The 144,179-nt window shown below is 33.8% G+C and overlaps 9 protein-coding genes and 2 pseudogenes across 12 annotated transcripts; 5 read left to right on the forward strand and 6 right to left on the reverse strand.

Annotated features, from left to right (window-relative positions):
- Positions 1-223: 223 nt before the first annotated feature.
- Positions 224-15,090, reverse strand: LOC128188607 (ran-binding protein 9-like). The gene is made up of 12 exons (XM_052859772.1): positions 14,863-15,090; positions 10,693-10,804; positions 7,751-7,803; positions 6,969-7,136; positions 6,822-6,844; positions 5,951-6,052; positions 5,485-5,567; positions 5,123-5,235; positions 4,166-4,750; positions 2,694-2,845; positions 2,351-2,462; positions 224-1,478 (listed from the first exon to the last, which is right to left on the reverse strand). The coding sequence occupies exons 1-12, from the start codon at positions 15,050-15,052 to the stop codon at positions 1,348-1,350; spliced, it is 1,824 nt and encodes a 607-aa protein (XP_052715732.1). The 5' UTR covers positions 15,053-15,090; the 3' UTR covers positions 224-1,347.
- Positions 15,091-16,778: 1,688 nt separating this feature from the next.
- LOC128189666 (translin-associated factor X-interacting protein 1-like) lies at positions 16,779-30,550 on the forward strand. The gene is made up of 15 exons (XM_052861364.1): positions 16,779-16,936; positions 17,308-17,416; positions 19,798-20,043; positions 20,314-20,448; positions 25,792-25,861; positions 26,283-26,553; positions 27,249-27,360; positions 27,551-27,612; positions 27,723-27,812; positions 28,064-28,226; positions 28,441-28,569; positions 28,765-28,938; positions 29,270-29,512; positions 29,775-29,881; positions 30,072-30,550. The coding sequence occupies exons 1-15, from the start codon at positions 16,893-16,895 to the stop codon at positions 30,256-30,258; spliced, it is 2,142 nt and encodes a 713-aa protein (XP_052717324.1). The 5' UTR covers positions 16,779-16,892; the 3' UTR covers positions 30,259-30,550.
- An 882-nt stretch (positions 30,551-31,432) lies between these two features.
- On the forward strand, positions 31,433-34,051 carry LOC128188840 (putative tyrosinase-like protein tyr-3). Its single transcript, XM_052860124.1, has 4 exons — positions 31,433-31,644; positions 31,808-32,134; positions 32,593-32,708; positions 32,987-34,051. Exons 1-4 carry the CDS (start codon positions 31,642-31,644, stop codon positions 33,918-33,920), a joined length of 1,380 nt encoding a protein of 459 aa, XP_052716084.1. The 5' UTR covers positions 31,433-31,641; the 3' UTR covers positions 33,921-34,051.
- Positions 34,048-41,413, reverse strand: LOC128188839 (uncharacterized). Its single transcript, XM_052860123.1, has 9 exons — positions 41,312-41,413; positions 38,823-41,055; positions 38,552-38,666; positions 38,029-38,181; positions 37,578-37,689; positions 36,693-36,824; positions 36,495-36,599; positions 35,883-36,062; positions 34,048-35,662 (listed from the first exon to the last, which is right to left on the reverse strand). The coding sequence occupies exons 2-9, from the start codon at positions 41,000-41,002 to the stop codon at positions 35,472-35,474; spliced, it is 3,168 nt and encodes a 1,055-aa protein (XP_052716083.1). The 5' UTR covers positions 41,003-41,055; positions 41,312-41,413; the 3' UTR covers positions 34,048-35,471.
- Positions 41,414-41,476: 63 nt separating this feature from the next.
- Positions 41,477-55,579, forward strand: LOC128189449 (membrane-bound transcription factor site-1 protease-like). Of its 2 annotated transcripts, none has more exons than XM_052861060.1 (29): positions 41,477-41,565; positions 42,339-42,644; positions 43,018-43,169; positions 43,638-43,743; positions 44,054-44,163; positions 44,443-44,511; positions 44,624-44,672; positions 44,788-44,904; positions 45,098-45,207; positions 45,352-45,468; positions 45,650-45,717; positions 45,893-45,995; positions 46,201-46,277; positions 46,409-46,483; positions 46,886-47,050; positions 47,304-47,400; positions 47,495-47,542; positions 47,704-47,886; positions 48,018-48,094; positions 48,205-48,300; positions 48,404-48,483; positions 48,578-48,770; positions 49,350-49,430; positions 49,595-49,638; positions 49,960-50,037; positions 50,308-50,451; positions 50,917-51,036; positions 51,291-51,417; positions 53,010-55,579. In XM_052861060.1, the coding sequence occupies exons 2-29, from the start codon at positions 42,461-42,463 to the stop codon at positions 53,338-53,340; spliced, it is 3,201 nt and encodes a 1,066-aa protein (XP_052717020.1). In that variant the 5' UTR covers positions 41,477-41,565; positions 42,339-42,460; the 3' UTR covers positions 53,341-55,579. The 2 variants fall into 2 exon arrangements, with proteins under 2 accessions (XP_052717020.1, XP_052717021.1); XM_052861061.1 differs by lacking the exon at positions 41,477-41,565 and adding an exon at positions 41,607-41,628.
- A 414-nt stretch (positions 55,580-55,993) lies between these two features.
- On the forward strand, positions 55,994-70,302 carry LOC128188750 (trafficking protein particle complex subunit 8-like). Of its 2 annotated transcripts, XM_052859995.1 has the most exons (29): positions 55,994-56,248; positions 57,369-57,569; positions 57,920-58,009; positions 58,232-58,406; positions 58,834-58,996; positions 59,685-59,720; positions 60,621-60,777; positions 61,225-61,508; positions 61,845-61,954; positions 62,084-62,234; positions 62,372-62,475; positions 62,779-62,884; positions 63,069-63,272; positions 63,442-63,594; positions 63,705-63,834; positions 64,140-64,319; positions 64,610-64,758; positions 64,973-65,047; positions 65,201-65,455; positions 66,050-66,444; positions 66,732-66,879; positions 67,377-67,479; positions 67,793-67,861; positions 67,945-68,003; positions 68,207-68,371; positions 68,966-69,070; positions 69,185-69,330; positions 69,418-69,507; positions 69,653-70,302. In XM_052859995.1, exons 1-29 carry the CDS (start codon positions 56,092-56,094, stop codon positions 69,921-69,923), a joined length of 4,431 nt encoding a protein of 1,476 aa, XP_052715955.1. In that variant the 5' UTR covers positions 55,994-56,091; the 3' UTR covers positions 69,924-70,302. The 2 variants fall into 2 exon arrangements, with proteins under 2 accessions (XP_052715955.1, XP_052715956.1); XM_052859996.1 differs by lacking the exon at positions 59,685-59,720.
- Positions 70,303-72,256: 1,954 nt separating this feature from the next.
- On the forward strand, positions 72,257-75,195 carry LOC128189305 (lens fiber major intrinsic protein-like). Its single transcript, XM_052860860.1, has 3 exons — positions 72,257-73,334; positions 74,204-74,284; positions 74,679-75,195. The coding sequence occupies exons 1-3, from the start codon at positions 72,774-72,776 to the stop codon at positions 74,886-74,888; spliced, it is 852 nt and encodes a 283-aa protein (XP_052716820.1). The 5' UTR covers positions 72,257-72,773; the 3' UTR covers positions 74,889-75,195.
- A 5,499-nt stretch (positions 75,196-80,694) lies between these two features.
- On the reverse strand, positions 80,695-91,626 carry LOC128186464 (uncharacterized). Of its 2 annotated transcripts, none has more exons than XM_052856233.1 (7): positions 90,999-91,392; positions 90,720-90,905; positions 90,140-90,268; positions 89,923-90,036; positions 89,665-89,752; positions 89,333-89,452; positions 80,695-81,992 (listed from the first exon to the last, which is right to left on the reverse strand). In XM_052856233.1, the coding sequence occupies exons 1-7, from the start codon at positions 91,390-91,392 to the stop codon at positions 80,906-80,908; spliced, it is 2,118 nt and encodes a 705-aa protein (XP_052712193.1). In that variant the 3' UTR covers positions 80,695-80,905. The 2 variants fall into 2 exon arrangements, with proteins under 2 accessions (XP_052712193.1, XP_052712192.1); XM_052856232.1 differs by lacking the exon at positions 80,695-81,992 and adding an exon at positions 91,468-91,626 and having other exon boundaries at positions 88,382-89,452; positions 90,999-91,382.
- Positions 91,627-103,273: 11,647 nt separating this feature from the next.
- On the reverse strand, positions 103,274-105,261 carry LOC128187596 (uncharacterized; annotated as a pseudogene).
- Positions 105,262-112,281: 7,020 nt separating this feature from the next.
- Positions 112,282-114,116, reverse strand: LOC128187597 (uncharacterized; annotated as a pseudogene).
- Positions 114,117-123,358: 9,242 nt separating this feature from the next.
- Positions 123,359-136,171, reverse strand: LOC128187598 (uncharacterized). Its single transcript, XM_052858012.1, has 8 exons — positions 136,165-136,171; positions 135,759-136,058; positions 135,268-135,483; positions 124,817-124,946; positions 124,572-124,657; positions 124,309-124,437; positions 123,538-123,559; positions 123,359-123,449 (listed from the first exon to the last, which is right to left on the reverse strand). The coding sequence occupies exons 1-8, from the start codon at positions 136,169-136,171 to the stop codon at positions 123,359-123,361; spliced, it is 981 nt and encodes a 326-aa protein (XP_052713972.1).
- Positions 136,172-144,179: the final 8,008 nt, after the last annotated feature.

Below are 144,179 nucleotides of genomic sequence, written 5' to 3' on the forward strand. Positions count from 1 at the left end.
AAATCTGAATCTACAAATAAACTGAAGCTTTCTCAGGTACATCTTCACAATGTCGATGTTTCTGATCTCCAGACAACCTTGACATTTAATATGTATAATTTGACCAAAAACCCCTCAAAGCTGACCGACTCACAGCTGGTATGATTCTGTACAGTTAATACACTCTGAATATGGCTATACTCTTGTTCTTAGGATTGCATGTGAACCAAGAATAAACAAAGAGTTTAAATGTACAATCTTTAATGTCTTTGAAATATCACACACATTAGATATAGTTTCACTGCTGTTTGGTATAATAAAAAACATTTGCTCTTAGTATTGAACTTGCATATGAAGTATCCTCTCATCTTAATAAATAAATGTATCTTTAAATAGACTGAATAGCAATACTCCTTCAAAATGTCATACCTCGGATGTCTTGATAACAATAAATATCCATATCTATCAATAATTTTAAGTTTCCATTATCGATCGATCTATCCATCAATCAATCAATCACCTCCTTGGATCACAACAGTAAATTATGCAATACATTATAAAACCATTCACCATTTAATGAAAGCCAATCTATGAGGTCTCCATGTACACTTTGTGCACATTTACATGTGGATAAACATACTATGTACATATCAGAATGACATCCTGTCATTATGTAATTAACTCTCCATATCATATCCCAGTCTCAAAAGTGGCAACCAACACTTATTGTTTTGATGCTAATATCAATTCAAAGATCCATTCCGCAGAACGCATGTGGATGAGATCAAATCACCTGACTAAAATCAAAGAGACGTAGCATTGCAACACAGGAGGACAATCTTATCATATTACAGCTTGACTGATAATTCATTTCTTATAGCAGAAAACACAACAAAAGTTGTGCTTTCAACTTAATATACACCCAAAGGAGTTATCTTGGTCTTTTGTTCTAGAGACAGAACACACAATACAAGTCAAATAGGGTTGTGAAAATGTCAATTCTAGCTGTTTTAATTTCTAAGTGGCTATGCAATTCAAGAGCTACTACATGTTCTGAGCAAAGATGAAAACAATCTTGTAACACACACAACACTATGACTCATAAAAACCTGTTCATTACAAGATCATGTACACGATAAAATCTGAATGAAAATCCACTGGATCGGTTCATGAAAACATCTTCACTTTGTAACAAATATGATGTTGTCTTCATTACATCTATACAAATGCATAAAATGAACCGGCTATGATGAACTTGAGAAGAATTGCATATCGTGTACGTTTTCATCTGACACACAGGATGTTTTTTGTGTACACAACTTCTGGGTTCTCTAGGACTTGTCAGGCACCGATACTTTCTCTCCGTTGTCAATGGAGGTAGTCATTGAGGTTGGCAAATGCACAGGAGCCGATCTTGGCCTTGGACATTAGCTTCATACACTCGGTAGACTGAGCTATCACCAGTTCTAGTGGAGGCTGCTTAGGGAGACCCTGGGATTCTGAAACACAACATGGATGTTAAAGTTATCTTTAGTAAAGTATGCTTAAATATTGGCTTTCATACAGTATGTTTTAGAATTATGACTCATATGAGGGATTTATCCAATACTCATATCAAATGCATTTGTTTCTGTTAAGTACATGTAAATGGGAAATTATGTTTGGATGAAAAGCAATAAATGTGTGACTTTTGACCAGCAGATAAAATAGGGATCATCTACTTGTCTTGACAATTCAGTATATGGTATTAAGTGATTTAGTAATAATATTTTAGTAATTTATAATATTTCATTATTGTAAAAACAAAACATATTGTTCACCAATAAAGATTGCATAAAGAGCACAAAACTACACATTGAACTACTCATCTAAAAATTATTAGCAGATATATTTTCCAAATCTCTTAACTTGCAAATTTATCCACAGAGTATTTTACACTAAATATGTGATCAGAAATATAAACATAAATACATTGTATTAACCAGCAAAATTGCAGAAATGAGGAAAATATTAACAAATTTTCATATCCTATCCTGACAAATTCTATGACAATGCTTTATAGTATGCATAACTAAAAGGGGCATAACTCCTTGGAAATATTTTGAGCAAAATTGTAATACTAACTATGAATTCAGTAATTTTTTTCTACCACATGTAATATTAGTTATTACCAATAAAGAATCTTAGAGTAAAACTTGACAATGTGTGTCCATATAATTATGTTACACATACTACATTTTTCCACTGATGTTTTTTAAACCTTAAAATAATAACTTAGAGAGCCTGCATTGAATTATTAAGTTTCAAAGACATGAATCTACAAAAGGTAGCAACAAATAATAAATGAAGAGAAAGATCACAAGATGTATACCTAATATAGCACTGTTTAAGGCAGCACAGACTGGTTCTCGTTGCACCGGGTCTAACTGGTACCCTACTGGGCTGTTCCAGGGATCAGAGTATGCCAACAAACTGAAGGCATTCTACAGAGAGAAAGTATGTTATTCAGTTCTATTAAACATGCAATAATTTCAGAAAATGAAAACAGCATAGTATAGTTTCTCTAAAAACATATGTTTTAATATCTTGTACATTTCATAGCGTTCCTTAACTCCTAGTACATTATTATTATCTGTAAAGAAAAATACTCTGTACAATGCGTATTTTAATATGTCATGAAAAATGAGTCACATGCTGTTACAGAAGATACCTACTTGTAAAGATTTATTGTTGCTCTCGCTTTTGCCGTACTCCCGTTTTAGCCTCTGGCTCATTGACTGAAGGTCTCTCCCAAACAGCAACATTTTCTCTATGGCTGCCTGAGATCCTCCACATAGCTGCCGTTTACCTGAGGGGGTGTCCACATCTGTGTCAAGAGCACAACTTTCACATTTTAGTACCGTAAACAAAATCTTTTTTCAAATCTATCACTTTTAATGATATTAACCAGTAAAAATTATTTGACTTTCATGGAAAGGAGAAGTAAAGATGCATAGTATGTGGAAAATTCTCTAAGAGAACACTTATTTAAAATTTGGACATTTTTCTTTTGAAAAGGTTAAAACTTGATTGATTTATTTTAGATAGTTGCTTCATTGAAATAAAAGTATTGTTAAATTGTTTGTACAAAACAAAATGTATCAATCGATTTGATTATGTATCAACATAGCATAGGTTCAAGTATTGGGCTTGTGAACCGCAGATCGTGAGCTCAAACTGCCTGGGCCTTTTGTTCATATTAACGAGGCCGGGTCTAATTTTTTCTGCCCTAGATTTTTGAAATGAATTTTTTTGCATGAATTTCTACTGATATAATTATTATTATAAGATAAAAAAAATAAGACATTTACCACACCGTTTGTTTAAGGGGTCATCTCAAAGTTTCTTAATTTTAATTTAACATAGGACCCTATGGGATTTTGTTTGAAATTTATCAATTTTGCACATTATTTACAACTTCTGCCCTAGAGGTTTCTTTTTCTGTTCTACATATTAAAGTTATTGCTAAAAGGCATCAAATGATCGAATAAAAAAACCCTTTTACCTCCTGGTGTGTTCCAGGGGTCTTATCAAAGTTGTTTTTTGTATGCCCAATTTCCCAGATTTGTCAGATGATGGCTATTTTTTATTTGACAAAGGCGAAAATGGTGATCTTTATAGTATTTTAAAAACATTCAGACATATTTAAGTAATAATTAATATATAACATCACATATTAAGGGTCATAAATATAAAATACGTGGTTACTGTCTTGAAATATATGAATTAAGCTATATTTAGGCGGGTTAAGAAAATGTGACAGAGGGCTAGGCATGCGGAACCCTTTTCACGTTTTCGACCCGAGCCCAAATATAGCTTATACTTCAAGACATTTATGTTTATTCCACTATATAATATCATGCGTGCGTACTTGTTCTGTCCTCGGCCTCGTTAAATGAATTACCGTTAAAATCAAATTTATTTTATCCTAAACTGCATATTTTTCAAACATTTGACTTATATACTGCCTATCATCAGGCCTTCTAACATAATTTTCTGCTGATCTGAGAAACTATTTCAAGGTGTTGTGAGCAACTTTAATACAAATTAAATGCATGTAAAATAAAAAAATGTTATTCCTTTGCACTTCACAACATACATGTACATGCATGTTTCAAAGTAAGTACTTTAAGTGTGAAACACCTACCCATCTCTTCTGATTTACATGTGTGATTATTCCCGTTCATGTACGTCCCTTCTGAGTTTCCATTTGTGAATGTTTTAGTCTCTGTAACAAGTCCGTCCATCATTTCTACATCATCGTCCTGAATCATGTGACACCCGGAACCGTTCATTGCTATGTTCGCGTGATTCATATGCTCCTCTGATATAGTCTTTAAATCACCGACACTCTGGTTGTTTGTTTGTGACACCTGTAAGTTTTGACTTGTTTGTGAAGATGAACCTGAACTATGACCTTTAACACCTATAGGTCGGTTAGGACTATTGCCACGAGATCCTATTGGAGTGTTTTTCTGTGAATTTGAATTTGTGTGGTGGACAGGGCTCATGTTGGGACTGGAACGGTTAGATCCGCTCCCGTGCCGTGACTTTGGGCTGCGAATAGCTGGACCTCGGACCTCTGTGTCAGTCCCATTCACCATCTCTATGAACTGTCTACATTTGAGCATAAACAACAGATTAAGGTTTCTCTCTAGTAATCCTGGATAAAGCTGTTGTGTGGTCTCTATTGCTTCACCCATGCGTCCTGCTAATACTAGCTTCTGTATTCCTAAAATAAAATCCGTTCATGAAGTTTATTGTCTTAAAAACATTTCATGAATTTTTCTCTCCAATACTGAATACAGAACTTTTCTTTATTTGCTTGCAAAAGAAGTTTTCATGAGGTTTGCAAGAGCTTCATTGTCATGAATATTTCTCACTGCAAATAAATATTTTTTATTTACCGGTAGTTGTAATTAAAAAAGAAGTGTGGATAAGGCTTGGTCCGATAATTAGTCACCGTGAACCAGTTCATCTCAGGTAAATTGCGAAATAAAGTCGGCAAATTTTTTAGTTAGTTTACAGTTTATAAAACTCTTTTATAAACAGCCCACACACTCAATACATACACGTACAACAAACTGTTAGCTGTGTTGCTTACTTTGTCTGTGTTTGATGGAGGACATATCCTCCTCTATAGACTGTCCTGTAGACCGGGAGAATGCCTCTGCTGTGCCACAATAACCGTGGTGCACCAGATACGTAGATACAATCCTACAAACAGAAGCAACTCAGTACAATCTAAACATAGCACCTATACAACAAGATATAGGCAAACAACTAAATTTGATGTCATAACTTCATTTTTTGTTGTTGAAAATTCAATGATGTAGACACATTACAATTACCGGTAATCATAATTTACTGAAAGTGTTAAGAGATTATGAATAAGCTCATCAATTGAAATAAAACTTTTATGAAGACAGAGAAATACAGATAAATGGTGGGTAATTTGAATCCTACTGTTGTAGTGCAGTCTGCCACTCCCCCTTCTTGTCACTGACAGGGAACCTCTCTATCGTCAGTTTGGTCTTCATGTGCCACTCCTGTAAACATGAATGATATATATGCATACTGGTATCTGGTGTGAAACAAAATTTCAACATTCAAAAATGACTGTTTTAAAACATTGTGATAACAACAGGGATATTCCTTTCTTTTGAACAAGTAGTTGGTTTCTTAACTAAGTTATTGTTGTTGACTTGCCCTTGCAACTAGCAATCATTACCAGCTTTTACACCCGTTTACATTAAAATTAGCTGAAAATTCTTTATTATAAAAAATGACATTTTAAACAGTTGACAGAGCAAAACTTGTTCATCATACTGAACCTTTGAACTCTGAAATGATGAAATTTACAACAAATGACTCATTTACTTAAAATAATTCAACAAGTTTACTCTAGCACTCATTATCTTATAACAAATACCTTCATGTAATCCTCTATGTCAAAGACAAACGGAGTCTGACCAAAGTTGGCCTCCACCACTTCCCCTGGGGTCTGAAGTCCTACTGTGGGGTACAAATTTGACTGCAATGACAATGACACACATGTATATTACACAGATGTTGGCACTCTGCAATCATACAAGTCAAGTTTTTTTTATATCTAGTCAACTCAGTCTGCATTTGCTGATGCTGTAATTCAAATCTAAACCAAATATGAACTTGTTTGCTCAAGTTTTCAAACCCTGTGCAACCCAAAGGGCTTCTTAGAAAATCGAGCATGTACCAACCAAGCTCAAATCTTGGTGCTTGGTGAACTTTGTAATTTTGCTGCTTACTACTTATATTTATGATTGAGATAGTCAAATCATACAGAATCATAAATATAACACTTTTTTCATGTTTATAATAATGCAACCATCAAAAACATAATGTCTTAAAAATATTACCCCTTGACCCATTTACATAGAAATGAAAATTTTTAATTTTCTAAAAGTTCATGTAAGGAAACTTCAATATTTCATGGTTTCTATTAAACAATTGATTGAAGTGATGTCGATGTGCCTTTTAAATTTAAGCTATAAACAATTTAAAACTAATGATGTCATGCATTGACAATTTACCTTATTCTTAGTACTTGGCCTAATGATTTCCTTTCCTGTGATTTTTTGCTGATCAACAATAAATATTTCAGACTAAATGAGAGATGATGTTTCACTATTATTTAACTTGTAAACATTATCTTCTTTTTCAAACAGAGAGTTTAGATATGAAATTAATAATGCATGAATTACTTAAACAACTTCAAAAGCATCAGTACTAATAACATTTATTGATTGAGTAATATACATTACCGGCAGGTCTGTAAATGCGAGGCCTGAAAAAGAAAAAACAGATAAAGTCAATAATAATAAATAACCACCTAGTCAACCTCAGAGAGGAGTTTTATTAATGAATGTTCCTTCATAAAAACAAAATATCCTTATCTCAAGTCAACCTACCTAAATTAATTCCATTTTTTGTGTAAAAACAGGAGTTGTCTATGAGGTTCACACAGCAGCCAATCACATCACCAGTTGTAAATGTTGGTCCGTATGGCTGACCAGTTCCCGAGGAACAGAAAGAATGGCCATCATCACCATGGTAACCATACGATTGTTTGTCCCAACCTACAATATCGACAACTTTATGTACCTTTCAAACACTTAGTTTCACTGTAATGAGCAACATAGGAAAATATATTGGCTCAAAACCTTATCAGCAAATGTATGGTATATAATACAAGAGTACGTTTCAATACCTTCATTAATTAATGATTAAGGAATCATCTTTTAAGTATTATGAGGTGATCAAATACAATCAGAGTGATCAAATCCAATAAAGCCTGAAGGGCTTCATGATAGATTTGATCACGCCTGACAGTATTTGATCACCTCATAATATTCAAATAATGATTCCTTATTACTTATATTTATATAATTTTCAGCAATTGTACGATTAAATATTAAAATAGATTGATGAAGTGTATTGGACTATACATTACAATATTGATTCGTAATGTTATCAAAGACAAAGGCATTAGAAAATGTAAATATTGTGTTATTATAACACTGCTACAGACATTTGATGTAAAAAAGCTACATTAAACTGAAACCTGTTAAACTTCATATCAATGTAACTGACCACATGGGTTCTTTATTTACCACTTTATACTGCAGTGTGTACAGACTGAAGGTTAAGTGTTATCTTTACGTGGAGCTAGGATTTGTTGTTTTTCCCTTACCTGGTAATCGATTCATGTTAACTCCCTGTGCTGACAGACCAATGCCCATATAGCTGAAGGAAAGAGCAAAACTAATCATTAACATTACCACAACAAGGTTATTCATACAGACACTGAAAAGTACAGGCTGTTAAATTGTATTGTTGAAAAAGAACATGTTATTGCTGGAAACAGTAAATACATGTACATTGTATTAATAATAGCTAGGTCAAACTTTCAAGCCCTGGGTTTCAAATTAAAGGTAAAAAAAAAGACAAAACATACAAAAGTTGGCATTTTAGTATGGAAAATTTCTGTATGTACCATGTGTAAATCCTATACATGTAATTCCAGTACAATTTGATTTTAATGAGTATACTTAATGAAATATAAACTAATGGAGGTGAACCACTCAGTTCAACAAATTATCCAGTAAGTATTTTAAATTTCAAAAAATATGAAATGAATTGTAAAAATTTTCATACGGAAAACCTCATACTTGAACTTAATATCATGAAATTCATGATAATATAGAATAACAAGGAGAAATTGTTGGGCTTTCACTCTTACAAAATGTTTAAAATGGGTGGTAAAAGGATTCAGTAAAGTATGAATCACAATTTCTCATGATTTTCAGTGCACATCAGGTGTTTATTGGAAGTCAAGAAATTGTACTTATAAAATAGAATGGCACATGAACAAAAAGGAGAGAGAGAGAGAGAGAGAGAGAGAGAGAGAGAGAGAGAGAGAGAGAGAGAGAGAGAGAGAATATACAATGAATCATAATTATTCACAAAATTTTCATATTATTTGCTCCTTTGCCATTTTTAATTTATTTTCATCAATGATCTTTTATTGTAGCTTTAATCTAAGAAACAGCCTTACTCTGCATTTAATGTACTTGTTCAAATGTATGTGACCTGCTTTATCATTGAATTCCCTCCACCTCACTGAACATAGCGTTGATTATCTGTCCCTTCAGCATTGATTTTTCACAATTTGTAATGCTCTTTGCCACATTTTCCAGACTGATTAGTAACAAATACATTTCTATTCATCATAATTGATTGTGACAAGATACAATCTTGCTGTTACATGTCTGACAGTGTGTAAAGAAAGTCCATCCCTCTGTGCCCTTACAGAGGGGATATCCCATACGAGTGACCTGTGGTGTGGGGCCACTGACACCTGATCACATGACCAGGCAGTGGTTACACCATGGTTCAATGCCTGGTCCTATTGACCTACATCCACAGTGAACATCGCCTGTTTACTTACTGCCCTATCTGCCTAATTACACAGCATTGTCAATAAACACTCAACAGGCATATAACAATATCCTGCTCAGAACTCTCTTTTCCTCTTTATTCTTTTTTTGAGTTTGCCAGATAGTGTGAATGAAACAGATGAACATTCCCGAGTATTCCAGTCTCTCAAGGAGAGGTAAATATAGCAACACTTGTGTAAAAGTATGCTGGCAACCTTGTGATACATTTTTAAAATGATGACCTTGAACCAACCGAAAACAAAAAACCAAATGTCTAAAACCATATACCTGGCGATGGAGTCCTGTTCATGATAGCTAGACTCTCTTACAACAAAACACCAATGGGTCAGGTTGGATCTAGCTTTCCTTTGGGGCAGTAAGCATCAGTATCACAACTTTGTAGTCTGACATCACAGATGCACACATCCCATTGAGATGTGCAATCAGAGTAACTGTACATCAGACATCAGAGAGCAGGAATCCTATACAGTGCCAGCTAAGACATGATTGGAACTGTCAAACCCCACACTGAGCATTGGAAGGAATGAAAACACCAACACAATAAAACAGCACACAACATTCTGGAAATCATTATGTTGTACATGTACTACCAACACTCACTACTGAAATATATATGTACAAGTTCATGTACATATGTTTTCCTGGTGAACAATGTTATAATAACAAGCTTTGGCAGACCTGCATATTTATCCTCTGATGTTTTTTTTTCTTCAGTATTTATAATTTAATAAGCTACCATGAAATTTGATCAATACATGTTATATTCTGTAAAATTTCCCCTTTCAAAACCCCATAAAAAATAAGAACATTTCCTTATCAGCAACATTTCGATCCTTCTTTAAATGTTAAAAAAATCTAATTAAATATACTTAAAAATGTACGTAAAAGCAACTCAATGCTCTGATTGCTAACCAATCATTCAATTGTAAAAATTAAAGGTAATACTTGGAAGGATGGTTTTTATATATTTCTTAATAGCTAGTGTAAACACAAAAAATAGAGCACACACAGCTCTGGCTATCCTTATATGACATTATATAAATTATATGCCAGTTATACAGACTATACCAGTACACAGGATAAACATTGTATAATGTAATAGGTTGGTCAGATAGCAATGGTCTCACACATCTGCCACCTTTGTACAACAGCTAGAGTACAATGGGTATGTACTGAGTGTGTACACAGTATGTGTGTACTTGATGGGTTGTTTTTCTTATCACTCCTAGACGGTGATATCTGTCTGTTACACACAAATAGATGAATAAACCATGACTCCCAGACACTTCTCTACAGGCTGGCCCTGATCAGTTATTCAGCTCTCCTTTTGACCAGATACTTCTCTAAGTAGACTGTGTGAAAACATCTATATAAATCATGTGTACATTGTGGATAGCTCTTGCTGCACACTGTTTACATAAACCTAAGTACAACTGTAGGATTTGTAGATCCCCTTTTAAGGAGGCTGGTTGGTCATATTAACCATCAGATCTACCTCAAATTTTAGGATATGATTTGTATAACTATTGTTTGGTAGAGAAAAAATCCATATATCTTATCATTCAAATTTGGGTATTTTCCTATATTTTTATATAGACCTCTTCTTTCTAAAGGAGATCAATTCAGTCTAAAAATAGCGATGACCATCAAGCCCTCTTTTCTGCCCTCCACTTACCCATCTCTTCCCTTGCTGATGATTCTGACTTCAAAATAGTAGATGCCACAGGACGGGGGGATAGGGTGGGAGGCCCGGACACTGGCTGCATCCTTGTGGTTCTTCCCCACTCCTAAAATAAATGTTAACTTTGAGTCAAATGTGGTACTTGTAACAATTAAAATTCTTCAAATTTCTGAAATAATTGTTAACTTTGTGAAAAATACTTGTACACATTGTAGCACAATATATGCACACTTAGAATTCATCATACTTCTGAAATATATATGTGAACTGTGTGTCAAATAGTTGAACAAACTGTAACCCGTTCAGTATACACACATTCAATTCATCATACGTCTGAAATAAACATAAACTATGTGTAAAATTCTAGTACCTATTATCCTAATTTAGGTTTGATATACAAGTTTAAAACTACTCCGCCTAAATCTTTTCAATAATAATAAAAAAAAATAAAAATTCAGTGGAATCTAATAATTGATTTAAGATAAAAGCTTTATATGCTTATTCATAGGAAACCTATAAATGGGTAATAAAAAAAATGAGTTAATATTTTTTTATGCTCTATCAATTGTAAAGTTTGCTTTTGATCTAAAGATGTTTGAGGTAGTTAAAAATTAGTTTGTGTATGACTCAAGGAGGAAAACTGAACCTCCCCTTCACCAGGAAGTACCTAGCGAACTCATTTCTTCAATTACACTGCATTGCAGCCTTACACAGTGTTACATCAACCCAATTACATATACAGTGAGAGGTGGATGCTGCACCATTCATTCATTTATTCTTTCCTAACTAAAGATGCATGAATGTTATCATAATCTGACTACCAACATGACAACCATATACTTAATATTTAGCAAAGATTTACAAAAAGAATAGTCTTCTATTCAGTTTCATCAGAATTAAAGATTTTTTAAATGTTATATAAATAAACACTGTATGACATTTCTGCCCCACCCTGGAATCAGAACCTTTACCTCACGGGTCATGAAATTTAAAATTTTGGTACATCTGAGCATGTGATGTACGTTGTAATCTGTATCTCTACGTAGGTGTTAATTATCATAAATCTTCTTCAATTCCGTGTAACTATTACATGACCTTAATATGTGTCACTGAAATATAAACATCCTGTGATCAAATCATCAATGAACAAATTCATAGTGCGACTCATTCAGTATAAACTCCTTGTATTTACGTGTAACAAGAAATTTCGAGGCAGGGCATTAGTGCTTGCCTGTATTTTCCCCCTAATTTTTTTTTAAATTATGATTTAATCTTATTACAGCAGAGCTTTAGCTATCCAAATGCTGATAATCTAATGCCTGCCTTCAAGACATTAGTTTTAATGGATTCTGATTTTCAGATAGCAATTATTTAAGATATTTTAAGATTGGAGACTTATTTTTCCTAATTCTTTCTTATATTTGGACAATTCAGTTTTAAATTGTCCAGATTGATGAGGCCCAACTGTAGTATGATGTTTGGAGTAAAAATTGTAAATTCTTCAAAAACGAAAATAAGCAAAATTTGTATGAGACTACAGTTGTCTCCTTTTAAGTCTTTTGTTTAGAATACAAGCATATTTATAAGCTAGCTGTTTTAATGAGTATACTTGTACTACCAGATAAAACTGCAGTAAAATGTAAAATTTTTGATGGGAAATGACATCTTAAGGAATTTGTTGTATTGACATGATATCACAACCAATGCCATAGCATACCATAATTTACCGGTACTGTATAATGTAATGTTTTAACACAGATCATTAGCTTTATGAAACTTAAGTTTGAACGAAAGCCCTACATCTATACTCTGTGCCTCTTTCAGGTGCATGTGTGCTCACTAATTATGCATCTCCTAATGAATTTCTGACTAGTTATGGCGATCCTGTCAAAGGCACTTGCGAGTGATAGAGAAGGGGCCTCATACTGACAAGTGTGACATAAGCAGCCAGGGATGTTTATTTTGGAAGAAGGCCCCACTTTATACCTGTACAGCTTTCACCTTGATTTTTATTTAAATCCTGAACTTTTACTATACACACAATGACTTAAACCTTTGGATAGTTGTAAACACCAGTGACCCCCAGGGAAATTGAACTTTAACAATGGTGTCCTAAACTTAAACCAATACATATATCTAGTTCATACAGATGAATCAGCAAAAAAAAAATGAAATAGGACATTACCTTAAGATTGTTGTAGAGTTCTTTGAATCTTTTTATTCTTCACTCTAATGATAAATTCCATTTTTGGGATTCAATTCCCTACTTGGTAACAAAATAAACTGGTACGTGTATAAACATGGCCAGTTCATAGTTTTGCAAAGAAGGGAAATTTATACGAGACTAGGAGTGATATAAAGGCAAATACTTTTCAGGGACGTCAAAATTAGAATTGTATAATAAATAGAACTACCGACTTCCTTGTACAGCTTTATCCTTAGTTTGCTCCTTATCTCAAAAACTACTTTGGATTTTCATTATGCAATTTCCATTGCATTAACATAGCTTTGTTGTAATGAATCAAAGTTTACATTTTCATAAAAAGCACCTGCTTCAATTTCATTAACACAAAATCATACTTTTTTCAAATCATTAATTCTATACAAATTCACAGTAGGGAAAATTTCAAGGATTTTGAACACACCTACAAATAAAATTGTTCAAGACCAACCCATTTTAAGCTCCAGTTAACATATCTATCAATATATATATATATATACATGTATTTATATGCTATTTAGGTCAAGATTTTGTTGGGTGTGGTCTCAAAGTTAAACCAGAACACACTCACAATAATGTTGTGACTTCTGATGAGATTTCTTTAAATAATAGAAACACAGGATGAAGTAAATCATTTACATATATTTATAGTAAACACCAAACAATACTGTTTATAAGGCTGACAAAAGATAGCTGTACTGATGTTGCCATCTCTCATTCTTTTTCTGTCCAGAAAATGTCAGATGAAAAAAAATATATAAGAGAAGGCTACATTGTTGCAGGTAGACAAATAGTTTATTGTTCATTGTCATTTAAAAGTGAGAGTAATTGGTTTGAGTGAAGAATCCAAAGAAAAATATTACGAGTGATTCCAAAGAAAAATATATATGATTGAGTGTGGATTTTGTTTATTATAAATTTTCATATAATAACTTTTTTAATATTATATTTTTGTCCAGCTATTCAAAAGATTCTCTACTACAAATGATTTTTAAAAATATTAATAAAGTACATGTAATGTGAAATGTTTAATAGTTATAATATACTGATGGTACATTGAGGACTGCTCATGAATAAATTCACAAGCCATTACATCTACCAACTTAAAAAAAATCCACGACTAATGTGAGTTTTGTTCAAATTTAACTTGAAAACCCACATTCTTTATCAACAACAAGTATAGACCTTTGTTAAGACTTAAAATTTCATTAATATGGACCATCAATTTATTACTGGCTGAAGTTAAAATTTAACTTCAAAACAATTAATATATGTTTTACGAAAATTTGGCATGTGTTTGGATTGGCAACCAGCATTCTAAAAAATTGAAAGCTATATAGAAACCTTCTATTTAGTCTGTACACATTAAAGCAATCATCCACTTCTTTTGATTTATTGCAGAGTTTCCCACGGACAAGTGTTTACATTGAAGTGCACGTGCAGCTGGTACGAAACAACAAGTCCTCACTTCATTCATACTATACATGGTTGTTACTGAATAGCATAAAAAAATTGAACCACTTTAAAACTGCAATTCTATTTTTCTTGGCATCTTTTTATATATATCTTGTTTACATATGTTAACAGTGAAAAATTCATAATAATTATTCCTTCCATGACACAGATTTTTCACTCATAGCAAAATTATGATAGGTGACCACAAGTTGCATATCATTTCAAGTGTTAACAGATTCAGGTTTGTTTGCTTCTATCAGATCAGCTGTTTAATGGGTCAGCGATTCTACGATTACTGCTGTTCTAAAAATAAACCAAAACAAAGAAGCTCGCCTGACAACTAGATATTTATAAGACAAAAATAGACACCAGTTTGTTCACTTTGTGGAACTAACCTTTGGCTTTGTTAAACTTTAATCCTAGAATCTAGTTATTTGGTGAAACAGAATAAATTAGGATTGTTTACGTATGTCGAAATAAAAAAATACCTTTGTAATGCACACGCAGATTATTTTGAGTTAATCCAATGAAGTTGTATTTATCTTTGGAACTCCATGCTCTCGGAAGAGGGGTTTCTTCTTCGTTCACAGCTGGATAAAGTTGTTTTAGGGGGTCGGGAATTTCTTGAATACTTGAATTTAGCGATTCAGTGGAGCTAAATCCACTTGTCGCTGCCATTTTCTATTACTTCCACCAATGCCCGTATGCAGATATTGAGCAGTCAACATTACCTTGATACGTACATTTCTATTCGATGAAGCAAAAAATATTGTCCAATGGCAATGAACTTCACATAAATTTACGATATGTTTATGGGGATCTAGGTTAATTCGCAACCCTTTTAATTCGACCTCATCTTATCTATCGTGCATTTTCTCATTTATTTTGTAAGCATTTATTTTATTTTGCTTTTTTAAAAACAAACTATAATTTATGCAAAATTGGAATCAACAACACATATACAATATAGCAGTTTATATCGTTTATATCATTGGTCATATGAGAGAAAGATTGATTTTTCGTTGTTGTTTCGAGTCCCATCAAGATGTTATCACCGTCTGTCTATCGTGGAATTAAAGGTCCTAAACATGCCAACATCTCGAGTGACATAGCCCTCTTGAGTCTAATTATGCATGACTACTTAAAATTTTGATTATCAAGATTCGAAATTTTTAATCAGTGCACTATATCCAGTAATTTTAATAAAATCCTAATTCATAAAGTCATTATTTTGGTATGAAAGCAACGATCGAGAAAAAATATATACAGGAGATATACTTAGTGTACAGGTGTATAGGTATAAATAAAAATTTCAAACTTTCTGTTAGGCCCTATTTTAATATATATACGTCTTGTTTTGAGAAATAATTATATAACCAGTTAACGATGTCTCCTATTTTTTTTTAATTTCTTCTGTCGTCTCCATTCTTGTTGATATGAAATGAATTGTTGCAATGGGTAGATATGTTATGCTCTGTCCCGAGTTTTTGCTTCCACCACTTTTTGCTTGATATTTCGATTTTATACCTTTGTACTCAAACTACGTTCATCCACTAATATGAAAAGTGTCCAGATTATCTGTTGTGAAACGCCCCTCTACCGCTTCAGGTTTCAATACACATCAAAAAATAGAAAGTCTAAGGGGATTTTGCATTGCATCAGCCATTAATAAGCCCGGATGATAACGTTGAAAAATTGCGCGAGGTATCCCGAGTTCTTCCGAATGGAGAAATCTCCGTAAGAAATTTGGTTTTGTTCCTGTGAACTTTTATGAGTGAAAAATGATAATTGTTCAATGAAAATATCTTGGATATATTCCCTTTTGATCGTTTTCAACTGTATTTCTTTCACAGGTATGTGTATTTTTTTTTAATTAAAAATCATCAAAAAGCGATGGAAGCAATAACTTTGGACAGAGTTTAGAAAATAGTTGCTAAAGCAAACAAATACCAGCTCGTTCCCCTATAAAAGATGCTTTAATGTTTGCTGTTAAAACGTTAAATATTTCGAGAAAATGCGGTCGAAGAGACTGCTGACTGTCTTGGAGATAATTTCAAGCATTATAAAACAACATCAATTATTGGATAATTAATATTGTATCATAATTTATCACCATTATCTATTATATAAACTTTATAAAATAGGCTAGTCAAATTCTATGAATTTGAATAAATTATATATACTTAACTAATAGCTATAAAGCGGACCGAATCACATGAAGCTAAATTTGTAACGGCTGCTAACGTAAACCGTTTACGACATATGATTAATGAAATTAAACAAAATTTATCAATGAATTTGTTAAATATTCTTACTAACGGTACGATTTTAAACTATCATATTATTAGAAACTGTGCCTTTTACCGAAGTAAATATTATAGCAGTATCGAAAATGGGAGCATAGCATAATGTTGCCTTGACTACGTCGCCATCTTTTATTGTACAATGGCTGAACTTGGCTAGATGCAAAAAGATTTTAATAAGTTTACGACTTGATTGAGCATTCCCAGTTCCTAAAATGGAAGGACGGATGATGGTAGCAAGACTTCCCCCCATTGAAGGGTAATAACAAGAATAATTCAAAATAGAAGAGCCCTTCATAAGTGTTAAAACAAAAAATGTGTAGGAAATATGCTATGTTTTTATTTATTTTTTTTCAAATAAACTTTTCTAAAACTCATAGGCTTACTTCAATTTGCGGTAAGACATGTAAGATCGTTGCAAAATCGATGACAGTTGTTACTTATACATGTAGGTGTATACCTGCATATAATACATGTTTGCATGGCCACAGGTTCGAGTCCTTATTTCATGATAATATTTTTCTTTCTTGTTGTGAATGTGTAGATTCAGCACTATTTTAAACTATTGTCAACACCAAATTGATTTTATGCATAGGATTTATACAAGCATATATCAATCATTTTTTACAGAGGAAGAACTATATCACCAAGAGCTGGCCAGCAATTTGAAGGATTAACAGGGCCATCATATAAGCTTGATGACAAAACACACCCCTTACCCAATCCAAAATCTCTGAGGGTAAGTCTTGATTATTCCTAATATGTAAACAGTGTGACCGTTGGACCGAGCGCAGATTTAACACAATGTAGTTTGATTTTTGTAGAACAAAATTTATTTGAAACTCACACAGTAGGATCCGCCTGGTTGCCTACTCAAATCATTAGCCAAAGTTTAACTAAACATCGCGTGTTCAGTCTACATTATGACGTCATGTTACGTTATTCCGAACTTTTTTTATTTGTTCTTTCATTGTTTATCAATTTAATTCATATAAATGCCACGGTAATAAAATTGAATACTTTATTCAGTATCTAAAAGATCAGTTCCTTGATGTAAATGTTTTTATTTTCCATCTGATAATTTGATAAGACATACATAGATCTAGTCGTATTTCTTGATTGAAGCACTATTGAAACTTATCTGGTGTCCTCTTTTATTTTTTTTAATTCAAATTTCCTTTTATTGAAACACAGGAAAATTTTAATCGAGTTTAGGGACAATAAACATCGATAAGTACCAGTCAATCAATGATCGAACTAACTTTTTAAAAACAAAATGGCTGCCAATGTGGCGGCGCCCAGGGCTGGAAGAAATTTTTTTTGGCCTTAGTACCCCTATTCAACTTCCATTTTTCACTCAGTCTGATTTTCTTATATATACGTGTTACCATTAATCCTCGCTTTGCGAGGCGGGCTTTGCCCGCCTCTCGCTGCGCTCGGTATAACCTGGTGTACAATATTATTTATATCTATGATATCTTTGATTCCTATGCCATAGCGTACAGAAGTATGGTTTTTTTTAGGAGAAAAATAAAATGATTTATTATATTCATAATATCAAATTTTGAACCGAGCCATCATTGGACATTTGAAACAGTGCTGAGACTTGCCTTTCAATTTGAAAAAAAACATCATCATTTACTGGAAACACATTATATGTAGCATGTATGATATTTGGTGTATATAAAATTGATTTAATGAGGATTTATGATGTATCTACTTATATAATATATGCATGGCATTTAGGGATGTACTTGTCATGATTTAGCCTATTGATGTAGCCATGCACTCTTCACTAAAAGTGCTAAAGATATATGTATAAAACATGAAATGTTACTGTACAATTATAGGTCAGACCTGTATATTATGGAAGTACGAGGGCTGTTAGAAAAGTTCATGGACAAAGTGATTTACGGCAAAATTACTGTGTACTTTGTAGGATGACATATGTTTCATTAAATGACTACCAATTGAAAATAAGTATGCAAAAAATTACATGAATTTGAAGTTGTTTTCAAAAGATACAGCAATTTTCAGTTTGCATGAATTGGATTTACGGAGCACAATTTCATATTTCCATGACGTCAGGTGACGTCAAACTACCGAAAGGCAATTTAAACCTGTCACTCTTTTTCAAAGTAAACACCTTTGAGTTCACATACTTTTCATGCCATTAACCCATTTATAAAACGCATGTTCACACTATTATTTGTCAAATTTTTGTATAATGTCTTGTGTCGTATCGTAGATCATTTAGGTCCGAAAATCTCTGTTCAAGCAGTTTCGACTTCAGATAAGGAAATAAAGTGAAATCCATACGTGCAAGATCCAGGCTGTATGGGGGATCGGGGTGCTGCAAGAGCTCAATATATCGGTTAATTTTCAATTTCAATTCTTCGATTCCAGTTGTGGTTCCAATTGTAAACCTTTGCCCTATAAAAAAATTAAAGCAGCATCTAAGAACCTTTTTGTCTCCATTGGAGATTTTTCCTTGTGCACACAAAATTTAATGATGACCCAGTGCTCCAAGGCATCCATTTACGTTAACGTTTTTGATTCATTTTTTAGCGTTGGTCGTCCATATTTGGCAATAAAACAGTAAAAAATTCTTCAATTTAATTGAAACTTTCACCAAGTGACCTTCAGAACTAATTGTGATCTCATATGAAATATTGTTTTTTTTTTATGCGCTTAAAGTGTACCGGTACATTTTCTTAATAAGGAAAAATGCGTACAAAATATAAGACAATTAAAAACTGACATGCTCCGTGAAGCATATCATATCAAAATAATTAATCTGTCTATTTTTTAAGGTGCATTTAAAATAAACAAATCTTTACATATTTCTTAGGAAAAAAGTCAAAATTTAATATGAATAATTTCGCTGGTATCATGCGAATATAGTCTGCTCATAATCGAACTTGTCTGCGAACTTTTCTAACAACCCTCGTATTCCTGGTAAATTTTACATTTGCATAATTTAAAACTCAGGGTAAACATTCACATTTACAGTAGATGATTATGAACCTTTAAATAGTTTGTAAATTAGTAAGTTATTATTGCTCCAAGTTAAGAAGTCACAATTCACTGTTGATGATCACTTTGTTGATCCTGTTTCAGCCTTATGTGGACACAAGGTCAGGGGATGTGGACACATGGCCTGCTCATGCCAGTGGCCAAGCAGGGGCATCTACAACGTTGATGCTGTCCAAAAACAAAAGTCTGATTCTGTATGATGAAGAAGCCATGGGCAAGCCCAAGATGATTCCCAAACCTAGGTTTCTGGAACAGCTGGAGAGTTACCTGAAGAAAGAGTTACGGGCCCTTGGTGTTACAGATGTTAATGCCAATGAACTCAGATTACAGGTAAATAAATCACTTCAATGATTCACATGCATGATTGTGTATATACCTAGAAATTATTTATTATGCACCATTTATAGTAAACAAAACTGATAGATAAATTTAGTTAGTTCTTTAGAAGACACCTTCAAATTTTAGCTATAATGGATAGACCGGAGATACAACTGCTTTGAAAAATGCTTTCCAGTTTTTTTCTATGAACAGTAAATCAAAACTCAATTTGATATCAACTCAGAAGTAAGTCATAAAGATTGTTTTCATGTTCTTTTCCAGGCACACAGAGAGGTGTTTGAATATTTAATAGAGGACTTTAAGACTTACAAGCCTCTCCTATCCGGCATTAAGAATGAGTACGAGATGATGCTGGCCTACCAGAGACAAGTCATAAGAGAACTCGAGCCACTAAAGGTACACAATCTGTTCTGTTTTTTTTTTAAATAAATCAAACAGATTCTTGTTTTATATTGAAATTTAAAATCTGGAGCTTATAAATCCATTATTTGACAAATACAGGTAGCAACTTACTACATAACATTTTTAGCTCACCGAGACGAAGTCAGGGGGAGCTTATGCTATACCCTCGGTGTCGGCGTCGGCGTCCGGACCTGGTTAAAGTTTTTGTTGCAGGTCCTGTATCTAAGCTATAACTTGTCCTATCTTCACCAAACTTGCATGGATGATGCATCTGGACCTACTTATGGACTTGAAAGACTTAGATGCTGAATCTGAGTCCTAAATTTCAGATGCTGGAGGAGGTTAAAGTTGTTGGACCAGGTTAAAGTTTTTGTTGCAGGTGCCCTTTGATAGCAATATCTAAGTTACTGCAGGTCCGTACTTCACCAAACTTGCATGGATGGTGTGTCTTATGATACTGATGCACCAGACATGCTTGAGTGCTGAATCTGAGCTATAGGTTTCGGATGCTGGAGGAGGTTAAGGTTTTTGGGGCAGGTTAAAGTTTTTGTTGCAGGTGCCCTTTGATAGCAATATCTAAGTTACTGCTGGTCCATACTTCACCAAACTTGCATTGATGGTGTTTCTTACGATACTGATGCACCAGGCAGGCTTGGGTGCTGAATCTGAGCTATAGGCTACAGATGCTGAAAGAGGTTTAGGTTTTTAGAGCTGGTTAAAGTTTTTGTTGCAGGTGCCCTCTGATGATTATATCTTAGTTACTACTTGTTCTAACTTCACCAGATTTCCATGGATGGTGCGTCTTATGATACTGATGCACCAGACAGGCTTGAATGCTGAATCTGAGCCATAGGTTTCGGATGCTGGAGGAGGTTAAGGTTTTTAGAGCTGGTTAAAGTTTTTGAAACAGGTGCCCTCTGATGATGATATCTTAGTTATTACTTGTTCTAACATCACCAGACTTCCATGGATGGTGCGTCTTATGATACTGATGCACCAGACAGGCTTGAATGCTGAATCTGAGCCATAGGTTTTGGATGCTGGAGGAGGTTAAGGTTTTTAGAGCTGGTTAAAGTTTTTGAAACAGGTGCCCTCTGATGATGATCTCTAAGTTATTATTTGTCCTAACTTCACCAAACTTGTATGGATGGTGCGTCTTATGATACTGATGCACCAGGCAGGCTTGGGTGCTGAATCTGAGCTATAGGCTACAGATGCTGAAGGAGGTTAAGGTTTTTAGAGCTGGTTAAAGTTTTTGTTGCAGGTGCCCTCTGATGATTATATCTTAGTTACTACTTGTTCTAACTTCACCAGATTTCCATGGATGGTGCGTCTTATGATACTGATGCACCAGACAGGCTTGAATGCTGAATCTGAGCCATAGGTTTCGGATGCTGGAGGAGGTTAAGGTTTTTAGAGCTGGTTAAAGTTTTTGAAACAGGTGCCCTCTGATGATGATATCTTAGTTATTACTTGTTCTAACATCACCAGACTTCCATGGATGGTGCGTCTTATGATACTGATGCACCAGACAGGCTTGAATGCTGAATCTGAGCCATAGGTTTTGGATGCTGGAGGAGGTTAAGGTTTTTAGAGCTGGTTAAAGTTTTTGAAACAGGTGCCCTCTGATGATGATCTCTTAGTTATTATTTGTCCTAACTTCACCAAACTTGTATGGATGGTGCGTCTTATGATACTGATGCACCTGACAGGCTTGAATGCTGAGTCTGAGCCATAGGTTTCAGATGCTGGATATGGTTAAGTTTTTTGGTACAGGTCACATGTTTAATAGATAATAGTTCTATTTCAAACTTGCATAGTTGATTAAACTGTAATTTGAATGAATCACAGAGGAAGCTTCAGATGCAGAGCTTGATCTCAATTATCAAGGATGCTAAAAAATTTATCTTAGTTATAACAGGTCCTAACTTCACCAAACTTGAATGGATGGTGTGTCTTATGATACAGATGCACCTGACAGGCATGGATGTTGAATCTGAGCCAAAGGTTGCGGATGCTGGAGCAGGTTAAGGTTTTGATTGTTAGTGCCCTCTGATGATGAAATCTTAGTTATTACTGGTCTGAACTTCACCAAACTTGCATGGAGATGCGTCTTATGTACCGTATATACTCGCCTATAAGTCTGATTTTTGGGAGTAGAAATTAGCTGCAGATATGTAGCTCTCTGGTTGAAAAAATTCGGATAGACAAACCAGAGAGCTACAGTTCCAAGCGTTGTAAAAACCTCCGATTTACGCCGCCGTTTTTGTGTCGCTCGCTTTGGGAATTATATCCGACTTTAAAAGCATTCAACCGCCTAAAAAATTGGATTTATTAATTAAACATATAGTTTACCCTAACTCTGCTAACTTTGTTTTCCTTTCAATGGTTCACAACGGCCATCCTTCGCCTTGGAATGTCATCGTTTTAAAAAACTCGCCTTATGACAACCATGTTTACCTAGTAGCGAGATATCGGGTGCGTCGATTTACCCAAATGGACCCAAATGACCCCAAATGGACCCAAATTCAAGCGGAAAACAATTATAATAAAATCCTCATAATTTAGGGAAATTTGGAAAAATAAAAGCCGAAGGTCCATAACAATAATTAAAATTATTTTAAAAAGTTGTTTTATTTTTATATAATATATATATTTATATTATTTGAATATACATGTAATTACATACATTATATACTTTAACAAATCGAGATAAAATGCTCATCTTTATTTTTCAAAAACAATTTTTAAAGATATACTGAAATAATTTTAATTATTGTTTTGGACCTTCGGCTTTTATTTTTCCAAATTTCCCTAAATTATGAGGATTTTATTATAATTGTTTTCTGCTTGAATCGCTATTTGGGTCGCCATTTGGGTCTTTATTTTTCTTAATAACGGCTAACAACCCCATGAAATGACTTAAACAAGTGATAATATTAGTAATAAGGATTTTATTATAATTGTTTTCCACTTTAATCGCCATTTGGGTCCATTTGGGTAAATCGACGCACCCGAGATCTCGCTACTAGGTAAACATGGTTGTCATAAGGCGAATTTTTTAAAACGATGACATTCCAAGGCGAAGGATGGCCGTTGTGAACCATTGAAAGGAAAACAAAGTTAGCAGAGTTAGGGTAAACTATATGTTTAATTAATAAATCCAATTTTTTAGTCGGTTGAATGCTTTTAAAGTCGGATATAATTCCCGAAGCGAGCGACACAAAAACGGCGGCGTAAATCGGAGGTTTTTACAACGCTTGGAACTGTAGCTTTCTGGTTTGTCTATCCGATTTTTTCAACCAGAGAGCTACATATCTGCAGCTAAGTAGAAATTTGAGTGAAAAGTGGGGGTCCGACTTATAGGTGAGACATAGTAAAAAAATTTCACAAGAGAGAAGTAAGTTATATTTCTTTTTAAATAATAAACAGATAAATGCATTGAACCTGTGATCATAAAAAGAAAAGTCAAGCAGTCAGTTTTTCACACCTAAGGTGATAATAGATATAGGGGTCATGTCACCTAAAACAACACAAGCCAACACCACAGTTTAAGGGGGTAATTACCAACCTAATCAGTCAGTAAGGAAATAAATCACTATCATCAAATTTTCAAAAGGACTCTATTTAAATACTTGGTAGTTTTGAAGCTATTACCAACTTGTAATTAGTGTTATAAAAAATAATAACATTTAAAATCAAAAGTTATTAACATCATAGACCCATGATAGAAATAGTCTATAAGCAATTATGGGGTGAAATAAGGACAAATTTTTTTAGAACTCAAACCATGTATGAAAAAATGTGGTATTCTACTGAGAGTATCTGTACATCAATTGTCCTGAAAAAGTGACCCGACTTATAAGGGAGTCAACAGCAAAATCTTCAAATTAATGCTGGAAAAAAGGCAACCGACTTATAGGCGAACCGTACTTATAGGCGAGTATATACGGTATACTGATGCACCTGACAGGCTTGAATGCTGAATCTGAGCCATAGGTTTTGGATGCTGGATGAGGTTTAGTTTTTTTGGAACAGGTCACATGTTTTATAGATGATAGCTTGCATAGTTGATTTAACTATATTATAAATGAAATGCAGAGGTTGCTTCAGATGCAGAGCCTGATCTCAATTATCAAGGATGCTAAAGAAATCTCCTACCTCACTCAAACTTGATAGATAGATAGATGTGTTTTTTGATAAATGATATAACATGATTCCTATGATATAGTATTGTATGGGATGAAGCAATATTTTTTAATATGATACAATATAATATCATATGTAATATTATAAAAAGTTATATGATACGATATGATATTGTATCAATTTTTTTGATATTTTATGTTATGATATTGTATCATGATATTGTTATGTATAGTATTGTATATTATGATATAATATTGTATAATATTATATTGTATTATTAATTTATTTTATCACATGATACTATTACATAAGATATTGCAAAAATATGATATTGTATCCTATGATACAATATTATATATTCTATAACATTGTATCATACGATATTGTATAATATGATATTAGTTTCTGTAATATAGAATTATATCACATGAAATTGTATAATATGATACTGTAATATTATATAATATTGTATCATACAATATTGTATAATATGATATATGATATCATGTATGATCATATGATACAATATCATATTATGTATAAAAAATGATACAGTATCATACAATTTCATACTATATTAAACAATATGATATCATATGTTTCAATGTTATGATGTATTATGTAATATGATATTGTTATATAATACTATATTGTTTTATATATTATGATATTGTATTATGTGATCAAATACAATAATGTATAACACAATACAATGTCATATCATACGTTACAATATCATATCTCATCATTGTTTATTATGGTATGTTATTGAATTATATGATATATGTTGTAAATATGATAGGATGCAATATTTAATTTTATATTATTGTATTGATTAACATATGAACATATGATTATTATCCAAATTTTTAACAGATGATATATGATATTGTGTCAAAACAGAATCTATGAATATCCAAGATCATAAAGTATGATTTTCATTTAATATGATAAAGGTGGTCTCATAAAGGTGAAGTCTCATAAGGGTGATGTCTCGTCTCGGTGAGCTTTGTAATCTGTGATTACCTATGTTTGAAACATATGAAAATAATGTTTATTTTTATTTAATGAGAACAGATGTACATTAAAAAACATGCTTTTTCATAGTTAATTTTTACTAATTGCAAATCTCACTGAATTTTAAAAATGTTCACATAATGGGTGACACAAAATGTTGATTTATTTCAGCAAATGCTGGTGACAGTATCAGAACAGTGTGACCAGAAAATAATGTCAATCAGAGAGGAAGAGAAGCAAGGTACACCATAGGGTTTCACTCATTAACTTACAATTGGCACTAGAACTGAATTAAAAATTACATTGTGCCAGTCTTTAAAGATATTTATCATTTACCATTTATGAATATTTGTGAATATTAAATAAAAAGAAATATGCTAGTTTTATAATGGTGCTATTAATGATGGTACTTTTATTAGTGCACTCAGTATTCAGCAAAATATATTGCTCACTCTGATTAGCAGAATCATCAAATAGCACATTTTGACTCATTGTAGCATATGTGTATCGATCTATATCTTTAATATAAGTTCGTACTTAAATTCCTAGACAGAAGGCAAGGAGAAAGGGCTTTGAATATTATTACATTTACAAATATACTTTTAATCAAAAGATTTATTAAAGAACTCGTAAATTAATTGCTAAACACTTGGTTGTAACAGAAATAAAGGATTTAAAAGCGGAAAACAAGAGACTTCTGGAGAAAATTCAGAACATGCAGAATGAGCGATTGGATCTGGTCGCAGAAGTGAAAAAGTTGGAGGATGATCTGGCAGAAACATACAAAAATTACCGTGATGAATTAGACTCCAAGAAAATGTTGCTACAAGAAATGAATGATATGAGAGATCAGAAAGATGACTTAATGGCATCCAAGGAGTCAGCAGAAATGGAGGCTCAAGACGATCCTGTTACACTCAAAATAGCTCTCAGGTGAGTGGCCAGAAAGTGTTTACCTCTTAAAAAATGTATAGAGGAGAGGGAAGATTTATCAACAGGTTGAAAAAGTCAGTTTTTTTAAAACTTTTGTTATGAATAAAGATTAATATACCGGTATAAAAAAATATCTAGAGCACCTCTTTATCATTAGTAACACATTGTATATATTCAATTCAATTCAATGGTTTATTAATTGACATCACCATGTTGGCATACAGTCAAAATGAAATCAAATGACAGACAAAAGAAAATTGTAACATAAAGGCTACAGCATGCAAGACAGTTTTATACAATACTTCATAGTCCCTGGAACTGTTTTCTCTGCATAAAACATTTATCCAAGTAGATACATAGACATTTTGTAGTATTATAATCACATGGTTTAACAATTTCTTTTATGGGATCAATACCACAGTACAATTTATCATTGAAAATATCACAATAATGAAATCGAAGATTGTCATACACAGGACAGTAAAGTACAAAATGTTTTTCATTTTCAACTAATAATTTACAAGCATAAACGTTTTTCCTTTGGGATAATCGGTTTACAATATATAGTCGTTGCATTCATGTACATGTTTTATTGCTACAGTTACTCCATAGTATCATTGGATGTTGAATTTTGTCAATCAATAAATATTTTCTTGTGTTTTGGAAAGAGTATTTTCTTCTTCTGGTTCTTACAGGCAAGCCAGAGAAGATGAGAAGAATGCCACAAAACGTTTGAATGACATGATTACAAATTATTATGATGTCATCCCAAGACGAGACTTTGAGACTCTAGAAGCCAAACACAATGTGAGTTTAACATGAGTCTAATCCTATATTTTCAGAACGATTCAGCTATCTTAAAAAAATTATACTATTACCAGTATGTGTTCTAGGAAGTACATAATATATCTTCAAAGTAGATATTTTAATAGAAAAAAGGTAGTTAGAAATAATATGATATGATAATTCTTCTTCAATATTACTGACTTTGTTTCAGGCACTGGTAGAGTCAACTGAAACCTTGAAAGATGACTTTGATAAACTGAAATTGGAACATGAGTAAGTGCATGTACATGTGTAGTAGTAAAAACTATTTATTAAATTATGTGTCTTAATATTCCAAGCATTATATACTAAAACTTCACACAATCTGTATTTTCACTTTGCAGTACATTACTGGATATTCAGAAGCAGGTTACCAAACAGAGAGATGAATTCTATGTAGAGCTAGAGCAGATGAAGAGAGCATCCACTCCCAGGTAATGTGGCTCCTAGACTAAATCTTTAGTATATATTGTCAAACCAAGGTACACTGTATCATTTTATATCAATGGAATTTACAATTATGAAATTGTTGCATAAAAAGAAAGCTTACCGTGGTATGTTCCAATATTCATTCATTGTTGTGGGGAATAACTAATTGTATATCAGTATGCCACATACAAAAAGAAAGAAAGTTATATTACTATGTACAGGGTATCAAAATCAAATTGTCTTCTTATTTTGTCAGGCCTGATTGGGAGAAATGTGCAGACGTTGTATCAGGTGGTGTGGTCCGCTGGAAGGAGCTCTCAGATGGCAAGACGTCCAATGACCTGGTGGATGCTCTGCTCTCAGAAATCCAGGCAGGCGGACCAGTGGATTCGGGTGGAGCAGAGTATTTTGATGGACAGGTATTATACATATCATATTATACATGTATATACAATATTTGGATCCCATTATTTAGGACTGTGCATTTCACATGAAAGGTTGAATTGAAAATGGACAAAAGAACTAATTATAAAAGCATTTAGAGAGAGAGAGAGAGAGAGAGAGAGAGAGAGAGAGAGAGAGAGAGAGGGGAGAGAGAGAGAACTGTTTAAAAACTTCCTTTTTTTACTTCAGGGAACTGGACCTTCTGTTCCAAAATACTTGCGATTTGATGGACCTGTTCGTAACCGTCGTCTTGGCAAAAGAGATTGTCTGTTACTTATCCGTGATATTTGGAGGGAAAAAGCTGCCCATGATGCATCTGTAAGTCTATTGACCTCAGAGTCTGTTAGAACTTATTGGTTTTAATCTTTAAACTCTCAAACCACCATAATGTTACATAGAGAATATATAATGGTTCCAAAAGCTTGCTGTATGGTAAGAGTGTGTGGGAGTATGGTCTTTTAATTTAAAAAAAAAATTGATATTATATAATTATAACTCTCTGTTTCTCAACAGAAAGCAGAAGGAGAAAAGCGTGACAGCATGGCCGACTTCTTGGATACCTACCTCAGTCGCCGATTTGCCATGGAGCAGATGAAGGTAGAATGGGCATACAATCTTCATGATGCCTGCCAGAAATACTCGAGTGATGAGCTTGTGGGATTGTTCTGGGGAGTGCTGGAAAACAATGTAAGTCACTCTCTTTTTCTCCTTGTCTTTACAATCTGATTTATAAATTTTAGAATTTACAAGATCCTGTTTCAATGCCTGCCTGGATTTGTGTCTTAGGCCTAGAAAATTTGACACCTTCTTGAAGCATTCTCTCTGCTGAACAGGCCTTAATTACCAAATTCATAAATATGTGAGGTCACTGAACTCTTTAGTTGTTGCTATTAAATGAGACTTTTTTTGAGCAGCAACCTTGATGTGTATATCCTCAATGGCTCATACTTTAGATAATATCAAAATACATGTAACAAGAGTAAAAATTTTAAAAATCTCCAATGTGTTTGCATTTTAGGTTGATGAAGAAATCTACCATGACCAGATGACAAAAATAGAGCAGCTGTTAAATCAGCTGACATCTATTGATGTGGAAAAAGGAAATCCAGGAAAACTCACCAAGAATGAGCTTATATCTGGAATCCAGACAGTGCTGCCCAATGTGGATGAGGAATCCATGGCAGCTCTGGTCAAGGGGGCAGAACTGGAGCTGGATGCTCAGAATGCAGAGGAGATTGACTACAAGGAAATGTTCAAAGAGGTAAATGCATGAACTGCTTGTCAGTCTGGATATAGAAATATGGCTTCAATATCAGAAAAATATTTTAAGATTTTAAATGTATGTTCACCCCGAATAAATAATTTGTGAATGATTTTGACACTTTTTATATTTTATCTTTTGGTATACCGGTACATCTCCAAAGTATGTTTAAAGGATTTCCACCATTGAAATATACCGGTAAATGTATTTATTTCAAATAATGTGAATTGAGCTGATTTGATAATCAACTTGTATGCTTCAGGATGATGAAGGAAGATTTGGTCCCTTCCTTGATGAAGTTCTTAAATGGATGAAACAGGATCGGTTAAACTTTGGAGAGGAAGTCAAACAAAAGCTTGAGGGGTCAAGGTAAACATTTAGATTACATCTATTTTCATAATTATTAAAAAATTAAGTTTGCTTTTAGAATAAGGCTAATAGAAAAGGTGCAAGGAGTTACCCAGTCAGATCCTCTTAGTTCATACCCAGTGCATGTACTCCTCTGTACAAATTGATTTTTCTGCCACAATCAATAATCATGCATTCATTGACTTTACAGCAAAGTTGAGGTGGATGAAATGAAACAGCTGGTAATGGGAGCTGCACCAAACCTGGACACACCCCAGCTCCTGAAGATTTTGGCCTGGGTGTATGAGACAACCCCTGAAAATGTTCCTAGTGCTGAAGCCGCTGAACTTTCTAGAGCCATAGAGAGGCTACAAAACTGCCATGTTCCCCGATCATAGTATCATTCTTGAGTGGTCCATTGAATGATGTGTATCTGTGTGATTGAATGATAGGACATAAGTATGAATGGATTGATTGTATGTATAATTTCTGGGATCATTAAATAAAGTCTGTGATATCAGTGAATGTACTGTCAATTACTCTAACACACATGTGGTACATGTGTGTACAATGTTGGTGTACTTTTTACTGTGTGCATTTTAAATTTATATTTGTTATGAAATAGAATTACATGATCATGTTTAGTACATGTATAAATGTATGTTGAAAAATAAATTACTATACAAATTCTACCTTTCTTTTGTATGAAATTTACATGAATGGAAATTAGATTGCTAGTCTTGACACAAGTTTGAATATTTAGATTCAACTCTGTTCAGTTTACATCTGATTTTTTTCACAACAAATCTGAATTAATTATAGTACATGTACCTGTATAGATTTAAATACTCACAAGATAAGCATACTTTGCGGGGCAAACTGAATAATATTATTTTATTCATACTAGAGTTATTTCTCTTGGCAGAGGATATATGTACCTTAAGAAGGCAAAAAGTTGAATGCATTATAAACTTCGTCTGTTCACCTGTCAATCCTGCTGTCTCCCTGAAAATCAGATACTTTAAGAAATTTAATGCCAATGCTGTTGACTTAATCTTAAACGAATATATTTTTCAGTAGACAGGTTGTAAAAATTTCTCTTTCCAAGTCATCCTCACTCTAACTAAAGTGAAGGTGGTATGGGACTACTCCATGTTGTGACATAGTATTTATTGAAATAAGTAATTCAATCAAAGGAAAATTTTATAAATAGTTTCTAGCTCAAAACTGTTACCTGACTGCTGAGGATTTTAAGATTTTTACCTTTTCCAAAAATTTTAAAACATATTTTTTGGCTAATATTGTGTATTTTGAAAATTCTTAATCGGTGAAAGTGTTTTATTATAATGTACTTTAATCCACATTGATATCGACATATGTACCATACCACCTTAAATCACTTACATTTCCAAATTATCAGCAGAAAAAAATCAAAGACATGAATGTGAACTATTTCTACCTGGGCTACATTTTTCTCGGTCTTTGCAAGAACACTTAGATCAGCTCATATATAGAGTTTGTACTTGTTGCTACAAATTTTTTTCCCAACCCTGAGTAAACAGCTTGCATAAGACACGGTTAGATTACGTTACAGGACTTAATCATCAGTAAAACGCACACATAGTATGACCTCAGGCCATGGAACAAAAGCGTGTACCTGAACATCTAGAAGTTCCTATATAATAGACGGTATTTAGGAGAAACCAATGCTCTTGTGTTTAGGATGATTAAGGGCTTTGGATCAAAAAAGTGGAAGAGACTAAATGTAGTGACATAGAAATATGGTATGTATTTGAATTTAATTGAACTAAATGTGCATACAAATTACATGTTCTTGCATTTACTTTAATGTGACAGAACTTGCTATTGTACAAATATCCCAAGCTATGACATTTCCTATCAAAAGAAAAAAGGAAATTCATTAAATTCTTTTCCTAATGTTCATAGATATTGTGTTTTCTGCTATTACAATGGGGAACTCAAACTGTTGGCCAAGGTGTCTTCATCAACCCTGTCAACACCAATGGAACAGTGAGAGTAGAGTTTGTAGAATTTGAACAGCCATTGGACTTTGACATCCATGATGAGTCAATGTTTGCAACATCAGATCCAAGGTTTGAGTTCCCACTGACAGAAGCAGACGTCACATGGCTGAACTCTCTGTTCTCTCTGCCAGAGGAAGGGGAGACAAGAGAAAGAAAAGAGTACCGTCTGCTGACTGAGGAAGAGAGGGAGTACTTTCACAGGGCAGTCAACATGCTAAAAAATGATACGGTAGCTATACACATCCTTAAAAACTTCACTATTGATTACCAGAATTTAATTTTGATTATGTTCCCTAAGATTGAAGATCATTAGACGTAGTACCGGGTACATGTATAGTGTTTGTTGGAAACAATTACCAGTAACTGTTAATGTAATTAAATTAAACCATATCTTTAAACCAATGAAATAGAGATTTTATATAAATTTTGGTCAAGTAATTAATGACAAAAAAGGTCAGTTATTTTGTCCATGTCAGAAAAAAATCAAGGTCATTGATAGAGGTCAAAGGTCAAATTGTGTGACTTTGTCTCACCTGGGACCTACATGCAACAATTAGGTACCGTGTTTCTCAAGTAATTCTTGTTTTTTTTTCTTTATTGAAACCAAATTTTCTTTTAAAAAAGGTTGATTATTGTAAGCATGTTCAGATTAACTGTTTACATATTTATCTATTTCATATCATGCAGACAGTGAGTTTGAATAAGTATGACCTTCTGGCCAACATCCACTCTCGATCCTCCAGTAACACAGCCGCTCACGGGGGGCCGGGGTTCCTGGGCTGGCACAGGGTCTTCTTGTTACTGTAAGTAAAATACTTCTAGGAAAATAAATATATTGTGTGGTCATATGCTAATTGCACTTGTATAGATCTACCAGTAGTAGTTACAGATAATAGTGTAAATATTGTTTTGATGTAAATTCATGTATCACATTTGAGTATTGACAGATAATGATGTACATGGTAATTGTAATAATTACATGTACAGGTAAATGAACTCAACTGCTAGTTTTGATTAACATTTTTTTTTATATCATGTCCGTTTGGCAACGCATTATCTTCTGGTTTTTTGTTGCTGACAGATTTGAAAATGCCTTGAGGCAGATGATACCAACCGCAACGTTACCATATTGGGACTGCACTCTAGATCAGCCTCTCTCCCACCCCTCCGAGTCTGTGATATGGTCCGATTTATTTCTAGGGAATGGAGACGGGGAAGTGAACACAGGACCTTTTAGGGGCTGGAACACTCAGTTTGGCTTTGGGCTGCTCCATCGACAAGTGTCCTCCCTGAGGCATCTCATGAGTGTTCATGATCTGAGAAACATCCTAGAGGAGGACTTTCTTGGCAACATCAGTTACCCTGATACCAAGTCAAGTAAAAATCTTGAACAACTTCACAATAATGTACATGTTTGGGTTGGTGGGTTGATGAGAAAGATAGAAATAGGGGCTTTTGACCCTGTTTTTTATGTTCTCCACACTTTTATTGATAAAGTGTGGGAAGATTTTAGAGTCCATCAACGCTCAAAAGAGATAGACCCTACTAAAGATTACCCAGAATTCTATGGCAGGAGGAACCATGCTTCATTTGCTCCAATGGGACTTGGAAATCTGGTGGTGATTGATGGAATTAGTGATGTATGGAACAAGAATGTTGTGTATCGACAGCCTTCCTGTGGGAACAGTGGTCAAAATGAGTGTGGATCTAAGTTTTTGAGATGTGATCATTCAACCTGGACATGCGTGTCCAAAACAAAGGATGAAGTGACGAAATCCATCAATAAAGACAAACAAAAAGACACTACCCTGTCAAGAACACTTAACTCAGGTTTGAAGGAACTGGACAATCTTTACATACCATCACTTTTAAACAGTGGCATTTCTCACAGTGTTTACAGCGATTTTTTATACCCCTTAAAAGACAGACAAAGCACAGCTATGTACAGTGAAAATGTCAGTCAGAGCAGTGCATTGCAAAAAGCCAAAGAGATTTACATGTCTCATTTAAATTAACAAAATGACGTGTATATCATCCTGAGCATGGGTTTATCCCAAGAAAAGTTATCGAAAGTTTTCACAAACTACTGTAATGTCTGTCACACTTCACAGGAATATACTAAAATAGTAAACAAATCTAATATTGAGAGTCTAGCATGATTTATTTTTTGCATTGCATGTACACAAGTACATCATTGATCATACATACATACATAAATGTATAAAGAATACAAACACATAATCTTATTATGCATCCATCTTAACTACTTGCAAAATCCTTTCTAAATAGCAATGGTAAAGGGAAGAAAAAATACATTGATTTAATACCACAAACAACCCAATATTGAGAACACCACAGTACTATTTTGTAGCGATTCTGTAACATGATTATGTAGCATAAGAAAGTAATGGACTCTCTCCTCAGTAAAACAAAGAATTCCCTCCTCACTAGTCGTCAAGTCATTCTCACAGTAAACCGGTTTATATCATTCTTGTAAACATCCATGCCACACTTTAAACGAAGATTTAGATACATGTAAAAATAAAGTTAATCTTTGGTCAAAATCATTACAATCAGACCTGCAGTTCTTGTTCAAAAAAATAAAGAGTTGGATAAAATCTCATAAAATCTTGAAAGATGAAGTCAGTGTACAAATACTTTGAAAAATAACAAGCTTTCAAGGCAAAGGCAATGAATCCATTGGAAGAATTACCTTACAGTGTATACTAAACGTGTGCCGAGTCTCATAAGCACTAGTGAAAGTGTAGGAATCCACAAAATACACATTATGTTCGACTTTCAATACTACAAGTATGTACAATTATCATATCATACATTAAATTCTATTTGTTATGCCTGTCTTGTTCTCATGAAAAATAATGATTTAGAATCCATAAATCTAATTCAAATATCATCAGTTATGAGGGCTTCGTTTTTTTTTTGCAAAATATTCACACAATCATTAGCAAGTTCTAATAAAATGAAATCAAAAGGATGTTTATTACATGTAATGATAAATGGAATTCATCTTGCATCACACTGAAACACTGTTAAAACAGGCATCGACCAATACAATGCATTATTGAAATACATGACAACAAAATATGGTCAAATGAATCACCAAATATATATTTTAATATTTCTGTTAAGAGAATTTCCAAACCTGTAAATGTACAGTACATATGTTTACAATGTTATAACGGTAATTATTGATTACACTGCCTCAGTGGAATTTTTCAACAGGTACATACATTTATTAATATACACGATGAATAGCCATGTCTTAGCAGAGGGCATTACCTACAGTAAAGAACATATCTAACATATGTTAATATTGACTCAAAATTATAGAGAACTTCAGATTAAAGTTTCACTGGTAAGAGTAATAAAACAAAAGTCCATGCACACAACCACTAACAGTTAAAAGTAACAAACAGCACTTTTAGGCATTGGTTTGAAAAGAAAATATGCGGAAAGACTCAAGTTGAAGCCACCTGAAATAATGCTGAAAAGCACCAAGTTACCAAGGTGATGATACAGGAGAGGTCAAAGTTGACGGAGCATTCCTAGTCCTTAAACTCTAGCTCAGGTGCATTAAAAAGCTCTTGTGCCACTTCAGTGTTTTGACGAACATACAGAGTTATACCAGCTTTGTAGGCCGCAGGGATCGAGATATGGGTGGTTAGCTGGGCGCGATAATTGGGTGGTTGCTGATACATAGCGGTGCAGGCATCACGAAGCACGTTGACCACCTGACCTGAAATCAAAGATCAAACAGAGGCTTACTCCTAGTCTGTACAAATAGCATTGTTTGAGGCTCTTATATGATAACATTCTCATAAGTGTGATAACAAGGAAATGTAAGAAAAGGACCACTTACAGTGTACTTAGATTTTCTTACACATACATAATAGTGCATGTATTTAATGACAATACAAATGATTATTATTTAGTTTTCATGACTTGATGATGCGTACCTAAAACATTCATATCGTTCCATCTCTTGTCGTTCTTGGTGATTAGATCATTGAGGGGAGACCAGTCGCGGAACCGATTGACCACGTCCTGACGCCGGACCAAGAGGATAGAATCACTGGTCAGCTGTTCCATGATCGTCTCCTCAGGAACTATTTCTAGTGGATTTGTCAAATATACACCTGAAAAAATAACCCCCAAAAAATGTTTAGACTAAATTAACCTCAAAATAAATAAAGGTACTTCAAAAAAGTCATCCCCTCTCTAATTTTAATTCTTGTATTTCCATTTAGAAGCCTGCAGAGTTTGGATTAAGTTTATTTGGTCTGATTTTTTATACTGGTAAAAATGTTTCGATGATATTTTTTTATGGTGCATACATTGTCAGGCAAAACACAGATAATTAAAATTAAAAAAAAAATTGGATAAACAGAAAGATTAACTTAATATGATCAAAAAAGCTCATTTAAATCTTTAGTTCAGGTGAGCTATAACAAGAATTAAAGTCATTGATTTTCATACAAAGTGGCATGAAAAAAGGAAAACTTTTTAGGCTACCAATATATAAAATTGAAAGTCTCTATTTATATAAAATTGGAAGTCTCTATTTATACCTTTGGAACTGACTCCGTATATCATCTGATGATGCCAAGCATCAGGAATGGTCCATCCAGGTTTTACCCCCTTCTGTAAATTCAATGTTGCTATGGGCACAGCACCTAATATTACAAAATGGCTTTTTAAGTACATGTATTATATACGAAAAACACAAATTTGCAATAACTATTATTTTACTATTAATCCAAATTTACCTTTCTTGATCCAACCACCTAACCACTTGAGTAGCTCTACTTTTCTGGCTGGATAAAAGTGGAAAAATCTACCCTGTATGGTGCCTCTGGTCAGACTGTGGATACCTTCAATCAACTGCTGAGCTGTCGTACCTAAAAAAAACATCATAAAAATCCTAAATAATCAACAATTCGTATACCTAGCGTAGAATCTCATAAAAGTTGTGTCAATTTTAAAATGGTCCCATGTTATCATATACAGTAAAACACGCTTACAACGAACTGCCAGGGATGGGCGATTTTACTTCGTTATAAACGTAGTTTGTTATATCTGCTAGCTTCACAATATTTTGAAACACAGGGGGAATGAATATCACTTCACTATAAATGTCAATTCATTTTAAGCATGTTCGCTATAAGCGTGTTTTACTGTAAAGTAAGTGATGGACCAAGAACTCTTAGTGTCATCCTATTTAAAGGCTCTAAATCTCTAATATAGAAATTAATGCATGTCCTTCCTATATTTCAATTTTACATGCGATTATAAACCACGATTGTAGCTCAACAATTATTTTGCTATTTGACAATTTTATACACTCAATATTCAGGTTTTTTTTTTCATTTATCTTTTTCTAGCTTTGACAACACAACAGATTGAAAAAGCAGGCCTAGGTTGCCAAACACTTTAGTGTTTGATATCTTGATAGTGTAATTGTGAAAACCGATACTCACATTCTTTTTCATTTAATAAAACAACACAAGATATGTATTTATAAGATTAATATTTCAATACATGTACTATTGAGCTGTTCAGCCTGTATTAAATTTCAAGATACAAGTAAAAAACAAAGATTCTGTTTGGTGACTTTGCTTGAATTGAGTGATTTATGTACCCTACAAGTTTACCTGCTACTGATCTGGAGAACAGATAGTAACTGATCGGAGCTGTTTCCATTCTGATGTTGGTTACAATTTTCTTGCATACTTCTTCCTTATCAACTTGATAATCAAAAGCTTTCTGTAAATGAAATAGAACTTCCTGTCACAATTAATTACTTCATTAAAACGTATGACTGTGTACTCATATATCTAGCACTTATTTCAAGTTGTCAATAATTACATAAGCTATATGTATCTATCAAATCAATATCAATTTAAATGTAAGCTTAATGCAAGCAGAAATAAAAATGATTCTGGCATATTTAAACCCTATATGACTGAGACTTCCTCATCCAAACTCTAATGAAAAATCGTGATATGCAAAAATTAAGACTTTCCTTTTTAGTGTTCAATACATTTTTACAATATATTGTATACACATTTTCTGCTGATGCACCAAACAATACTATATACCCACCAGAACTGTTAGCACCGCTGTGGGGCCACAGGCAGATGTTCCGATCTGTTTCACCTGTAACAGGTAAGCCTCGTATTCATGCCAGATCATCACCTTCTCTACGTCCACTGGTCGCCTCCCCCGACGCCTACGCCGATCAAACTTACACATTCCCTACAATGTCAAAGGTGTATAAATAATGACTCAACAAAGCACATCTTAATGAATAGTAAAGACGCATAACTACTATTATTTATATAAGCTTATCAGTGAAATCACTATATGCAAAGTGTTAAACATGTTTTACTACATTTATTCTACATGATAATTAATATAGAAATCAAAATGAATAAAAATCAAATTTTCAAATTATGATGACAAAAAAAACCCTCACTAGTCCAGAATACATGTAATATATTTCAAAAAATTATTCTCCAAAATTTAATCGGATTTTTCATAAATTATTGATTTGTATCAATTGAGGAAAAAAACACAACATGCATATTGAATAATAAAATTGTGATTGCACACACTACATGTGTACCTTCGAATAAGTATCACAAGTGTTTTCCTCTTGCACTGCATGTAAATTATCTATGGAGGACAGAGAGGCCTCTAAACTATCAATATCTTCATAGATTGGATCTTCGGAGCTTTCCCTAGAAGTGAAACAAATCATGCCAAATATAAATAAAAAATTGCTTATGTTTACTTTGTTACAATCTCTAGTACTTCAAAAATGATTGCTGAAAGTGTAACTGCACTAGTTAGTAGTTATGGGATAATCTACATAAATGAACTTGAACAAACATTACCCTGAAGATTCATCCAGTTTATTTGGCAGGGGCATAATGACTGCATTTCTCACAGCATGTGTTGGATTTTCCAGATCTTCAAGTACCATACAAGGTCCATTTTCTTGAGGAAAATGTCCCAGTTGAACGTTACCCTGATGTTCCCTTTGTAGACGGAAACTCAAATTCTCTTCTTCATCGGAAGAATCACAATGGGGTGTTGACCTGTTCTCTTTTTCCAGTTCTTTAAAAAACACCTTCTCTTGTCTGTTGCTTTCTGAATTTTGAAAATTGGCTTGTGGCACTTTTCCATGTTTGTAGGTATCCAGATAATTAAAATGTTCATTGTCATCTACACAGAGATGAGGGTCATAAGATTCCATATTGCACTCAACATCATCAAACTCAAATGAATGTCTTCTCATGCTCAAGTCATTTGTAACCCCTCCTTCAGCACCTTGTAGATCATTGGATGCGTAACCAAATGGATCAAACATGTAGAACTCGGACAAATTTCTCTCACCATTTCTATGGCCTATCACACTAGGATTGTCCAAGTCTTGACTGAACAAGAACATCTGCTGCAAGCTTGAAGCAGACGTGGGCACGTCAGAGTCAACAGAATCCAAGAAATCTGTTTCTGGCGAGTACATGTGGGAGGAATCTGACCCTGGCTTTTCACTGCTTTCCTCACTGTTCTTTGTTACATACTTTGGCCTACAGGTGTATGCAATACTTGACGACTGACCTTCCATGCTATAACATAAATTTGCTGTTACATCAGCAAATGAGTCTGTATGAAAAGCTTCCAATTCATCCATTTGTGAATAATCTTTTTTATCATCATGGGAGTCATGGCAAGACTGTGGACTTTGAGGCTCATTACTTTGTTTCTCTCCATTTTCACTGATTTGCAGACCTTGGCTTGAAGATAACTTCTTTTCTTTATTGTGTAAATCTCTTTCCTGATTAACTCCATATCCTTCATCTTCATCACTAGATGTTGAAGAATGATCTGAGCTAGATGCAAACATGTGACGACTGGCTCGAGAAGGAAAATCTGTTTCTATATAGTCTCCAATTTCATCCAGACTTTCTGAACTAGAAGGTACAGTCACTTCCTCTACAACCAAACCACCTCTATTCAAAGGAATCTCGCTCGAGTTCTCTTCATCTGCAATCTCCTCCAAACTTTCTGAACTGGATACATGAGTGAAAACATTTTCAACCTCTTTTTCAATTTCAAGCATACCTATTCCTATTATACTTTGTTCAACATCACTGGTTTTGTTTCCATGGTTGGTGTCAGACAACTGATTTTGATCACTTCCAACATCTGTCTCTTTTTCTTTAAAATCACAACCAGAATTTTGAGAAGACCCATCGCTATCCTCCGGGACTGCTAAGGGGGCAGTTATTGGCATATCTTCAAACCTAGGTGGTAAATTTACAGTATGAACTTGTTCATGATGACCATTGGTGTATTTTACTTGTTCACTTGTCCTGGAGTGGTGATTTGGTTTGGATTTAGAATTACCATCTTTTCTTGAATATTCCTTGTCATCTCCTTCAGATTCTGTAGATGATCTATCATAACTGTGTACCTCCCCATTCTCTGGAGAACTGAAACAGTAACATGAGTCATCTGAACTAGAGTCAAGTTCTGGGTACATGTATTTTTCTTTTTTAGACTTTGAACCAGTTTTCTTCTCGTGTTCTCTTTGATCTCTTCTGTGTTTGACAACACGACTCCATGACATAGACTTAGGTCTACTTGCTTTTGGTGACTTTTGTCTCTTCTGTGACCCATTGACTTGAGGGGGTCTCTTGTATTTACTACAGCGGCTACAGTTCACAACAAAATTTGAAGAATGACCCGACGCAGTAACTTCTTCCTGCGAGCTAACAGATGCTGTAGTTGCCCTATGAGTATCTGTGTCATCATGTAAGAATCCATTAACAGGCCCGTTGACAGATGGGTTGCTGCCATTTACCAATCTATTATGACCCTCATTCGAAAAATCTGGATTGAATGTTTTCTCTTTACGTTTCTCGGATGATTCTGGAGATGACTTCTCATTCTCACTGGAAAACTGACTCATGGGACTTTCTGCCCCATTCTGACAAGGGAACTCAGTTGACTTTTGATTAGTCGTCGGCATGTTGTTTCCTCTCTGAGCCTCATGTCTACCTTTATTCATACTTGGTTAAACATCCCACCATTCCTTCTTCCGTTACCATCAGGGTTATCATTCTAAAATATAACAATATTTTATTTAGCGTGAACAAGACTAGTAACAATTGTAATTAATTAAAAGATAAACGACTATGTGCTTGGTTTGTTAAAAAATTGCGAACAACTTAAATGTCAAACATGACGTTTCCAGAAAATGGGGGTGGGTAATATTGTCCAAAAATTAACACAAACAAAATCTGTATGACAAGAAAAAGCCCGATACAGGTTCTATATTGAAAGCTTTTGCTACACAAAATCGAACTGTATAGCATACCTGTTACTTAGATGCTGAATATATAACTCCTTTTCTATTTGTTTCGTCTGGGACAATTTTCTTCCGCCATATTGAATCAAAATACTTCAGATACTCCTCTAGATTTGTTATGTGATGAGTTGGTATAAGCTGAAGGTATTCCGAATAAGTTATTTAATGGAATCCAAAACAATGAGCCAATCACCGAAACTGTTACAACTGAGTATGACAGAAATTGAAGTACTCAGACATGTGAGATGACAGAATGTTGAAAGGTCTGTGATATTAATAGGATGGACATTGAAGTGGTTTTCATTGAATGTTTTATCCTTTACTATGTATTATTAACTTGTTTAAACAGTTATAGGTTTTCTACATGCGTGTTTAAATTCAAGATATGCCATGTTTACACCATTACTGTCTTGTTTGTAAAAGTTTTAAATTCCTATTGTTTTCGAATGCACAAATGACTTAGTGTGTATAACGAATGCACAAATGACTTTAGTGTGTATAACGAATGCACAAATGACTTTAGTGTGTATAACGTTAGTCCAACAGATATATCGACAATTTAGGCTACAGTTATGGAAATGTGAATCGCTAGGTTTTTTATTTTGATGAATTTATGGGACTTCACAACTGACATTATAATTGTCAAAATTTCAGGGGACATAATAAGCTTTACTATAGATACCCATTTGCCAGTAGATGCATACTTGTAAGATAGAATAATCTAACAGTGCCTTGGGACAAGCGCACATCAGAAGTGGGGTTTGTAGGACATCCATTTTAGCGATAAAACATTCTATTGGACTGGTCCATCATTATTTCTCCCATCCCTTTACTGAAGCATTAGCTTTATTACTAATATAACTTTCTTGAAGGCTTATATGAAAGAATTTAAGATATGATGTCATATCCACATCAATTAAATATTGGAACTGCAAAAAACATATATTGGACATATAGTACCGGTATCATTAATTATACTATAAATCATTTAACAATCTGTCTATAAATTACTGATATCTGGTTTTAATTCATATAGGTCTGGAAAGGTGGATAAATTCCTTATTTTGAACTCAAGAAAACCATTCAGCAATGGAAGACTTTGAAGAAGTTGTATAGAACATATAGTCAGATGTTGATTCGATCTTCAGTTCATTCCCCATGTTTTCATGGTTACGTGGATGTTTCTACAGACACTCTGTGATGCTTCTGACGCTGCTTATTTTATTTTTATGTGGAATGTGCCATGCCACTCACAGTAACACAGTTTATTTAGAAACGGGTTGTAATAGTTCAAAAGTGCAAAAAGTTCAGATTGACTACTCAAGTACAGTCATTGATCATGGTAAGAATTATAACTATTGATCCTACAAAATTTCTTGAATCTTCTTGAATAACCATTTATACCTGTACTTTCACTTAACATACATGTCCAAATACTGTTCATCCATACTTATTATCATAACTTCATTATAGAAGAAACCATAAGTTGTAAAAATGTGTTTCTAATCCTGTTTTTTTTTTTATTAAATAAGATATATTTATATGTTTAAATCAAATCTTCAAATGAAGTACATACTAGTACATGCTCACTATTGTAACTATAGGAGAAAAACTCACATGAAATTAGAAATTGCTTTTTGATTTTATGTATATTATTTAAACATATGTATATAGATAAAGATTTATGTATGTTAAATATAAGGGGATGTTTACAGAGTACATAGTTTCCTTCAATGGATACTACAAGCCCCAGGCCAGGAAGAGGTTCCTGACCGCTGCCCTTCATGACTCGGGGGTCCTGTCCTGGAAGATTATACCCAGGGATAATCTGGCTTACGATTACCCAAGTGACTTTGATGTTGTAAAGGTATGAAATTAACTCCCACTTACTTGTTCATCAAAACGTTGATAAAACGAAGCTTGTACCAATAGATATCACACAATTTTTATATTGAATAAAGGGCTTTTTCTCTTCAGTCAGTTTTTGACCTATCACTAAATAAGTGACTTCTTCAATTTGTCTACTGACAGAGAGGGTAAATGGGTTGAAATGAAATTTTTTTATCTGTTAGCAATACTATGAGTGATAATGGTTGAATTTTCTATTTATATGAAACCGATACCATACTTCAGTCTACAGGTTGATTTTAGACTGATTATTACAGCACATTGTAAATCTCTAAAAAGTATAATGGTAATAAATGCATGTTCTTTGATTCGAAACCTGAGGAAGGTTGCAATGTATTTAAATACATCAAGTACTGGTACATGAATTATATGTCTGTGTTTATTTCATTTATTAACATGTCCTTTGTTTGCATTTTATCAAATTCAGTTGAATGATGGCAGTCATGCTGGTATTGAGGCTTTGGAGAGTCACCCAATCATCAAACGAATCACTCCCCACAAAAAGTTGTCCAGGTCTCTCAAGTTTGTGAAAGGTACCAGAACTTCAATGCTTTTCTAAAAAATATAACATTTTAAAAAACATCAGTTATAATAATGTATTGAATAATTGTTTATTAAATAACTTATATATAAAAGTAAAAGATTGTTCCCTATATAATAAGATGAAGGGAAATTTTAATTCAAAATATCAGTACTTATTAGAATATTGATTGTGAGTAATTTTATTTAAAATACTGGTACTGTTACAATATGACAAAAAATTAAATGTTAGAACGTGATATGTAAATTAGTTTAGTGTGTTGTTGTGCAGTGGTGTATTGTAGTGGTTTCTTTGTTTGGTAGATGTGGAGCAGAGTGAGGTAGAGGACAGGGAATGCAATGAGACGTCCTCCAACATGTGTCCCCAGACCTTCCACTCCTCGCGCTCGCACAACCGCAAAAGTCTCTCATTGGTCAGTAAATCTCTCCTCTCCCTAGACAGTGGTCAGTAAAAGTCTTTTATCCCTGGTCAGTAAAACTTTCGCCCTGGTCGAAAAGACTATCAAGAGTTACAGTCTTCCTCCATATTTCTAATGACAAACAATCTCCAGCTAAAGATGGTTAAAACAAACTTGGTCGGGAAGAACTTCTACTATACAGTATAGAATTTGTTCTACTTGTTCAAGATAATATGTAATTTAAGGCATGTTTAAATGAATGTAAAGTTTGAATTGTGATCTAAATTTCTGTAGGGTGCAACCTACTGGCATTCCCCAGCTCGATTTAAAGGGAGGCGACTTCTGAGGGCTGTTCCTAAACAGGTATAGTCTATACTCTTCAATTATCAGTTGTATTCTTTATGTATTTTATGTACTTCAGGTAATTAGCAGTTCTGTTATTTAATAATTAATTTCGCATTTCATTTTCCATTAGATTGTAAGTGCTCTACAAGCTGAGATTCTGTGGAATATGGGATTCACAGGTATATTTTTGGAAAAGAAGTTTCATAAATATATGATACATTTTTCTCAATCAGTAGGTGCAGAAACATTAATATATTGATAGGAAGTAAAATTGTCTGGTCTCATTTTTTACAGGGGCGGGTGTCAAGGTAGCTATATTTGACACTGGGCTCTCAGAGAATCACCCACACTTCAAGAAAGGCAGAATCAAGGACCGGACCAACTGGACTAACGAAAAAACCCTTGATGATGGTAAGCACTGTAAATAAGCAATCAATCATTTCACCGCTGTTGACTCTTTACAAGTTGCATCTTCAGTATATTGACAAACTATTTTTGGACAAATAGCGCAAATTAACCTCTCATCAAATAAAATCTTTAAAGGTAAGCAAGGTTTAAACCTATAGTAATGCAGTATTTATCGTTAATTTATTTGTGGCTGCAGGTCTGGGCCATGGTACATTTGTGGCAGGGGTGATTGCCAGCTACAAGGATTGTCTAGGATTTGCACCTGATGCTGACATCCATGTGTACAGAGTGTTCACAAACAATCAGGTATGCAGTGTTTTACACTACTGAATTAATCATGGTCAAAATATTAAAGGTTGACTTTATAAATTGTGCCAACAATTAGTGATGAATTGTACAAGTATTTTGAATTAATGTCAATGAACTTCATCCAACACCATTGATTTACAGGTGTCCTACACATCTTGGTTCCTGGATGCCTTTAATTATGCCATCCTGAAGAAAATCAATGTGCTGAATCTTAGCATTGGGGGACCAGATTTCATGGACCATCCTTTTGTTGACAAGGTGTGTGCATGTCAATCAGTATTTCAATATCCAGACTATTTTTGAAAATAAAACTCTATTCTATTCTGAAAATAGATTATATTTGAACAATATTTTATCTTTACAAAAATGTAAACTAGAAATTTTCTATCTTATTGGTACATGTATTTATCATCTTCTACAATGTTGATTCTATATTCAGGTATGGGAACTTACAGCCAACAAAGTCATCATGATCTCTGCTATTGGAAACGATGGTCCACTGTATGGGTAAGTTATGTTTGTATAGGTATGATCATATACCCTTGTAAACACATCTAGGGCTCATGTTTCCTTGTTCTATTTGAAGAAATTATAATGCTGAAATTTTGTTACTGTAAGAAAAAATGTGTTTAAATGCATGATGATTACAGACCCAAAATATTGTACATGTATTACTTTACAGCACACTGAACAACCCAGCTGACCAGATGGATGTTATAGGAGTAGGGGGAATTAACTTTGACAACCAGATAGCAAGGTTTTCTTCCAGAGGAATGACCACATGGGTAAACATCTATGGTTATCATTATCTCTTTTAAAAAATAATTCAAACTGATGAACGGTCAATCACTATAAAATATTTTTTCACCATGTTCTGTAACATAACTTACCATGATACATGCACATATATAGGAGTTCGCAATAATGATAAAATGTTACAAGATATATATAGGGAGATTACAATGTTAAGTAACAAGGTTGTATTTACAGGAACTTCCTCATGGCTATGGGAGACTGAAACCAGACATTGTTACCTACGGATCAGCTGTTCGTGGATCAGCTCTGAAGTAAGACAATGTCATAGTACAAACAGTATATATATATATTTTTTGTCAATTCCAAGTAGATATATTTCCAGTTGAAACATTCGACATTTGCATTATATTGCGATATGTATAGTATGTTAATGTTTCTTTAGGGGTGGATGCAGGTCCCTGTCGGGCACCAGCGTAGCCTCGCCGGTAGTGGCTGGAGCCGTCACTCTCCTGTATAGGTAAAGATCAGGCAGTCTGACATTATAAAATTGTCAGATTTTTCATTCATATTGTACAGCAAACATTTACTTACTCCTGATTTATGAGGAAATCAAATAAAAAATTTGTCACATTTGTTTCTACAACCTGATTGAAGGTATCACAATTTCTCATTTACACATTTTCAACGCATCAGAATGAGGTTTAGAAAAATGATTTTTCTTGTATATTCTCTTGTATATTTACATGTATATAACTTTTTTGAAAAATATGTGGAATATTGATTAATTTTAAAGAACATTACCATATCATAACCAAATTTTTGTAAATTAACTCTGTAACTCATGTATCGGTACACTGTACATGTATTTTGTTCTTAATTCATTTTATTATGTTCTTGATTCATGCTTCCATTGTTACAGTGCTGTGCTGGATAGAGCGAATATCATTAACCCGGCCAGTATGAAGCAGGCTTTAATGGCCTCCGCCAGGAGACTACCAGAGGTCAACATGTTTGAGCAAGGTCATGGCAAGCTGGACTTGATTCGTGCTTATCAAACCCTGAGGACCTACAAGCCACAAGCAAGGTACAAAAAACATCAGCATTTTCAAATGTTTTACAGATTTTCTAAAAAGCAAGCCTTTGTGTGAAGAAATTGATCAGAATAAAGCATGGAAAATGATCTGAAAGTGGTTTAACATTGCAGCTCAGTTAAATTACATAGTCAAGTACATAATTTATTTATACTACACTGTTCAATGTAATTTAATATATACCAATAATGTGCATATGGGAAATGAAGATATCATGTTGAATCTGAAGTGTATTGTTTATTACAGTTTGAGTCCTGGATACATTGACCTGACAGAATGCCCCTACATGTGGCCTTACTGTTCTCAGCCCATCTACTATGGAGCCATGCCTGTTGTAGTCAATGTGAGACTGATTTATATCCTTGTATCCAATCAAATCAAGCTTATTCCATGTAAATGAACATAATATTTATTAAGCTGCTTTCTTGTATTTTTAGGTAACGGTTTTAAATGGCATGGGAGTATCTGGGGTGATAGTTAACAAGGTGAGACGTAAGATGTTTAATGGATGTCATTGAATCTTTTATGCTCTGTTTACCAAAGCCTAATAAGATGCAAATCATTGAATTTAAAATTATTTTGCATCTCATCATTGATATTTCATTGAAAATATGCTGACGATTTTCATTCATGAATTTGATGTTAGCCACGCTGGGAGCCATACATTCCACATCATGGGAACTACATTGATGTAACATTTTCCTACTCCAAAACTCTGTGGCCCTGGTCAGGGTATTTAGCCATCTCAATCTCTGTGGCCAAATCTGGGGCATCCTATGAAGGCATTGCTCAGGGGCAGGTAACTCTGACAGTGGAATCACCCCCAGAGGTAAGTCAAATCAGATTAGATACATGTATGAGCTTACTTCTACCTTTATTGGGTTTTTATGTTTGAAATTAAAAAAAAAATGTAAAAATTAGAATTTTTGGACTCTTTGTTACTCTGATTTGGTGTTCCAGGGCGAAGAGACTGCGCCAAGACAGACCATTTTAAATCTTCCTGTGAAAGTTCTGATTATTTCAACACCGCCAAGAAGGTAATTCATATAGATATAAGTTACACAAAAAAGCATTTTAAAAAGATAAATGATAAATGAAAAGAAAATTGTTTAGCATCATGCTGATGTCTATGGCGTGTCCGTTTTAGTAAGAGGGTGCTGTGGGACCAGTACCACAATCTGAGGTATCCCCCAGGCTACTTCCCCAGAGACAACCTGAGGATGAAAAATGATCCGTTAGACTGGTCAGTCTAAAACTCTTCCTCTCCCTCTTCTCTCTTTGAGTACTCGTTGCATGTATTTTCCTCTTAACTGTATTGTAAGTAATGAAAATTTCTATTTATATAGGAATGGAGACCACATTCATACAAATTTCAAAGATATGTACCATCATCTGAGAACAGCTGGGTATTTTGTCGAAGTCTTAGGTAAGCAATTCGTCACTGTCACTAAGTGCATACACTATAGACCCTGACTAACAATTCATGAACAGGTACTAACACCTGTGTTTTCTGACCATAGGTTCGCCCCTGACCTGCTTTGATGCAAGTCAGTACGGGACCCTGTTGATCGTAGATGCCGAGGAAGAATATTTCCCGGAGGAAGTAACCAAGCTAAAGAGGGACATCGATAACGGGCTCTCAGTGGTCATATTTGCTGACTGGTACAATGTCACTGTCATGAAAAAAGTCAAGTTTTATGATGAAAATACCAGGTAAGGATGCAGCAAAATAATCCCATGTGCTATTTTCTATTCATTAAATGCTACTTGCATTTATTTGAGTCATTCAAAACAAAGTCATATCATTATAACACAAGGACATATGCATGAAAAAACTGAGTAACCTTTAAGGTGCCTCACTACACCTTGAAATAGTTTCTCAAATCAGCAGACAATTACTTGATTATGATAGAAAGCATGATGGATAAGAAGTATATATATCAAATAGGCGAAAAAATGTGCAACTTTAGATAAAAAATAGTATTTTTAAAAATTTCATACAGTAAACATAAACAAAAGCCCCAGGCGGATTCGAACTCATGACCTGCGGTTCACAAGCCTGATACTTTAACCACTGAGCTATGATGATATACATCTGAATCGATTGATACAAACAGTGTAACAAAACATTTAAATCACCATCTTGTGACGTAGTTTCTTAAAAAGTATAAGTCTCGGTGTAGTGAAGTACCTTAAGGAATGAAAATGTCTAATTTATAAACTGTTTTTACACTTTGAGTTGATTTAGTGGTGATAAGACAATTCTTGCAATCTTTTTCTCATGTTTATCAGACAATGGTGGATGCCAGATACAGGAGGTGTCAATATACCAGCCCTGAATGACCTGTTAGCCCCTCTGGGAATGGCATTCAGGTGAGCATTGAATGATGAAAAACTCATTCTGTATGTACATGTACATATTTGTGGTGGAAACTTTTAGCCAATTTAAAATGATGACTTTAGATTTTGATGGTCGATTCACTGATATTTTTCAATACAATCATTGTTATTAAAAATGATGTGTTTATTTCTTTCAGTGATAAGGTTTACGAGGGAGATTTTACCCTGGGTGATCATGATAGTGAGTTGATTATCATATGATATTTGTATATACATGTATGTAATAACTTTAACTTTGAAAAAGAACAAGCATGTGCTGTTGCAAGTTTGATACTTGCAACAGCACATGCTTGTTCTTTTTCAAAGTTAAAGCTTAAAAGGAAATGCTACAACAAAGATACATGCAATGCAAGGAATTTACAGAGTAAATATTGAAAACAAATCTAAATGAAGTGATGGATCTATAGTTACATGTACATGTTTTTGAATGGTACAACAGCGATAGAACTTTCATGCATCCATATATCTTTAGCATCTTGACATTTGTTTGTTCCTTCCTCAGTGTACTATGCATCTGGAACCAGTTTGGCCAAATTTCCGGATGATGGTATAATTGTCACTCAGACACTCAAAGATCAAGGTAAGACTACCGCATTTTTGCCTCGTATTTGATTTACTTTTGTATTTCTCCTATACATGTACTTTGTACCATATTCTTGGATACATAGTTACCGTTTGAAAACTTTACATATACTGATATTTAGTATTTCACATTCTAAGCAGTCAAATATACACTTACTTATTTTTCCTGAGCTACTTGTACAATGTATGACACCATGCGTAACTTACCACAAATAATGTTTTTCGTTGTTCTGTTGAATTGGTTATGAAATCAATTTTTTTTCTGCAGGACATGAAGTGTTGAAGGGATCGTCCGTGTTGAATGAGAATGTTCCTATCTTGGGTGTCTATCAAACCGTGGTCCAGCCCAGCGGTGGGCGAGTGGTTCTGTATGGAGACTCCAACTGTCTGGACAACAGCCACATGCAGAAAGGTAAAAAGAAGGATACTCTCTGTTAAATTTACATGGAGTGTTAAGAACTGTCAATCCCATAGCTCATGTAAAATATGCTAATAGTTTTATATGGGGTGTTTGTCTTGGGAGTAAAATTTTAAAAACGCTTTCTTTGACATAATGTTATGCTGAAGCGATTTACAACAAATAAGTGACCAGAGTTTTTTTTTTTTGTATGTCTTTGAGTGATTGTAATTTGGCAGGAAGTTCAATTGTGAAATCAGAATGCTTTTGCAATTGTATTTATACGAATTGTTTTAGGTGAAATTCCTTCATTGTACACATACATGTACATGTACCTGTACATGGATTAAAAATAATGAATGTTTATTAAAATTAGGAAAAGTACACCTGGGGCTTGGTGAGTAAGCTAACAAGGTTTGTCAACAATACTGGTGATCTGGCTACATGTATATATTCATGTGTGTTATGTCTTATTTGTAGATTGTTTCTGGATGCTGAGTGCTATACTGGAGTACACAGCATACAACAACCTTGTACAGCTGTTCTCCAATCAGGACAAAGCTGTCATATCACCCATGGAGTTACCCAACAGGATGGAAGGTAGTACATAGGGACACAGGCACTACTTCATGTGCCTGTAGCATTGTTTTGTGAGGAAGCATATCTAAATATTGTGCAAAATTGAAATTTTGGAAAATAATTGTTAATTTTCTGGGTATGATTAAGAGATTAAATGAAACGTAAAAATGTTGTGTAAGTCTTTAAAACAGCTTCAGTGTATGCATTACTTAAACTTATGTTTACTTGTACATGAGTTACTGACCACTTTTAACCATTCATTTATGTTACTTTAGGAAATCATCTACACAGATACTCAAAAGTACTTGAAGGTCATCTTGGGACTGCTCGTTCGAGAATTCTTCCAACATGTCCGAGAGTGATCTATGCTCCGAGTCACCCCATCAACAAATCAGCACCAACGTAAGTGTCATACACATGGAAATTTTTGTCTTAAAGAGTCTTAAACATTTACACTGGACACCTGTAGAATAGCTTCATATAGTCTCCCACACATATTTATGGAACGTTTGATTTCATCCTTGTCTGTTGTATCTAATTTGTTGTCCCTTTCATCAATACAATTTTTCAGACATGCAGATAGTAAGTATGGCAAATGAGATGCAAATCTGAATACATGTATTGCTATTATTTCATAAAACAACCAATTCCAATCCTTTCAAAAAATGCTTGCAGTTACATGTATATACACTCTACTTAAAGCCAGAAGTCATAATTTTGTTAAATATTACTTTGGATTTAGGATTAGAACACATGTACAAATACATGTAAAAGTACATGTACTTATATATATATTGAATTCTGAATTTCCAAGGGGGAAGGGGATCACAATTTTTTTTGTGTTGCATGTTTGTGTTTTTAAATGTTCAATTTTAAGCTTTTGTTAATTTATATTTTAAATCATTTTGTTAAATGAAATTTTATGGCTTATTTATTTTATAGATATTTTAAAGATAACTTTAATTTGTGTGTGAATTTAATGTTTATTTATACCAGTACACAATACTCTGTCTCCCAATTGTATGCTACATCACTTTAATATTTTGCTATGGTATGAAAATTATTTGGTGGTTTTGTCACGTGAATTTAAACGCGGTGTCCAATCTCTGTTCCATTTGGCATGAATCATAAGTTGAAGTGTGAAGTTATCTGAATTATATACTGTACCAACTCTTGCATACATTTTACACCTAGTAAAGGTATACTGACCATTTGGTGGATATAAAAATGATGAAATTGTAAACTGCATTTAAAAACTTGTATCAAAATTTAATTTGTAAAAAGTCCCAGCCAGTTTTGCACGGATGACTTCCAGATCACAAGCTGACACTAAGCTAGCTTAATAGCAACAGGATGTATAACACAACTGTACATGTAAATGATATAAAAGTTAGCCTTCATTTTTCTTGGTTATTTGAAATGATTGTAGAGAACCTCTTAAAGTAAGCATTTCCTGCACCAACACTCATTGTTAAGTGCCATTAATAGAGTTCAATTTAGAATATACTAAATCAAGTGTGTTTTAGGCACATCTTTGTTTTTATACCTATGAAATAGCACAAAAAAGAAAGGCTTGCTCAAAAAAAAAATTAAGTACGGTTTCAAAGTACCTGGTACCAAAACTGGATTCAGAACTTTACGTAAAGAAATTGTACTGTGTACATGATGCTTATGTATGGTACTTCTTTTGAGAGCCAAATGATTGGGTCCACTCAGCTTCCTGTTTTGGACAGTGGACTGGTCCAGAGTCCCTTGGCTTGCAAAGCTAGGAATGTTAAATGATTATATTTTCATGCATTTAATTGTAAATGGTAAAGGTAAAGTACAGACTGGTTTCACGGGTCACTGGCTGCGTGCCAAGTGCTTGTTATTAATGCATGATGATCATGGTAAGAGATGGGTCACAAAGCATGATGGGACGGGAAGTTGTATGTCACATTAGCTGTGCATGTACTGATGTGTATGTTAAATGTCAGTTTCATCTGTATTTTCAGGAATCTTTTCCAGCAGCAGAAGTTGCTTTCCGTTCGATTAGAGGAATCCTTACCCCTGGGGAGACAATCCGTGGAGGATTTAATTGAATCTCTGGAAACCAAGGAGAAACTGGGCTATGGAGGGGCGGAGCCTCACGTACAGGGGGCGGGGCCCATTCAGGATATAGACTCCAACAGTGTGTTCCCTGTACTGGCTTTTATAGCCACAGGACTGGTACTATTGTTCCTACTCAATCAGTACTACAGAGGGCGCTCAAAGCCCCGACGGAAGAGGCCACGCTTAAAAAAGTTTCACACAATATTATACGGAACCAAGGGACCGAGTGTTTAACAGAAGATACTCCTAGATGCCAAATGTATTAATATAAAGAAAATCCCAATACATGTAGTAGATTTATTTCTGAAGTTTCTTTACATGCAACTGTTTGTTTAAGAATATAGTTTATATGTAATTCAGTTCATTCATTGAAAAAGTCTGATTATCTTTTTAAAGGAGCATGGTCACGAATTGATATCATAATTAGAATGGTTAACAACAGGGGAGGAGGGAAGGGCATTTCAAAAGATTGACCAAAATTTGGTATCTTTTTTGTAGCTTGTGGCATTCAAATTTTGGCCAAGCATAAGAAAACCCTAGTCAACCATTCTTGACTTTAAAAATGGAAAAATTAAATGTTGAGCTCAATTGTGATCATACCCCTTTAATCTTACTGTAGAATTTCTATTTCAAATGGATACATTTTAAAAAATATTTTTTTTTATTAATATGTGTGTGTTTATATGTGTGTGACATGTGGGAGTGAGAAATCCATTCAAAACTCAAATATTCTTTAACTTATTAATCTTTCATTGTAGATACCACAAGTAAATTATTAGCTAGTCGGACATTGAATCATTAACATGTGTAAAATAAACCAGTGTGACTGCTTTAGTACATCATCATTTTCTCCATATTTTAAATGCAATGCCCTCATCCTTTCACATATTGTAGTACGGAAAAACTGTTGAAAAAATTGGAATGGTTATCTGTATAATTTAATGCTAATGATACTACCAGTATTTATTAACAGTACTGGTTCATATCACTAATAATTTTGAAAGGAAATGAATATCTGATGTCTTTCATAGCTCTAGTTGCTAGATTTTTACTGTGTATAGTAATACAAAATGTACTGTTATTGCTGCCTAGAACTACTGTACTGTATTAATTTTTAACTCTTAAAGATGCATGTATATGAAAGATTTTTTTTTGTGATACACTTATTGTCATCAGATATGGTCTCAGATTTCTTTTACTAGAATGGTACATTGTACATGAATGTTTATCAGTATATCATGTTTCTATGGAAAGGAGGAAATATTTAGCTGGTGGTTTTTTTCTCAACTATTGTTTCCATTTTTACTAACTACATGTAGCCATTTAATTTTTACTTGATTTTTGTTTTTTGTTTTAATGTTTTCATATTTTTCATAATGTTTGCACTATTCATCATTTCCCTTCTTTCTTTCTTTTTTTTTTCTTTTTTTTTATACATATGTGGTACCATGAAGTGCTTATTATCCAATATCTGGAATGAGAATTTTACTGCAATTTTATATATATATTGTGGTCTAGATAAATGAATAGTGTTTTATTTTCCAGCCTGAAAAATGTGTGCTAGGTGTATGTAGGGGAAATTTCAAAACAATTAATATTAACTTGTTGTTGTTAAAACTCTGGTGCCTGTAAGAATGCCCCTCTCAAAACATCTCAATGACACTGATCATAGATTTGATATTTTTCTAATGAATGACATAATATTGTTTTCTAAAATATGAGGGGAGACAGAAATGAGATTTTCATTTGTGAATTCCAGAATTATACCTTTCATAAAAGTTTGCATTTTTTTTTTAGGGTTGATTCTAATTTGAGGTAGGTCAGGGAACCAGAAATGCTTTATTTATTTATTTATACTGGACTTACATTTTAACCTTTACTGGATTTATATGGTGAAAAAAACCCAATTACATAATTCATGTAGTATTTTTGCAAAAGTCTTTGTTCAGCATTGTGATTATCATAACATGTATAATTGGATTTGGGCATGTCTTAGTTTTCATTCATGATGAGTTTTTTTTTTTTTACAGAAGGTCATGATTAAGTGGTGAAAAATTAAAATTTTGAAACCATTTCTTTTCTTTGTTGTGCAATTTCTCACAGGGGTCTACAGTTGTATACTGTATAATTTACACGTTCAATAATATTGTCTTGAGAAATCTATGCCTGACATTCAATTTAGTATACTAAATCTATTACGGTATACTTCAAAGGAAAGAGAACCCATGGCTATGAATATGAGGTTATATAATCAAAGTTCCAGGTCAAATATCTGGACAATGCAGATATATCATACTGCTCAATATTTTGAGAACCTTTTGTTTGTCCACTCAGTACTTTATTTAAATGTTAACCATGTGAAATATATCTTTTTATTTACAATTAAGATTATAGCCAAATTATTGTACACGTATCATGCTTCTGATATATTAAAATTTACTGAGAATATGCAAAAAATATAAAAACTTCTGTACATCATCTTTTTCAACTAACGGCTGCAACAAAAGTAACATCAAATACTATTATTTCTTTTTTACGCTAGGTCAAATCAATTTATTAATATTTCCTTTTTTAATTGAACATCTGAGGAAAAAAAGTATGAGTGGATGAGTGATTAAATAAATGAAATGTTAATTTTTAAGGCAAAGTTTTGGGCAATATTATTTCTAAGTTTCCTTTTCTGATGTATAAATTAAAATGATTGAAAACAAAACACTCAGCAGAAATAAAATAAGATTTCCTGTAAGTGGGAAAATTAAGTTTAAATACGAGAACGCGGAGCGCAATAAATTTATTTGATGTGGCCTTAGAAACATGATCCACCCCCCTGAGTTGAATGAGTTGTATTCGAGTTATCTTTCTTCCCGGAAATGCTATGAGGCGCATGTTCAAGAGCAAGATGGCAGCTGAGGAGAAACCTTGGTTCATAAATTACGAAATTGATTGATAAATTATCTGTCGAGCTGTACTTTAATTAAAATAGTCATGGCGCTGTGCAAGCAAACAGCCCACGAGTTTATCCAGAACACGTTCAGCCCAGCAGTGGCTGTGCTGTGTAGCCCGGATGCCGAGGTGTTGTGTCAAAAGAACAACTTGACTTTCGTTGAGTTGGTGCAACCGTTTTGTCGCCTCACAACAGAGGGTACTGTATATATGTTTTCATGCATCATGAAAGAGTTCATATAAGCGTTAATATACTGTATATTTGAATAGGTAGAGTTTGTGGGATTGGAGGGGTCTCGTTACACTGAAAAGTGGGCGGTCCCTTTTTTTGTAGGAAAAATCCCTTCACTTGTTTTGTGTCGCAGTCTGTTGCCTCACAGTTTTTCCCACAACCTCTTTGCAAATCAGACACAAAATGCCAGTGAAATACAAGTGGGGGCCTTTTTCTTGTCCTGCATATGCAGTAGTTACACTACATATTAAACAAATTTACCATATCAGGTATCTCGCCAATCTCATTGAGACTGAGGACCTTAAGGGATTGTAAACTCTTGATGAGCCTACATAGCTTATCTACTGTTCTTGTATGAAATAGCAGTATGAGAGATTTTACTTGAATGTGGCTCACTACACCTTAAATTAATGTTTCAAATCAGCAGAAAATCACTTGATTATGATAAAAAGCATGATGGTTAAGATGAGACGAAAAAATTGCAATTTTGGATAAAAAAATTTAATTTTTCAAAAATTTAGTTCAGTCAATATGAACAAAAGCTCCAGGTGGATTCAAACTCATGATCTGCGGTTCACAAGTTCAATACTTTAACCACTGAGCTATGGTGATATTCAACCAAATTGATCAATATAAAAAAATAAACAAAACATTTAAATCACCATCTTGTGACATAGTGTCTGAAAAAGTATGTCTTACTCTAGGTGTTGTGAGGTTCCTTAAAAGTTAGTGTTTACCTTTTCGTACCAAAAATATAGGTCTCTTTCTAATTAAATATGTGTTATTGAACAGCTTTTTAATTAGGAAATGTTTTGCCCAAATATGTACATGGTACATGTTTTTCTATATTTTCATGCAGTGTTCAAACAGGGGTTATGTATACGAATAAGGAAATAATGATTCCTTTACCAAGCCAACAGTCTTCCAAGTAAAATGAAATATCATTACTATATATTTCAGCTAGCTTAGTACATGTACTATTTAACTGCACCCACAATTTGGCAATGTTAACAGATTAAATTTCAGTAGGAAAAATAAGTCCCTTATATTTCATGGAAACTCAAGACCTTTTGTTTGGTTTCTTTAGTTCACATCAGAGATCCAAATAACATTCCTCACACTATCAAGAACCTGAAGATTACAATGCGGGACATGAACATGCAACTTCCCCAGGCAGTGACAGCCAGGAAGATGATGAATGATGTGGTGGCCAGTACTCAACCCCAGTTGGCTGAAGGGGGCAGGGGAAATGTGGTCACTTTTGGGAGTTACGACTTACAGTTATCAGGTATGGATGGGAAGATAACAAATGAAATGTGGTTAACACTATTACCAGTATTTCTGTCCTCTGTACTGGTTACAATTGTTATGTGTAAGTTTACTGGTAAGATTAATAGTATGTATATTTGCATTATAAATATTTTCATGATTTGGAGGAGAATAAGGTCAATCCTTTCGTTGAATTAAAACAAATGTCTACTGATATACTGGTATTAAAGCTTGCTGCTCTGTAGAGCACGATTTGCCATAGATTTTAATAGTTATTTAATATCTACATGTTGTTATATTATCCTCATTGTTTACCTATCATTTCAGTTCTTATTTTCAAGAATTAAAACGTGAATTTTCATACTTCAGCATCAACACCATGGTATGAAGCCTACAGAGACACTTTCCTGAAAGTTCTACCACCAAGTGACCATGAATTTCTGAGCCATTGTTTAAGTTGTATCCTATCAAATCGGCTTTTAATTCAATAGTGATATGATCTATGATTAAGATATTAACCAGGTTTCAATATCACAAGATTTTATTCAGATTGTATTTTAAAATTTTGAAATCATGCAAACATTTTTAGCAGTTTGAAATTATTTAAAAATAAAATTTTGGAGACAAGAATGCTGTGTTACGTAGGCATAATGAGTGTTACAATCCTTGACTGGTGTCCAGGTATATTTGTGGTGTCCTCTGGCCACTCGGACCCAATCACTGCCTTCAACTCCCTCTCCTCCAATCAGCATCAGCAGCAGACTCAGTTCCCGACCAAGATGCCCCGCTGGTTCTGTCCCGGGATCCTCAAGTATTACGTGCTGCTCCATGACGTAGTAGAGGGGGAAGATGCTAAGTACGATATTGCACAGTATCACAACCTTACCCTCAGGTCTGCTTATAGATGGGTGTCCCTGACCCCCCACTCTGTGTTGTGTCCTCTGGTCAACATGTGGCACCTGTGTAACCTGTTCAACAGTCTCTAATACTATGCACTTTATCACTTATTTTTATGTTGTTATGAATTTAATCAAATGTGTTGTAGTTAAACATGAACTGCAAAATTTAAATTCATGTTAAGGAAACTTTATGTTGCATATGTAAAGATGTATTTTACTTGGATAAAACTGATTCCATTTAATACAGTCTTTATGGCATTTGAATTGAAGCTTCATAATCATTGATCTTTTGAATTGGTGTACTTTCAACTTTGATCCACATTGGATCAATGTTGAGATGTTTCAGCTTGGGGAAGACATGATCAGTTTTTGCTGTGACTTCAGGGCAGAAGCTGTGTATCAGAGTATGAAGTCAACTTTCGGTGGCCAGAACTGCCATCTCCTGCACATAAACTCGCGGAGTCTACACACGGCAGAAAGCATGCATACAGACCTCCCTGATCCATGGAGCCAGTTCCTCAACAAGAATAATTCAGAATCAAACAGCGTAAGTACAGGGCAGTTCAAAAATGGGCAGTCAGTTGTGAGTGTTTATGACTTTATTTGTTTGATTGAGTGCAATAAAAAATCAGTGAAAGCAATATTGGGTACAATTTTGATATCAGAATTTTTAATGTGAAATTGTAATATATGTCCTAGATGACCAGAAAAAAAAAATTATTTTTATAAAATTCTACAATATGTTTCAGTCTTATATAAAAAAAAAAAAGGTCAAGGTTACATGAAGAATGATTATATTAGCACATTTTTTGCAGCAAATTAAGATTCCTTAAAAATACAGCCCAATTTGCTTTAAGGAATACATGTAGTTGTTATAGATCAATAAATCTGTGTTTTATGAAATGTGAACAGTTTATGTACAGATAGGTTGTCATGATGTTTGAATGAATTATGGTTATGATTATGAGTAGTATTGTCTTGAAAAATCTTGATAACTTTTTTGAATTGTCGAATGTGATTTGTCTACTCAAAGCATGATGTAAAATTTTTTAACATGTAAAAATGCAACAAATATGAGAAAAACGGTGTTGATTCAAGATAGAAATAAGTGATAGGGCACGGATTGTTCAGTAGTTGCATGATCAAAATTAATGATCTAGATTCTGTGTAGTAATCTGTACATCTTGTGTGGCATTCTGAAATAGTCCATAGTCATAGACTTGAATAATTTTCAGAGAAAGCGAAACAAAGCTAGGTATTACATAGCCTGGGTAAGTGTAGGCCTTATTTATTCTCTCCTTAGTGCTTTGTTTCAGTTGCCACTTTCTGGGGAGATATTTTGTTTTTTTGTAAAATTGAAGATGTGCATGAGCTGCAGTTGTAGAATCATTTGCTTTGTAGTATTATTTTTTCATTTCATGATTGTATGTGTATAATTTAGTGTTCAGGGGTAGATACTGAGTGTTATTTATTCCCATTTTATTTAAATGTTTGTCCAAGATTCATCAAAACATTGAAAAGAATCAGATACATTGTCTTAAAAAACTACTGGGAAACTAAATCATCATTTAAAATGTCATGTAAGTTCTATGGTTTTGTACATTCACTGTTATTGATGTAGCTGACTTGAAATGGATTCCCAGGAACAATTCAGGGTGCTCATTAATAGATTTTATGAATAATGATGTACAAAACTTAAATATGAATTGATTGTACATGTAAGTGAGGTAATTTTGCAGATTAAAGATTTTTTTATTGCTCTTTACTTCCATCATTCAATTTATGTTTTATTTCTAACTTTACACACTGTCAATTATTTTCAAACTGAATTTGTTTATTTCCTGAAGCATGGAATTCTAGAACTGATATATGTTGTAATAAGAGGCATGATGTGTTGTGAGCTCATTTTCATAGTAGATCAATCTTTTAATATTGTTCCAGTAGGTTTAACTCATCGCAAACCCATGCAAACATTAGGGAAAAAATAAATAAAAGCATGGTGCTTTGCCGTAGACACACTGAATTCATCAATGTAAATTTTAGATTAACACATTTTTCCCTAAAAACAATATGTGAACATGCCTGCTAGAATTTTAAACTTGCCCTGATAGTAAATTTATATACACTACAGTTAGGGTTGGTTAATTATAAGCTTGTTCTGTATATTGTAGGAGGGAGCAGAATATGACACGGGGAGCAGCAGTGTAGTTGATGATGCCTTTCCCTCCAAGGTGTCTGAGGGGGCAATAGAGAACTCCACCCTGACAGGACCCATCCTGTCCAACAGTAGCCTGGTTGACATGTCCCCAGACTCGGGGGAGGGCACAGGTAATGTCCAGTTAATACTTACATTCTTAATTAAAAGCAAGGAATTTATATTCACGTAAAATTGCAAAAAGCACCTCTTGCAGATTTTTAAGATATCACTAATATTTTCGGTGAGTTGGTAATTCTAAGAAATATGGATAAGTGTTTCACATTTGCAATTTTACATTCTAGCTATTTGATACAAAACAGCGGGATTGCGGAATTAAGTACTGGCTTGATATAAGGAATTTACAGTAGATAGAAAGAACAGTTCTATCAAGTAGAAATTAAAAAGTTCATATCAATCATTTTTACATTTTTCATAAATTATGATATGTAGTCTAAATAAATGTATTGCTGTAAATTCTTATATTTTTAAATATATATATTCTTAAATTTTTATAGGCAATTACATTTTTTTAACGTAACAGAATTGTAATGGTGTTAAAGTTATGGACGTCTATTTAGCATCCTCAGGGTCTCTGGCCAGTGAGACGTTTGACCACCCCCTGTCTGAACCTTCCCTGGACAGCATGAACCACATAGAGAGCCCCCTCTCCCAGGACAGGAGCTACGACCCAGAATTGAACCACTCATCTTCCAAGGCTAAACTGACTGACCGGAGACAAGGGGGCCACGGGATATGTCTGACCACCAGTGACCAAGACAGAATCAAGATCTTCATGCATGAGCTGTGTGTGCGGGCTCTCATTCCGTGGACCGAGAGACAAATGAAGATACTTAATGAACAGGTACAAAGCAAGGAAACCGAGCAGTCCTCAGATTAGGCTACAGTCTTAAAATAGGCAAAATGTAACTTTTCTCACTTCAAGTCTTAGTTTTACATTACCGGTATTCAATGCACACCAATCTTCTTTAATTTTGTAGTTGATTTGATCCTTAAAATGAAACATTCATCCAAGTATACATGTCTGTGAATTTAATTATCCTGAAACCGTATACATTTGAAATCCAGGAAAATCGAACCTCACTAATAGAAATGAAGCTATGGGTATTATGCACTTTAAGGTAGCTGCTCTTATTACAGTGTGACTGGCTTCTCTTAAACCTTTCTTTGCTTTTTTCAGCATGCTTCAAGGAAAGGTATTAGCAAATCTTTATTCAGTGCCACTAAACGATGGTTTGGTGGAAATAAACCTACAGGGCAGGTTGCAGCAAATCAGAATACTACTGTTGTGTGAGTATAATTGCATGTAGATGTACTGGTTAAGAAAGCTTTAAAAAATACAGGTACTTGTAGTTTGTATGTTTGACCTGTCTAAACTTTTGCAGCGACATTTTGCAATGATTTTTTTCACATTTAAAGGTACACCAGTGATGCTCCAGAGTTACAGATGAGGAGACTAGGGGATCTTGCTTTCCTGTTCCAGATGTATGATTTTGCTTACAACACTTATCATGCAGCCAAGCGTGACTTCAATAATGACCATGCATGGTTGCATTATGCAGGGGCATTGGTGAGTGTGCATTCGAATCTTTAAAGCCAAAACTATGAATTATTAAACTTATATACTCAGCTGCAATTTTATTGGTGTTTTAGTTGTAAAGATTGGAATATAAGCTTAATGGTAAGACATGGTATTTGTTGCTTCAGGAAATGGCCTGTATATCAATGTTTATGAGTGGAAATCCTAGAGAACAGAAATACCCTTTCCATTATATGGAGTCTGCCATAACAACGTATCTCCAGTCTTGCAAGTATGTTTTATTTTATTTTGAAATGGTTATAGCAAAGAAAATACATTTTCGAAACTTCTTCAATATAAAGAATATAAATTTAATAAAGTTATACTTTTTCCCTCTTTGTATCTAATCATTCTTTTTTATGAACATAAAGTATATCAGTTATAAGGAATGAGAAAGTCTTTTTTTAACAGCTTCATCACAAGCAATATTTATTGTATTTTAAGAATGGATCAATAAAATCAGATGTACTTGATATGTGGAATTCTGAAATGTATTTAATTTTCTAATTATCATGTTATTTTTGTTTACACTTAGAAATCCATTATATGCAACAAGGGCAACACTTGTGAGTACTGAAGCTCTCAAAGGTAGAAAAATGTACAATGAAGCAGCTCTGCAGTTCATCAAGCTGACTAGTGAGGTAGAGTGTCAAATGATTAAGACTCCTCTCTTAGACACAAGATTATTAAAATTTGCTGCCTCAGAATGTTTCATTTCAAGAAGAGGATGAAGTATAAAATTCAGAACTTATTCCCGATTCCAGTTGTACATGTATGTTAGTACAATAGAAATCAAATCATTGTTTATATATTCTGTCTCTTCAGGATTCAGATTTACGGAGTGCTCTTCTCTTGGAACAAGCTGCTCATTGCTACATTAATATGGAGGTTCCAAAGGTCAGAAAGTACGCCTTCCACATGATATTGGCGGGCCATCGGTACAGCAAGTCTGGACAGAGGAAGCACGCCCTCAGGTCGTACTCCCAGGCCCTGCAGGTGTATAAAGGCAAAAACTGGGCGCTGGCGGAGGTAACAGTTTTATATCTGTGTACATGAAGGAAAGTGTAGATATTGCAAATAATGAATACAAAAAGAAACAATCCTCTGATCTGTACATTATTACACATGTTTATAAATTGCATGAAGAGATGTGTTGTACAAATTGTATGTATACGAGATGAAATTGTGTCTGTTTCAGGATCATATAAACTTCACTCTGGGAAGACAGTCCCTTAATTTGAAACAGTTAGATAATGCTACTGCAGCTTTCAAGCACCTACTAACAGAGAATAGTAAACAGATTCCTAGTCAACAAAATGCTTTTTTAAGAGAATACCTTTTTGTGTACAAGGTAAACCATTTCTGACAGCTTCTTAACAAGTTTATTATACATTACAAGCTTAATTTATGTTAAAATCATTGTCAAAAACAATGCGTAATTCACTTATTCATGATTTTCAGCAACTTTTGAGTCAAGAAGTGTCCAATTATGGCAGTGTTCATTCCAGTTCTTTACCTGAGCTGCCAATCCCCGTGCTTGACAACAATGCAACAAAAGTCCTTGTAGGCCACAAACCCCAGCACAACCAAGGTAACCAGGTCATCAGCTAGATTCCTTGTAATAAAATCATTGAATAACTTAAGAAATATTAAAGTCAGCATATGAAAGGTTATGTAAAAAGGATTGGTTATGGTAATAAAGAGAAAGCCTGTTGCCCAATCCTATTCAGATTTAAGAAATTAAGAAATTGTTCAGATATGCATTTAATTATGTATTGCTCTTGTTATATGGTCAGGTAATAATGATGATTTTAAAGTTTCCTCATGCATGAAGATGCTACACCTACAGCTAATCATTATTAGAGGTAAGTTTTAAGCTGGAACTTTTTTCTACAGATAAATCTGGACACATAGGCTATGACTACAGTGAAAGTAACCACCCACGGTGGGCGGCGCTGGAGGAGGCTCTGGTCTCGTCCGCTAACAACGGCATCATTCCCGTCACCCACAGACCAACAATCCAGTGCTTTACAAACAAAACAGACAACAGGTTTAACCCTGTGGCATACGTGGGAGGTAGGAGAGAAAAATGGAGATTATGTCCTGTTTGTTTTAAAAATAGTTTAAAAGAATAATGCCTATCATAGGTTTAAAATTTCGACTTATATAATTAACAAAATATCTAGAGTAGCAGCTCTATATACATGTATTATTAATGGATATAAACAAGAAATTTTTGTGTCACACTGTTCGCCTCCTGCAATTCTGCACTGATTCGTACACAAAACAACAAAACAGTACTGAGACATTGTACACTATACAAGTGAGCTGTTGATTGACCTGAGATTTACGCTTGTTTTGTTTAGAACCGGTCACGGTTGAGCTGTTTCTGGTAAACCCCCTTAAGGTGGTTCTGGTGCTGAATGAGGTCACACTTCTGTGGAGTTTCCTCCCCTCCATCCCTGGGCAGGAAAAGCCCCAACTCATCACCAATGAAGTCTTTTCTTCTGTGAAGGTAAGACCACAGTGCAGTTAGAATTGTCAATAAAAAATAAATCTTCAACAAAATTCAGTGGACAAAATAATTGCGAGTCCTTTGTGTGACTTGCTTTGATGAGTGGATATGCTTTAACTAACCATTCCAACACAATATATCAATAACTTTGATTTTGTAATTCTGTTAAAAAAAAATTGCAACATGTATAGTTTAAATATGTTCTTTTTCTTAGAATACTCTTGCCAATGAAATAATCCACACACAAGTGATTGATGAAATAGTGCTACCAGGAAGTGAACGATCTCCAGTAAGGGAAACTATTTTTTCTATTTTATAATTATGAAATCAATAACTAACAATTTGTATTATAATAATGATATATACATTATGTATGTAACCAAATAAAATTATGTTTCTTTAACTGTCAGTGAAACATTGTCATGTGTAACTCTCTCCCCAGATACAATTCACCTTGACCCCACACCAGACTGGGGAGCTGAGGATTGTCGGTATTTGTTACAATCTCTCCAGTTCCCTGACTGATGACCGGAACATTAAACCGTCCCCAGCTAACACGGTGTTTGTCCGGGGGAAGCAGAGACTGGACGTACAGGGACCCAGGCTTAACAACACCAAGGAGGAGAAATCCAGCAAAGCGTACGGGCCGGACCGCAGGCTGGACCTGGTGGTACAGCCAGAGATGCCTCAGCTACAGGTAGGGAGGTTTTGGTATAGGTGAAAGATAAAGATCATGTCAGGAAGGGATGCATAAGTTACTGTTATGGAGATTTTATAGATAAAGCTCATATTTTCTACCAGACAATCTTCATTAACTAGAATGTAGATTTTGTAGGGGTGTTGGATAAAGTTTATTTCTGCTTATATACAGTAAAACACGTAATTAAAGGAAGTGCCAGGGACAGGTGATTTTACTTCGTTATAAACGTAATTCGTTATATCCGTCAAGATTACAACATGTAATTAAGTCAACCACTTTGCCGTAAGCGTCAATTCATTATAAGCATGTTCTCTGTTTCACTGTGTCAGTTAAAGGTACCTCAGGTACAGGTATGGAGATTTGGTATGGGCATTAGATAATGCTTATCAATTGTTGTATGTCCTTTGCTTATAAGGCTGATTTACTTTTTCCAAAGAGCAGAATTGCTTGTATTTATCGGTTTTAATGTACATTGTTCATTTATTAGATGTTGAATAATTGATTTGAAAATCTTTAGATTTAAAGGATTTCACATTTAGACTGAAAATTTCTATAACCTTAGTGGTCTTCAAATATGATTTTATTTTCCAGGTTTCATTTTGCAATTTTCCTAAAAGTTTGCTGTGTGGTGAAGTACATGCAGTGATGTTACAGTTTACAAACATTGGGACTAGTCCTCTACATAAACTGAAACTAGCCACTTCTACCCCGGAGTTTATAACCCTAGGGGGTCATGGAGAACTTCCCAAGTTTCCCTGTGTGTATCAGAGTGTTAGTGAGGTATCGGGTGAAGAGACAAAGTGTTGTTGCAATACAAAGGACAAGGTTTCTAGTGTGATGGACATTCCGTTACCTAACCGGACACTCCAGCCAAAGAATACGGTGTCGGTGCCTGCTTGGGTCAGAGGGAATGACATAGGGGGCGTACATGACGTACATTTTATGTTTTATTATGAACCTGTGACGACCAACACCCCGAAAGTCAGGTCAGTCAATAACTCAGTGAGATTTTTTTTGTTCTTAAGATTTGATAGATAAAGTTTAAAGTCACATGTAAATAGGTACTTATGTTTATTGTCCTGATAAATTCTTTCAAATTGTAAAACCCTGCAGCAACACTATAATTTGCACTTCCAATTTTAACATTGTGATAACATGATAAACTTGACAAAATATTAATTAGAATATAGAAAATGAAAGATGAACACATACATGTTTCATATTGATTTGACCCTGTTAGATTTGTTAATGTTCTGCATTCTTTAAATAACAGACATAGACTACAGAGACACACAGCAGTCATCAACACGCTAGAGTCCCTCAGTGTGAGGTCAGTGGCCCGGCGAGCAAACAGTGCTCACCAGAACTCAGCCGCCCAGGGAAGCTGTGTCATCTCTTGTGAAATGGAAAACATTAGTCAGGTTAGAAAATATTAGTCAGGTCAGAATACATTAGTCAGGTCAAAATACATTAAACATTAGTCAGGTTAAAATACATGAAACATTAGTTAGGTCAGAAAACATTAGTCAGGTCAGAAAACATTAGTCAGGTCTAAAACCACTGAGTAGGTCAGAAAACATCAGTCAGAAAACATTAATTAGGTCAATAAATAGTCAGTAAAGTACGGTTAGTTAGTCAGCAGCAAGTTTTAAGTAAATTTAAAAAACATAAGTCAAGTTAGTTCATAGTCAGTAAATATGATGGTAGTCAATAAACATTAGGTTAGGAAAAATTACTCAGGCCAGAAAACATAAGTTAGAAGTGAACATAGTACTTGAAGGAATAAAAACTCAATAATGATTAAAAAAGGGCAGCAAATCAGAATTTAACTTCATCTACAAGAAAATTTTGCAAAGATTTGTTTATGTGTGCCTTATGCATAATGTCTATGTTGATACGAACCATAAACTTATTACAGGTGCAGACCAACAGGGCCTATGTCAAGGAGATTCAGGTGAACCAGGTGTCCTGTGCCAGTGACCTGTGGTCAATCAAGTACCTCAACTCTCAGGACAAGTCAGGTAAATACTCAGTACGAACGGTGGCTTGTTACTTCTTACTCATCAGTAACTGCTCAGGAAAAATTAAAAAAACAATTCAAAAGTTACAAGGCAGGTTACCTGCTTACCATTTGCTCTACTACTTACATGTAACATTCACTACATGTAACATTCACTACATGTAACATTCACTACGGCAAGTATTGATATGAATACTGGCATAAACTTGTATACAAAACTTTAGGTTACTGGTCAGGCTAACAACAATTGTCCTTTGTTTAGCATTATATAACTGTTTTTAAAGACCAACCAATAGATGTTGCTGTTCTTCCAGATATTACAGTGGGCTGCAGGGAGACAATGCATCTATGCTTGAAAGCCACAAAGAGTGCTAGTAACTTGGGTAAGTGGGCCTCCAACAACCCCTTCAGTGATCTACTTCTCTCGTGTGATTTATTTATAGATTGTGAGATTTGTTTGTTGTAGATTCTGTGCTGGGTAAACAGTCTGTGATATTTAGTGATGTCTCCTTTAGTGATCAGCAAGTAAGTTTTTATTTGAAATGATTTATTTAACTCATTTAGCTTTCATATTGTCTATATGACTATTTGCACCTTGTTATATCCATTACTACACAATTGTAATAAACTGGGATTAACAAATCTTTAGATCCGCCAACAGTTAAATATGTCTTATTCTAACATACCATACTTATTACATCACTGTAATTTGAATTTTTTCCCTCTAGATAAGTAGCGCTATGACACCTTGTGCCGATTTCTTTCTGAGATCAAAGTCACACAATAATGTTGAAGATTCTACGCAAAATAAAGTTGGAAACAGAGGGGAGAAAAACTTCAGCGACTTAAACTGTGCCATCCAGCTAGGAATGACACTTATCATCCTTTGGAAGGTAAAGCTGATCTCTTTATGTTTTGTGTGATAATTACACAGTAAAACGAAAAGACTTTTTAAATAAAAATCATATTATATTAAATAAATTTTTTCATATTTAATTATATATGTTATGTAAAACTTTGTAAGTGATCAGGTTAGTTGTGTTTTGAGTTTAAGAGAATATTCATTTTGTGTGGTTACATTGCAGAAGTTGTCTTCCATTGTGTCCTCAAACATGTTATTTATGTGAAAGTTAAACCGTGGGTTTTGATTTTAAATTAAAATCAGCAGACTTATAAATGATAATAATGAGTTGTGAAAACAATTTCAATATATACTGACAGTGTGGTTTCATCAATATTTGTTGAATACTGATTTTCATTGATTTCGTTGTTAAATTTATCCTGAAAATTAAATGTTCATTGAAGTGCAGTTCCTACCAACAATTTGTATTGATAGGGTCATTAGCCACGAATTTACGTATCCTTGAAACTGTGATTTTAACTTAATCCTCGAAAATTGATACCCTTGAATATTAATAAAACCACAGTAGTAGTCTAGTGATGAAAATATAATCATATACAAGTAAATGTTATTCTTTATTTAATAGGCTTGTGTAATAGCAGAAGACGGGGAGGTCCAAATTAAAGTCGGTCAGCACCATGTCATCATCAAAAAGATAGACACCATATTCACTTCGTATCCATTCTTTATTGTAAGTTCTGTGTCATCAGTAATCAGTAACCAGGTATAGAGCTGTCTCTTCTTCTACCAAAAAACAAAAACAAATTAGAATTATATGATGCAATATGTTTGGTTGGTTCTGTAGATTCCCACTGAGAAACCCCCTGTACGCTTTACAAAAACCTGGGAAGAACAGGAGAATCCAAGGCCAGAGGCCGAGGTCACTACACAAATGGTGGACATTAACTTCAGCCACCAGGCCCAAGTACCGCATAACTTCCAAAACAACAAGTAAGATGTACTGTATATGATTATCTTAATGAGTTCATGGTATCTGTTCATTCCTAAAGTGATTGACAACATTACTTTCCTTTGTAGATTAGCCATTGTTCCAGTTACATTGTTACTGAGGAACTGCACAAAAACCTCCCTAGATATTTTAGTTGATACTAGCAAGTCACCAGACAGGTAGGGTCTTGTCAGCAAAAATCATAACTTTTTACAGTGATTTGAGTTTGAAATTTTTGATGCAACTCTGCATATGTGATACCATCATTTGATTTTATAACATTACAGGCATGTTATACCATCATTAAATTTCATAAATTTACAGGCTAAACAACAGAACAGAGGAGAAATTTGTGAATCCTGAAGCTCATCATTTGACAAGTTTTAGCTGGGTCTCCCAGACATTAACCAAAGTAAACTTAGATGCAAATCAGCAACGAGCTGTCCACATGACGGCATGTTTCAGCAAGCCAGGTATTTACAATGTCAATCGGCTGTCTGTGTTTGTGACTTACAACAAGGACGCCTCAGAAATGGTTCTACAGAAACATCCATCACCAAGTGTTGTTGTTGTGGAGGATGTTTCAACAGAGTGAAGTCGAGCAGTGTTCACCCAGTGTTCTAAACAACTGACGAAGTGACAAGGATAAAATAATTGGTTTCCTTGCCTTTGTGGTAAACAAGAGTATGACTCTTTAGTCATGTATTGGATTTCTTGGAGAATAGGAACCAATTTAATGAGGAGAACCAGACTGATCATGTGACCAGCATAGGTTTGCTGTGTAATCTAGTCTCTACCATGGCTTTCACTGACAGATCGAGTTCACTGGATTGTAATGTAGTGTTTCATGATATTCTTTTCCATATTGCTATGTGTATATAAATATGTGGCCAAAAGAAATGCGCTTGCTCATTAAGACTTTGTAATGGCTGTTTTATATTAGGTGTCATTCTCGTATTAAAACTTATGCAATATATTAAGATTTGTACAACATGGGTTGTATTAAGTTGTTTTTGTTGCTGTTAGTTTATTGATTTTAGTTAAGCTTGGTCATTGTTCATGCTGAATGTTATAAAAACATGTACCAACATTCCAGAGTATACATGCATGTTTTGGTATAAAAGTTTTAGTAGTAGAGTACATTCCTAATCATCATTGTCACTCAAATCAAACATGTTCACATTACTTCTGAACAAAGTTGAATTACCTCTTACAAAAGTTTTGATGTAAATCCACAGTTTTCACCTGGCATAGATGTAATTGTAGTGAGTTCAGTTCTAAGACATTACCTGATGTATGGCCTACCTTGTACATGTAGCAGTAGATACCTATCTGCAAAAACACTAATCAAATGCCCTTATTATTGCTGTGGATTAGTTATTCTGATGGTCCCAGTAGCCGTATTTCTCTGTATACACCTGGTGCTTTGAGTGTTGTTTCAGTCAGTTTCCTTCTTTTAAACTTAGTGTATCCCTGACCTGATTTAAGTTTTTATGTCAAGGACATTTGTATTTCAAGGACAGTGTAGAAGCTGATAAAAAGGGTACTAATTAACGGACACACAAAGTGTTATGTACGATAAAAGGTTATTTAGGCAAGTCATGTTTACTGCATTGCCAAAGCAAAAAGTTCAGAAAATCTAACGCAATTCTGTTGAGTAAGTTTCTTCAAGACCTCTTGTTTATTTGAATTACTACTCTGTATTACGACTCTGTATTTGAAGAAGAATATTGTTGACAGACGACAAAATGAGTATTTTAATGTTTATGTGTTTAGACAGTGGTAGATACACCACTTGATTGTGTAGGACTTATGGAATGAGATTATTCTGTAGGTGAGATGTACCAGTGTCCATTGCTGCTGTGAGTTTTGTTTATTTATGAAAAAAAATCCAATGGATTGTGTGCATTATTGCCATATTAACCAATAAATGTCTGTGATTTACAATCATTTCCAATATTAAATGGAAGAAACATTTTGTCTGATTTTTTTCTTTTTTTATTTTCTCCTGTTTATTCAAGGTTTTTCATGTCGGCTTTGAATTTTGTTCGAAAGCAAAGTATTTTTTTTTTGTCCATTTGCTTTCATGTCTGGTGCAATTATCTTCCATATTCTGTTTGAGGCCTGTGCATCGTATTTACGGTTTCATTTGTTACGGTTAATTTTCGTTTTGATCTACAGAAACTTCTATAGTGGAGGTAAAAATCAATATGCTCAATATAGCAAGTCATTTTTTTTGTTTTTAGCTCTATGTACCTCCTTAGAAATGTTTAGCCCCTATTTCAGCATTTTCTAAAATAAATTATACTTGAGCTTTAATTAAATGAAATAATCGCTGTTTGTTGCTGCATTAAGCAGTGTATTTGTAATACTTCATTCGTTTTACTTCATAATGTTGTCAAGCCAAAGATAATGATCCGCTCCTCATAGTGGGGAGAAAATTGATTCAATGTAGACATAAAACATCAATAAATTATAATTCACTTATATAATTATTTAAAATCCACAACCGCACTGTATAAATGTATCACGTGATGTTATGTATTTTTTATATTCTCCCTACCAAATATCATTATTAGGTAGGGGTATATTTCTGATTTTGAGAAAAATACATAAGTCAGGTACCTGTGCTTTATAAATATTGCACACGGAGCGACTCGGGCACAATCAACTTTCATTGATTTACTCAAGATCGTACGTCGCCTTTTTTAAAAAACATTTTCATCTATTTTTGAAATCAGATCACGCTTTTGTATTGTAATTAATCAACAAGACCACAAGAAAAGAAACTGTTCAGAGGAAATCAATTATTCGGTTACCTACATGTATCGCCCATAACCAGTAGTCTTAATTACCCAGTCACAGATGAAACAAAATAATTCATATCGACATTCATTTCTCCCCTCTGTTCATTAAACGACAGACGCTTTGCAGGTACTCCCCCCGATAGCTTCCTGACAACCCGTATTTTATCTAGCCAGAAGCACCGCTACAGCTATCAGTTTCGCGTTCGTCTCTTCTTAGAGCTCGTTTGCATTTAACTAATTGCCTAATATGTAGTCACATTGGCAGAAAATCTCATCCAAGCAGGGGATGACCGTTTATTGCCGAGGGATGAGAGAGCGCGTGTACGTTGCGTTCGGCGCTGTCGTTAATTTGGCCGTGTGCTGGCGAGGCATTTGATGAGGTAATTGAATACCAAAATTGTAGTATTGTTGTTAAAGTCAGAACGCCCATCAAGAAATAGACGGGAATTTATTTCTGATATCTTAATAGGGGAGGATAGGAACCGAGAATGGAAAATCCTTGTACTGCATTATAAAGACTCTACATGAAGTGGAATAATTATCTCGGACAGCGCATACATTCCGCTGGTATTTTTTGTACTACAGAAAACAATGCATTGATCTGGGTTTTTTCAGTGCTGGTTTTTCTTTGAAGCGAAATGAAGCTGAAAGAGTACTTTGCAAGTGTAAAGGGAGAAATACAAGAACGCCATTTTTGGAAGAGTGTTCGTTGTGAATTTTTGGGAACGTTGTTATACGTATTGTTTGGATGCGCGGCGACGGTCACGTGGGACCGGGATAAAGTAGACCCCAATAGGATTCTACGAATTAGTTCCAGTTTTGGACTCATTGAATTCGTGTTGGTCTCTGCTCTTAGCCACGCTAGTAGTTCACAATTTAACCCCGCAGTTACTCTTTCCTTGCTCTGCACGAAATACATTACCCTGTTCAGAGCAACATGTTACGTCTTTGTGCAACTTGTTGCTGCGTTGCTATCCTCTGCTGTCCTTTATGGACTGGTGCCCGAGTACTCTCGTCAGAATTTGGCCGTGAACGAGGTTAACCCGGGGGTGTCCCACGCTCAAGCGTTCGGTATTGAGTTCCTTGGGACCTTCATATTTGTGTTTTCTTATTTCTCGTCCCTAAGAAGGAAAAACGAAAAGCTTGAGCCAAAGGCTCTTCCATGTGGGGTCTCTATTGCCGCTGCTCATCTGTTTGCGGTAAGATTCACGCACAATAAAGAAACTCGGTAAAAATTATTTATGAACAAGTATTATGTACAATAAAAAAATCCTCAAATGTACTTACCAATTGTAATACAGTATGTGAATTGGAATGCTTTCAGATACGACCATTTTCAAAGAAACATTCTTTTCTCAATAATGACGTCTCTTGACTTCCAACTTTTGACCAATGTGACCTCTAGTCACCAAGTGTGCTCTCGTGGGTTGAGCAAAAAAATTGATGCATTTTAAAAATATTTTGTATCATTTTTTATTAAAATTTCGAAAATTTCCCAATCGGTTATGTTTGTGTTACGAACATTAATATTCTGGAAAATACACTAATGTCATTTTAAAATTGACTGATATATGCACCTCATCGGAAAAAAAATTGATATACTCTTTTAATTACAAACTTATTTTGAAATACTTCAGAGAACAATATATTATTATATTGTCTATCCTGATACTATTTAGATAAAGCGACATGTGATAAAGCTATTGTTAGACTGAGAGCTTGTCAAATCGCATGATTAATTCAATTAAGAATGTATAGGAACCTATCTGTCGATATCCACTATTTACGTACTGCTATAGATGTTTGCTTTTAATTTGTCGCTTTATTGGGAACTCGCATCTCCCGCGCTACTCTCGTGATAAATAGATGCCCTTTGTCGCTCTTTTGGAGTTCCGCTGTTTATTTTCCATACTACACCATGTCATATTGTCAATAATCTAATAAATCCTTAGAATATAATTTGTCCGAAATCGACTTTTCAAGAGTGTTTTGCGTTCAGCTACAGTGTTCCCGCGCCTATCGATGCGTACAGCTGTGATGGTAATACTTATCTTTTTATTTATCTCAGGCCGAGGCAACAGTCTGTGGTATCAATCCAGCGCGGAGCCTGGCGCCGGCAATCTTCCATAATGCTTGGTCCAACCACTGGGTAATGTTCGAAAGGGAATCGGGAATAGCAATGAAGTTTAACACTTTTCTTATCTTTGTAATCCGAACACAATGATGCTGTTCTACAGTTTTATAGCAAATGCCCTTTTAAGCTCAAATGTTGATCACTGTTTGATAACGAAATACTTTGGGGCCCCGCTCGGTCTCTGATATCAGAAAATCAATGGGCTAAATGTCATTTTATGATATTAGAACTTAGAAAATTATCTATGTAAAAATATTGATTTTCTAAGAAATGGTTGATTTTTCTCCAATATAACTTTATAAATCAGATGTCAAAGTATATTCTGGTCCAAGATAATTTAGCTAACAATCAAAAAGGAAATGAATAATGACCTTCTGATATATAAACCTTTTCAAATTTATGTCTACAGATATTTTGGATAGGACCTTTTCTTGGTGGTATCGTCGGTGCTTTTACATTCGAATACACTCGGGACTGTTCGATAGAGCTGAGAGATCCGCAGACTGGTACGGCCCACCAACTGGTGTACAGTCTCCACAACAAAGAGGACGTAGCCAGCAGTATGTCTCTCAACACCGAGGTGCCAGTAGAACAGAACGAGATCGTAGACGAACTCTAGGAAAAACCTGACTAACTAACTGACAATAGAACGGTGATATAATTGACGCCGAGAAGGATAATTTTCAAGGTCAGATAGAATATTAGAAAAAAAAATTCCCAAGTAACACAATTCAGCAATGACTTTGATAAGGATACATACCAAGGCTGCTTTAAATCTGAAGTGAATGTAAGCACAGGGTCGATTAATTGTTAATAAATATTTTGTTTCTCTCTGTCTCCCTGGATCTGTCAAATTCTTTTACAACCTTTCTAATATCTATAGACTATAGTAAATATGTATTTTGTACTCTGTGAATAAAGTTGGATGTCGGACATGTGTCAAAGTCAGGCAATGGTCGATATCGGACACAAGTCAATATCAGACACGAGCCGATACCAAACACATGTTGATATCAGGCACGTGTTGATATCAAAGACATGTTGATATCAAGCCCGTGTTGATATCAGACACGAGTCGATATCTAACACGAGTCGATATCAGCACATGTTGATATCAGCACATGTTGATATCAAGCGCATGTTGATATCAAACACATTGATATCAGGGACGTGTTGATGTCAAAGACATGTTGATATCAAGCGCGTGTTGATATTAGGACGAGTCGATATCTGACACGAGTCTTCATCAAGCACGATTTGATATCGGCACTAGTCGATATCAAAGACAATGTGATCAGGCACTAGTCGATATCAGACACGAGTCGATATCAGGCACTAATTGATATCAGGTACAACTCGATATTAGACACCGGTCTATATCAGATATCTCACATGACCACTGTTTAGTTTTGCAGACGTTAACGGTAACACCCCTTTCTTTTGAGTAGGTCACGCTGAGCAAGGAAGTTGCCTTGTTGCTACCTGTAGTATTATCTGAGTGAGACACAAATCTGTTGTACGAAACCTAACACCACAAGACCCATTACTGGACACACATCCAGAATATCGAAATATTTCCGGATAAGTGATCTATGGACCATTCAGAGACCATACTCATACAAATACGTAACTGATTTTCTTGACTTTACCATGCACGATAACCCGCCATTAGTCATAAGATATCTCGTAGAGACGCAATAAATCGTAATCATTACGACGCTTTTAGTCACGCCAGATTAACGTCAGACCAACAAGATTTGATAGAGTATTGTATTTTAGAAATAAACACGAACGATATGCCTAGCCATCGGAATAATTAATACAATTCTATAGAGTGGTTGAATTTCATGTATAAAGAAAAATGAAGTGGGCTCCAATATTTTTTTTATAAAGATTGTTTAGTCCCTTCTTTTAACGTAGCTGACGTGTTGCAAGGTAAAACATTTGAACATGAGCACTAATTGATATCTGCCGGTACAAGAACCGTCTTAATTACGCACAAAGAGTTTACTACATTAACAGCAAAATCTGGTAACCATGAATAAATTCCATGGCATAGGCCAGCTGCATAAAACAGCAAAATACAGAGAAATGTCAGATGGACAATATGTTCTATCTATACCTTTACACACTAGTTATACTATAGTACACAAAGTATTGCTTTAGTTGTTGTTTGTTTTGGAAAATATCGGATATTATATCATTACGGAAAAGAATACTGACAGAGGTTTTGAAATTTATTCTTTAATGTCTGCAACTATTCAATTTTCACAGAAGCACCTTATTTTTGAAATGATGTATTCATTAAAATTATGCAACCAAAACCTCACAATTTACTGCTGTATTTTTTTTTTTGCAAATACCATGGGAAGCTCACCGAAAGATTAAAGAAATGTATAGCCAAAGCTGGCTTGATTTTGGATGGGCTTTTAAGATTTTTTTCATTTAATGGTAGAAGCCTCACGGTAATACGCAGAAAACGTAGTCCCTTAATTGTTCGCTATAAACACATCATGTCTAACAAAAGAGCAATAATGTTTGTTAATTACAGAAACTTTCCTCAAAAGGTCCAAATTATCCGAAGGAATTCAGTTGCTTAAGCCTCATTTGACGATCTTATTCAGAAAATGTTGCTGCGAGAAAATCTAATTTGTGAGAAGATCTAGTGGGCACACTGCGGGGATAACCGCTAAGCATAGGTTCGTGGAAGTATTGATTGATTGAAATGTTTGATGTAATGAAAAGATAAAATAAAGAAATTGGATTTTTAGATAATTGGATTTAATATACATCATTATTCCAGACAGATATTCTTGCAGTCGGCTTCATATCAAGGTTTTTTGGTTTGGTTTTTTGTTTGGCCACAATGCTGTCTTAAACCCCCCCCCCCCCCAAAAAAAAAAAAATTCCTCTCAAGATATTCCATTATTTGGGTTTTTTATGTCCACTGTTCAAAGTACATGTATGTGCTTTATCACTGGTTTCTTATTTAAGGGGGATGGATGGCCGTGGTCATTTTTAGACTATATTTATCTCCTTTAGAAGGAGAACTTTGCATATATTCAAATTTAAATGCTTCAATATTAAAATTTAAAAAAAAATCCAACAAAATGTTTTACGGTGTAACCGTTGGGGCGAGCGCAGAAGGAACCACACATCTGTCATCATTGTTAAATGCAACCCGTGGACTTGCCCTAACCAAAAAACTTTGGCTTTGTCTCGAAAACTTTTACCACCGCAATTAAGGAACCCGAAGTTATCAAACTTTTATTCCAATGTTCCCTTCCTAGGCTTATACACTTAAACAAATTACCACTCAGTGGCGTCGGAAGCAAATTGAAAGGGGGGGGGGCTAGACTAATCCTCAGAAATCTTGAAAAGTAAAATAAAGAAAACCCCAAAATCATGAAAATCATAATCCGTGGGGGGGGGGGGGGGGGTCCTAATTCGTGGGGGAGGGGGGGGGGAGTATACCTAGTTCCCAAAAAAAATTTACCAAAATTTTTCTCCCCCAAATCATGAAATACCTAATCCGGGAGGGGGGGGGGGGGGGGGGGGGAAGGGGGGGCTAGTATACCTATTACTCCAACTTATTACTCCAACTTCTCAATATTTCAGTCTGTTCAAGGTAAATTTAGGAACAATTATGTTTGCTGCGAGAAAAAGTGGGGGGGGGGGGGGTGAACCCTCTATGATGCTTTGTGCCTAATGGTTAGGTCTAGCTTTGCCCCCCCCCCCTCCCCGGTTCCGACGCCTATGCTACCACTGAGCAATAATAAAATGTTACACAGACTTATTAAAATATTTTGATAAACACAAAGCCGTTTGGTTTTTTTCATGTAAATATAATTATGTTTTATCATTCCTTTACCTTTTAATAATGATCCTTTAAATAAGTAAACAATAAATTGTGTGTCTGTGTTATTTCTCATTTTGTTCCTTGCATGTTGTTACCTGTGTTTTAATTATTTTCCTCTGTGACATCAATTTTGTTTTTAATTTTTGTACGCCATATAAGCGTTGTAGACGTGTGCCCTCACCCTTTTCTGGTGTGTGATATCCAATATTATTGAAAGGTTTGCAATTGACCACGTATGCAACTATAACAAATGCATGTACAATATAGATATTTTAACAGTTTAATTTTTTTCCTTTTGTTTATTCATTCAGTACAAAATGACGTGGCTGCACGTAGATATAATAATGATTGGACTTTTCTGTTTTAATTATTTTTTGTCACCTACCTAACGAATGCATATATGTTTGGATCAATATGACAGTTAATTTAGAATATGGAACTTGCATGTGTATTCACTAAGCGAAAAAATTATCAAAACAAAACTAATTAGCCAAAGAGTCACCGTTAACACTGATACTGAGTACTTCCTACACGTTACATCCAGTACAGATGCTTGATCCACCTCTAAATGTATATTAAAAACGCGAGATCACTGTGACGTCATACTTAACTTTCTTTTGCGCTCGACAATTTTCGTAAATTGTCGGACAAATTCGGGGAAGGAAATGACGTCATATGTCAGCAAAAGTTCAGATAGGTACATTTTTTTAACGTAAGCATATGTGCTGTTTACTTCAATTTTTTAAAAGGATTTTTTATCGGTAAATGGAGAAAGATATATGCGATTTACAGGCAAGAATTTTCTTTAGAAGCGCTTCAAACTTCCGCCAGAGTTCGTTTGTTCGGAGACGCAGAGGACTATGGGTAGTATGAGAAGCGCTTCCTGTTCCGCCATGTTGCTATGCAACGCAAAGGATCACTGGGATAGTAGAACGTTTTCACGCGGGTCCACAGAATCAATGTATTTACTAATATGTTTTACATATACACATTCTCTCGTTAATATCTACTTAATTTAAATCATAACAAATAATTTTGCTGGTGTTGAAAAAAAGATACATTGTGTAAGACATGGGAATACATGTATTACTTTTTTTCATTTTGCAATAAATTGACATACTTACTCTCTCTCTCTCTCTCTCTCTCTCTCTCTCTCTCTCTCTCTCTCTCTCTCTCTTCCTGTGGAACATTCGTAAAGAACAGCGCCTTAAATTTCATCTCTCCTTCATTTACAATGTTATGTTTTCTCTGTCAAAATCTCATTCTATTAAATAATATACAGGCAAAATGTTACACAAATGATGTTTTATGCAGATCTCATAAAAGTAAATTTCCTACATTGAATACCCTATAGGCATATTTCCTAAGTAAATCGATGAATATTTTCTCACGAGAAATATAAATTAAGTTCCATGCAAACATAAAGACGACGTACGAAACCCAGGATGATCATAGGAATACCTACAGACTGGACGCTTTATCATTGTCGTTTTATTATTTCATAAAATTAGTAAAGAGGTAACTATAGCGCACTTAATTAATATATGATATCGAAGAAACTTATGACTTAATTAACATTTACAATATCGACTTAAAATATCTCAAAGGAAATGTAAATTGAATATTTTCCTGACCAAAAAAGTCATAATCATTAGATACAATAGCAATGAAATCTACATGTATATTTTATAAGGAGCATAAGGTACATGTAAATGGACGAGTATGCCTTGTATAAATATATATTTGAGTATTTGAGCCACTTCAATCGAAAGTAATTCGAAATGAAAATTGATTTACATATATTGTAGTAAATTTTATATTTGAATTCTTTCTGTTTGATAAATCTTCATTTTGAAAATAAAAAATGTTCGGTGAGTGTATTTTCGAAGTTGCGAAATTGTATTGTATTGTGCATGTCCTTGTGGTAAAGCATCGATATATCTAATTTTGCGGTCGCTGGTTCAATCCACACAGGTTATAAATATATAATTTTCCTCATATTGCGAAAATTTAACGATAATAGACAATATTTAAGTTATCTAAACTAGCGAATTTTTAAACTCTTTAATGCATGGTACTGTCCCCTCACTTTCTCTTTCCACCTAAATGCAATGCATTTCCCGAAAAAAAAATCAGCTTTTTCATCTATATCATTTAAATATGTGTGGCTTATTTTGAAACGATTAAAATCTTTAAAGCTACAGCGAACGCACCGACTTTTACGGATGTTCTTCCCTTTTATCATTCGGCAAAATGTCATAAGATGAGGTATAAATCGATTGAAGTGTACAGAGTATGCCTTTCAAAAACGAAGAATGGAAATGCATGAAGAAGTGCCATATTGCGAGAAAAAAATGCTTCCCTTTTCATTGTTCTATGCCATTACTGCTACACGGTTTTATGTTGGATTCTAAAATCTTGACGTAACGTTAACTTTGCACATAAAGGCAAACTGATCGGCACTAGGAATTCAAGTTACTAGTACTGAATCTATATTGCGTCGGAAAATCAAAATGCAGCAGTATTCCCCAAATACTACAAATACATGAAGTCATGTTGCAGATTTTATTTCAGAGATAAAATAAGCCAGAAATGATATTCGAATATGACACAATTTTGGATAAACTCGCCTTTTAGAGAAACGTCAAAAATTGAGAATTTTATTTCAAAACTCATTCATGAAAATGGTATACGTTATATATACCCGGTAAAACCCAACGTTATTTTCGCAGTAAATATCGATATACAATGGGCCACAAAATAAGCTGGGTTTTCTTTTATGAACACCCGTGTTTTAGCTTGGTCGGAAGGTATACGTTTGTTAGAAAGGAAGTTGATATGGAATCGAGGCTCTCGATTTCAGCCTTTTTGCCAAGATCCAACAAAACATTTAATTCTTTGTACAACAACTGTGACTTGGAAATATACGGTCGAGCCAAAATATCAGATATTTTGTTCCTGTCTGAAAGCTTAAAGTCTATAAGGCTATCCTCCTTAAGGCGTAGTCGTTGTATGTCGCTTGGTAGAACTCCGAGCCATTCCAAGCCGGGAACCGTCAGCATGGGGGCCTCAAAGGACAGGGAACGGGAACCGTACTTATACACGGTCATAATCTCTATTCCGTACGGATCAGCGTCCACCAGGATGTAAAATTTAGGGGAAAACTCCCTCCACAATCGATTAAGAAGCATCCTGGTGTTCATGTCAGGAAAACCTTTGCCCGTAATTACTATACATGGTCGCATGCGTTCGCAAAAGCCTTCACTCAGTAACCGCTGAAATATGGCATCTTTTTCTACGACTAAGACATGATCTGCGTCCGTTTGGATATGTTCCAGGCCCTCTATGTGGCTCGGTACTTGGATTCCTGCTTTGGTCTGGCTACAATCAACATAATTACCGTCAACATCGTGGAAACACAGGTTACCTGCAATGCATCCTTTAGAGGTAGCAAGCACGTGCAGACGCCATCTTGGCACCTGTATCATACAGGACACATTTTCCAGCGCTTCATCTAATGCCGTCTGGTTTCCAAACAGCGTAGTGTCTTGATAGTAAAGATCACGTTTAGTGCAGAAACTACCTGTCTGGATTAGACGGTAAATCATCGACAGCAATTTCATCATCAATGTGAACTTCTTGATCGATTGCTTGGAGTCAAAACGTACTGACGTCATCTTCATGGCGTCATTGACACAGAGACCAATATTTTCATTGTAAGATACGTTAAGCCAGGTGGATCGGTTAAAATGACTTAAAGCCGGTGGTTTATTATCGTTTATTTGCTGAAGTACCGACAATATAACTTCGTCAATTCTGGACAGAATAGTACCTTTGTCAATGTCAAATTCAAGAGAAGCCATCTGAAATAACGATAAGGAATTACTTTTCTCACAAATAAAATTAACGGCGTATTTCTTGAGTAAACATTGATCATGAAAAAAAATACACGTGGGAGGTTCAGGTGAGGTGTGCTAATTTATTTTAATGATTGGAAATAAAGATTGAAATGCACTACATATAATACTCTTAATACAACTACATGCTATATATATACGTTACTTGGTTTCAGGTACCAGTAATTCTTAATTTTTTGAACTCTCTCTCTCTCTCTCTCTCTCTCTCTCTCTCTCTCTCTCTCAAAAATTAAACTAGAACTACAGACCACCTACCTTAAACCATATGCCTTACAAAATATGCTCTTCCAAAATTTTCATACGTCTGCTTAAGAGTTGTATGTATTTATAATCGGATGTTTCTTTTACGTCATAAAAAAGAAATGAAATAGGTTGAAATATTTTTCCCGTTAAACAGATTTTTCTTTTATGAACCGCTTAGAATTTACTAAGACCTACTAAATGTTAAAATATGCAAAAATGGAGTTGCTTTACATAAATATATGCGTTGAATGGAAATATATTATCATTATGCATGAATACATTAACGAGTCACACAATTGTCAATTTACGAGGGTCAATCAAAAAATACGAAGATAATGTGGCTGTCTATCATATATTTTTCATGAAAGTCATACTTAACAGATTGATCTGTGCACCAACACTTATGTTATTGATATGCAAAGTTTTAGTCCATTTGATGAGACGGTATTTTTGTTACCCCTTTTTAAAAACAACATGTTTTGTCACCACGGCCCACAGTAACGATCAAAACATGACGTCAAGATTAAACACGCACAGTTTATAGATATACCCAATCTTTAGATCGCGCTTAGTCTCTTGTGCCTTTCTCCTTTCAATTTAAAATTGCACTGAACCACTTAACATCTTATTTGCACACATTTGTTCGAGAATCATAAGTCAGTTCTTCAAAGTTTTCATTTTTTTATCCGTGTATCTCTTAGTTTACAGTAAGGATTACCCTGAACGTCGGTTGACGTTACTTATTTTTTGACCCAATATTTACAGATATTCTACCCTCTTTCGGACTGTTTTATATTCAAAATACAATTACCACCACCCCCACAAAATTTATTACAGTTAAACACAAACTTGCAAATAATTGCTGACTTATTTTTTGCACCATTGAGCATTTTCACAGCTTGTGTCGGCTTTTTCCTGGGTTAAATCCATTTTGTTTGTACCTCTCGTTGCGCCGTGACGTCCGGCGACGTCGATGTTTTTAGTCAATTCTAAAGAGGACTATCTGTCTTTAGTTACTAATATCTGTTCGACAAAACAATATATACCTTCATTATTTGGAACTTAGATAACCAAGACAAAACTTAATTTGAGGTTTCAATATTATTTAGTTTTAAGCCCTATTTATAGAGATATTACTTTCATCAATATATATTTTTTTGTTGACATAACACAAATTTTGACCGTGCACCGTGACCTCATTTTTGCAGGATTAGATTCTAAATAATTCTTAGAAATAAAGGAATTTATTAACTTTTTATCTTGCAAATTGTTTGAAACTATTGCTAAATTATATCTACCAAATTTAGTAAGGATATGACATTAAGTAACATAGCTCTGACAAAAGTCTTTGTATTTTTTGAATGACCCTCGTATTCTCCCACTACACATTTCATTGAAAACAAGCCGGACTTATTCCAAAGTTTTTCTGATGTCATTTTTGTCAAGTGTTGAAGAAACCTATACTGATTAATGCAAACTCACCTGCACTTTTAGACAAACATATGATTGAAATAGTTTTTTGACAACTAAAAATAAAACAACTTTATAAACCAAAATTAAGATAACTGATATTTTAGCTCTACTATACATTATGTTTTGTACAATATTCACATAAATCTTTTACATGTATTGGATTGTTAACATCAAATCTCAGAAAAGAAAATTGAAAAAATACTAAATTTTCTGCAAAAAGCATAAGAAAATTTGAATTTATCAATCTAGATCCCTTTAAAATGGTTAGGACGTTATTTTAAAATCAATTCTTTTAAGATATCATGTTGGTTTCAATTAATGAATTATATAATTAAAGGATACATTACATACTCTAGACACATACGTAAATCACGTGCAGGTGGAGCTCCATGTAAACTGACCGGTGTTATATAGTGCCTTTTCCCCCTAGCCATCTTTCCCCCCGGAAAAATGGCTATATAGCAGTTCTTCCCCCCGGAAAAATGGCTATATAGCAGTTTTTCCCCCACGGAAAGCTGACTATATAGTGGGCTTTCCCCCTTTTTATAGCCAGATTACCCCCACGGAAAACCTACTAAATAGTGGATTTTCCCCCATTTTTACTTTCCGGCCATGTTTATGGCGGACCATTCGTGACAATAATTTGCAATAACTGATATGATATTAATTTCTCATAAAAGAGGATAATTATGGCATTTATTAAATAAAATACATGGTTTTTCAACCCCAAATATGAACTAAGGCATGCGCCTTCATAACATTCATGTGTCATCATCGTTTATTTTACCTGTTCTCACGCCTTTTTGGAACACCTTTTACACGGATTTCGGAATACCTCTATATTTTTCATCTAATCGATGCTTACAGTTTTGACCTCGACGTTATGAACACGTGAGAACACATTTGAGTGAAAATACGCCGGTTTGGAACTTTAATTTTCCAATGAATTACTATTAATGTATAAGCTTCTCCCAGGGAACTAACTGACCAATCTTGACTTAATTTTGTAGAGGAAGGGAATAAAAAGTGGAAATGTATTACTCCCTTCCTCCGAAAGGCTATCAATTTTAAATTAATACAGTTAGAATTGACGATCTTAAAAAATATTATAAATATCTTCTTCTAAATATCAAATGGGAGACGGGGCGCAATGATATGATGAGAAACTGAAATATATGTTTTAGTTTTACTTTGATTGATGGGGTTCTAAATCATGGGTAAGGGGTATTTTAATTATGTATTAAAAGCATGTGTAAAGTTAGTGTTTACCATTTCTTTTTAAGCACATTTTTACGAAACGCGAGATTTTATGATGTAAAAAAAAAATGAAATGTCTTTACAACCAGAACAATGTCGGTATCTTTGCTGGTTACTTTGGAAAATGTGAAATGGATCCTGAACTAACCTTATGTATATATTGTCACTCACTATTTGTTAATTTTTCCACTTTTAAGTTTGCAACGTGATTTATAAGTATACAATTTTGAAAACGATGTCATATAAATCAAGATATACGATTCAATTACCTAAAAATCTTATACTATTTGTTTCATATTTTTGCAATAAAGATTTACTTGTGTACCATATTATTTCTGCGAACAATGAAACAAGGGTAATTAAAAAAAAACAAAAAAAACAAAAAAACCCCAAAAAACAAACAACCAACACATCTATTGTGATGAGCTGACTTTATTAAATATAAGCTTGTTCTTCTAATCAACTAACAAGTAAAAAAAAGTCGTATATGCGCTTAGGTTGGTTATTTATTTTTGATTTTCGGTTTCTCCTTTTATGAATAAAAGTTTATTGATTTATCTATCTAGTATTTATTATATCATAAGTCATCTTATGAATTGATTAAATGTTTTGAAGAATAATGAATTTGCCCGCGTACCTTTTTAAACATTTTTGTTCGTAAATTTAAAAAGAAAAGCAGAATTAAACGTAATTTTCGATCATTTTGATAAAGAAATATATGAGTGATTGTGTATTTTTAATTGATGTTTTTACTATTAAATGACCATAAAAATATGTTTATGTGGTCATCTATAGTTTTTGAAATATGGGGCCCTAAAAAATACATATTCTTTATACCTGGATTTCAAACATCGGGCTCGAAAACAACAAAAGGCCCCTACCCTGCATGGGGGCTAAAATTTTCGGTGTCATCTACTAGTGGTATACCACTATCACTGTGAAAATATGGTTAAGTGGTCATCTCTAGAATTTGAGATTCGGGTCCCCACTTATAGAACACTATTCAATCATTATAATGGGGTTTTAAACATCGGGCCCTGAAACATCAAGGGCCCCTACCCTGAGGACTGAAATTTTCAGAGTCTATAAAAATATGGTGATATGGTCATCTCTAGTTTATGAGACATTGGACCCTAAAGAATATGCACTATAATCATTATAATAGGATTTTAAAAATCGGGCTCTGAAACATGGGAAACAAAATTTCTCTAAAACAGAGGTTTAGCCTGGATGATATTTTCACAAACTGACAGTCTGATAGATTTATCAAAAAATTCTTAAAACATTCTCGCTTAATACAATTTCAGAACACAGAATTATAAGTGTATAACTTGTAAAACCAAGTACTTTTTTCAATAAATTACCTAAATTAAGTTTTATGTGTAATTCCATTACACACATGTTCAATTTTCAGCATTGTCTATAGAAATAATAAATCGGCAAAACGAAACTTAACCTGTACAGATGAATGCAGATATACATGTATGCAACCTGGGAGTGTAGAAACAATGATTTTAATCCTTACTGGATTTCCATAAATATTTTTTATAAAATCTGAACCAAAAACGTGAAGGAGAAACCCTACTATGGGGGAAAAGCTACTATATAGTAGCTTTTCCCCCCGAGGAGAAAGGCTACTATATAGTAGGTTTTCCGTGGGGGAAAAGCTACTATGGGGGAAAACTGCTATACAACACCGGATTCGCATTAAGAGCTACAGACTTTGTAGTATTACCCACTATAAAAATATGTAAATTATTTAATTTTTAAAAGTTAACTTATCGTACACTTAGTTTAACATTAATGAAGGTTTAGGGATTAACCTCACTGTCTGATTGGACATTTAAACAAGATTAGATTTCAGTCTGGCTGTTTCTGTAGGGCTATAAATTAACTATAAGATTTCGTAAGAAATAGAGAAAATAAGACTTGGTAGATGTAAATACATATGTATATTTTACAATCAATGTATCAAATTCAGATTATTTAGACATTAACCTGACCGCTTGCGTTACCATTTAAAGCAATATGTGCTGCATTTTTTAAGAATTTTATTTTGCTGAAAAAACCTGCTATACTCTGTCCCGAGTTTTTGCTTCCACCACTTTTTGCTTGATATTTCAATTATAGTAAATACTTTTGTGCTCAAACTAGGTCCATCCACTAATATGAAAAATGTCCAGATTATCTGTTTTGAAACGCCCCCTCTACCGCTTCAGGTTTCAATCCACATCCCAAAATTGAAAGTCTACGGAGATTTTGCATTGCATCAGCCATTAATAAGCCCGGATGATAACGTTAAAACATTGCGCGATGTATTCCGAGTGTATTCCGAATGGAGAAAAGATGTAAACATTTCCCATTATAAATCTCCGTAAGAAAATTGTTTTCGTTCCTGTGAAATTTTATGAGTGAATAGGGATAATTGTTGAATGAAGATATCTTGGATATATTCCCTTTCATCGATTTCAATTGTATTTCTTTCACAGGTATGTGTATTTTTATTAAAAATCATCAAAAAGTAATGGAAGCAATAACTTGGGACAGACTATAGTATGATAAATCTGCATGTAACTTAAACTATTTTAATAACTATAATTTAAAAAAAATCATAATCATTTGTCAGAAGAAAGATTTCTCTGCTAAGGATTACATAGCAGATCAATTTTTGTACAGGACGACAATTATAATTCAGTTTTGCTCCAAATAAGGCTTCTTAACTGCTTTTCCCACGGAAATTAACTAATAGAAATTTAAAAACCAGGATATTTTTGTCATTTTATGAGAAAATTTCATTGTCTTGAAATAAAAATATCTAAATAAAAATTGCAGCTCATATTGTTTTAAAAGACGATAACGATAGAAATTTCTCTCTCTCTCTCTCTCTCTCTCTCTCTCTCTCTCTCTCTCTCTCTCTCTCTCTCTCTTTCTTTCTCTCTCTCTCTCTCTGAAAAAAAAAATCAGCCACTTTCACTTCATACATGAATTTTAAAATCTTTTCTCTGATCAAGCAGTTGTTACATCAAAAGTTTAATATTTATCAATTCATCGGACTTATTTATACCATTTTCTAGGAGCTGATTCTATCAAAGCACGTATGCATAAAGTGCCTTTGGGTTTAAAATAGCACAGCTATATTTAACGCATTTAACATTAATCATGATGTCATATATGTCTAATTTTCTCTCTGAATCTCTGTCCAATTATTTCAATATGAAGGGATCGAAACTTTACAATCGTAAATCATTGTTATTGTTGATCAGTTTGCTTAGAAAAAAGAAAGAAAGAAAAAACAAGAAAAAAACCCACCAATTTAAACCCCCCCCCCCAAAAAAAAAAAAACAACAACAAAAAAGCCGGCAAACTCGCATCCATTCTTGCGTAAGTTACATTTTTGAACTGTTGTTGATTGAGTACAAAGTCATGAACACATTATAACAAACGATAAATTCGTGAAAGACAACCATTTGTATAAAATAGATAAGGATCAACTTTTTGAAAGTCTTACGTCATCCCGCTTACTCCGTCGTTTCAATGTAGCCGAGCTTCGACCAATCAGAAATACAACACGCAGCATATTAAGTATAAGGCAGTGTACATCACTGTCTACGTAATCGATAATAATCAAAATACATGTTATCATTTAATAAAGTAATCATCGCAAAATAATGCATTTGATGAATTCATAATTAGCAGAAAAAATTATTAAAACTGATAAGATCGAATCGTGATTCGTTTTCACCAGCAGATGTGCATGCATTAAAACATTCCTTAAAAAATAGGAGAGAAAACTACACAGGAGATGAAATACACTATATTTGTTTTTACAAAGCAATCTGTCTTTTGGACATATTAATTAACATTACTGGATCTGCATAAATATAGTTTGCATTGAAATCAGTTTCAATAGACCTTAAACTATACTTGAGCTGTTAAAGTGGTATAAGTGAGAGTTCGAGTTTATAATTGTTCGGTATCAATTCTATGCAGTAATTGTTAATTATGATATTTAATTTGTTAAGATATTTCCTTCTCTAACTCAAGTTGTCACATGTTTTCCATTATTATTTGATTTCATGAAATCAAGTTAAATCAATTTTAAAAAAAAAATCACCTTGACAAACGTTGGACCTTTAATGATAATAATGACAAAACTAATTTTTAGCCGGAATTCATTAGATAACTTTTGACTACATGTTTTGTTAATAAAACTACTTAAGTCCTGTAAAACATCAGGGTTTTTTTCTTGTAGCTTGGTAAAATTCACTTTAAATTTGCGAGTCAAATCCAAGGGACAGCTAGATTCTCCTTATAGGAGAGATTTCCGAGTAGATGTTGGCATTCTCAGCCGCATCGGTCACGTGAACGCTGAACTCGCTCGATATCCTTGTATCATTTTGTTGATCCGAATTGTTCAACTTCTTAAGGTAATTTCTAAAATTTATGATAGTACCTGTTAGTTCGAAATACGAATCACAGGTTTGCAGTAACAATAGATATTTTATTAATTTAGCACTTGCTACAGTAATTGCTAAAGTACTAGTATTTGCGATGCCTATAACGTTTTTGAATTCTGAAATTCTGAAATATAATACAGCACTTAAATAAAAAAAAGAAGATAAAAGCCTGAATTTTTTCGTAATTACCTTCTTTGCATGACGTAAAGTCCAGCCATTAAAACTAAGGCCAAAACCAAACCAGACACCAGCAGAACGAACAGACGAGAATTATAACCTGATGAATAAAAATGGAAATAACAACAAAAATATCAAAGATAAGATCAAATCATTTTCCAGTTCCAGTAAAATAAATAGAAAATAAACCACATCTTATGTGTCATGTGTTTAATTATATCTCCGCTTTAATTAAATGTACTTTCAGCTATCATAAATATTACGTCATACCTTTCGTGTAAGGTACATCATCGTTTGACAACGTCATCTTCATTGTTCTTTCCGTGGCTACGAGCGGATGTATACTGGACGGAATTCGTGTACAATTAACTATGATATCATCGCCTGAAATCGTAAGAATATCAAATCAAATTTTATGTTTTCTGGGACTTTTTTCCCATTAATCAAGACATACTCATTACTCCTTTAAAGATTTCTCAATCATGACCTTTTAGATGAAGCCACATCCGTCCTTTTCGTGCTGATGATATGTTTAACGCGTACATACATGTAGTGCAATTACTGCTGTTTACATACAAGCCGATATCTTCTCCATATATGTCCATATCATCGTTCTCTGAAATGCAACATGATGCTTTTAATATAAGAAACGGGTCAACTACTCACGATTGAAGAGGCTGGGGGTTAACAAATGGTCTATACAATTATATTAAACTAATTATTTGGAAGCTGGATCTGCTCCCGTGCTGCGAGTACATGTATGTGAGTGGATTCAACATTTCATTCTAATAAGATTGTCAATCATTTTCTTCATATGTAAATTATGTTCACTAAGCAAAGATGAAACATTGACATGGTAAATCATGTGATTTCGTTCCACATCATACAATAGTCATCGAACTCTGATTTCATGACCTCATATTTTGCGACAAAGCTGGAAAACTCTTCCAAGGAGAAAAACTCATCTTTGATAGCGTTTCCATTGGATAAGGGGGGGGGGGGAGAAAGAATGTCGAATGTAACAGTAAACTGTAATTGCCTGAAAGCTTTGAAAAACGAAATCTTACTGTATAATTGTTGGCCATCTCTTGAGACATACAATGTGGCCTCTTTTAGCTCTAACAAGTACAGATAGCTAAAAGGTCCAGCTACGTCACAATTAAAGTTGCCACCGAAACTGTCTGTTACAAGATGCACGTCTCTTGTTCTCTCCGACAAACTCGTGTCTTCCTTCAATGAATATATATGTTTTTCTGGAATGCAGAATCAAAATGTCAAAGTATTAGAGTTTTAATATGAAAATATTAAATCAATTCCATCGTTTGTTTCAATTCAGTTTGACTTACTCTGTATGCATGTGTATGTAAAACTAGTCAATTTGAATACACGTGAAGAGCAATCGCTATCATTCAGAACGTCTGGGATCTTTAATAGCGAGGTGTTCAAAACACAGTCCACTCGTAGATTGCAAAAGCTTCCAATGGGAAAAAGATTTCTGCGTCCCTGGGTCTCGTTCTGAGGTAGAGTCATTGTACATCCTCCTTTTTCAGATACATCATAACAAGTTAAAAAGGAACCGTCAATGGAGAAAGGACCCGATGTTAACACCTGTTCTTCTACATAAATCACCTCCTCTGTACGACACTCCATTTTGGTCTTTTCTAAGCCATGATTTAACAGTGTCTTGCAGCCTGTGTGACTCGAATTCCCACTGCCTGTGTCGCTTTCATCTGTTAACATAAGGTCAGATACATAAATATTCTACCATTTAAAATTATAAGGTAATTTGGTTATTGAACCGTAATTTTCACTAACCTGAAAATTTAATGATTATAAGTATAAAGAAAATATGCATGTTTTCTTTTGAAAGTCATGCCAAATTCCTACATAGTTATTTTTTCCCTTGCTGTAAAAATAACCAGGATTTTCCAGGATTAAATTTTATACGAATTTCCTTATCAATATAAAACTTTCATTGAACAGACCGGATTTATCACTTAATCATGTCGAGGACTAGTAATTGAGGAAACGAAGACTTAATTTGTTTTCAAGTTTGATTTTCAGCAGTCAAATATAAAGAAGGAAAAAATCATGAAAACAGTATTAGTCATGAAACATCTGAAATATATCTGTTAGAATTTACCATAACATGCCTGAATTCGAAGTAGGGGATATGCTTGATATTAATAGTTACTTAATTGTTGAAATTGAAATTGAATAATAAATAATTGAAAATCATATTTTTTCGTTAGTGTTATATGTAGGCCAAAAAAATCCCCAAGTAGATATGGAGATCAGCTGTCATCATTCATAACAAGCCTTGTCAACAAATACAATCTTTCACTGGGTCGCATGCTGACTGACGTTTTTCATACTAATTGTTGGACCATAATTAATCACCTAATTGTCTAGGGACTTTTCCGTTTTTTCCCCGATTATGACAAAGAGCACACGGCGGGTGTGACCGGTCAGCAGAGGATACTCACTCCTCCTTGGCACCTGATCCTGCCTGTGAGGTTTTCCAGAGGTCCGTGATTGCCCTGCTCTGATTGAATACCGAATTGTCCACGGATTTTTCTCCGTTTTTCCCGATCATGATATTTTTTCCAAATTACGACATTTTTCCCGTCGATAATGACATTTTTACCGATATGACTTTGGGCGTGCGGCGCGTGTGACCACCAGGCTGAAGCTAGCAACCATCAACAGCAGCCACTAATAGCCAATAAGGAAATTCATCAAAGTACTGAGAGTACTGAACAAAAAATTATAATTTACGTTATTATCGGCATATTTTAATTAATATCAAGATAATTAGTGCTCAATAATTTGTACGAGGATTGACGACCTCGGAGGCACTAAAGCTCGCCTGGATCAAAGTTATGAATGCGTCTTTGTTGAATAGAAATGAAATTTGTCTTTTCGGGTATAATGATATATAAGACATGATGAATTTATGATGAAAGTAAATTAAAAGGCACACATCGATATTCGCTGTATATTCTAACGAAAACACATATAAACGTTGTTAATTGAAAGCGAGCGTTTGGAAAAAAACCTTTTGATAAAACATACAATACTTACTATACATTTAAGTAGCCCCCACCCCCACAACAAACAAAAAATCTAACAAACACAACACAAGACGCATACAATAAAAACATTAAGCCAAGTGTGGCAAGATAATTTGTTTACATCGATATCGAAGTTAAACATGTGCGTGCTTAAAAATTTACCCGCCCCCCGGAAACAACATCAATCTAAAATTTAAAAAGACATCTTATTAATACGAATATGAGACAAAAAAAAAACCGCCTAGCATATTGTGATTTTATTCTCATAAAAAATTATCATCTGTCGCAGTCAAATACGGCAACAATCCTCAGGTGAACTTGGGATTATTTTGTTTCAGCCATGTTTCATAATAAGCGTTAGAGTGCACATATGACCCTTACAAGGGTTCAGTTAGCTCACCTGAACTTTGTCATATTTTAGCATTTAACAATGATATAGGGGTGAAAGGCGGGCCATTATCTCTTTTATCTTTGAAGTGTGCAACAAAGCAACAACGAATAATAGGGTAGTGTAGAGGGCATATGGGGCTATTTCCCGGTCTCAAATTTGGGCTGTAGTGGTACCACCAAATGAGCACTAACCCCTGGGAGCCACTTTGTGGTACCCTACAGTCCAAATTTGAGACCGGGAAATAATAGCCCTAAAAGTCCCTTACACTGCCCTGAATTATACTAAATTCATGTATAATATCTTTCGTTTCGGTTTGCGATTGAGACTAGTTTTTTAATGAGAATAAAAATCACAATGTAAATTGTCTGATCGTTCCACTTTAGTAACAATACGAGTATTTTTATGATTTCGATGCATGTGTTTTTTGGAGAGGAGTAAACAGTCTCGGAGATCATTATTAATTTTCTGGAAAAGTCAGAATTAAAATGGTACGAACAATTTAGATATTTTTTGTGGTTGTATGTATTATTACGCCAGAGTTCAATATAGTTTCGTTCAACTCGACGCTCGGCTGTCTCCGTAAATTTCCGACAAGCAGAGAGTCTCTTTTGCTTGTCGGAGATTAACGGCGATAGCCGAGCGTTTGGTTGAACGAGACGAGAGTTCAATATTGCTTGGATCCATAAATTCTCCAGAAATATTTCTATCACTGATACATAGTTTGATTGAATTTATTCTATCTTTAAATATTACTTACACGTAACATGATTCATATGGGGTTTTATCAACATTCTTGTGTCGAAAAAGGTCCAAAAATTCATATTATAAAAATGTGCGTAATTCAAATACAAATTAGAAACTACCTGTACTTGTCTTGCAAAATAACATATCATTGATTTTAAAATATATAAACATCGATAAAATCAACTCTCATCAGTTCTTCGGTACTTTGATTAAGCATACGTACATATATTATCAAATACCGATATTCAATTGAATTCAGTAGACACAAACACATTTATAATTCTATCCAGGCGAGCTTTACTGCCTTCGAAGTTGTCAATGCTCAGCGAAATTATTCAAGTATAAATTTTCTTGATATCAATTAAACTATAACGGTAATTAAGTAAAAGAAAAATTCTGTTCGAGTACTCTCAGTACTTTGATGAATTTCCTTATTGGCTGCTAGCTTCTACGGGCTTTGTGGCTGCTGTAAGTAGCTGCTAGCTTTAGCCTGGTGGTCAACAGAAGATGATTACTCCTCCTAGGCAACTGATCCTACTGCTATATATTGGGGGGTCCATGTTTCTCTGCTTTGAATTTGTGTTTCGTTTTATGGATTTTGGAGATGGTTGACGGTTTGTTAAATTGTCATTTTTTCATCCATAAAACGATTGAATAACTAGTATGGTTTGTTTGATTCATTTGTATGCATTCAAACATTGTGAACAATTTTCTGTTGTTGTCATCAAAGATTTATTAAAATCTATTGCTATCTCCCAAATTTTTTAGAAATCGCAGAAATCTGATTATATGTTCATACAGCTAATGCTAAATCGAATCATGCATATAATCTAAGTATAGTTTCATTCCATTTTTCCGACTCCGAATAAGAGCAGCAGCATTGCATTCTTTTAAGAAGTTCAAACAAAATTTGTTCAAATGCCCATAACAAATAATGTGGACATTATTCCTTTCAATATTTTTAAGAAAAAAACCACTTTGATTTGACTCAGAAGCAGTCGACCTTAAAAGTAGAAATTGTTTGTATGGTTGATTTGATGAATCCGTATTCAATGTATAAGTAAATCAATAAAATTTAAGTATGGAACGTCCAGTATTATTATTTTTTGAAATCATATATCCCATTGATGTGGATCTTTTTCAAATGTTGCCACACTGGGAGTGAGCATCTGTTTACTAAAGTTTTATATTTACTGTATGTAATATACCGTTACAACGATAATTCTAATTTCCGTTTAAAGCTCTATATATAACGCATGTAGTATTAATGTTATTTCGTCTTTTTGAAATCTGATCATGCACCGTCTATTTACTATCTTTCGAGTAAATGCTGTCTAATCGAATTTGTCAAACTTTACTTATATCATATCACTGCTGACTGGTTTGATCTGATACAAATACAATTTTATAATAACAATCACATGATTATCTCCCACTCGTTATAGAACGAAAAGGCCTCCTTTAAAAACTTTTGGGTTAATTCTATCTGTTTGTGAAGACACTAGCATCTTTGAGAAATGTTTAAGTAAAGACTCACGTATGCCATATGTTATATCTATGAATTCTTCGATTTTATTAAATTCTGTTTAACATGTTCATGATACTCTCCACAGAATTATACCTGCTACATAAAAAACAAATACCCGACCGTCTCCCTGCTAGGGTACACAAACAATAGGCCAAAAACGTAATCATTCACAGGTGTTTGATAACAAAATTACATTTGAGTTGGATCTGATCAGAATATTTGACACAGGAGGAATAAACTGTATAATTAATAATGGCATGTTCAAACATAAACCGTCCTTTGTCGTTGAATGACGGTATTTCCCATTGCTGAAGGACAGCCTTCCGAAGTGATTATTTGTCCCGAAGCCAAGTGGTAATGCGAGAACTTCGTTCTGGATTCCATCCAAAACCTGCGCCAGACCAACATCGCGATTTTACTGTAGTATTTAAAACTTACTGTGTTTACCACATAGAACTACATGAACAACGTTACTACTTTCACAACGACGTTGTTCTCAATTAAAAAAAGGATACGTTATTTCTGATAAATCAAGCAATATGCCAATATCGTCATTATTCAAACGCTGTTACGTATTTTATAATCTGATACAAATTCATGGAATATTTCGTCACCATATTATTTTTAAACGTTGCTTGACTCTTCTGGGTTAGATATACCGGTCCAGAAAAATTTCGATCGGTCGAATCAAGGTTGCACTGACTTCTAGTTTTAAATACATATACTACTAGAGACGAGCTCGTTGCAAGCAACGATTAGGTTTTCCGTCGTAGCTGCGTCATACTTGTGACGTATTACAAAAAATTTATAGCTGACCATAGTACAATATTAGATGTACAAACACTGAGAAACAAAGTATTTCATTACATAATCAAACGGATTTTGTTGTTTTATTGCCAATTAAATATTTGCGTCTATTTTGAACTGCCGGTCAATAGACTGCGATCTATTAGACCGCCGGTCAATAGACTGCGATCTATTGGACCGCCGGTCAATAGACTGCAATCTATTGAACCGGCAACGTATTGCAGAACGCGGGTATTTTAAAGGTACATCCTTTCGATAGTTCTCAGGGAATGTATATTCCTTTACATAGACGTTGTTTTTAGTGAAACTAAATTCAGTGTTATCAAAATGGAGTATCAAATAATCAACAGCTTTAAAGCCTCAAATAAGGTAAAAGACTATTTAAAATCTAATGGGTTTAAGCCCCCCTTCTTTTGTTTAAACTACTATTAAATTTGAGATGTTGTAATGCATGCAATGTAATGCTTGAACAGTCAATAGACCATAGATCATACTGAGCTGTTCCCTGCACCAAGGGAAAACAATTCTGGTCTATTGACTGCTCAAGCATTAAATAATTGTATAATATTTCTGTGACCGCGTAGATTTTACGGTGCTAGATAATTCGTCTGGATCTGCATCGGTCGTGTGCAGTACGAACCGGGTGAGGGAATGTTGGCGTAAAGTGTATAAGGTATAAGGTTGTGGCGCGCTGTGGGCTGTAAGCTAAAACGAAGGGTAGGTTTGCCGTATTCCCGAAGGTCCACCAGTATACAGTTCCAGAGAAATAAACAGGCAATTGATGCAGGATTCCACATTAATTGGACGACACTCAACGATGGCAACATTATAACAATTTAACAGACAGACATGTTACAAACAAGTGGCCTCCGGACTCAAAACTCTGGGAGAGTCGGACGTGGCCGGGGCTGGCCGCCGTATTCCAGACTGCGCATTGACAATTGTACGTCAGGCAATAAGAATCTTAACAATGAGTATAAATTGACAGGTAATGATATAAGTAAGCTGAGTGAAAGGTTCACAGATATAAAATAATTAAATAAACTCAATGAGTCTTTGATGTCCAAGAAATGAAAATCTGATAATTGCACAATGTTGTTTTAAGAGATAAACAGTCCTTGAGACATGACACTCTGTCTCTTTGAAATCACATATTAAGTCTGAAAAGTGTACATGTCAATCACTAAATAAAAAAGTAACTTTGTAAGAAATAAACTGTGAGAAAAAATTATACGAAACAGATGTTGAATTTTACAAGTAAAGTAAAAAAAAAATTATAATTGAACAGTACATTTTGCACGATGATACTACATGTTTATAAGCAAATACAGATCTTAACACGTTGTCTCTAGCTTGATTCGCCGCATTTTATTCACAGAGTGGGACTATGGTTATGCCCGGTACGAAGGTAAAAAGACCATTGGCAAACGTTTTACACGCATTTTTATCGAACGCAAGCGCCAATGAATCTCTTAGTATATATGCGGATATCCTGGAAATTTTACAGGGGGTTTTGAAGAATAATTTTGTATTTCGAGGAGGGGGAACATGCGCGGATCAGAAAATTTTTCCGGGGTGGGGGTTGAAAAGTCAGACAGTTTTTTGAGTTTGCCAAGGGATGTCCGAGGCATATTTGGTAAGTTTATAATGTACACGTAATTGAAAGAAATTTCGCTGGGGTGGGGGGGGGGGGGGGGCTGGAACCCTTTCCCTTCTAGATCCGCGCATGGAGAAGACCGGTGCCGGTAATTTTACTGTAATTTTAACCATTTTTATTTAATAATTCATGTTCATAATTATCAGAAAACCAATATTATCTTTCAAAGCAGTTAAAACTTAAAACTTACGAACCATTTAGTCTCGGTGAGTATTGCGTCCGCGTACGAAAGAAATGGCAATTTTCAAGAAATTCGGATGGACGATCTGTGTCCTAGGTCGTACATCCGATTCTTTTTCAGACTAAAAGCTACAGACCTGCAGTTAGAGATTGTCAAACTTTTATTGATTATGTCAATTTGTTTGTCTCAAAGAATCAATAAAGTTTTACCTTAAAAAAAGAAAGAAATCGGGCACAATTTTCAATGTTAGCATTTTACAATTTTATGGTCTAATAAAATTTCAAGAAACAACTCTTCATTGCTTTATCCGAAATATTGCATGAAAAAAAAAATTACATCGCATATTTTAAATTACAAAAGGATATTTAAAATGAACTTGGATTAACCGCTAACAAACAGGCATAAAGAGAGACTGAGAACCAATTTCTTCTTTCTTTTTTTTTTACATCAAAAGAAATTCAAAAATAAATCAAAATATATTTCTTCTTTGTATGCGTTAATGAAAATGTAGATCAGCAAAGGGTTCTTTGTCGTGCAAGCACCTACTTAACAGATTGTTACACGGGTCTACAACGATGACAAATATCGAAAAGGCAATATTGTGGGTGACGGATGAATGTGTAGTTAGTTTTTGAAGTTTATTTTTGATACATGTAATTATATTTATCTGGATCGGTTATGTTTGTTGGTTTGTTTTGTTTATTAAAGAAGGGAATAAAGAAATGAGTAATTTCCAGACACGTAGCATCGTTTTTGAAAGTGGGGGGGGGGGGGGGGCAAACTCATCCAACAAATCTTGACAGGCAAAAAATGAAAAAAAGAAGAATAATTTTGAATTTTTCAAAATTGTCAAAATTTCACCCATAATTTCATGATTTTCATACCATTTTTTTTACATGCTACCAAAATGGGGGGGGGGGGGGGGGGGGGCAACTCCATGATAATTCAATTTTTGTATGTAAATTTTAAAAAAATAGTTGCTGCGAGAAAAAGTGGGGAGAGGACATCTTTATGTCATATAACATGTGAAACTGATTTCATTCCACCCACAAGCTTGAAATAATTTTAATGAAAACAATATAAATAGACGTCATAAATCCCATATCAAACGACATATTACCACTTGATTCTGCGCGTCTTTTTAATGAATTTATAAACAGCGGCAAATTCTAAAATGTATTTTTAAAGGTAATGTTAGCTGCAAGTGTGTAGACCTTGTATGAAAAATTTCGGATGGTAGTCAATTTTTCCGGGATACAGACCGAGCGTGTACATGTACTAATCCTTCTTCACAATGTAATTTTTGTATATATCTTCTCTGCACTGTAAACACAGTTTATTGAGAATAAAGTTCATTGTCATTGGTACATATATGCAGCTAAGGTAACTAAGAATGCTTCCAATAAAATACTAAGTTGAGTAATGCAAGCTTTTAAGAAAGCAATACTTATATTTGTTTAAAATATTACACCCCCAACACTTCGTCTTACATTCGCTATTTGTAGAACAAGCAGAACCAGTATCAGTCCGACCGGCCTCACCATATACATTGTTGAAATTTAATTGTCCTAGCATTGCATTGCTCTGCATGTACACAATTTCTTTTAAAAATTAAACACTTAAATTGTTCATCTATATGGCTACACATAACGTACACACGTGATTCAAAATAACGCAGACGGAAAACGGTAAATAATTCAGTCATTAGGTCTACATTTTATAGAACTTGTAAAAAAAAACACATTGCGGGTCTGAATGTTTGTTGATATGTCAATCTATCAATATACAGTTTGTTAATTATTTTCGATTGCTAAGGCTACAGCGTATTTGATGAACATTGAACAACATTTTTTCCATGCCACTTTTTTCCATGGAAGATAGCGAGTACAAGTATAAAGCATTTATAAAATTTATTTAATTACCTCTTTAGAATTGTGTATGGAATAAATAATTTATAAGTTGCTGCTGAAGGTTGTTTGGTATTTTCGTTTGTAGATGTTTTGCAAGTAAAAAACGTGAAACGCGGGGCAAGTCATAATTAATATCCCTAATAATCGTAACTTAAAACTAGCGGATTAGGATTCAAATATTATCGTATACGAATATTACATTCACTTTTTAAAATCATCTCCACGATGATAATTATATTATGTCCATCGCAAATCAGTATTTTTTTTTTTTTTTTGCTTTAAAAGAAATGTTCTATCGGGAGCAATCCCGCGTTCGCGTACATTTGTCATGTCAGTAAAACGCATTGTGCTTTATAAGACGGCCGTGTATACGTATTGTAGAAAATTTGAGTTTAATTACCATGTATTGGAACCATTTTATTAACACATCGCCCAGTACTGAAACAATTCAAAGTAACACAGTGGGGTGTTAAACGTGAACGTCCAGCTCTACAAGCACATACACTGTCGTCTAGGCGACGGCCATGAATACAGCTAGCGACTCTCCTATCGATCGGTTACCTGAGTCTCGTAATGCATCTAAATATAGACAGGGGCACAGTTATGAAACAAACAACAAAAATAAGGTCAGAGAGGTTCATCTTTATGAAATGAAAATGTACATATGAATTAAAACATTTGGGAATTTTATGTGGAATTATTTTTGCGCGCTACATGTATCAGTTAGTACATTACAAGAAGTCCTTTCATAACCTCATAAACGTGCGCACCCCCACAAAAATGGACCGAACTGACAACAATTGTTTCTGCAAATACTGACTATAAATTACGAAAACATTAAATTGAATACTATGGAAGGATTCAAAATTAATTTCTTTACAATTTTGCTTCAATAATGCATTAGAAATTTTTATTCCTTTTTAAGTTATTGACAAGAAACTTTGGACGCCTCTAACTCCCTAATTATAGGGGCCAGCCCCTTTTTCGGTATACCGAATGAAAGGTCTGAGTAAGACCAAGAACTTTTAAAATACATGTTATAACAAATTTTTATCAGGTAGAAAACTAACACGGAAAATACGCGAATTTTTTTAAATTTTTTTCTTACCTTTGTTTCAACATCTATACCACCCCTTTTATTTGCATTTAAATAACAAATGAAATATATCTCGCACAAATTCAATGTACTAGCTTCCAAACCAGCCCATCTTTGAGACTCTGCCAGTCATCGTTATAGCTAAACCCCCCTGGACAAAAGAAGTCGTTAAATTTTACTAAAAGGGGAATAACCCAAAACCGGATATGGATTTTCCTCAACTAAAATATGCAACGACAACATCACGCGGCATTTTATCAGTCCTGAAAATTTCAAAACAATCGGTGAACAAACGAGCGAGATATTAAGGATCAAAGTTGGCGTCTAGAAGAAAAAAAAAATAATAAGAAATTTGAAAATTTTTCAGAATAATAGTAAGGTTTTCCGCTGAGAGCGGAAAACCTTAATAATTGCATGTATTAATAATTGGATAATTGAAGCAAATAAACCGTACGCGATAAAAAAAAAACCCCTGGGTGTTGATAATTGAAGCAAATAAACTATAAAAAAAACTGGGTGTTGCCTTTGGCAAGAGAAAGGATTGACCTACTTCGTCAACTGCATATTGAACACGTGTTCCATTCCCACTGAGTGCATAACCACTGCAACACTTTGTCTAGCATAGTAATAAGCGGTAATACAAGAAAGTAATAAAGTATGACCATTTTAATCAGTTTCTCAAAAATACACACTCCAGGTTCTAAAGTCTAGAGCAATTTTCACTCGTGAGACGATTTGTATATCAGAACATCATACACTCTATCTAATGATGATGTTGAAAATATTTGTGCCTGGATTTTAATGTTTTTTGCTTGGTGTTTATGTGGTGAACCATCAGTAGGGCTCTCCCCTTATAGTTGGTTTGTAGCGACCGTAACTAAGCTATTTGACTGAATTGAAAGGGAAACAATGCGTATTAGCTTTAACAATTTTGTTTCCTAAATTGCCGCTTCATTAAATTTATTCAAACCGTAAGGAAATTACGAAAGAATGAACAAATATTGCCCCAAAAATGAAACATGTTTTATTGTTACATGTTATTATAATGTTTTATGTAACTATAAGTTTTATTTTTAATCATTGTTTAAATATCTGTTTGTACGTGTACATGATAAATCATTTTTTTATATTTCAATGGAGGGAGATCGTGTTGTGTAGAAAGTTGTTTTACTAGAAATTTATGAAAATAAGAATGGTTTTGGTAATGTTTTTCTGTTACATTCTTTATGAAATAACTTTTCCATTTTAAAATATTTTCGATTGTAAAACTCTGATGTGATCATCCATAAAATTTGTATTTACTGTATGTAGATATTAGAAAACATTACTCCATGAATGTCACAGGGTGACTATAACATGTTTTGATTTTATTCATACGTATTACATTTATTCAGTAGTAAAAGTAGTATTGTATTAACTTTTCATTCATTCATTTATTCATTCATTCAATGACGTTCATTCATTCGTGCATGGTCATTTATGTGTAGTATTGATTGTTCATGGTTGTTATTAAGGAATAAGGAATCATTCTTTGAGTATTATGAGGTGATAATTTTGGTCGGGATGTGGTCAAATCCAATAAAGTTCGAAGTATTTTATGATAGATTTGACCACGCTCCGACCGAAATTATCACCTCATGATATTCAAAGAATGATTTCTTATAACCTATATTTATATTATTTACAATTTGTTCACTTTAAAACAGCATTATTTTAAAACCACCATTTTTTTGTAGCACATGCCATGTATTCTACGCGGCGCAGCCAATATGTTTTTCGGTTATGCTATAAAAACGCCCATTTTGTGTTAATCATGTTTTATGAAATTATTGGGTTTTAGGGTTTAAAATTGATTCGTTATGTTATTACAGACAATCCCAGTTGAAAATGTAAATATAATGTTTTAATGTGATTGTCGGATTCGAGTTGTTTTCTTGTCAAGTGCTTGCCTAGTTATTGCTGTTTCAGTAGGTGTGGCGTGTGGTTGCTGATTACGCATGTGTAAATGTTAGTATACATACCTTTGCACGAAGGTTTCGTTTAACTTCTACGACATTACATGTACCAATTATGAGTAAATGTTCTCCTGCAAGGGATATTCTAAATAAATAAACCGCAGTGGTATATTGATTTTCCTTACGGAATCATTGGATACAGCTGAAATTAAAAATAAGATACCCCTCCCCCAACTTTTGCCAACCTTCATCATTGTGTCAGCGCTCCTACCACTACACTATTGAGACACGACACATTGACTGGCAGTCACACACCAGTGGACATAGTGATACGTGTATGAATAAATCTGAGTCATACCAATCGTTGTTTCCTTGGTGCTGACAAGATGGAGATTGGATTGAAGCCAAGCACAATTAATAAAGACATCATCGCCTGAAATCGAAAGAATATCAGATCATATCATATACGTGTTTTTTCAAAACTTATCAGCTGTATGCATCATTAAACTGCTATGATTTATCATAGTTCACCTTCTAGATGTATCCACATCCGCCCTTGTCTTGCCGAGGATATGTAAAGAGAGTGCATGCAAGAAGTACAATTACTGCTTTTTACAATTAGACTGATATCCTTTCCGTATATGTTTCTTTTGTTGTTGCCTGAAACGTTATATATTATGCTAATGATATCGTAACTCACTGCGTTTTTTTAAAGAGGCTGTGTTGTCGATAATCGTTCTGTACAATAAAAGGGGCATGGTCATGATTTTGGTCAAATTTTATTTTTCTGTTTTTATTATTTACATTGCTTTAGGAATGCATTTCTAATGATCAAATGAAATTTGGGTGCCAGTCGATGAGTTATAAGCAAGATACATGGTTCACAATTGTTTGTCATGTAAACAAGGCTCGTGCCCTGCTTGTGCCTCTTTTAACTAAACAAATGACATTAAAATTTTGGTTGCCTATAAAAAATGCCTTACTAAGGCATTGTAAACATTAAAATCGAAAAAAATAATTTTTGACCTAAATCGTGACCATGTCCCTTTAATACAATTAAAAGTAGATGTTTAAACTGCTTGCATTACATGTATTATGCGGAAGGATTTGACGTCTAACGCCAATTATACTATCAATTAATAATACTATCTCTAAGCTTATCCAGATAAATTTACTAACAGCTTACCGCTGATGAAATATTTTAAAAGTTGGTAAAAAGTATGAGTTATTATTGCTTATCAATACCGAACACTGATTTCACGAAAGTTAAAGCACTTCGGAACAAGAAAACAAATCGATGTTTCATGGTGTAGATTATTTTTGGAAAGGAAGAGGAGGGCGATTGTAGACGGTAACAGTAATCTACCACATTAATTTCAAGCCTGGTTTGAAAAACGTAATCTTACTGTATAATTGTTGGCCATCTCTTGAGACATACAATGTGGCCTCTTTTAATTCTAACAAGTACAGATAGCTTAAAGGACCAGCTACGTCACAATTAAAGTTGCCACCGAAACTGTCTGTTACAAGATACACGTCGCTGGTTCTCTCCGAAAAACTCGTGTCTTCCTTCAATAAATATATATGTTTTTCTGGAATGCAGAATCAAAATGTCAAAGTATTAGAGTTTTAATATGAAAATATTAAATCAATTTCATCATTTGTTTCAATTCAATTTGACTTACTCTGTATGCATGTGTATGTAAAACTAGTCAATTTGAATACACGTGAAGAGCAATTGCTATCATTCAGAACGTCTGGGATCTTTAATAGCTAGGTGTTCAAAACACAGTCCACTCGTAGATTGCAAAAGCTTCCAATTGGAAAAAGATTTTCGCGTCCCTGGGTCTCGTTCTGAGGTAGAGTCATTGTACATCCTCCTTTTTCAGATACATCATAACAGGTTTTAAAGGAACCGTCAATGGAGAAAGGACCCGATATTAACACCTGTTCTTCTACATACATCACCTCCTCTGTACGACACTCCATTGTGGTCTTCTCTAAGTTATGATCTAACAGTGTCTTGCAGCCTGTGTGACTCGAATTCCTACTGCCTGTGTCGCTTTCATCTGTTAACATAAGGTCAGATAGATAAATATTCTAATATTTAAAATTTTAAGGCAATTTGGTTATTGAACCGTAATTTTCACTAACCTGAAAATTTAATGATTATGAGTATAAAGAAAATATGCATGTTTTCTTTTGAAAGTCATGCCAAACTCCTACATGGTTATTTTTTCCCTTTCTGTAAAAATAATCAGGGTTTTCCAGGATTAAATTTTATGCAAATTTCTTCATCAACATGAAACTTTCATTGGACAGACCGGATTTATCACTTAATCATGTCGAGCACTAGTAATTGAGGAAACGTTTCAAAGTTTTATTTTCAGCATTCAAATATAAAGAAGGAAAAAATCATGAAAACAGTATAAGTCATGAAACATCTGAAATATATCTGTTAGAATTTACCATAACATGCCTGAATTCAAAGTAGGGGATATGCTTGATATTAATAGTTACTTAATTGTTGAAATTGAAATTGAATTATAAATAATTGAAAATCATATTTTTTCGTTAGTGTTATATGTAGGCCAAAAAAATCCCCAAGTAGATATGGAGATCAGCTGTCATCATTCATAACAAGCCTTGTCAACAAATACAATCTTTCACTGGGTCGCATGCTGACTGACGTTTTTCATACTAACTGTTGGACCATAATTAATCACCTAATTGTCTACGGACTTTTCCGTGTTTTCCCCGATTATGACAAAGAGCACATGGCGGGTGTGACCGGTCAGCAGAGGATACTCACTCCTCCTTGGCACCTGATCCTGCCTGTAAGGTGTTCCAGAGGTCCGTGATTGCCCTGCTCTGATTGAATACCGAATTGTCCACGGATTTTTTCTCCGTTTTTCCCGATCATGATATTTTTTCCAAATTACGACATTTTCCCGTCGATCATGACATTTTTACCGATATGACTTTGGGCGTACGGCGCGTGTGACCACCAGGCTGAAGCTAGCAACCACTAACAGCCAATAAGGAAATTCATCAAAGTACTGAGAGTACTCGAACAAAAAATTATAATTTACGTTATTATCGGCATATTTTAATTAATATCAAGATAATTAATGCTCAATAATTTGTACGAGGATTGACGACCTCGGAGGCAGTAAAGCTCGCCTGGATCAAAGTTATGAATGCGTCTTTGTTGAATAGAAATGAAATATGTCTTTTCGGGTCATAAGTTATGAAAACAATGTTATCCTAAGTGTAGTCTTATTGATACATATAGAAAAAACTATATGCACCGAATAAATTGATATGCAGACGTATGATATATAATACATGATGAATTTATGATGAAAGTAATTTAAAAGGCACACATCGATATTCGCTGTATATTCTAACGAAAACACATATAAACGTTGTTAATTGAAAGCGAGCGTTTGGAAAAAAACTTTTGATAAAACATACAATACTTGCTATACATTTAAGTAGCCCCCACCCCCACAACAAACAAAAAATCTAACAAACACAACACAAGACGCATACAATAAAAACATCTAGCCAATTAAGTGTGGCAAGATAATTTGTTTACATCGATATCGAAGTTAAACATGTGCGTGCTTAAAAATTTACCCGCCCCCCGGAAACAACATCAATCTAAAATTTAAAAAGACATCTTATTAATACGAATATGAGACAAAGAAAAAACGCCTAGCATATTGTGATTTTATTCTCATAAAAAATTATCATCTGTCGCAGTCAAATACGGCAAAAATCCTCAGGTGAACTTGGGATTATTTTGTTTCAGCCATGTTTCATAATAAGCGTTAGAGTGCACATATGACCCTTACAAGAGTTCAGTTAGCTCACCTGAACTGTGTCATTTTAGCATTTCACAATGATATAGGGGTGAAAGGCGGGCCATTATCTCTTTTATCTTTGAAGTGTGCCTCAAAGCAACAACGAATAATAGGGTAGTGTAGAGGGCATATGGGGCTATTATTTCCCGGTCTCAAATTTGGGCTGTAGGGGTACCACCAAATGAGCACTAACCCCTGGGAGCCACTTTGTGGTACCCTACAGCCCAAATTTGAGACCGGGAAATAATAGCCCCAAAAGTTCCTTACACTGCCCTGAATTATACTAAATTCATGTGTAATATCTTTCGTTTCGGTTTGCGATTGAGGCTAGTTTTTTTTAATGAGAATAAAATCACAATGTAAATTGTCTGATCGTTCCACTTTAGTAATAATACGAGTATTTTTATGATTTCGATGCATGTGTTTTTTTGGAGAGGAGTAAACAGTCTCGGAGATCAATTTTCTGGAAAAAGTCAAATTTAAAGCTGCTTGGTCCGATTTTATATCACATTTCATGCACACTTTTAAACGATGGCTATGCTTAGTATGTGTATAATAATAGACATTGCAGTAGTTTTTTCCAGTCAATTATGCCATATTTCAATGAAGAAAAATACGAACAAAATTTGCTAACAAAACAAACGACATTAAAAGTTACCGCGTTATTTCGCCTGATGTTAAATTTAACCCCTGACGACGAGACGGGTATGGTTGAATTACGACTTTGACATCGCTTTCAATAAAGGTCGAAATGATCAGACAAATTACAAATAAACATGTATACGTTTTGTTCGCTAACATTTCTGAAGTCTGCTTTATTTACAATCGATGCTTAGCATACGGGTTGATATAACCCCAATCATTCGGGGGACGAAACCAAGCGGTTTCTTTTTCTAAACATTCCCGTGATGCATCTTGGTTTGTTTTTTCCTTTGCCCAAAAAGAAATTATTTTTATTTACTTTGAATATTTCTAACTTTGAAAGGAGACTGATTCTGCTGGTGTAAATAGGAGAAAGTCTATAACTTTCTAAGATAAATGATTTGTATGCAAAAAATTTTGATACTGTAATAACAAAAAAATCGGACCAAGCAGCTTTAAAATGGTACGAACAATTTAGATATTTTTTGTGGTTGTATGTATTCTTACGCCAGAGTTCAACATAGTCTCGTTCAACTCGACGCTCGGCTGTCTCCGTAAATTTCCGACAAGTAGAGAGTCTCTTTTGCTTGTCGGAGATTAACAGCGATAGCCGAGCGTTTGGTTGAACGAGACGAGAGTTCAATATTGCTTGGATCCATATATTCTCCAGAAATATTTATATCATTGATACATAGTTTGATTGAATTTATTCTATCTTTAAATATTACTTACATGATTCATATGGGGTTTTATCAACATTCTTGTGTCGAAAAAGGTCCAAAAATGCATATTATAAAAATGTGCGTAATTCAAATACAGATTAGAAACTACCTGTACTTGTCTTGCAAAATAACATATCATTGATTTTAAAATATATAAACATCGATAAAATCAACTCTCATCAGTTCTTCGGTACTTTGATTAAGCATACGTACACATATTTAATTTATCAATTACCGATATTAAATTGAATTCAGTAGACACAAACACATTTATAATTCTATCCAGGCGAGCTTTACTGCCTTCGAAGTTGTCAATGCTCAGCGAAATTATTCAAGTATAAATTTTCTTGTTATTAATTAAACTATGCCGGTAATTCAGTAAAATAAAATTTTCGGTTCGAGTACTCTCAGTACTTTGATGAATATCCTTATTGGCTGCTAGCTTCTACGGGCTTTGTGGCTGCTGTTAGTAGCTGCTAGCTTTAGCCTGGTGGTCAACAGAGGATGATTTCTCCTCCTAGGCAACTGATCCTACTGCTATCTATTGGGAGTTCCATGTTGCTCTGCTTTGAATTTGTGTTTCGTTTTATGGATTTTGGAGATGGTTGACGGTTTGTTAAATTGTCATTTTTTCATCCATGAAACGATTGAATAATTAGTATGGTTTGTTTGATTCATTTGTATGCATTCAAACATTGTGAACAATTTTCTGTTGTTGCCATCAAAGATTTATTAAAATCTATTGTTATCTCCTAAATTTCCTAGAAATCGCAGAAATCTGATTATATGTTCATACAGCTAATGCTAAATCGAATCATGCATATAATCTAAGTATAGTTTCATTCCATTTTTCCGACTCCGAATAAGAGCAGCAGCATTGCATTCTTTTAAGAAGTTCAAACAAAATTTGTTCAAATGCCCATAACAAATAATGTGGACCTTATTCCTTTCAATATTTAAAAAAAAAAAACTTACTTTGATTTGACTCAGAAGCAGTCGACCTTAAAAGTAGAAATTGTTTGTATGGTTTATTTGATGAATTCGTATTCAATGTATAAGTAAATCAAAAAAAATTAAGTATGGAACGTCAAGTATTATTATTTTTTGAAATCATATATCCCATTGATGTGGATCTTTTTCAAAAGTTGCCACACTGGGAGTGAGTATCTGTTTACTAAAGTTTTATATTTACTGTATATAATATACCGTTACAACGATAATTCTAATTTCTGTTTAAAGCTCTATATATAACGCATGTAGTATTAATGTTATTTCGTCTTTTTAAAATCTGATCATGCACCGTCTATTTACTATCTTTCGAGTAAATGCTATCTCATCGAATTTGTCAAACTTTACATATATCATATCACTGCTGACTGGTTTGATCTGATACAAATACAATTTTATAATAACAATCACAGTATGATTATCTCCCACTCGTTATAAAACAAAAAGGCCTCCTTTCATAACTATCTGTTTGTGAAGACACTAGCATCTTTGAGAAATGTTTAAGTAAAGACTCACGTATGCCATATGTTATATCTATGAATTCTTCGATTTTATTAAATTCTGTTTAACATGTTCATGATACTCTCCACAGAATTATACCTGCTACATAAAAAACAAGTTCCCGACCGCCTCCCTGCTAGGGTACACAAACAATTGGCCAAAAACTTAATCATTCACAGGTGATTACATTTGAGTTGGATCTGATCAGAACTATTTGACACAGGAGGAATAAACTGTATAATTAACAATGGTATGTTCAAACATAAACCGTCTTTTGTCGTTGAATGACGGTATTTCCCATTGCTGAAGGACAGCCTTCCGAAGTGATATTTGTCCCGAAGTCAAGTGGTAATGTGAGAACTTCGTTCTGGATTCCATCCAAAACCTGCGCCAGACCAACATCGCGATTGTACTGTAGTAATTAAAACTTACTGTGTTTACCATATAGAACTACATGAACAACGTTACTACTTTCACAACGACGTTGTTCTCAATTAAAAAAAGGATACGTTATTTCTGATAAATCAAGCAATAAGTCAATATCGTCATTATTCAAACGCTGTTACGTATTTTTAAATCTGACACAAATTCATGGAATATTTCGTCGCCATATCATTTTTAAACGTTGCTTGACTCTTCTGGGTTAGATATACCGGTCCAGAAAAATTACGATCGGTCGAATCAAGGTTGCAATGACTTCTAGTTTTAAATACATATACTATAATTTCATGTATTAATAATTGGATAATTGAAGCCAATAAACCATACGCGATAAAAAAAACCCTGGGTGTTGCCTTTGGCAAGATTCATCTTTCACAGAAAGGATTGACCTACTTCATCAACTGCATATTGAATACGTGTTCCATTCCCACTGAGTGCATAACCACTGCAACACTTTGTCTAGCATAGTAATAAGCGGTAATACAAGAAAGTAATAAAGTATGACCATTTTAATCAGTTTCTCAAAAATACACACTCCAGGTTCTAAAGTCTAGAGCAATTTTCACTAGTGAGACGATTTGTATATCAAAACATCATACACTCTATCTAATGATGATGTTGAAAATATTTGTGCCTGGATTTTAGTGTTTTTTGCTTGGTGTTTATGTGGTGAACCATCAGTAGGGCTCTCCCCTTATAGTTGGTTTGTAGCGACCGTAACTAAGCTATTTGACTGAATTGAAAGGGAAACAATGCGTATTAGCTTTAACAATTTTGTTTCCTAAATTGCCGCTTAATAAAATTTATTTAAACCGTAAGGCAATTACGAAAGAATGAACAAATATTGCCCCAAAAATGAAATGTGTTTTATTGTTACATGTTTTTATAATGTTTTATGTAACTATAAGTTTTATTTGTAATCATTGTTTAAATATCCGTTTGTACGTGTATATGATGAATAATTTTTTTAAATATTTCAATGGAGGGAGATCGTGATGTGTAGAAAGTTGTTTTACTAGAAATTTATGAAAATAAGAATGGTTTTAGTAATGTTTTTCTGTTACATTCTTTATGAAATAACTTTTCCATTTTAAAATATTTTCGATTGTAAAACTCTGATGTGATCATCCATATAATTTGTATTTATTGTATGTATATATTGGAAAACATTACTCCATGAATGTCACAGGGTGACTATCACATGTTTTGATTTTATTCATACGTATTACATTTATTTAGTAGTAAAAGCAGTATTGTATTAACTTTTCATTCATTCATTCATTCATTCATTCATTCATTCATTTATTCATTCATTCAATGACATTCATTCATTCGTGCATGGTCATTTATGTGTAGTATTGATTGTTCATGGTTGTTATTAAGGAATAAGGAATCATTCTTTGAGTATTATGAGGTGATAATTTCGGTCGGGATGTGGTCAAATCCAATAAAGTTCGAAGTATTTTATGATAGATTTGACCACGCTCCGACCGAAATTATCACCTCATGATATTCAAAGAATGATTTCTTATAACCTATATTTATATTATTTACAATTTGTTCACTTTAAAACAGCATTATTTTAAAACCACCATTTTTTTTGTAGCACATGCCATGTATTCTACGCGGCGCAGCCAATATGTTTTTCGGTTATGCTATAAAAACGCCCATTTTGTGTTAATCATGTTTTATGAAATTATTGGGTTTTAGGGTTCAAAATTGATTCGTTATGTTATTACAGACAATCCCAGTTGAAAATGTAAATATAACGTTTTAATGTGATTGTCGGATTCGAGTTGTTTTCTTGTCAAGTGCTTGCCTAGTTATTGCTGTTTCAGTAGGTGTGGCGTGTGGTTGCTGATTACGCATGTGTAAATGTTAGTATACATACCTTTGCACGAAGGTTTCGTTTAACTTCTACGACATTACATGTACCAATTACGAGTAAATGTTCTCCTGCAAGGGATATTCTAAATAAATAAACCGCAGTGGTATATTGATTTTCCTTACGGAATCATTGGATACAGCTGATATTAAAAATAAAATACCCCTCCCCCAACTTTTGCCAACCTTCATCATTGTGTCAGCGCTCCTACCACTACACTATTGAGACACGACACATTGACTGGCAGTCACACACCAGTGGACATAGTGATACGTGTATGAATAAATCTGAGTCATACCAATCGTTGTTTCCTTGGTGCTGACAAGATGGAGATTGGATTGAAGCCGAGCACAATAAATAAAGACATCATCGCCTGAAATCGAAAGAATATCAGATCATATCGTATACGTGTTTTTTAAAAACTAATTCGCTGTATTCATCATTAAACTGCTTTGATTTATCATAGTTCACCTTTTAGGTGTATCCACGCTCGTCCTTGTCTTGCCGAGGATATGTAAAGAGAGTACATGCAAGAAGTACAAGTACTGCTTTTCACAAAATGACTAATATCCTTCCCGTATATGTCTCCTTTGTTGATGCCTGAATCGTTGTATATTATGCTAATGATATCGTAATTCATTGCGTTTGTTTAAAGAGACTAGGTTCTCTAGAATCGTTTTATACAATTAATGAATTTAAAGTAGATTTTGGAACTGCTCGCATTATAATGCGGAAGGGTCTGACGTTTAACGCTAATTATATTACCAATCAATAATATTATCTCTAAGCTTATTGAGATAAATTTACTAACAGCTTACCGCTGATTAAATATTTTAAAAGCTTGTAAAAACTATAAGTTATTATTGCTTATCAAATACCGAACCCTGATTTCAAGTTTTTAAGCTTCGGAAAAAAAACAAGAAAAAAACCCAAAGAACAAATCGATGTTTAATTGTTTAAATTATTTTTGAAAAGAATGGGGAGAGCAATTGTACACAGCAACAGTATTCTACCACATTAATTTCAAGCCTGGTTTGAAAAAACCTCAATCTTACTGTATGTTTGTTGGCCATCGCTTGAGACATATAATGTTGCCTCTTTCAGTTCTAATAAGTATAAGTGTCATATAGGACCAGCTATGTCACAATTTAAATTGCCACTGAAACTGTCCATTACCAGATACACATCACTTGTTCTCTTTGAGAACGCCAAATCTTCCTCAAATAAGTATTTCGATAAGTAAACGCAATCTTACTGTATAACTGTTGGCCATCTCTTGAGACATTCAATGTGGCCTCTTTTAGTTCTAACAAGTACAGATATCTTAAAGGACCAGCCAAGTCACAATTAAAGTTGCTACCGAAACTGTCTGTTACAAGATACACGTCACTTGTTCTCTCCAAGAAACTCGTGTCTTCCTTCAATAAATATATATGTTTTTCTGGAATGCAGAATCAAAATATCCAAAGAAACATTCGAGTTTTAATATGAAGATATCACAATAATTCAATCGTTTGTTAAAGATTCAATTTAGTTTGACTTACTTTGTATGCATGTGTATGTAAAACTAGTCGATTTGAATACACGTGAAGAGCAATCGCTATCATTCAGAACAACTGGGATCGTTCATAGCGAGTTGTTTAAAAAACAGTTTACTCGAAGATTGCAAATGTTTGCAATGGGAAAAAGACTTCTGCGGCCCAGGGTCTCGTTTTGAGGCAGAATCAGGGTACATCCTCCTTTTTCAGATCCATCATAACAGCCTTTAAAGGAACCGTCAATAAAGGGATGACCCGATATTAACACCTGTTTTTCTACATAAATCACCTCCTCTGTACGACACTCCATTGTGGTCTTCTCTAAGTTATGATTTAACAGTGTCTTGCAGCCTGTATGACTCGAATTCCTACTGCCTGTGTCGCTTTCATCTGTTAACATAAGGTCAGATAGATAAATATTCTACCATTTAAAATTTTAAGGCAATTTGGTTATTGAACCGTAATTTTCACTAACCTGAAAATTTAATGAATATAAGTATTAAGAAAATATGCATGTTTTCTTTAGAAAGTCATGCCAAACTCCTACATGTTGTTATTTTCCCCTTTTCCCCTTATTGTGAAAATAACCAGTGTTTTCCAGGATGTAGTTTTATGCGAACTTCCTTATAAATATGAAACTTTCATTGAACAGATAGGACTTATCGCTTAATCGTGTCGAGTACTAGAAATTGAGGAAACAGAGAATTATTTTGTAATATTTACATTTTCCAGTGTCTTTGCCTGTGATAACACTACGTATCGATATTGTACTATATACCAATAACTTCAAATGACGCCAAATTGAGGCGCTAGCGGGGTTTGCTTATTCATATTTAAATATTTCATCGTACGATGTTTGAAATTATATAAATATAAGTAATAAGGAATCATTCTTTGAATATTATGAGGTAACAATTTCGGTCGTGGCGTGATCAAATCTATCATAAAGTCTTTCGGGCTTCAATGGATTTGATCACGCCCCGACCAAAATTATCACCTCATAATACTCGAAGAATGATTCCTTATTCCTTAATTAAAGTTTGATTTCCAGCTATCAAATATAAAGATGGAAAAATCATAAGGCAGTGTAAGTCATAAAACATCTGAAAGATGTCTGTTAGAATTTACCCTAAAATGCCTGAATTCGAAGTAGGGGCTATGCTTGATATAAAAAGTTATTCAATTGTTGAAATTGTTTGGGTTGAGATTGAATCCGCAAGTAGATATGGAGATCAGCTGTCATCATAACAATCACTTTAACAGCGATTGAATAATAAGTAATATGATGTTTAGTTTGATTTATTTGTATGCATTTATACATTGTGCAATTTTTGTTGTTGTCATCAAAGATTTACTGCACGAGTACATTCTCCCAAATTTCTTAGAAATCATTAAAATCTTTTTATTTGTATACAGCTAATGCAAAATCGAATCATATTGTGTTCGATCTAAATAGAGTTTCATTTAATTTGTCCGGAAAAGAAGAGACACATTCCCTTAACTTTTATAACTGCTGTCAAACGCATTCTTTTAAGAAGTTCAAACAACATTTAACTAGTTCAAATGCCCATGATAAATGATTTTGACATTTTTTCTTTCAATATTTTTGAGAACGAAAACTTGCTTTGATTTTACTCAGAAGCAGTCGATCTTTAACGGTAGAATTTTTTTGGATGGTCGATTTTGTGCATCCGCATTTAATGTATATGTAAATCAATAAAATTTAAGTATGGAACGTCCAATGATATTATTTATACCTTTAATGTGGATCCTTTTCAAATACTGCCACACGTGGAGTGTGTATCTGTTTCTTAATGTTTTCAATTTCCCTGTATGTATTATACCGTTACAATGATAAAGATCTTTATACCGGTAATACATGTAGCAACAATTTTGTTGTCTAAAACACAGTTTACTCGTAGATTACAAATGCTTCCAATTGGAAAAAGATTTCCGCGTCTCTGGGTCTCGTTCTGAGGTAAAATCAAGGTACACCCTCCATCTTCAGTTTCGTCATAACAGTTTTTAAAAGAATCCTCACTGGAGGGATAAGACGATGACAACTCATGTTTTTCCACATACATCACCTCTGTACGACACTCCATTGTGGTCTTCTCTAAGCTATGATAACAGTGTCTTACAGTCTGTGCGACTCGAATTCCAAATGCTTGTGTCGCTTTCATCTATTAATATAATTTCTGACTAAATAACCTGCCAGCCATGTAAAGTAAAAGATAAATTGATGATTTAATCGGATTGAAACAAACCTGAAAAGTTTATAATCAGTAAAATTAAAAAATAAAAATTTTGCCCTTTTCATAAAAAGTGAACATGGTTTTCCAGGATTAAATGTGAATTTCCTTATAACGGATGAAACGATTTGACTTGTTTTGATTAAATTTCCTGCCGTCAAACAAAATGAGAAGAAATCTACAAGTTTTATTAGTTCTTTTATTAGTATTTATTAGACTTATTACATGTTATATATTTTTCATCTGCTTTTTAGCAGACGAAAGATATATAACATGTAACAACCGCTTGTTGTTTGAAAAGATGATATTCTCAACTGCTACTTTTTGAGAAGAAAAATTATAAAGACCTTTTTCTATATATTTCTGTGTCAAAATTTGATCCCCTCCTCTTTGTGTTTACACACTACCCCGGGGGATCATGGTTTGAACAAACTTGAATCTACCCTAACTAAGGATGCTTCCACATAAGTTTCAGCTTTCCTGGCTGATTAGTGTCTGAGAAAAAGATTTTCAAAGACTTTTCTTTATATATTCCCGTCAAATTATAATCGATAAGTTTTAAAATATATGGCATGTCAAACGTTGCCCAAGAATGTATTGCGAATAACAAAAGAATTGACCTATAGGGCCAGTATTGGTTTCTGTCTTTACAAAAAGCATATCGATTTCCGGTCCACTTCTTGATTTTAGGCCATAAACAGTAAACTCGTAGATTTAAATTTTTAGAATTCTCTGAGAATAGGTTGATTATACCATAAAATATTGATTAATCCAAACTCACATATATTGATGTAGAAATTTCACACATATCTTAATTCATTTTTTGAATAGTTAGTGAAAAAATACCAATTGAACAGTTACATAAACATTAAACATATGAAATATGTGTATATTTTATTAACAGCCAACTAATGAATGTTTATAGATAAACCTGAATGATGGTGTTACCTTGTCCTTCTCAATATAAGCTAGAGAATGACTATTTATCAGTCGTAAACATTTATGAAAACAGACACGTTGTTTTAAAACAAAACAGTCTCAAACATCTGCTGCTGAAGATGACCAGTGTATAATCTAGAGTGAAACATTGCCTGTTATTTATTTTCCGTTATTTGATTTTTGAAATATCACGGGTTATTTTATTTAGAATAAAATATAATCTTAAAGTAACTGCTAATGATAACAGATATATTAAATGCAAACAGTATTTATTCGAAAAACAATACCTAAAAGAAACCAAAACATTTTTGTGTTCTTTTTATTATCTTACAATTTAAAGATTAGCCTAAAATTAATAGGAATTTAGAGTGTAGCAATTGTTTAGGAAGGAAATAACTAATACAACACCTATGTAATACAATTTGTTTGATCAGCCAAAATACTCATAATATTATTTATATTGTTATAAGCTTATGATAATTAATTTGTTGCATATACCTTGTGCACATAAAAAAAAAATACTCGTATGCTTGACTATATGTAAAATTGAATGCTACAGATTCCTTATTTTACGCGAGTACTTAATTCCGCAATTCAGTCGTTTTCAATCAAATCGCAAGAACATAAAATCGCAAGCGCCAATTTTTTTTTATCAAAGTTTCATGAAATTAACGTATGTCCGAAAATTAAAAGCGAGACTTTAAAATTCGCGAGATATTTCACTCGCGATTATACGCGGATATTATTTCCTCGCGTTTTATTAGGAATCTACAGTACCGTTCAGACTCGATTCCACTCTTTTTCCTTAATAAGACGTCACAAGCTGTAACTAATTGATAATGGTGAAATTCCTCATCGTTCTCTCGAACAAACAAAATTTATTTCCACCAGATGTTATTAGCAGGGCAGTTGACAACATTTCCTTATTTCTGACTTTAGTATAGGGAATTTGTACTCCCCTCGTACCTGGTCCTTCTTCCCAGATATATTATTAATAACATTAATTTCACACTTTATTAGTATGATAGGTATAATTAAAATTGTAAATTCATTTTGGAAAAAGTCAAACTCTTCAAAACTCATTTTTTTATTTCATGTTATACAAAATCATGATTTGTGCACAGCCAGTCACAGTTACTCCATAGTTATTTGCAACTAAATAAATGATTGCTGAAAAATAGATATTTTCTATTTAAAACTAATAACTATAAAAAAAAAATCAAGTTTCCACGAAAGTCTTTTATTCAAATTGAACAACAAAAATGATACACAACATGACATTTAATCAAATGCAAAAAAATCACGCAAGACATAATAAAAAATAGACAGAGCAGTTTCCGATTTAAAAGTGTAACAGTTCTTGGGGAAAATAAGATTTATTCCAAGACACATATTAGAATAGGAATTGGCTTTCAATGATAATATGCATATAATGATGATTCAATCATACAAACACAGAGACAATGCCAACATTGCACTACAAACATTGCTAAATATCCATACACGATGCTTAACACTTATTTTGTCAATGATTCAGATACAAAGTGCAATAAATTTCAAACATTATTTCTGATTTGCCTGAAATAATACTTCATCAATGGATACTCTGAGAATCATTCTAAATCTATAACATCAAACATATTAACCAATTTAGAAAAACTGATTAAGGTGGTATGGGACACCTCCATGTTGTGACGTATTGTTATCGAAATTATCATGATATAAAGTAAAGTATATTTTAAAAGTAGTTTCTTTCGCAATATTGTCATTTAACAGCCTAGCGTAGTGGGTTATTTTTTGTTAAAAATTGTAAAATTTGAAAATTCTATGCCGGTGAAAGTATTCTAATTATAACGTACTCTAATCCACATTGATATCAACAGGTGTCTCATAACACCTTTGGCACTGCAGCTGCAATTTGAGTATCATTGTTTATGGCATTTGGACATTAAACATTACATGTATTTCTAATTTCCCGAAATTGTACTTCATCAAAGGATAAAATTAAAATGATCTCAAAACCATTACATTACACATAATACCAAATTTATGAACCTAATTGGATACTGCAGCTATATCAGGATAATTTGAGTATCATCATGTATGCAATTTACAGTATGTCCAATTTAAACTTTTTTAGGTCAAGTTACACATACCTTTTATTCATTCACTCCAATGACGTAAACTTTTTTCAACACAACAGTTTGTTTAATCTCTATCAAACATTTTGGATTAAAAAAAAAATCATATCTGACATATCAGTCATTTACAGGTTTGAATCTAACTACACATTTAGTGTGTTGTTACAATTCAGTCCTGATAAAGGCTTTTCTTATATGAATAATACCTGAATTTCCCGACTACCATAATTACAGAGGCATAAAATGACCTAATCACACTAATAAATAACTTTAGACAACTGATTTGCAAATTGCTGATTCAAAACTATTTTTGCTTATAAAATTGGAATCAAACCATTATTGCTTATCGAATTTTCAATACGACAATCACAACTTATTGCATAAAATGCAGCATAAGAGATCGTCATGTTTATTTAACTGTAATCGTAAGCAAATTGGTTTAAACGTTCTCTATCTTTCAGTTTAAAAGAAATCTTTTAAATAATGTTATTTGATATCTTAATTAAAATCATCTTATTGATATTAGGGAGATATATAAAAATTAATCAATTTCAATCTTTTAGATATAGATTATCCGTTGTAATAGGTTTTCATTGACTTCGAAGAAAATCTAAGATATTTTCCCTAGAATTTCAAATTATCAAATGATAGATAATAAAACTATGATAAGTTTAAATGTGTTTTAAAAGATTGAATTAATTTGTCAACATTCATGAATTATACCATCTATTTAAACTTCCCTACATTTTAGACTTTTGTTGAATTGTGAATTGTAAAAAAGTACCTGAGAAGCAATTCGACGGTACTTCTTGAATGAAACTTCACTATTGTCTTTCCCAGATAACCGTTTCCATCACGTTTTTTATTGTCTTAATAAATACACATACCTGTCAAGCGTCAATGAAAACAATTGAAATTAAAATATGGGAATCATTCTAAGTTTACTTCTTTCACACGTTCTCTCTTTATACATTGGAACAAAAATAATTTCTTATGGCCATTAATAATGGGAAAATCTGACATCTTTTATTCTTTCGGAAAGTTTCGGTACTCCTCGCACAATTTATCAACATTATAATCCGGGTACTATTCATGTCGTTTAGAATGCAAAATCCCTGTATACCGTTTATGTTTGGTTGCGTATTGAAAACTGAAGAGATAAACCGAGCGTATCAAAACATAAAAATAGACTTTTTTCAGTGATTGAATGTAGCTTAAAAACAAAGGTCTTTATGATTATCGAAATATTAAGCAAAAAGTGATGGTAGCACAATTATAGGACGGATATTAACTATGTAGCAAAATAAAAGAAACTGTTGCTCCAATGAAAATTCGAATTCTTTTTATTTGATGAAGACTGAGGATAGGGTCCGTTTGGTGAATTGAAAATGTAGATTCATCGGATAAATGTTGGCTAAAACATTACACCTATGATTTTTTATGCAGTGATTTTATAATAAATCAAGTACAACATATTTTTTTGCACTTAATTACTCTTTTTTTAAAGAGATTCTAACACAGCGTTCTGTTAATTCTATGACTTACAACTTTAATGACAATGAAAACCCGGAGAAATGAGATGTTTGTTTATTGATACAAAAATGTCATGACAAAGATCTAGGTACAAGTTAAAAAATATCATTAACTTTTGACAAATTAACAAACCATAAAAACATAACATTATTCATATATATTAACATTGCTTTTCAAATTTTTATAAATACAGAAGTTAGGCCAAAAAAAATTAATGATTTGTTTCTCAGGCACCGCTGCATCAGTAAAATTATCGCCGCATTAAACTTTTTTATCGTTATTTTTCCGGATTTTTCATTTCTTATCATTATCGGTTTTCTCTATTATGGAATCAATGTAAACAAACGCTGAGAATAAATGCTTGTCTCTGTCAGTGAAAACGTTATTTTATCTGACACATCTACCCAGTGACAAACCTAGGGGCCTACTTGGGCTAAATACAAGTTTATGTAAATATAAGTACTCGCTTTGTGGTCGGTAACTTCGCCAGAATTTCCTCAGAAAGTGAGGTTGACCATGGTTGAAGTTGCCCTGTATTCTGATATCACGATCGTGAAAGTTAACCCCTAATGCAATAAAATGATAATTATCTAATTCAAAAGACATTTTCATAGCCTAAGTTAACCCCTATTGTGATTAATAACTAGCGACTGTCTTATCTTTAGAGGTTATAAATAAGGTTGATGCACCACTTAGGCCCCAACTGTGCACTAAAAATTACAACCGATGTTTATAACTTTAGGTGCTGATATTATAATTAGTTTGTAACTTGTAATTAGTTAATAACTTTGCCAAGTTAATGCTTAAATAATCATAAAACCGTTTGTCTACAGTTATCTTTAAAGTTAAACAGACCCAACTATATGACGGTTGTAATTGGGTCAAAGGGTTGGACTAATACCTCCAAAATACACTGAAACACATAGACTGGTTTTATTTGTCATTTAGCCAACACAATTACGAAACATTTCATCTACAAAATGTATGAATACACCTAATAGATTAAATTAAAAAATTGGATAAGATTTTAATTTTTTTTCCGAGTTATTTTTATTATTAATTTACTTGATTCTAATCCAATTTAAATTAAGGTTGAATCTGTGTATACAAATATTATCTTGAGCATTATGCCATTGTCAAAAAATGGAAGTCCACCTAATTTCTCCCTATCTTTCTGTGAGGGATAATTTCAGAAGTGAAGTCTCCATAAACTAAATTTGCCCTATGTTGGTCCCTGTTAACACTACCACTGAAATTTCTGTTATCTTCAGAAATTGAAGCCTCTGTGATATTGCCTAGTAGCAGGAATAATGTACAATTCTATTGTTTGAAATTTTTTGATGACTTATTTACTTTTCCTTGATTTCTGTCCTCATGGCAATGAAGATTAATAAGAATGCTTTATTTGATAAATTTTTATATGGCAAATTCAGCTTGTGAAATGCCATAAGAAGTCCCCTATTTCAGTTCAGACTTGTTTTATTACTGTGGAGGGGAAAGATGGGCTGCAAAATGAAGCAGGGGCACATACCATTTGTCATTGTTTGTTCATCTGCAAAAACTTAACCTTTGAAAAGGAAACAGAGACAGTTTAAACTAAAAAGAACAAATTAAAAGAAATATTTAAACTTAGCCAATGTATCAGCTTGATGAATAAATCATAAAATATGGGTTAAAAAAAACAAAACCTGCCTGCCTCATCAAGATTTCAAAATGTTGGCCCGAGAAACTAATGATTAATTTTTTTTGGCCTAAGTATGCAAGAATGAAAATTAATACACAGTGGGTGCATAAATAACTAAGCATCTTATTTTTTTATAGTCAAAAGGTGAACAAAAACACAAACCACGCATTGCATATAAGAATATTTATGTACAAATGAAAATTGATGATAAATTATCCATGCAAATTACTAACATTGTGTGCCTGAATTTACTTTATCATGGGCAATCATAAAAAAGTAACTTTGATATAATTTCCATTTCTTACATCTTTATATAACACAATTCTTTAACTCGCAAAAAACGGCCACTCACTGTTAAAAGAAAATTAAAGAAGGAGCAAAAGAGGTCAACGTATCTTAGAAATCTATTTAAAGTAATCATTCACGCTGGGTACATAAAAAAATTAAGAGCCTGAAAGATTCCTTATGCTATTTTGTGAAAAAGTATAGACAACGATTAATACAGATATAATTATCCAAGTACTTATATTTACACATGCATAGTGACTTACAAGCACTATGTAATCCGGTTGTTAACACGATTTAATTCAAGCAGGTCAAACCGGAAAGAAAAAGTAGAATATATATATATATATATATATATATATATATATATATATACTTAAATAAATAAAACAGAATGCGACAGTCCAAATTAAATAAATTGTTTACTGTTAGCGCTTTCAGCCATGTCGGCTCTTCAGACAGTTATACAAAATTCTGTTTTTGTATATTTTGTATATTTTGTATAACTGTCTGAAGAGCCGACATGGCTGAAAGCGCTAACAGTAAACAATTTATTTAATTTGGACTGTCGCATTCTGTTTTATTTATTTAAGTATTTTTTGCTGTACCAAGGCTTTATTTATCTACATATATATATATATATATATATATATATATATATATATATATATATATATATATATATATATATATATATATATAAAGCGGAAAATGTCCATTACAAAATATGCAAAACAAGTTACAAAATAAATAAGACAAAAAACCCCCATTCAATTAGTGGAGTATAGCCAGAGAATAATGATAAACATATCTTACAATATAAGTCTTGAAAGTCATTCTCATTACTTTTAACTTTCTTTCATCTTTATCAAACTCTTGGGTTACAATTTACCGAGGAGAATTCAGTCGAACTTGCCATAAACCTACACCTGTATCTCCGTGTACTGATGGGGAGTCTCATAGTTATTGTCCGTTACATTTCTGTGTATTTTAGAACGGCCTTGGTTGCTAGAGCTAGGTTCAAATGGATTGTGAAAAAAAATTGATCAATTACATTTAACAGTTATGCATTCATTATCTTCTATAAATTACTATACTTTACCGTATTGCCTTTGAAGGGGTGTCTGTAAAACAAGGAATTTAAATCAATTTCATTAAGTTTTATATAATTGTGTGATATATATATACAAGTGTCTTAATATTTGCTTAACCTTCTCGCTCCTGGTTAAATGCAAGCTTACATTTAAATTAAAATTATTAGAATTTTACGTTTGACATTTTCATACATGATCGAATGTTAATTTTTATTTTAGTAGAGAACTGTGCAATTCTCATATTATGTGGGTAAGTCAAATTTCTGAATCATTATTTCATGAATATCAAACTTTTGTGATTTATTAATTTTCACTAGAATTGTCCATTCGTGCATCCGTAAATTCAGCTGAACTCATAAAAATCCTGTTTTACGTTTTTAAATTGTGCCACCTTGCACTTTTGGAATATTTAAATGTTTATGTTTCTTGAAAATGCAGATTTCGAATGGTGACTTCAGCAGCCATCCTTTTTTAAAACTCCTTCAGATTTTTAAAAAATTAAAACCGTATATATTACAATTCAATAGACTTTTCATAACGACAGAGTATCATTGAGAAGATTAATTAAAAGCACAGGACGCAAACTACCAAGACAATAATCTATAGAGGGAATTTCGCGGAGAATATTGATTTTAAAACCTTTGACCGGTAATTGGTGAACCACCAGTAAACAATGCCGTTGAATAAAAAATAGTGTAAGAAATTTGCTTCTTTGAATTGTAGTAAGCAATCCTTATTAGTATTTGATGAAAGATAATGGAAAGAACATATCAAAATACCCTTAAACTTTCCCCAAGAACAAAACTTAATGACATAGATGACTGTCAGGAATAAAGATAATACTGATGAAAGAAGAGTGGTAGTCCAGGGAAGAAAGTCTTTAGAGAACCATCCACATTTTTTCACATCTGTACAAATAAAAAGAATAATATTTTCATTGGCATTTTATTAGTATGTTAACATCTTTGCCTTCTTGTACGCAAGGCGTACTTAAGGAATTTAATTATTTTATTTTTAAGAGCCCACTGTAGCTAATACGTACCATTTAAAGTTGACATTAATTTCCGTATTTGTTCGTTTGTTTCGTGCTCATAGGTACTTTGTCGACATTGATAATGTACTGCTCCTAAAACGAAATCGAACGAAAACAGATGTTAATAGATTTTTGACAATATATATCATGCGTTACAAAATACTTATTGCCTATTAGTGCTTTTTAAGATGTTGTTTGGATTGTGTACAAATCTCTAAGATATAAAATGTGATTCATGTAAATGTTATTCATCTTCAACAATGACGGTAATGTTCCTCAAATTTCCAGAGTAAATAGATATTTCTATTGCTTCAACTTGGCTAACATTTTTAGAACACGTGAATACACCACACATATATAGAAATTCGTCATACATTACCTCACCTGAAATTGTTACAGTTTATCATTAAAATTTGATGAATAAAATAAAATTTCTTTCTTTTTTTTTTTTTTTATAAATATGAGATCAAAGTATTAAAAAGATAAAGCATGGTTACTCAAATGTGTATTATCTCCTTATAACCAAACATTTGATGCTTCCTGACATTACTTGCAGAGTCTTTATTTATCAATGAATCGTCTCGAGCTCTACACAGTGGGAACTGTACAGTGCATCATTCTAAATATTAAAGTCCGTCCCAAGTTATTGCTTCCATCAATTTTTGATGATTTTTAATAAAAATACACATACCTGTGAAAGAAATACAATTGAAATCGATGAAAGGGAATATATCCAAGATATCTTCTTTGAACAATTATCCTTTTTCACTAATAAAATTTCACAGGAACGAAAACAATTTTCTTACGGAGATTTATAATGGGAAATGTTTACATCTTTTCTCCATTCGGAATACACTCGGAATACATCGCGCAATTTTTTAACGTTATCATCCGGGCTTAATGATGGCTGATGCAATGCAAATTCTCCGTAGACTTTCAATTTTTGGATGTGTATTGAAACCTGAAGCGGTAGAGGGGGCGTTTGAAAACAGATAATCTGGACATTTTTCATATTAGTGGATGAGCGTAGTTTGAGCACAAAGGTATTTACTATTATTGAAATATCAAGCAAAAAGTGGTGGAAACAAAAACTCGGGACAGAGTTTAATTGCATAACGTATCATCATAATTTAAGCTTTGTTTCTTTCCAAAGGCTGAAGCATCGCGTTAATTTATTTGCTTTAACGGCTGTATGATAAAAAACGGATCACTTATATTAACATGTTTCGAAGTAGAATTAAAAACCTTATTGCTTATTCAAGAAGATGGGGGGTAAGATAGCGCAATTTCCCATTTGGTTAAGTCATAAATTACAATATCTAATTTGTTTTTCAAATACATCCATTTAATAATGTTATAATACAAGTTTGCATAGGCAATACTATATTCAGTTTTATATTGTACACACTTACAGAAGATAGATAACTGCTGAATGTCAGCTTTATACTTTATATATATATTTTTTGTAACTATACATATGTTCCATCCCTTCTGTCGGTTCCGATGGTCTTCAGATGGTCTCCAACATTCACTGGATGTTTCGACCCTGTACCATGACCTCCTCCAGCTGTTGGATCAACGGTGGCCAATCCATTACTCCATTGATTCCGTCAACCAGCACATCACTCGAAGGTGCAATATCCAGCACGATGATCTCTCTGTCGCGTCTTCCAGTCGTTTTATTGCAGTCTTACATGCTCTTCCTGATAGTCTAATTCTTATAAGTAGCTTCCAAAATAATTGCACTGGGAACCCTCTTCAACCAACCTCTACATGAAACAGCTAAGCGCACCATCCTCTATCCTTGCAGTCTGCATTGAGGTCTGAATACTTGAAGGTTTTCCTCGCATGTACCTCCTCAGTTTTCTTCCCATGGCACGGACAGCTCTATTGCGACTAACGTCTTCGAATGATGGGAGACTAACACTGCGTCTGGTCTTAGGTTAGTTTGCACGATGGTAGGAAAAACTAACTTCTTGTCTAGATCCATTCTGAGTTCTAGTCATTTCCCCTTCTAGTCATTTCCCCTTCGAGTCTGATGGTCGTTTCCTCTTCCTCTCCACCTTCAGCACATCAGCCAACTCTCGCAGGACTTTGTCATGTCGGATCTATATCTCCCCTGAGTCAGAGCTATTTGGCATCCTGATAGAATATACGCCATGGTCTCTCTCTTCCCACACCGTTTACAGTTTGGGTCTTCATATAGTCTCCACTGTGTCAAGTTTGCCAGAGATGGTAGTGTATCATATACTGAGATTAGGAGGAATGATATTTTAAACTGGCTTTTTCTCCAGGTTAAATCCCGCTCTGGCAGGTGGCACTTTATCTAGGCCCCCTGTTTTTCAAGTTAAGTTGTTCCTGCTTTCCTTTGATTTTTCTCTGTGCATCTTACTTCAGCCGGAACCATAGAGCGTCTCTCTGTTGCTGATGCTTTTGACCACTGCTGGAAATGTGACATCCCCACGCCTTGTCGTCCAAGGCTTGTGTTTCCAATGATGTCTCGTAAGTAAAGCATACTCTCTGCCTGGTCCACTGATGTTTTTACTGACCAATTTCTTCCTGTTCTTGTTTGGACCACTGCTCTGGCATCCCCGTAATCTGCTGAGTCTTTTAGCGGCATTACCAGACGGCATTTCGTAACCTTGAACTCTTCCACCACTGAGGATACTGGTATGCCTCATTGGGTTGAGTTGCCGTAGTGTCCAATCGGTGTGAATAATGGTGGAACTCCAAGCCATCCTCTCAGTTACCCACGCAGATTGATTTCACAGCGATGTATAGAAAGACACTTGACTGTACTATGCAGTAGTACTATTCTTCCGAAATGACTCAACAATATCTTGCAAAGTTTTTTCCCCAATCCTTGGCCCCTTTGACACTCATGTGTTCCACACATCCGTAGAACCCCGTATCTCTGCCTTCTGTGTGCATGTATTTATTATCCACCAAGTACCCGATATCTGCTTTGCTTGGACTGCCATGAATATTTCCTTTCCACATTCAACAAAGATATCGTTCTAAACTGGTTAATTGTTTTAAAGTTTCTCTCTTAATTCGGCACAAAACATCCCTCTGCCTCTTTCCATCATACTGGTTTTGTTCTTTTCCTCCAGATCAGTCAGAAAAGTTGCCATAATTTCCTTAACGTAAAAGTAACGTTGGACACTTCTTGAACACTATAAAAGGTACTCTATTTGGTCCGGGAGCTAAGCTTGATCTTGCTTTTTTTGACAAAACCCCTTTACCCCTTTACTTTCTTCCATGTTGGCTCCTTAACATCCATCATGACCTCCGGTAGCTCAACTTTCACTTTATGTGGGCATTGACCTACTGGCTCTTCTCCCATTAGGTCAGAGTTTGTTTCATGTAGATACCAAAAAACTTCTTAATTTAAACAGTGACGGTTTTCTGATTTTTCCTCACCAAGGATCTCTTTTGTAAAAATCGAATGGGTTGTTGATAAATCTTGCTCTTGCTGTTCTCTCTTTTCATCTTTTTCATCTTCTTCTGTTTCAGTCGATGTGCTCTCCGTAGTCGTTATAACTCTGACGTGATATCATCTGTCAGCTGTGCTATTTCTGCTTTTCTCCAATCCTTTCATCTTCTAAACAATTTGTACAACGCTTTACGTTCTTTACGACATCCTTTGCTCACGTCTATTTGTGGTCTGTTTTTTCTGCTCGCTCCTCTGGTTTCCTTTTGACCCAAACATCTCCTTCCCCATATTATACACAATGTTGGTAAGTGTTTCTATCTTCCTCTCTACATTTCCTTGCATTGTTGACTCAATGATCACATTGACATCATGATCGAAGCCACTCTACACAGCTTTATCCTCTTCTTTCGGCAATGCTGCCCTTAAACTTTTCTTCTTAATGTTTCTTTCTGTCTGTGGGTCCTGTCTAGCTGGAAGACCGAGTTCCTCCATCAAGTCGACGTAGCTGTTTTGGACGACGGAAAGGATCTTGGCATTGTCGGTTGCCTCCTGTCTATCTCACCAGTTAATACTTTACGCTGCATTTGGGTTGTCAGATTATCACATCGACTTCTTGCCTGGTGTATCCTCAGTCATCGACTGTTCTTGCAGACCTTTCCGCATTTAAATCTCACTTCTACCTTTACTCCATTTTGGTAATTGCACCATTTTACTCATAGTCTATGGGTAGTTCCGTGCCGTTATCATTTCCTATTTCATAAATGCGGGGGTGGGGAGGGGGTTAAAGACAACACCTGGGGGTCATTAATGTTCTTTACACCATTTGATGCATCATAATGACATTAGAAGATATTTTGTATTTTCCTGTTTCGTGGGGTCAGAACAGTCCCATAAGGTCATGACCTACATTGTATTTGATGCATTATAATACATTAAGAAAGAAATACTCCTTCCTTCCTATTATAACTCATATAAAAATGATAAGTGTCTACACCTACTTACATTTAATACACAAATTTAATAAGAAATTGTTTATACAGGGTCAATATGGGGTCAACTCAGTAGTGCATGCAGTCTGACAAATGAAAAAAATAACTTTTGCAACTAAAATGACAGAAACTTTACAAATGCAATAGGATAGGTAACGATGATAAGCTTATTTAAATATTAAAAGATGATGATACAGTATGCTGTCAAAGGGAGATCACATTTAGAAAGTGAAAGTAGAACTTATATATGTATGCTAGCTGGCATCTCATTATATTGGGCTACTGCTAATACATGTATTATGCTTACCTAAATTGGTCAACATCATAATGATAATCCAATTAAAACACAATAATGAATTCCTTTAGCTGATCTTAACTAATCCGTTCCTGCATACGGAAAACACAGACATGTATGTATGGGTGTTGCTAAAACGCGGAACGAAAACGGAACGGAAAGCGGAATGGAATGGAAAATATCATCACGTTTATCGCTTAAAAAGGGTATAGACTGGCCAGAAACAATTTACTTCGTATCTTTTATTTATATCTAATGAATGATTATCAACATGTTGTTATCTTATTAATATTCATATGAATGTCTATCATTTATAGCATTGTATTCATTCGCCTTTAGTTGAGTACGGAAACAGAAAAATCAAATGTATACGAATTGTGAAACATTAACATGATTAAACGAGCAAATTAGCTATAACTTTTTACTTATTTTTCTTATATGGTATTGCTGGCATATCAGCGTAACGTACGCAGTTAGTGAAAGCGTTTTATGCGTGTTTTGAGTATTTTTATATTTCAAATATGATGTACATATATATAGCCTACTTACATCAAAATTGATTTTCGGTGTTCTAGACGATCTTTTATCATACAGACGATACAGTATCATTGAGATGGAAGAAAAAAAAACCGTAGGACTGACGACATTAAAATTTAAAATACAGTAAACATTAAAATACCCGGTAATTTGTGAAACTAGTAATTTGTGAAACTAGTATTTTTAGCAATGCAATTTTGTTTACGTTTGCATTACTAAGCAGTTGTTTATTCCAGCAGCTATATACATTTGATCCGAATAGAGAGCTCTAGACGTCGCCTGGTTTGATTTTCCGATTATATATTGGGACTATAGTCTGTCGATCCCAAAATATTCATGCAGCACATTTGGACGATTTATAATGGAAAATGTTGACATCTTTTCTCCATTTGGAAGTCACTCAGAAGACCTTGCACAATTTTTCAACACTATCATCCGGGGCTGTTGAAATGCAAAACCCCGTAGACTTCTTTATTTTTAGCCGTGTATTTATACCAGCTGATAAGCTAGAGAGGACGTTTTAAAGAAAGAATAATGAGAATGTTTAATGCTTCTAAAAGAGAATTGCTTGAACCCTGAGGTATATATACCGGTAAATATACAGCACAAAGTGAATCGAGGATATTTTGGGACAGAATATAGTGGTCAATGCATGTACTGTTAATTTTGAGGATATAAATATTCTTGAATAAATAATCTAATATTGCTAATCTTTCAAAAAAATTTAAAAAGGTACATAAAGTATATCGTTTTAGCATGATTAACAAATCTATGAGGTAAATAACATTAGATAAGATTTTCCGTTTTCCCTTCCGTTCCGTTTTCCGTTCCGCGTTTTAGCAACACCCATGTATATATACACGTGAACCCATCTAATCGAACAGCTGGGTAAAAATAGTACCCGCTAATGAGACATGCAAACCTGTGTTGTGTACCGGTGTTATATAGTGCCTTTTCCCCCTAGCCATCTTTCCCCCCGGAAAAATGGCTATATAGCAGTTCTTCCCCCCGGAAAAATGGCTATATAGCAGTTTTTCCCCCCAGGGAAAGCTGACTATATAGTGGGCTTTCCCCCTTTTTATAGCCAGATTACCCCCACGGAAAACCTACTATATAGTGGATTTTCCCCCTTCTTTTACATTCCGGCCATGTATATGGTGGACCATTCGTGGCAATAATTTGCAATAATTTATATGATATCAATTTCTCATAGAAAAGGATAATTATGGCATTTATCAATACATAGAATAAAATAGTATTTCATGGATTTTTAACCCCAAATATGAACTAAGGCACGCGCCTTCATAACATTCATGTGTCATCGTCGTTTATTTCACTTGTTTTTACACCTTTTTGAAACACCATTTACCCGGATTTCGGATTATCTCGAATCTTTTTCATCTAACCGATGCTTATCTACAGTTTCGACTTCGACGTTAAGAACACGTGAGAACACATTTGAGTAAAAATACGCTGGTTTGGAACTTTAATTTTCCAATGTATTACCATCTCTGTATAAGCTTCTCCGAGGGAACTAACTGTACAATCTTGACTTAATTTTGTAGAGGAAGGGAATAAAAAGTGGAAATGTATTACTCCCTTCGTCCAAAAGGCTATCAATTTTAAATTAATACCGTTCGAATTGACGATTTTAAAAACAATTATATTTCTTCTTCTAAATATCAAACAGGGTGCAATGATATGATGAGAACTGAAATGTTTTAGTTTTATTTAGATTGATGGGGTTCTAAATCATGGGTAAGGGGTATTTTAATTGATTATATATTAAAAGCATGTGAAAGTTAATGTTTACAATTTTGTTTTAAAATTACGCATATTCATATTTTTTAGCACATTTTTTACGAAACGCGAGATTTTATGATGTAAACATTTTGTTTCAAAAAAAAAATGTCTTCACAACCAGAACAATGTCGGTATCTTTGCTGGTTACTTTGGAAAATGTGAAATGGAGCCTGAACTAACCTTATGTAAATATTTACACTCAGTATTTGCTAATTTTCCACTTTTAAGTTTGCAACGTGATTTATAAATATACAATTTTGAAAACGATGCCATATAAATCGATTCACTTACCTAAAAATCGTATATTACTATTTGTTTTATATTATTGCAATAAAGATTTACTTGTGTACCATATTATTTCTTCGAACAATGAAACAAAGGTAATTAAAAAAAAACCAACCCCCTAAAAACCACCACATCTATTGTGATGAGCTGACTTATTTTTTTTTAAATATAAGCTTGGTCTTCTAATCAACTAACAAGTTAAAAAAAGTCGTATACATGTATGCGCTTAGGTTGGTTATTTATTTTTGATTTTCGGTTGCTCCTTTTATGAATAAAAGTTTATTGATTTATTTATCTAGTTATTTATTATATCATTAGTCATCTTATGAATTGATTAAATGTTTTGAAGAATAATGAATTTACCTGCGTACCTTTTTAAAAAAATTTGTTCGTAAACTTTGGGCTATATATGATATGGGCGCCATAGATGGCCCCTTAAAATGAACATCGTCGTTTTACTTCAATTCTTTTTTTTCTTTGTACAGATATATATGTGATGTTTATACATAATGTTCATTTTGATTCAAGTGCTCACATTTAAGAAATATGACATCGTAAAGACAACCTTTTCCCGCCATTTTTGCAATTTTAGCATAAAACAGCTTGTTTTCAAGCAGTTTTTCTTTCAGAAAACATAGAGCGCATGCTTGAACAAACAAAATATTTTAATCAGAGATATTTATAGCCAAGACTAATAAGTAACAAAAAATATCTTTGTTCAAGCATGCGCTCTATATTTCCCATTCGTAAACGGATAAGAAAAATGTCAATTTTTGACCGATTTTGATTGAATTGTAGTAATAGCGTTACTTCTGACGTCATATACCGCAAGTGAGTGCAAATAAACCAAATGAATAGGTAAAAAATATATTTTAAATCAACTCTTCTAAAAAATAACATAACATTTTACTGTACCCGAAACACTTTAAAAAATTGCGAATTATAGGGGCCAAATTTAAATCATATTATATATAGTTCTTAAAAAAGAAAAGCAGAATCGTAATTTTCAATCATTTTGATAAGGAAATATATGAGCGATTGTGTATTTATAAATTATGTTTTTACTTTTAAATGACCGTAAAAATATGTTCATGTGGTCATCTTTAGTTTTTGAGATATGGGGCCCTAAAAAATACATTTTCTTTATAATTGGATTTCAAACATCGGGCTCGAAAACAACAAAGGCCCCTACCCTGCATGGGGGCTAAAATGTTCAGTGCCATCTACTAGTGGTATAACACTATCACTGTGAAAATATGGTTAAGTGGTCATCTCTAGAATATGAGATTCGGATCCCCACTTATAGAACACTTTTCAATCATTATAACGGGGTTTTAAACATCGGGCCCTGAAACATCAATGGCCCCTACCCTGAGGGCTGAAATTTTCAGAGTCATCTACAAGTGGTAAACCACTGCCACTATGAAAATATGGTGATATGGTCATCTCTAGTTTATGAGACATTGGACCCTTAAGAATATGCACTATAATCATTATACATGTAATAGGATTTTAAAAACCGGGCTCTGAAACATTGGAAACAAAATCTCTTTAAAACAGAGGTTTAGCCTGGATGAAATTTTCAAAAACAGACAGACAGTTTGATAGATTTATCAAAAAATTCTTAAAACATTCTTGCTTAGTACAAATTCAGAACACAGAATTATGCATATAAGTGTATAACTTGTAAAACCAAGTATTTTTTTCAGTTAATTACCTAAATTTAGTTTTATGTGTAATTCCATTACACACGTGTTCACTTTTCAGCATAGTCTATAAAAATTTATGAATTGGCAAAACGAAACTTAGCCTTTATAGATGAATTCAGTTGTACATGTATGCAACCTGGGAGTGTAAAAACATTAATTTTAATCCTTGCTGGATTTCCATCAATATTTTTTATAAAATCTGAACCAAAAACGTGAGGGAGAAACCCTACTATGGGGGAAAAGCTACTATATAGTAGCTTTTCCCCCCAGGGGGAAAGGCTACTATATAGTAGGTTTTCCGGGGGGAGAAGCTACTGTGGGGGAAAAACTGCTATACAACACCGGTACGGAACTTCAGACAAAGATCATTCATTTGTAACATGCATGTATTTTTATGACCTATTCTTCAAATCCACTTGCACTATTTTATTAGGTAAATAACAGCTTTAAGGTGGTGCAGGACACCTACATATTGTGATGTACATGTATACTTTCTATTGAGATAAACAATAAAGTATATTAAATATTGATTAAATATTTACCCCCCAAATAAAGTTACCTAACATTGAAGCGCAATGGGTTTGAGCGTTTACATGTCTGTAAGAGCATTGGGGTCCAAGGTGTATTTTTGGTAATTTTACAATTGATATAAATGAATTTTCATGGGGAGGGGGGGGGGGGGGGTCTGGACCCCTCACTCCCACCCCTTCTCTAAATCTGTGCACACGATGATGTTCATGTATGCACACAGAAGCAAATCTAAAACCGGCAACCGCCACGGGGAGGGGGCATAATTTAATTTTTAATTTTGTTTGTAATAATTCTGTAGACCATTATACTTTCTATGACATAAAATGTTAAGATTATTGATTAACTGAAAATTCACTCAAACAGTTCTACCCAAAATTGCACATAAAGTGCTGCTCATGTCACGATGTGTATTATCATATGGGAAGGGATCTCATCCTTCAGTTATGAAAATTATAAATTTTAATTGTATTACCGGAGCTTGCATATATAGCCTCCATTTTTAATTAAACTGGTACAAAACAGTGTTATTTAGGGTCTAATGACAGCATCTAGTAAATATTTGGAATAGATTGATTTAAACTGGCGTATGCATGTCAAAGCCTCCAAATATTGTCATTTTTAGAACTTCAATGCCTTTTTTTATAAAGTGTGGGTGGGAGCTCCTTATTTTTTTATAGTCTATATAAGGTTTAAAGGAAATCAAACCGATTTCAATCAAAGAAAACGTGGAGAGATGACCCACTATACTTTAAAAATGTCATTTTGTATCGCAACAATTGAGCGTTTTAATACAAGCCCATAAATTCGTGGTTGAAGTCGCATATAGGATTTAACGATGGAGTTTGTTGTGACTGAAATGGCTCCGTGGTTAGAGCACCAGCTATGAGATAACATTATAGAGATGAGGGTTTTAGGTTGTAGGTTAGATACCACCAAAACTTTGGAATTTGTTTTTCTTATCGTTTGTTAAAATATCCAAAACTGAATATAGTTAGAAATTAAGCTATTGTAAACTTGTATATTTAGTTAGAAAAAAATAAACTTGAAATTTTATTTTACGACCAAACCAAATGGGCATTTGCGCTATCTTGTTCCCCTATCTTCTTAACAATGTACCTACAGTAGCGACATTTGTTTGGATATTCCCAAATCCTCGATCCATTTTTATTTCGAACCGAAATTTCTGACAAATCCAATTTGAAAACAGTAATTTGCGAAACATCTCCATAAAAAGAACACCGCAACATTCCAGCAAATTGAGCAGCTAGAAAATAGCTTCCTTTGGCTTTTGTCAAATAATGACTAGCTTTTCTATTCATCAAGTTCATAACAGGTGCTAAAATCAAAAGTAAATTTTAATTTTTTTCAAAACGAATTATTACAATAAATATATATAAAATCAAAAAATATATACTTTATCATTAAATGTCTTAATCTAAAGATAAGTTGTGACACAAGAGAATAATAAAAAAAGTAAACTGCTATTAAAGGGTAGGAAATTAAAATATTTTGATATTTTTATGTTTAACTTGGTAAATGTCATTAAAAATAGAGTGAAAATAGGAAAATCACTTGTTCTAGATATAGATTTTAAAAAATGTTTTAACTTACCAGGAATACAGTCAAATATGATGCAAACTCTCACAACATTCCAGCAATATTCTATATATTCTTTAATGATGCCTAAAATGTCTACATCTTTTGAACCACAGATGTTACGTAGCCCTGTGCAGTTTAATATCTGGTTTATTTCCGAATATCCTCTGAGACAGGAATATTCTTCTCTTCTGTACTCTGTATATGTGTCAAGATCCCTCACGATGATATATTTTTCTGCACAACTGATAAACCCATCTTTTCCTGATTTGATATCCTCAACTGTCCAACATTTTTGGTCAGCTGTTACATATGCTGATTAAATGTAAAAAAAGGTGTACTTACTTTTTATGATGTATTTAATATTGAATTTTGTGAGGACCTAATGAAAAATCGTATATTATATTAAATGTCAGCTAACCTCCCATTTCAACAGTAAATTTCTCTTTTAAACAAACTAAACCATTACGCCATTTCAATTAAGACTCTAATATACATGTTAATGAGATATCAATCGGTGCTGAATGAAGTTCAAAGTCTTATTAACATTTTTAAAAATTACCTTCTTCTAAGAAGTATAAACACAAGCACGACACGTAAAATAACATCTTTTCACATTCACGTTCAGCTCTGAAAATTTTGTACTGATTAATTTCCTGTTTTTGATTTACATATAATTTATTTTCAAAACATCATGAAATATATCGACCTTATTTCGTAAGTGAAATTGAATTTGCTCTTTTGATGATTTAATGCCAATGTCCTTGTACAATTTATACTCTAAAATAACTTAAATTGCACGATAAAATTTGTTTTATTTTACGCATTTTGTGAAATTCACTTTCAGGCTACGCATTCTCTCTCTCTCTCTCTCTCTCTCTCTCTCTCTCTCTCTCTCTCTCTCTCTGCGTTATCGAGGCCAATATGTTTTAGATCGTGAATAAAACCCTAGGAGTACTAAAAGATCAACATTATGTTAAAATATACAAATAACTTAGGAATACAATCATAACCATTTAATTATTTTGTTTTATACACTATATGCCTTAAAGTATACTGTCTATGACAGTGCACTCTTTAGGACCTTTTTAGTTTGGAACTGAATCAGAACTGTAGCATAATTTCAATAATTCTTACAACAGTTACGATATACTATTTACTATTTGTGCTTTGACTTCATTTTGAGAGATAACATATTTATATGTTGTCAACAATAATCAAAGCACTGAAAGTACTGTTAGACGGTGACGCCGTTTGAAAGTATGGAAATTATTGTTGTCGAAAATCCACAGCCAGCATCTAATACATGTACTTATACTTAACGCTTACTCGCACAACTGGTCGCGAGTTACTTACATAGATAATTCTGTGGAATTCATAGTTTTGATTACAATCCACACTTTACAAATGTTGTGTCTCTTTATCGTCATCTTTTGGGGAAACCCCATAGATTTGTTACAGTAGCCTTTGTAGTATAGAAGTTTGTATCTATATGTTTGTATCTATATGTCTTTACCTATATCAGTTGACATTAAAACTCCGTTTTCGGTGATACATGTAATACACAAATGTATTTTGATTGCCCCAGAATGACTCATTAAATATGTGGGTTGCCACCACATATTGAATGAATAAATCAAATCCAAAGCGATTTCATCACAGTACTCTCAAATTTTTGATTGTATAAAAAAGGGGAATTTTGGTTGACCCCGCAAAGGGGAACAACTTTTGAAAAATGTGGATTATACTATTGTGCTTTAAAGATATTGTAGATTTCTCAAAGTAACGAGAACAAATAAAGCTTTGGTATGATAAAATACTTATCAGGTTTTTACTAACTATTTGGGCATACATGTAGTATGTCCCTCTCGACAACATTTTCCCTCAATTTCTTCACGGGGAAAAAGTTGCATCATCACACTTGCTTGTGGACCATCACACTTGCTTTTGTCCTCATAGTCAGTTGTACATTTAGGTGTACAGAAAACGGAATGGTTTACAAGAACCTGTTTGATAAAACTGGTATTGCTTTTGGAATGCACGTCATCATGAAACAGAAGAGTCAATCCATACTTTACCTTCGAATGTAGTGGATTATTTCCATTTGCTCACAACGAAAGTGAATAAAAATTTGAGAAAAAATTATCATACAATATTCAGTCGCGGCAGTTTCATTAATTAACATTTTAAAGTACATTTGTCTTATTGTATTTAGCTATAGATTTATTCAAATCATTTGAATGAATTTGAGAAAGTCACATGTATATTTTTTCGCTTCTCAGTACACTTTAACACGCATAATTTACATGTACTTGCTACATTAAACTTTTCTAGTAAACTTACAAGAAATTAAATAAATATAGATTAATTATTCAAAATTAGTTTTTAAAAACACCAAACAAACAAAATCCAAGTTAAACGCATGTTTTTCTGAACGTACAGCTGTGTATATACATTCCATTTTATTCTTTGCATGTACTATAGTCTATACTATAGATCTAGGGTCCGCAAATCCCGGTAATATTTCCGGAAAGCTATAGATCTGTAGTTAAGCAGAATACTACAGTCATCTATGAAGCACATTTTTTACCTTCATGTTTCATTATTTATCGCAAATATAGCATGGATGTATACGCTATGGCCGATGTAGCATTTCGTTGAGTGATGGCGTTTTCTAACCGGTGTGTATTTCGATTGCAAGTCGCAACAAACTGGCGCATTTATATAGGCCTGCCTACTAAGTATTTGTAAATGGAAACACATGTCGAAGAAAGCTCATAATAGAGTTGAACTCGCAAGTTAAAAATTATTTGAGAACAAAAGGGGCGATATTTACGTACCTGTGTAAATAATGTTATCTGTTTGCAAAAAATCCCCCACCCAAACCAAAGAAAAGGTTCTCTAATAGCAGAGACGGGCGCATATGGATTAAAGTCACAGATTGTACTTCGCTCATCGAATTGCGTTAATCAGTTTTGTGTGAAAAATTCGTCAGAAACTGTTAAGTGAACAAAATTATTATATCTTACATTACCGTTCACAATGTACCATAAATGTATATGGAATATTGCATGAGTTGAACCGATTGTTTTTTCTAACAAAAAAAGCTAGCGTTTGCTGCAAATTAGAGATACACGAGCTGACACGCCGTGAAATCCATAAGACATTTTACAGCATATGTCTTTAATCCCTTATTTGCTTACAAAATATCTGAACAGAAAATCTTTGAAACATCGTAAAATGTTGTTTGTTTATACATGTACATGTAAACTTGTAAAATGGCGACTTGATTTGAACGTGAATTTTACAATCCGAGGTCGATCGATTAGCGTGTTTGAGAGAAAGTCAGCAGCAAGTAAAGCGTCAACATCAATAGTAAATATTGTCTGATGAATATTGAGGTGCCTGTAATAAAGTTAATGTTCCTACAGACTGAATGGGTTACAAAATTAGGTAAATAACAGGATAGTCCAAAATTAAACACATTTGTATTGTAAATTAATTTCAAGTTTATGTATGATAAAAAAACACATGCACACTTGTAGAAGAAAGTGTGCCATTGACCGGTTGAAGTTCAATAAAAAGTAATTTATCTAATATTTATTGTCAGTATCTGTTGTGAATTCTTTAGAATAAGCTACAACAAAATTAATATTCTGCCTCAACTTAAATTAATGCGTTGAAAATGAATGAATTTATCGATGAAGCATAATTGCTGAAATATGAAATGGCAAACCTGTTTAAATAGTGTGTTTCTGACAATTGTTTACATCATCAAAAAAAAACCAAGAAGCGATTATTGTATCCTAGCCAATTATCGCAGTGATATAGTTTATGCAGTCCTGATACAGAGGTGAACGTCACAACTGGCAGTTTGTGCAAAAATTATCGATACCGCGTAAGCAGACAGCTAGGGTAACGGCTCATTTAAAATAAAACACAATTTCATAAATTATCTAAATATATGTACAAAATTATTAGCAGTTATTTTGCATAAAATATCTGATAAGATTTAAATAAGTTATCATACTGAAATCGACACATAGATAAAACATTGCGTGTAACACTGCATACCTAACAGAGTTATCGTTCTTTATCCGCTAGGGTCCCCGTGAGAAATACTCTTCCGGTCAGGACCGTAGCAATAGACCGTGGCTATTTATAGCCACCGTCTAAAAATCAAACTTCATAAAACAAAGACGAATCAACGTCCAGATATTTATCGAATTAACATTAGAATTTGATGTTTGATCAATCAACAAAATTAAACATTTTCAATTCATGTTGCATTAAGCACACAAACGACTTTCAAAATTACTTATAGACGTACGTTTAAAAAATGATAACATGACAATAATACCGCAGTCAGTTTTATTAATAAAATGCATGGTTCAAAATAGAACACTTCTAAATATATCAAAGTATTTACATTTTCCATTGTGTTTGCCTGTAATAGCACTATGAATCGATCGTATTGTCCAATACAGTTCATCAATGATTATTTAAATATTTAATCGTACAATTGCTGAAAACTGTATAAACATTACAGTGCTGCTATCATGAAAGTTGACAAAACAATCCTATATCCTTTATCATGTATCCTACAACCTATTCTGCAAAATAGCTCTATCCTATCCTATCCCATAACATCCATATTTAGGAATAAGAATTAAATAAAACGAAATTTAAGGAAATGATAATTTTATTAACAATTCATCGACTACTGTAATAATCAAAACGTCTATTTTCTAATTTAAACCGAAAAATTTTAGAACGAGGTGATTAATTTACCTGTGCACTGGTGATACTAAATCGTACGCGGAGTGTACTCTGTTACGTAAACAAACAGGTAAGCGATATAAGTTTTGTTTTCATTATGAATATACGTACAGTTATTCTTAAAAAAGAGATAAAATACTTTAATTTATTGCTTAAACAAACAATTCAATCCAATTTATTTCCTAATTATATAATATGCACGGAGATTATCGGCAATCGGCTATTTCGGTCGCCGATAAATATAAACACGATTCGGGAAAGCATTATTTTATGGAAAAAATTAAAATAAATCGCTTTTGCTGTTATATCATTTGAATTCATTGATGAAATATAAATTATTGCGCCTTTATTGTAAAACTGTTTCTTTTCTTATACATTTCTTAATTTGATAGGTTCAGTATATTATCGGGGCTTGTACGTCTTTCTGATCGGACATCGAAGAAATAAGATGGAACATGATAAGTACAAACAAACAACGGTCGTTTCTTGTTAAGAAACTTGTCTACTTATATAACAAATTTTTCGTAGAGTGAATAATTCTACATACTGTTGAAGTATTTCAAAAAGGCAATAAAACATAATTCATGTAGTAATTTTACGATGCAATGTGTAGCCTAAAATCTTACAGTAACTCTATACTTACGCTGTTTCCGAATTGACAAAGATGTAGCGTGCATCAATTTTCTTTACCGCTTTGTAAATATATAACATGAATATTGATTTAGTATGTTTTACTTTGTATTACAAACACAATTGATGTTGTAAATGTATTTCTAAATGAATTTTCGTTTTGTTAAACCACTCTGAAATTTATATTCGAATCTGGTTGGCTATAGGATGCAGGATAGGATAAAATTTGAGAACACTATTTCTTTCATGTATCCTGCATCCTGTATCCTATCCAATCCTATGCAATCCTTGTCAACTTTCAGGATAGCAGCACTGTAAGAATAAGGAATCATTGTTTAGATATTATGAGGTTATCAAATACGTTCGGGCGTGACCAAATCTATTATGTGATCACCCCGACGGTATTTGATCACCTTATAATACTCAAAGGATGATGTCTTATTCCTTAATACATTGAAATAATTGATTTTCAATGACAATGTATTAAAAATATTACGGAGATGACTTGAATTTGAGATGATTTATAGTATTACCATTTTCTATAAGATACAACATGACTTTGAATTAAGATGCTAGTTGGTACAATAATTTTCTCGAATATGCAACATTTACTGCATATTTTTTTTTTTTTTTTTTTTTTTTTTACATTTTTCATATTATTTTCAGTGAGACTTGGTTTATTCTCATTGGAATATAATATTTAGAATTAACTTTATAGGAAAAGTTAATAAAAAAGGCAACTTTTAACAAACTAAAAATGATTTACCTTGTTACTGCTGACAATTGTTGATTATATTTAATTTAATTCTTTTATTTTCTCAACAGTCTAAATCATGTTTAATTTCACAACCAAAATCTAGTGAAAGACAAACTATATACATCCAATGATATCGTATGATCTGCATACGAATATGTGTGTGTGTGTGTGTGTGTGTGTGTGTGTGTGTGTGTGTGTAAGAGAGAGAGAGAGAGAGAGAGAGAGAGAGAGAGAGAGAGAGAGAGAGAGAGAGAGATTAGTCTTTCTTTTGAGTTTTCTGTCTGCAATATATGTCCCTAGCAGATCAAATATCTCATTTAGTGTCATTATGCTGGCTTTAAAAGTACCACCGATTCACCAATTTCGCCTTGAAATTTATAAGTTCTTTTAGATTGATTTTGGTTGTGAAATTAAACATGATTTAGACTGTTGAGAAAATAAATTATATTTGCTTATCATCAACAATGTTTAATAATAATGATAATTTTATACTACCGTTTGTAATTATATTTGCACAGAAGAGCAAATATGTCATAGGACTCGTGTTGAGTAATTACTTCGTAACTCGTCCTATGAAAATAAGAGATCGATTAACTTTCGTGCAATTATTGATATTCTATATTTCATTTTAAAATGCTAGGTAAATACCAATATAATGAATTAATCAGAATCAAAATCATACTTCAATACTGTCATCGATTATTGTGCTTTCGTTGAATTTCATAAATTCCATTTGCACCTCGCTCACAGTATATACAAATAAAGCATCCCTGTTTCCCACAACAAAGTACATGTCATTTCCCAAGCGCACCTGCAGGAAATTCATGCAAATTTCATTTTTCAATAGTGTAACATTCCTGAGAAATTGTAGTTCTGTACACGTAATACTCGTGTAAATCCCGGTCGTCTTCCCAAAAATGTTTAGCTGTTGGCGCTGTAACGTAGAATAATGACCCACGTAGAATAATGACCGGGTGTCATTTTTCGACGTAGAATAATGACCCCCCGGTCATTATTCTACGCAGAAAAATGACCCCCAGTCATTATTCTACGTAGAAAAATGACCCTTTTGCCTGAAGAGCAGGTGTCATTTTTATAAAAATGAGCACACTCTACATGAAGAAAAGTGGCCCCTGTAGAATAATGACCCCCTTATAGATTAAAATTTTTCAGTAATTTTTTTTTATTATTTGTGAAATAGTCTTTACAATATTGTAATTTTTACTGCAGTTTACAGAAAGGAACAAAACTTATAATTCATATTCGAATAAATTTTAGGTGAACAAATGGGGAATATCTTAGAAAATAAAAATACTTCCGTTACAAGATACTGACGTATTGTATCGGGGTATGGTTGTCATCTTAACGAGTTAAATTTACATGTATATATCTCATTATAACGAGTGACAACACATTAAAATTACTTTGAAATACAAGACAGTATTAAAACAAAATTCTGTTTATGGGTGATGAAAGAGTAGACTCGATATTGTTCATGAATTATACTTACATTGACGATTTCCCCCTACTACAACCTACTTGGTATGCAAGTGCATCACCCAGAATTAATGATGAAACCTTTATGAAAAGTTTACTCCATTGTTAAGCATTATTACCATGCTGAAGTTAGCAGCCACTGAAGCAGCCATTAAGCCAGTAGAAGCTAACGACCAATAAGGGAAATCGTCAAAGTACTGAGAGTACTTGAACAGAAAATATATTTTACTTTATCATCGGCATGCTTTAATCTATATCAAGATGGTTAATACTTCAGTTGTTTGTAGGAGCATTGGCTACTTCGGAGGCAGTAAAGATCGTATGATCAAGATCAAGGGAAATATAAACTCCTCGGAATTACTTGGTGCTACCCGTACAACCCAAATTTGGACCAGAAAATAATAGCCCTATAGGTCTCCTATACTGCCCTGTAATTTGCTTGATATACACTATAAGATAAAGGGAGATAACGGCCAACCATTTACAACAACATCATTGTGAAAAGTTAAAATATTGACAAAGTTATTGTTAGCTAAATGGACACATTTAAATATGATAGAAGCCCTTGGGCCCTTGTATAAATATTAAGAAACTTCCCCTACTTAACGCGTGTGTTTCTAAGTTCGTGTGATCAAATTCAAGATGGATATAAACCTTAAAAATGAGCCCTAAACCCCTTATCAACTTAACGCTTTTAGATATAATCACTTATTATATTGATCAGTGTTTATTATCTATTTAAGATTTGCTATAGTCAGGTACTCTTCACACAT

The sequence above is a fragment of the Crassostrea angulata genome, chromosome 6 (assembly GCF_025612915.1).
Source record: "Crassostrea angulata isolate pt1a10 chromosome 6, ASM2561291v2, whole genome shotgun sequence".
Lineage (NCBI taxonomy): Eukaryota > Metazoa > Mollusca > Bivalvia > Ostreida > Ostreidae > Magallana > Magallana angulata.

What these genes read in the sequence shown, in the direction of transcription:
- LOC128186464 (XM_052856233.1), bottom strand. Translation starts at nt 91,392, where the DNA reads ATGTTAACAGATGAAAGCGACACAGGCAGTGGGAATTCGAGTCACACA. An exon ending in GATGTGGCTTCATCTAAAAG is followed by an intron (nt 90,037 to 90,139) that starts GTCATGATTGAG and finishes TTACGATTTCAG; the next exon opens with GCGATGATATCATAGTTAAT. An exon ending in ATCTACTCGGAAATCTCTCC is followed by an intron (nt 81,993 to 89,332) that starts TATAAGGAGAAT and finishes ATCGTTATTTCA; the next exon opens with GATGGCTTCTCTTGAATTTG.
- LOC128188607 (XM_052859772.1), bottom strand. Translation starts at nt 15,052, where the DNA reads ATGGCAGCGACAAGTGGATTTAGCTCCACTGAATCGCTAAATTCAAGT. An exon ending in TGGCAGACTGCACTACAACA is followed by an intron (nt 5,236 to 5,484) that starts GTAGGATTCAAA and finishes TTCTGTTTGTAG; the next exon opens with GATTGTATCTACGTATCTGG. An exon ending in CTCCATCAAACACAGACAAA is followed by an intron (nt 4,751 to 5,122) that starts GTAAGCAACACA and finishes ATTTTATTTTAG; the next exon opens with GAATACAGAAGCTAGTATTA.
- LOC128189666 (XM_052861364.1), top strand. Translation starts at nt 16,893, where the DNA reads ATGGAAGGACGGATGATGGTAGCAAGACTTCCCCCCATTGAAGG. An exon ending in CCAATCCAAAATCTCTGAGG is followed by an intron (nt 17,417 to 19,797) that starts GTAAGTCTTGAT and finishes ATCCTGTTTCAG; the next exon opens with CCTTATGTGGACACAAGGTC. An exon ending in AAGCTGCCCATGATGCATCT is followed by an intron (nt 28,570 to 28,764) that starts GTAAGTCTATTG and finishes GTTTCTCAACAG; the next exon opens with AAAGCAGAAGGAGAAAAGCG.
- LOC128189449 (XM_052861060.1), top strand. Translation starts at nt 42,461, where the DNA reads ATGTTTTCATGGTTACGTGGATGTTTCTACAGACACTCTGTGATGCTT. An exon ending in TGAGGGCTGTTCCTAAACAG is followed by an intron (nt 44,512 to 44,623) that starts GTATAGTCTATA and finishes ATTTTCCATTAG; the next exon opens with ATTGTAAGTGCTCTACAAGC. An exon ending in CTGGGGTGATAGTTAACAAG is followed by an intron (nt 47,543 to 47,703) that starts GTGAGACGTAAG and finishes ATTTGATGTTAG; the next exon opens with CCACGCTGGGAGCCATACAT.
- LOC128188750 (XM_052859995.1), top strand. Translation starts at nt 56,092, where the DNA reads ATGGCGCTGTGCAAGCAAACAGCCCACGAGTTTATCCAGAACACGTTC. An exon ending in TTGTCGCCTCACAACAGAGG is followed by an intron (nt 56,249 to 57,368) that starts GTACTGTATATA and finishes TGGTTTCTTTAG; the next exon opens with TTCACATCAGAGATCCAAAT. An exon ending in AAGTCTTTTCTTCTGTGAAG is followed by an intron (nt 64,759 to 64,972) that starts GTAAGACCACAG and finishes TCTTTTTCTTAG; the next exon opens with AATACTCTTGCCAATGAAAT.
- LOC128189305 (XM_052860860.1), top strand. Translation starts at nt 72,774, where the DNA reads ATGAAGCTGAAAGAGTACTTTGCAAGTGTAAAGGGAGAAATACAAGAA. An exon ending in CCGCTGCTCATCTGTTTGCG is followed by an intron (nt 73,335 to 74,203) that starts GTAAGATTCACG and finishes TATTTATCTCAG; the next exon opens with GCCGAGGCAACAGTCTGTGG. An exon ending in ATGCTTGGTCCAACCACTGG is followed by an intron (nt 74,285 to 74,678) that starts GTAATGTTCGAA and finishes TTATGTCTACAG; the next exon opens with ATATTTTGGATAGGACCTTT.
- LOC128188840 (XM_052860124.1), top strand. An exon ending in ACATGCTAAAAAATGATACG is followed by an intron (nt 32,135 to 32,592) that starts GTAGCTATACAC and finishes CATATCATGCAG; the next exon opens with ACAGTGAGTTTGAATAAGTA. An exon ending in CACAGGGTCTTCTTGTTACT is followed by an intron (nt 32,709 to 32,986) that starts GTAAGTAAAATA and finishes TGTTGCTGACAG; the next exon opens with ATTTGAAAATGCCTTGAGGC.
- LOC128187598 (XM_052858012.1), bottom strand. An exon ending in TCCAAACAAATGTCGCTACT is followed by an intron (nt 124,947 to 135,267) that starts GTAGGTACATTG and finishes TAACAATTTCAG; the next exon opens with GTGAGGTAATGTATGACGAA. An exon ending in ATTAATGTCAACTTTAAATG is followed by an intron (nt 124,438 to 124,571) that starts GTACGTATTAGC and finishes TTATTTGTACAG; the next exon opens with ATGTGAAAAAATGTGGATGG.
- LOC128188839 (XM_052860123.1), bottom strand. Translation starts at nt 41,002, where the DNA reads ATGAATAAAGGTAGACATGAGGCTCAGAGAGGAAACAACATGCCGACG. An exon ending in CTTGTGATACTTATTCGAAG is followed by an intron (nt 38,182 to 38,551) that starts GTACACATGTAG and finishes TTGACATTGTAG; the next exon opens with GGAATGTGTAAGTTTGATCG. An exon ending in AGGTGGTTGGATCAAGAAAG is followed by an intron (nt 36,600 to 36,692) that starts GTAAATTTGGAT and finishes TTGTAATATTAG; the next exon opens with GTGCTGTGCCCATAGCAACA.